The sequence below is a fragment of the Macaca nemestrina genome, chromosome 14, assembly GCF_043159975.1.
Source record: "Macaca nemestrina isolate mMacNem1 chromosome 14, mMacNem.hap1, whole genome shotgun sequence".
In the NCBI taxonomy this organism is placed as follows: domain Eukaryota; kingdom Metazoa; phylum Chordata; class Mammalia; order Primates; family Cercopithecidae; genus Macaca; species Macaca nemestrina.
In genome coordinates, this window is record NC_092138.1 from 105,973,614 (window position 1) to 106,116,247 (window position 142,634).

The 142,634-nt window shown below is 49.1% G+C and overlaps 1 protein-coding gene and 1 long non-coding RNA gene across 4 annotated transcripts; one reads left to right on the forward strand and one right to left on the reverse strand.

The window, feature by feature from the left end:
* Positions 1-1,009: 1,009 nt before the first annotated feature.
* Positions 1,010-37,904, reverse strand: LOC105463899 (uncharacterized). 2 transcript variants are annotated; one of them, XR_011612856.1, is made up of 7 exons: positions 37,849-37,904; positions 36,957-37,004; positions 15,630-15,736; positions 13,576-13,806; positions 13,337-13,478; positions 5,921-6,013; positions 1,010-1,310 (listed from the first exon to the last, which is right to left on the reverse strand). It is a non-coding gene; the product is annotated as an uncharacterized lncRNA (long non-coding RNA). The 2 variants fall into 2 exon arrangements; XR_011612855.1 differs by lacking the exon at positions 37,849-37,904 and having other exon boundaries at positions 36,957-37,833.
* A 239-nt stretch (positions 37,905-38,143) lies between these two features.
* On the forward strand, positions 38,144-72,355 carry LOC105463901 (LIM homeobox 2). 2 transcript variants are annotated; one of them, XM_071078310.1, is made up of 5 exons: positions 38,144-38,567; positions 52,330-52,532; positions 53,473-53,876; positions 59,458-59,663; positions 71,475-72,355. In XM_071078310.1, exons 2-5 carry the CDS (start codon positions 52,333-52,335, stop codon positions 71,760-71,762), a joined length of 1,098 nt encoding a protein of 365 aa, XP_070934411.1. In that variant the 5' UTR covers positions 38,144-38,567; positions 52,330-52,332; the 3' UTR covers positions 71,763-72,355. The 2 variants fall into 2 exon arrangements, with proteins under 2 accessions (XP_070934411.1, XP_011709617.1); XM_011711315.3 differs by lacking the exon at positions 38,144-38,567 and adding an exon at positions 49,983-50,832.
* Positions 72,356-142,634: the final 70,279 nt, after the last annotated feature.

Here is a 142,634-nt window from a genome sequence, read left to right on the forward strand (position 1 = left end):
CAGGTCAACATGGTGAAACCCCGTCTTTACTAAAAATAAAAAAATTAGCTGTGCATGGTGTCGGTGTTGCGTGCCTGCAATCCCAGCTACTCGGGAGGCTGAGGCAGGAGAATTGCTTGAACCCAGGAGGCAGAGCTTGCAGTGAGTCAAGATCGCACCACTGCACTCCAGCCCGGGTGATAGAGTGAGACTCAGTCTCAAAAAAAAGGAAAAGAAAACAAACTTCTATCCAGGGGGAGATGGCACATGTAGGTGACCAGGGATTTGGGGGCATGCAGATCCAGGTTTGAATCCTGGCACACTACTTTCCTTCTGAAAGATCATGGCAGGACACACCGGCCCTCTGAGGCTTGGACCCCTTTGTCAAGCGACAATGATACTACCTCTTTCACTGAGTTTGGCCGTGTTGTTATTGATAGCTAACATTTATCGAGTACTTTTAATGTGCATTTCCTGCATCCCTGACAGTAACCCTGACAGGGGTTATGATTATCCTTGGTTGGCAGATTGGGAAACTGAGGCTCAAAGAAGTTACATAACTTGCCCATAGCCAGAAAGGGGCTGAGCTGGCATCTGAACTCAGGTCCGTCTGACACTAACGCTAATACTTTCTCCATTGAACACGCTTAGCTCATATTTCTTCCACTTTGAATATCTCTAAATCTGAGAAGACGTGGGGGGAAGAAACCCAATTTTTTAAACCAATTTGAATAATTAAATTTGGCAGCAAAAATCTCAGTACCGGAAGTACATTCACCATGCCATTGCTGAATCTGTTTAATGTATTTTAAACCAGCTGAGCTCCGTGAGTTGGGAAATGGAGCTGGCATTTAAATTTTAAAACTAGCAATGAGGAGTCCATCTCTATGGTGTTAGAGGAAGTCTGCACTAAACCTTTGCTTCCCACGAGAGTTGTGGTGAGGTCACCCTCACCTCTGAACTCATCTGGGGCCCTTGGAAGACAACAACATCCAGAGAGAAGACACGAAGGCAGAAAAGACTTCGCGTCTCAAGCCATTTTATTTCCATAACAAGAATGTTTCATCTTCAAAGCCCTTTACAAGCCATAATTAATCTTCACAACACCTGAGTGAGCTGGGTGCATATCATTACCTGGGTTTTATAGGCCCAGGTGGCCTAAGGGAGGCCTTTGGACAGTAAGTGACTCGTGGATACCAGCCTCAAGAGGAACGATTGGGCCACCCCACCTTAGCCTGGCAGGCCCACTCCTGCATTGCCCAATTGCACTCCATCTCTGGATGTTTCCTGATGTGAAGGAAGATGGGTAGGATGGGGAAGAGGCAGAAGAACTGGGAACACACGCAAAATGTAAAGCCTGGTGTTAGTGCCACTTAATGCATTTGATTTTACTGGAATTATGAATTAAGTTTATTTAAATAACTGTTAATAATAACTCATATTTATATATGCATATTGAGCATTTTCAAGGCCCTTTTACATGTGGTAATCCTTTGCAATAGTCATTTTGTTCTCTCTCTCTCTCTACATATATATATATATTTTGTTTGTTTGTTTGTTTGTTTTATGAGACACAGTTTCACTCTGTCATCCAGGCTGGAGTGCAGTGGCACAATCTTGGCCCACTGCAACCTCTACCTCTCGGGTTCAAGCGATTCTCGTGCCTCAGCCTCTTGCGTAGCTGGGATTACAGGCGTGTACCACCATGCCAGGCATATTTTTGTATTTTCAGTAGAGACAGAGTTTCACCATGTTGGCCAGGCTGGTCTCGAACTCCTGACGTCAAGTGATCCACCTGCCTTGGCCTCCCAAAATGGTGGGTTTACAGGTGTTAGCCACCGTTCCCAGCCTCCATGTATATATGAGCACCTACTTTGTGCCAGGGTGGGTGTGAGGGCTGAGGATGGAGAATGAAGAAGGCAGACAAGGGCCTACTCTCACTGGCCCTTCTAGTGTGAGAAGCCTCCACCTATAAGATAGGGTCCTTATTCCCTGCCCACCCCTCTTTCCTTCCTTCCTTCCTTCCTTCCTTCCTTCCTTCCTTCCTTCCTTCCTTCCTTCCTTCCTTCCTTCTTTCCTTCTTTCCTTCTTTCTTTCTCTCTTTCTCTCTTTCTCTCTTTCTCTCTTTCTCTCTTTCTCTCTTTCTCTCTCTCTCTCTCTCTCTCTCTCTCTCTCTCTCTCTCTCTCTTCTTTCTTTCTTTCTTTCTTTCTTTCTTTCTTTCTTTCCTTTTTTTTAGATGGAGTCTCATTGTGTAGCCCAGGCTGGAGTGCAGTGGCGTGATCTCAGCTCACTGCAAGCTCCACCTCCCGGGTTCACGCCATTCTCCTGTTTCAGCCTCCTGAGTCCCGAGTAGCTGGAACTATAGGCGCCCACCACCATGCCCGGCTAATTTTTTGTATTTTTAGTAGAGACGGGGTTTCACCGTGTTAGCCAGGATGGTCTCGATCTCCTGACCTCATGATCCGCCCGCCTCGGCCTCCCAAAGTGCTGGGATTACAGGCGTGAGCCACTGCACCCAGCCCCCCCCTTTCTTTTAACAGACGACAGAACAGAGGTTTAAGGTCACACAGTGAACAGGTGATGGAAGCTGAACTCAATTCCAGGTTCAGTTGATTGTGAAGTTTGGGTTCTAGCCAAGTAAAAATATGTTCATTGCAATATTATTTAAAATGACCAAATGTATCCATTGGTAGGGGCATCGATAAATGAAATGTGGGAAAGGCATGAAATGAAATATTGTGCCAGTCAAAGGGAATGACTTACGTCTACTTACAGATAATGCCAAAGCTCAAAAGTGGAATTAGATGAATAACATGATCTCACTTCCATAGATTTTAACATGCACACTCAAAGTGATGCTATATATTTACATATATAAGGATATTTGGCCGGCGTGGTGGCTCATGCCTGTAATCCCAGCACTTTGGGAGGCTGAGGCAGGTGGATCACTTGAGATCAGGAGTTCAAGACCAGCCTGACCATCATGGTGAAGCCCTGTTTCTTCTAAAAATACAAAAAAGTATCCGGGCATGGTGGTGTACGCCTGTAATCCCAGTTATTCAGGAGGCTGAGGCAGGAGAATAGCGTGAACCTGGGAGGTAGAGGTTGTAGTGAGCCAAGATCATGCCATTGCCCTCCAGCCTGGGTGACAGAGGGAGACTCCATCTCAAAAAAAAAAAAAAAAAAAAAAAATTACATATGTAAGGATATAGAAGATGGATTGAGCCGGGTACAGTGGCTCTCACCTGTAATCCCAGACCTTTGGGAGGCCAAGGCAGGCAGATCACCTGAGGTCAGGAGTTCGAGACCAGCCTGACCAACATGGAGAAACCCGTCTCTACTAAAAATACAAAATTAGCCAGGCATGGTGGCACATACCTGTAATCCCAGCCACTTGGGAGGCTGAGGCCAGAGAATTGCTTGAACCTGGGAGGCAGAGGTTGAAGTAAGCTGAGATTACAACACTGTACTCCAGCCTGGGCAACAAGAGCGAAACTCTGTCTCAAAAAAAAAAAAAAAAAAAAAAAAGAAGAAGAAGATGGATTGCAAGGCCACACATTAGGTACATAAAAGTAGATGGCTTGGGGTAGAGACAGGGTTATGAATTAAGAGCAGGAGGCCGTTAATTTGGTGCGGGGGTAGGGGGCTCATGCTAGATGAAGACAATGAGGCGCCACAAACCAAGGACCTGGCTGGCGGACTCAATTCGTGTATGCGCCTTCCCAAGGCCCCTCTAAAACTAATAACAACACAAAGCACACACATCCTTTGCTCTTTTACAGGCTACATTCTCTCCCTTCAATCTCAGTGTTGAAATTGCCTGTCGAACTTGAACCAGCCAAAAAATCTAAATGAAAAACAGGAACAAAAAGAGCAAAATTTGAAACCAACTTGAGAAGTGAACAGTGTCTGTTTGGGCTGCACATGGGTGCTGTTGAGTGTGCATGACAGACGTAGTGGAGCGGAGATCGGGAGCAGCTGAGCTGTGAGCCCTTCCATGGCCTGGCCTGCCTCATGGACCAGGTCAGCCACGATGCCTTAGAGGCCGCAGGGCAGTGGTGGAAATCGTGGTTGGAGGTTGTCCACAGAACCTTGCTTCCTGACTTCTCAAAGCCACACTTGCCTGCTTCTTTGTTGGTTTCCTGCCACGACATGATCGATTACAGATACATTTTTCTAGAAGTTGAGTTGTGCCAGGCAAACTATGCCAAAGCAGCCTCATTTCCATGTGTGGTCTGGGTGGATTGGGGGAGGCTGCAGGCAGAGCAACGCCGGATTTCAGCGAGGCACTTAGAGGAGCATCTCGTGTTGAAGGTCTCCCTAAAACGCAAAGCTGACCTGGTCCTTCCCTTGCTAAAACTGACAGCTTCATCTTGCCTGCCAGATAGACTGGGAACTCCTTAGCTATGCATGCAAGTCCGTCAGTGTACCTGATCTCTGCCAAACCTCCCAGCTCCCCACCCTGTTGCTCTCCCAGTAGCCTCTCTGTCTGCCAGCTAGGCAGAACCACTGCAGACCCACAATATAGTCCCCCCAACCTTTTTTTTTTTTTTTTTTTTGAGACAGTCTCAATCTGTTGCCAGGCTAGAGTGCAACGGCGTGAACTTGGCTCACTGCAACCTCCGACTCCCTGGTTCAAGCGATTCTCCTGACTCAGCCTCCCGAGCAGCTGGGACTACAGGCATGCGCCACCATGCCCAGCTAATTTTTGTATTTTTGGTAGAGATGGGGTTTCACCATGTTGGCCAGGATGGTCTTGATCTCCTGACCTCGTGATCTGCCCGCTTCAGCCTCCCAAAGTGCTGAGATTACAGGCGTGAGCCACGGCACCCAGCCCTACAGTTCCCATTTTTATTCCTCTGAGTTCTGCGTAGGCTGCCACTGCCAGCCAGAATGCCCTTCCTTGCCTTGGTCCCACAGTTACTCTTTACTCAGCTTCCAGACTCAGCTGAACTGTCACCTCCCCATGAAGCTTCCCAGACCTTTCCCCTTCTTCCGCCCCACCCAACCAGGAAGAACTGACACATGGACTGAATAAGTTACGACATGCCAAGTGCTTAGCACAGTAGCTTGGGGTTAGATGTGGCTTGAAAGTCAGAATTTTTCAGATTTTATAAAAGATAGAAAGTTCATATAGCATGTGTTGTGAAAGAGCTCGAGCAGACTATGGAGCAGGTCTCCAGAACAAAGCTCATCAATGCTGCTGCAGGAAATACATGAATAGTCGCACACTAGATGAAGACTATAAATAGTTTCAGTCAGGTCAGGGAGGGGTTTGCCACTGAATTTGTGAAAGAAAATGTTGGCGTTGTTTTCCAGGGCATTTAGAATTTTGGAATTGTGGGTCCGTACTATCAATATTATGAAGTCCATCCTTTGTTCTACTAATGTAAAAATAATTCTTAGGACTAATGCAAGCACTTAACATTCACTAAGCATTATGCAAAGCAATTGGCATGAATGATCTCATCCTTTTTTTTTTTTTTTTTTAAAGATAGGGTCTTGCTCTGTCACACAGGCTGGAGTGCAGTGGAACAGATGATCATGGCTCACTGTAGCCTCTACCTCCTGGGTTCAAGCAATGCTCCTGCCTCAGCCCTCTGGAGTAGCTGGGACTACAGGTGCACCCCACCACATCTGACTAACTTTTGTATTTTCTATAGAGATAGGGTTTCACCATATTGCCCAGGCTGGTTTCAAACTCCTGGACTCAAGAGATATGCCCTTCTTGGTCTCCCAAAGTGCTGGGATTACAGGCGTGAGCCACCTCACCCGGCCTCTGATCTCATTCTTATGCCATTGTGAGGTGCAAAGTGATAACCTGCAGAAGTAAGTGGGAGAACTGGGACTTGAACTCACAGCTTTTCTGATGCCAAAGTCCACACTTGTAGCCACAAGTGTGGCAGTCCCTCATTGTGCTTTATACATCTTGGCACTTACCTCCTTTGGCTGTGATTCATTCTTTATGAGTTTGTCTCCCCAACTTGGTGGTGAGTTCCTCAACTGTGGGGACCCGAGCTGATCCATCTCTACCTGTGAATGAATCAATGAAGTTAATTTGCACAGGATGGTGAATCGTTGTGTGCCTAATAGGACTGTCACAGCCATGCATCGCGTGTTAATGAGTAGACTGATACCAACACATGTTGATTCACCAACATTAATTGCACTACTGCCTGCTAACCACCCTAGAGGCAGACAGAGAAATCAAGCTAGATTCCCTGTCCTCAAGGGCTCCACAGTCTAGGAGGAGAGATAGTAGACATCTCCATACCACAGTAACATGAGGCTAAGGTAAGCAAAAGAACTGGCTACATAATGCTTGGAAACTGAAGAGAGGTGAGCCAATCCTTCAGGGGATCACAGAAGGTTTCCTAGATACAGTCATTCGTTCTTGCTGTAGAATACCATCCCAAGATGTAGTGGCTTAAAATAACAAGTTCTTTAACTCCTAAATCTCCAGGTTAGCTAGGCAGTTCTGCTGACTCAAGCCAAGCTTGGCTGATCTTTTCTGGGTTCACTCAGGCATCCATGGTCAGTTCATGAATGGGCTGGGGCTGGCTGGTCTAGGATGGACTTGGCCGGACAACTCAGTAATCCTCCATAGGTTTCTCCTCCAGAGGGCTAGTCCCAGCTATGCACATGGCAGAAGCAGGGGAGGAGGAAACAATAGAGATTGAAGAACTATGCAGAGCTCCTTGAGGCCCAAATTCCTACCTTGGGCCAGTTGGGAGGACTAACTGAGATGATGCAGGAAGGGTGTCAGGCACAGACAGAATCAACTCTCAGTGGGCACAATGGTCACTATAAGCCCCGGCAATGAGGTTAGGTTTTTTTCTTTTTTGGAGAAATATAACAAGTGCATGGATTAGAAGATTCAATATTATATTAATTTTCCCCAAATTAATCATCTATTGACTCAATAGAATCACAGATAAAAATATAATAGTTTAAGTTGTTGTTGAACTTGGCAAAGTGATTCTAAAGTTTAAAAGGAACTGGAAAGGTCCAAGAAAGTTCAGACCCCCTTTTTAAAAAAATTGTGATAAGGCCAGGCACCGTGGCTCATGCCTATAATCCCAGCACTTTGGGAGGTCAAGGTGGGCAGATCACTTGAGATCAGGAGTTCGAGACCAGCCTGGCTAACACGGCGAAAACCCCGTCTCTTCCAAAAATACAAAAATTAGTCGGCCATGTGGTGGTGCATGCCTGTAGTCCCAGCTACTCAGGAGGCTAAAGCAGGAAAATCGCTTGAACCCCAGAGGTAGCAGTTGCAGTGAGCCAAGATCAGGCCGCTGCACTCCAGCCTGGATGATAGAGCAAGACTCTGTCTAAAAAAAAATAATTGTGATAAAATACACATAACATAAAATTTGCTAGTTTAACAGTTTTTAAGTGTACAGTTCAATGTCATTAAGTACATTCACATTGTTGTATAACCAGAACTCTAGAATTCTTTTCATCTTGCAAAACTAAAACTCTGTCCCCGTTAAACAATAACCCACCATTCCCCCCTCCCTTCAGCTCCTGGCAACCACCATTCTGCTTTCTCTCTATGGATTTGACTACTCCAGGTATCTCATGTATGTGAATACAGTATTTGTTTTTTTGTGCCTGGCTTATTTCATTTAGCATAATGCCCTCAAGGTTCATTGATGTTGAGGCATGTGTCAGAATTGCCTTCCTTTTTAGAACTGAATAACTTTCTATTGTGGGTATAGACCACATTTTATTTATCTATTCATCACTCTATGGCCACTTGTTTTTTTTTCTACCTTTTGGTTATTGTGAATAATGCTGTTGTAAACGTGGGTGTACAAATAGCTTTTTCCTTATTTCATTTTATTTATTAATTTTTTGGAATGGAGTCTCACTCTGTCACCCAGGCTAGAGTGCAGTGGCACGATCTCAGCTCACTGCAACCTCTGCCTCCGGGGTTCAAGCCATTCTCCTGCCTTAGCCTCCGTAGTAGCTGGGGTTACAGATGTGTGCCACCATGCCAGCTAAGTTTTGTATTTTCAGTAGAGACGGGGTTTTACCATGTTAACCAGGCTGGTCTCGAACTCCTGACCTCAAGTGATCCGCCAGCCTCTGCCTCCCAAAGTGCTGGGATTCCAGACTTGAGCCACTGTGCCCAGCCTCTTCCCTCCCTCCCTCCCTCCCTTCCTCCCTTCTTCCTTCCTTCCTTCCTTCCTTCCTTCCTTCCTTCCTTCCTTCCTTCCTTCCTCTTTCTCTATTTTTTTCTCTCTTGCTTTCTTTTTGTGACAGTCTCGCTCTGTTGCCCAGGCTGGAGTGCAGTGATGTGATCTTGGCTCATTGTAACCTCTGCCTCCCGGGTTCAAGCAATTCTTGTGCCTCAGCCTCCTGAGTATCTGGGACTACAGATGCATGCCACCACATCTGACTAATTTTGGTATTTTTAGTAGAGATGGGGTTTCATCATATTGGCCAGGCTGGTCTTGAACTCCTGGCCTCAACTGATCCACCCACCTTGGCCTCCCAAAGTGCTGGGATTACAGGCATGAGCCATCGCACCTGGCCCAAATATCTTTTCAAGACTCTGCTTTCAATTCTTTTGGATATACGGTGTACTCGAAAGTGGAATTGCTGGAGCATATGGTAATTCTATGATTAATTTTTTGAGGAACTGCCATACTATTTTCCATAGCAGCCGCACCATTTTACATTCTTAAGAGCAGGGCGCAAGGGTTACAATTTCTCCACATCCTCACCAACACTTGTTATTTTCTGTTTTTCTGAAAGTACTGATCCTAATGGGCGTGAGGTGGTATTTCATTGTGGTTTTGATTTGTATTTCCCTAATGATTAGTGACATTGAGCATCTTCTCATGTGCTTCTTTGCCGTTTGTATATCTTGTTGGAGAACCATCTATTCAAGTCCTTTGACATTTTTCAATCTGGTTGTTTTTTACTTTTCTAACTAAATTTTTCATTGAAGTGTCACATACCTACAGAAAAATGCACAAATCCCAAGTCATTAGCCTTGTGAATTTTCTCCGGGTGAACATACTCAGGTAACCATCACCCACGTCAAGATTACCAGCATGCAGCCAGGCACGGAGGTTCATGCCTGTAATCCCAGCACTTTGGGAGGCCAAGGCTGGTGGATCACCTGAGGTCAGGAGTTTGAGATCAGCCTGGCTAACATGGTGAAACCCCGAGCCACCACGCTGGGCCCAAACATCTTTTCAAGACCTTGCTCTACTAAAAATACAAAATTAGCCAGGCATGGTGGTGTACACCTGTAATCCCAGCTACTCGGGAGGCTGAGGCAAGAGATTGGGAGGCAGAGGTTGCAGTGAGCTGCGATTGTGCCACTGCACTCCAGTCTGGGCAACAGATTGAAACACCATCTCAAAAAAAAAAAAATAAATAAATAAAAGAAGAAGAAAGAAAGAAAGATTGCCAACATGCCAAAGCACTCTTTGCTGCCCTTTGCTTCCTCCTCCAAGGCCACCACTTTTCTGACCTGTAACATCATAGACTCATAGACTCATTTTGTTTCTCAATTTTATATAAATGGAATCAAACAGCATTACATCTGGCATCTTTTACTCAACATTATAGTCGTAAGATTTATTTATGTTGTTGCTTGCAGCAATGATTTATTCTTTCTCATTGTTATATGACAGTGCATTACATAAATTTATTATAATTTATTTATCCATTCTACTCTTAATGAATATTTGGATCACTTCCATTTGTGCAAATACAAAAAAAGTTGCCATGAACATTGTTTTTCTTTTATTGTGGCAAAACATATGTGAGATAAAATTATCATTTCAGCCATTTTAAAGTGTACAGTTCAGTTGCATTAAGTACATTCCCATTGTGCTATCCTCACCATTATCCATCTCCAGAAAGTGTCACCATTCCAAATTGAAACTCTGTACCCATTAAATAATATTAATAACTCCCCATTCTCATCTTCTTCAACCCCTGGTAACCACTATTCTACTTTCTGTCTCTATGAGTCTTTGAACATTCTTGTCCACACCCTTTGGTGCGTATGTGCCCAATTTTCTTTCTTTCTTTTTTTTGAGATGGAGTCGCCCAGGCTGGAGTGCAATGTTGCAATCTCAGCTCACTGCAGCCTCTGCCTCCCAGGTTCAAGTGATTCTCCCGCCTCAGCCTCCCAAGTAGCTGGGATTACAGGCACATGCCACCAGGCCCAGCTAATTTTTGTATTTTTAGTAGAGATGGGTTTTCACCACGTTGACCAGGCTGGTCTTGAACTCCTGACCTCAGGAGATCCGCCTGCCTTGGCCTCCTGAAGCGCTGGGATTACGGGCATGAGCCACCGCACCTGGCCTGCCCACTTTTCTTTTGGGTGAATAATTAGTAATTAAATGGCTAATTCAAGTATGCATATAATCAGCTTTTGAAGATAATACCAAATAGTTTTCTAGAACGGTTGTACTAATTTACTCTCCCACCAGCAAAACATGAGTTCCATTGGTTCACATCCTCACCAAGACTTGGTATTGCCAGATTTTTAAATCTTAGCCATTCAGGTGGATGTGAGGTGATATCTTACTGTGGGTGTGACTTTCATCTCCATGATTTCTAATAATGTTGAGTACTTTTCAGATGTGTATTGTCCATTTGGATTTCTGCTTTTATCAAGTGCCAGTCAAGATTTTGGCCCAGTTTTTAATTAGATTTTCTGTCTTTTTCTTTTTCTTTCTTTCTTTTTTTTTTAATGGAGTTTCACTCTTGTTGCCCAGGTTGGAGTGCAATGGAGCGATCTTGGCTCACTGGAACCCTGCCTCTCAGGTTCAAGCAATTCTCCTGTCTCAGCCTCCTGAGTAACTAGCATTACAGGTGCCCGCCAGTATGCCTGGCTAAGTTTTGGTATTTTGAGTAGAGATAGGGGTTCAACCATGTCGGCCAGGCTGGTCTCGAACTCCTGACCTCAGGTGATCTGCCTGCCTTGGCCTCCCAAAAAGCTGGGATTACAGGCATGAGCCACCATGCCCGGCCGATTTTCTGTCTTTTTCTTATTGATTTGTAGAGTTCTTTATATATACTGGCTATAAAGCCTTTCTTGGATAAATACATTGCACACACTCTCTAGATTTGCAGTTTACTTTTTGTTTGTTTGTTTTGTTTTGTTTGTTTTTTCGAGATGGAGTCTCGCTCTGTCATCCAGGCTGGAGTGCAGTGGCACCATCTCGGCTCACTGCAAGCTCCACCTCCCAGGGTCACGCCATTCTCCTGCCTCAGCCTCCCAAGTAGCTGGGACTACAAGTGGCCGCCCCCACGCCTGGCTAATTTTTTGTATTTTTAGTGGAGATGGGGTTTCACCACGTTAGCCAGGATGGTCTCGATCTCCTGACCTCATGATCCACCCACCTCGGCCTCCCAAAGTGTTGAAATTACAGGCCTGAGCCACTGAGCCTGGCCGGTATGCGGTTTACTTTTTTATTCTTTGCGATATCTCTTTTTGTTGTTTTCTCTGTTTTTTGTTTTTTGAGACAGGGTTACATTGTGTTGCCCAGGCTGAAGTGCAGTGGTGCCATCATTGCTCACTGCAGCCTTGAACTCCCGGGCTCAAGTGATCCTCCTGCCTCAGCCTCCCAAGTAGCTGGGACTACAGGCATGTGCTACCTCACTGAGTTATTTTTTTATTTGTAGAGATGGGGTCTCCCTATGTTGCCCAGGCTGGTCTCAAACGCCTGGGCTCAAGCAGTCCTCCCGCCTCAACCTCCTAGAGTGCTGGGCCTGCAGGTGTGAGCCACCATATCTGGACTGTGTTATCTTTTAATTAACAGAAGTTCTTCGTTTTGATAAAGTTTCATCAATCAATATTTTTCTTTATGGTTAAAGTTTTTGGGTCCTGTTTAAGAACCCAAAATCTTGGCCTTCCTCATGGCCTCCTGGCCCTGTTTTCTTATAGATGTTTCACTGAGGGGTTTTTTTGTTTGTTTGTTTGTTTTTGAGATGGAGCCTCGCTCTGTCACCCAGGCTGGAGTGCAGTGGCACAGTCTCGGCTCACTGCAGCCTCCGCCTCCTGGGTTCAAGCGATTCTCCTGTCTCAGCCTCCCGAGTAGCTGGGATTACAGGCACACATCACCACGCCCGGCTAATTTTTGAATTAGAATAGTAGAGAATAGTAGAGACGGGGTTTACCATGTTGACCAGGTTGGTCTCAAACTCCTGACCTCAGGTGAACCGCCAGCCTCAGCCTCCCAAAGTGCTGGGATTCAGGTGTGAGCCACTGTGCCCGGCCCAATGTTTCACTGTTTTATCTTCTAGATCTGAGTGAAGTATCTTCCCCTGTGAATTTGCTGACACCCTCTGAGCCCAGCCCCACTCTTTCTCATATACAAAGCACTGTGATGCCCATCACCTTTCTTCCGTATACTGTGCAGCTGGTGAGGAAGAAAGTCCATCTTCCTCTCAGAACTCAGGATTGTAGGCAAAGTGAGCAGGGAGGCACTGGCTGCACGTGTAGCCCGTTCGGGGCTGGGATCCTCTCAAGGGAGAGCCCGAGGCTGGTTTTCCTCAAAGGCACACCCTGTCCCCATTCCAACATGGCTTATCCAAGGGAGTGGTCAGGGCTCCTCCTAGGACGTGCAGGGCCTGCGTAGATGCAAGTCTTGAAGCTCCTTGGGGCATTTGGTTAAGGGGATAAATGGATGCTAAAGTCCATGCAGATCAAGCCTTAGTTCTGTGTCCCACCTAGATGGCACAGGCAGCCTGGCCAGTCCCAGCCAGGGGAGGGGGCTTAGGAAATTTCCAGGCACTCCAAAGCATGGGGCTCCACTGAGGAGCAGGGTCTAAGCGTGGTTCTGGCTATGGTCATGCCAGGGTGTGATCAGGGTGTCAGGGTGCCCTGAGAGGCCTTCCCTGATCAAGCCTCACACTCCAGTTCCCTGTCTTGTCTCCTTCTTCTGCTCTCCTTCCTGTAGGTTCTGTGTTAAACCTGCAAGTTCCCCTGTCTGGCTGAATTCTCGGTCTATCGGCTTTCTAGCTTATAGCTGTGCTGCAGAGTCACAGCCTCATTTCCATTCCTCCTCTGGATGAATGGTACCTCCTCTCTTCCCCTCCCCTGCCTTCCCCTCTACTCCCCTCCCCTCCCTCTCCATCTCCATCTCACGTTCTTCTCATGACTCCTCTTTCATTCTCCCTCCCTTTCACCTTCCTTCTTTCCTCCCTCATTCATCTCTCTTCTTTTCCCACTGTTCTCCTCCCTCTCTGCCCCACCAGATGCACGCACACATATGCACGTGAACCTGCACTCACACACTCATACACACCCTTTGAGCCCTGAAGCCCCCAGAACCCTCTCAGCTCAGTCCCTCTCCCAGGCAGGCAGGGGGGCGTGCAGACCATATGTGGTGCCAGGAATGAGTAGGAGCCAGGCGGATGTGGCATGGCAGCCTGGTAACCATTCGTTTCCACCTGGTCCTCATGCTGCTAACATGTTGGAGCATCTCGACGCTTTAACCCTCTTGCTGCCAGCTGCACGGTCCTGAAGGAAGAGATGGGAGGAGAAGAGTAAGGGAGAAGCTTCGGGGTCCCATTGTTTGTTCGCCCAGTCACTCAGTCACCATTGACTGTGCCCTTACCTGTCCTCCGCAGGGCTGGGCGGGGTGCCGGGGAGGTAGAGGTGAGGTAGGCTTGGTCAGCCTGAGAGGAGAAGCTCACAGTCCAGCGAGGGAGATGCACAGCAACACAGTTCCAATCCAGCCTGATAGAGCAGCGATGGGGGGAGGAGGTGGAGCTGCAACGCCAAGGAGGGCACCTAGTCCAGCATCGGGGCAGGCGAGGCTTGGCCAGGAAGTGTTGCCAGAGCTGAGCTGTGAAGTAAACATGAAGGTCAGGTAGGAGCTAGGTGGGCAAAGCAGGGGGGCAGAACATTCTAAGCAAAGGGAGCAGCAGGTGGAAAGACAGACGCTTAAGAGAGCCTGCTGTAGCCAGGAAACTGCGTTCAAGTGGCTGTGGCAGTGTGTGTGAATGTGAGTGAGTGTGTGAGTGCAACTGCACGTGTGTGAGAGAATGTGTGAGTGTGTGTGAAAGAATGTGTGAGTGCATGCAAGTGAAAGAAGGTGAGTGTGTGTGAGTGTGCGTGAGAAAATGTGTGAGTGAATGAGTGTGAGTGCATGTGAGTGTGTGTGAGCATGTGTGAGAAAGTGAGAGTGCATGTGAGTGAATGTGTGTGAGTGCCTGTGAGTGAATGTGAGTGCGAGTGAGAGAATGTGAGTGTGAGTACATGTGAGAGAATGTGACTGTGTGAGTACATGTGAGAGAATGTGACTGTGTGAGTGCATGTGAGAGAATGTGAATGGGTGTGTGGGTGTGTGAGAGAATGTGAGTGTGTGAGTGCATGTGTGAGAGAATGTGAGTGTGTGAGAGAATGTGAATGTGTGAGTGCATGAGAATGTGTGTGTGAGTGAATGTGTGAATGTGTGTGAGTGCATGTGAGAATGTGTGAGTGCATGTGAGAGAATGAGTGCAAGTGAGAGAATGTGAATGTGTGAATGTGCATGTGAGAGAATGTGAGTGTGAGTGTGTGAGAGAGAATGTGCGTGTGTGTGAGTGCAAATGCATGTCTGTGTGTGAATGTGTGACTGTGACTGTGTGTGTCAGTGTGTGTGTTAGTGTGTGTGAGAATGTGTGTCTGAGTGCGAGTGAATGTGAGTGCATGTGTGTGACCCCCAATGTGTGTGACCCCCCCAATGTGAGTGTGTGACACTCCCAATGTGTGTGTGAGTGCAAGTGAGTGTGTATGGGTGTGCAAGTGTGTGTGAGTGTGACTCTGTGTGTGTGCGAGTGTGTGAGTGTGCGTGTGTGAATGCACAAGTGCATGTGTGCGAGTGTGTGTGAATGTGCGAGTGCACGTGTGTGCATAAGTGTGAATGCATGTGTGTGTGTACGAGTGTGAGTCTGTGAATGCGTGAGTGCATGTGTGTGAGTGTGCAAGTGTGTGTGACTATGTGAATGTGCGAGTGCGTTGAGTGTGTGTGGGTGTAAGTGTGTGTTTGGAGTAGGGGTGGAGGATATGATAGGAAACGAGACTAGAGAGGAAGCCAAGGGCCAGGTGACACTCAGGACCTTGAATGCAGGCTAAATAGCCAGAACTTTATCCCTGAAGGTGATGAGGAGCTATTAAAGGCCATTAACCAGAGAATGATAGAGTCAGGTTTGTGCTCAGAAAAAGCCCATGACTTCAGGGTAAAAGAGGAATGGGAAGGGGAGGGGTGAGTGGCAGGGGACCAGAAAGGAGTCCCTGTCTCTCTCTAACGTCCCTCCCCTCTCCAGCGGGGACCATGGGAGCCCCTCCCATTAGCCTCTACCTGCGCTCAGGCTTGATGTGCCCGAGGCCAGCTAATTACTGGGTACCTACATTTCCTTCTCCTTGAAGACCATCAGAGCAAGCCCAGAGGGGCGGCCCCAAGCTGGGCTTTTCTGGCCGGTAACTGCAGCCTCCACCTGCTAGGTTTCTGGGCCTGTCCTGACCAGGGTGGGCGGCGCAGGAAATGGGCAGCGGTCCCACACCTTGGGCAGGTGGGGCCCAGAAATCGTTTTGCAGTCACCCATCTGGTACCCGCGTGTCTGGGGGAAGCTTTAGCGCCCCAGGTCCCTGCTATGCTCAGCTTGGGAGCTGCTGACTGAGACCGACCTTGGGAGGATTCAGAGGGACAGCAGGACCTGACTCCTGTCTTACACCGTCAGCTTCTCCTGCATGGGCTTAGGCAAACCGCTGCACCTCTGGGCCGCTTTTCTTCTCTGTAAAATTAGATTCTAGTGTTTACCTTGAAGACTTGGGAGGTTCACAGGAGAGGACTTAAGCATTTTGCACAAAGCCAGTCACCTGTGGGCACTAAATGAATGGGGCTATGACTGTCATCCTCATTTTCCCTGGTGGCCCTGGTTGGAGTCCTTACAAGTTGTGTGACCTTGGGTAAGTTACCCTCAGTGGGACTCAGTTTCTTCACTTGTAAAATGGCCATATAACGCCAGCATGTATTGTGGGGAATTGTGAGTTAATTCAGGTAAAGGGCTTACAACAGTGCCTGATGTATGGTAAACACACAATCATAGATTTTTACTTGAGTTTCTCATAAGAATTGTTTTTTCTCTGATTTGGAATTCACCACGGAAGCCAGAAACCCTTAAGTAGTGCCCTGAGAACTAGCTTAGGCCCAAGAAACCCTGGGCCTCCATGTAACACAACAATTTTAGTGATACAAAGTGCTAGCGTATGCCGGGTGTGATGGTTTATGTAATCCCAGCACTTTGGGAGGCCGAGGTGGGAGGATCGCTTGAGCTCAGGAGCTCGAGATGAGCCCGAACAACATGGCAGAACCCCATCTCTACAAAAAATTAGCCAGGCACGGCAGCACATGCCTGTAGTCCTAGCTACTCAGGAGGCTGACGAAGGATCACTTGAGCCTGGGAGGTCAAAGCTGCAGTGAGCTGTGGTGGCGCGCCTGCACTCCAGCCTGGGCAGCAGAGGGAGACCCTGTCTTGCAAAAAAAAAAAAAAAAGAAAAGAAAAGAAAAAAGAAAAAAACCTAGCAACTGTCGGTTGAAGACTTACTGTGTGTTGATCCTAAGCTTTACAGATTAGCTGGGGCTCTGCTGTGGATAAACTGGCCACGTCATTTCCTGCTTCCATAGCTGGCCAACTTCAGTGAGTGCTGCTGCCCCTTCCTCTCCCAAAAATTGATGACAGATTGAACCAAGCTGAAATCCAGCACACAGCTCTGGGCAGTGGGCATTGGTACGCAGGATATGTCCTCGGAGGGCTGGAGAGCCCTCTTGCCTTCCCACTATCCTAGTCCTGAGGTCCCAGCACGGCTTGACGCAAATCCCCAGTGTATGTTGGAAAGTCCTAGAAAGTGTCTGAGGACTGAGGTCAGCTGTGCCCACTGAATTTTCCCCTTTCTGCACCTCAAAGCCAGGGCTTTCTCCAGCTTTCACTTCCCACCCTTTTCTTCAAGCCAGAGCCCTGGACATTATCTCAAGTGGTTTTAACTGGTCCATAGCTTAAGCCAGCCTCACTGCCTTTTCCCTTACCACAAGGCATTAGACGGGGAAGTGTGCCTGGTGGATTTCACAGTCAATTATACCAAGATGATTTGGGAAGTGAGACGTGGATTTTGTTCAGTGAATTGTTCAGCTGAGCTTCACACCTGGTGACAGCCATAAGCCACTTTTTGGTAGGAGGAGGCGGTTCATGTATTCAGTTGCCAAACTCTGATACCTTCTCCATGCCAGAGGGGGATGCTGAGGGAAGCACACTGAAATTACTGCTTCTTATTGACGAGCAGACATGTTACTGAATTTTCTTAGGTAGATGATGTAAGCAAACTTCATTTCTCTGCAGGAAGAGCCAAGAGCAAAATTATTTCTCCTGTTCCAACAATTCCATATGATGCTTCCAGGTCTGGCAAAAGCACTCCCTCTGTTTAGAACCCACCGAGTAGTTGCTTTCCAAGAGAATTCTAATGTCGCATTTCATTGAATCAGCAAACACTCCTATCAGAAAGAGATCATTATGTCTGTCCTACAGGTGAGAAAACTGAGGCCCACGGACCTACCCAGATCACCAGCCAGAGAATGGCAGAGCTGGGATTGGGCCCACCTTTTCCCAGCGTTGAAGTTCACGCTCCATTCACTGCTCCATGCTGACCTCCAAGAACCTGCCATTCTCTAATTACTGTGATTCTTTCCCGTTTGAGAGTCTAGCCCCCAGTGGAAGAAACTTCGTCTTCAAGAAGGAAGGTCTGGCTCTTTGAACAGCCTTGATTCCAGATGGCTGAAGAGTCTCAAAAATAATCAGCATTAGTTTTTTCCCCCCAAATCTTTACTTTTTTTCTTTTTGCTAAGGTAATGCATGTCTATTTTTAACAATTCAAACATTATTTGAATGTTTTTAAAATGAGAGTCGCAGGTATTCCCCTCCTCCCAAATAGCAGCTGTTGACAATATGAGACATATTCTTCCAGTCTTCTCCCATGCAAATATTAATAACGCACATAAAAATCATAATAATTGTTCGGATGACTAAATCAAATATGCTATACACCTTTCTAAAAATTTAACACTGGCCAGGTGCAGCGGTTCACACTTGTAATCCCAATACTTTGGGACGTCCAGGCGGGTGGATTGCTTGAACCCAGGAATTTGAGACCAGCCTGGCCAATATGGTGAAACCCTGCCTCTACAAAAAATGAGAAGGACTTGTTGATGCATGCCTGTAGTCCTAGCTACTCTGGAGGCTCAGGTAGGGGGATTGCTTGAGCCTGGAAAATCAAAGCTGCCATGAGCTGTGATTGCACCACTGCACTCCAGCCTGGGCGACAGAGCAAGACCCTATTTCAAAAATAAACACAAATGCAAATAAAAATGTAACACCATACTGAGGATATCTTTCACTGTTGATTCATATAATCTTCCTTCTTTTTCTTCTTCCTGTTTTGAGACAGGATCTCCCTCTGTCACCCAGGCAGGAGTGCAGTGGTGCGACCTTGGCTCACTTCAAACTCTGCCTCCCAGATTCAAGCTATCCTCTGATCTCAGCCTCTCAAGTAGCTGGGACTACAGGCACATGCCACCACACCTGGCTAATTTTTGTAATTTTTTGTAGAGATGGCGTTTTGCCATGTTGCCCAGGCTGGTCTCGAACTCCTGAGCTCGAGCGATCTGCCTACCTCGGCCTCCCAAAGTGCTGAGACTACAGGTGTGAGCCACTGTGCCTGGCCTGCCTTCTTTTAAATAAGTACATGGTAAATCAAAGTATGAATGCACCACAATTTTCCTTGCTACTCTCCTGGGGATGGATATTTGGGCTGCTGCCTTTTTTTCACTTGCAAAAAATATTGCTAGAAGAATTTGTGAGCCCTGTCCCACCCTACCCTGTGCTCCTCACTTGAGGTACTTTGAGTCATTTCAACTAAGGATTTCCATTAATGCCCGTTCAATGTCTCTCTCCTCTATGAAGTTCTGTCATTTCTAAGGGAGCCCAAGGGAGCATGTCTGTGTGTTCAGGGAAATATCTCAGGACCTGGTTCGGTCCCTGGCACTTAGTAGATCTCAAGAGATCATTCTGCATGAACAACTGAAAGAACCATTTACTGAATGGATGTGTGTGTGCTCATGTTCGTGTCTGCCCGGCATGTGCCTATAAAGAGAAATACCGGGCCAAAAGGTATGCATAATTGGAAGTGTTTTTTCCAGCCTGCAAAGTTGCCTCCTGAAAAGAGCGAAGAGACGTGAGGGAATGAGAGGGCACGGAAGACATTTTTAGGGGACGTGAGAGCGCCGAGTCGTATTCCATTTGGTCTCATCAAGGTTCTGGGGGCCCCGTGGGAAATGTTGCCACTCTGCCCTTGAGGAGTTCCCACCTGCTACAGGACAGAAGAGAAAAAGGAGAGACGAACTTGCTTTACCCCAGCAGGGGTGACAGCTCCACCCCAATCCCAGTAGGTGCCGGCTGTTCCCGGCTAGGCCCCACCCTACCTCCAGCCCCTTGGCTTCCCAGCTGCCAGTCTTCTCCCATGCAAATATTAATAACACACATAAAAATCATAAGAATTGTTAGAATTACTAAATCAAATATGCTATACATCTTCCTAAAAATTTAACACTGGCCAGGCGCAGTGGCTCACACTTGTAATCCCAACACTTTGGGAGGCCAAGGGGGGTGGATCACTTGAACCCAGGAGTCTGAGACCAGCCCGGCCAATATGGTGAAACCCTGCCCCTACAAAACATTTTGTAACAGCAAAACGGCAGTCAAAGACAAAACCTTTGAAGTCTGTGTCTGCTCTGCCAGCCTTCGGATGGCCGCCGCATGCCCTCTCCTCAAAGGCAGAACAGAAGCAACACCCAGGCCGGCTTTTAAAACTGTTGATTACGCCATAGCTGCCCAGGGCTGGAAGCTCGGGCATTGAACAGGGGTTAGGTGCCTGGAGCCAACAGTCAGCTGAGCAAAGAGATGGCCCTGTAGGCCCCCTCTGCTGTCATAGCGAGTGCTATCTTCTGACCTAAAGGTGGCTCCATGGGGTTCCACGTGCATTTGTGCATTGAGAACAGAAGTGTCCCAGAGGTATGGCTGTCTCACACCCTGCTCTACAGATGTCCACCCCTAACCTTCAGAGAAGCCATGAGAAGGGCAAGAAGCTCGAGGTCTATGGCTTGGTCGGTGGACAGGAAACAGCTGAATCTCCCCTCATTTAGGCTGCACTCCTCTTAGGTGATAGTCACATCTTACCCTTCACTCATTCATTCAACAGCTATGCACTGAGCATCTGCTATGTGCCAGGGTTCCAGCAGGCCACGTGGGGTCTGCGTATGAAGCTCTCGTGAACTTGACATTTTAGAAGAGGCAGACTATCGGCACATAAGCAAATACACGAGTTAAGTAACGTCAGACGGAAAGTGCTTTGAACAGAATCAAACAGACAGTGCAATAAAGAGGTCAGTACAGAGCTCCTTCTGACTGGAAGGCCTCCCCAAGGAGGTAGCATTTGAGCTGGGGCTAGAATGAGGAGAGGAAGCCAGCCCAGGGATGAACTGGAAACAGAATGTTCCCGGAGGAGGGCATGACAGGTGCAAAGGCCCTGACGCAAGAATGGACTTGGTGCCTTTGATGAACTCAACGATGGTCAGAACTGGAACACAATGGGTACGGGCCAGATCAGGCAGGGCCATGTAGACTGTGGGAAACAGTTTGGACTTTTTTTTTTTTTTTTTTTTTTTTGAGACAGTGTCTCGGTCTGTCGCCTAGGCTGGAGTGCAGTGGCGCAATCTCGGCTCACTGCAAACTCTGCCTTGCAGGTTCAAGAGATTCTCATGCCTCAGCTTCCCAAGTAGCTTGGGATTGCAGGCATGCACTACCACGCCCGACTAATTTTTTGTATTTTTAGTAGAGACATGGTTTTGCCATGTTGCCCAGGCTGGTCTCGAACTCCTGACCTCAGGCAATCTGCCTGCCTTGGCCTACCAAAGTGCTGGGATTACAGACATGAGCCACTAGGTCCGACCAAGAGTTTGGACTTTGAAGTACAGCAGGAGACCATTGGCTACACGGTGTGCCAGTTATTGTGAGACATCCATTCATTTATTTGCTCACTCAGTCTCAGTCAGTCAGTCAGCCCATCAGTTAACGATCCTTTTCTGAGCACAAGTGCAGGGACTGGGGACATAGAGATAAATGAGACACAGTCCCCAGTCCTCAAAAAGCTCATAGTCGAGTGGCCAAAGTTAGTGTGGACACACACTTAAAGGCCAAAGTGACAAGTAGAGGGTCATTCAAGGTGCTGGGAATCAGAGCAGGGAGCATTTGTTTCTAAGTGGGAGGACCAGGAAAGGTCTTCAAGAATACGTTATATTTGTGCTGGATCTTGAAACACCAAACACTGTGCTGGCACATCGAGGTGCTTAGTAAATATTTGTTAAATGAAAGAAGTAAGGGAGGGAGGAAGAGAAGGAAGAAGGAAAGATGGGAATTTGCCAAGTGCCGAAGAGTTTTGGTGACGTGAGACAGTGTGGAGAAGGAGTAACTGATCCTATCTGGAGTCACAGGAGGCTTCTCCGAGGTGTCATGTGAGCAGAACACAACCCACCTCCTGCTCTGGAACTCCTACTGTGCGAGGCACATAGTAGCTGCACAGTAAATATCAACAGGTGTGGTGGTATTTAATGCTATTTGCTCAACGTTTTCATCTCTCTGCTTTCCAGGCACTTGCTAGGATTGCACTTCTCTGCCACTTGTAAAGTTAGGTGTAGTCACATGACTTGCCTTGGCCAGTGACATATGAGCAAAAGTGACATGGGTAACCTCTGAACATGTTTTGAGAACTAGTGAGTAATTTATCATGTCCCCTTTGGAGGCCAGTATAGAGAAGATGTCCCCTGCCAGTCTTTGATGGGCATACAGTAGGAGCCATTGACACTCTGGGGTGGTTGTTACTGCAGCAGAATCTGTCCTATCCTGACTTATGGAACGAGTGAGTCAGTGGAGCCCAGGGAGGATTTTTGAGTTAAGGTAGGGGCATGAGGCCCCTTTGGAAGTCACAGGTGTGGTGAGGCTGCCACGGAATGAATCATCCTGAAGCCTATTAAAAATATTTCTTGAGAAAAGAATCTTGGGGCCCTAGTCTTTGTTCAGCCAAAGGGAGCTGGAGTATGCCTCTGGCATGCTGACCTTTCCCACAGGCCCTTGCCCTCTTCTTTCCCAGTGGCAGCATTTTGAACCTCCTGTTATCACGTCTGTAGCTCTTGTTCATTCCACTGGGTCATTCATTCATTCCCAAATATTTCTCATAACCTGCTCTGTGCTGGACCTTGTGCTTGGGGCTGGGGAGACCAAGGTGGATGAAACTGGGCACCAGGTGTCAGGAAGCTCAGAGCCTAGAGAACAACACAGACATAGAAACAAATGCACTGCAATACAAATGGGTGGGCGCATGCACACACACACACGTGCACATACACACACACACACACACAGAGGTGCCCCAAGTAGGAGAGATTGAGTTGGCGTGTCTGATACTTGAGCTAGCTGCTGAAGAATGGCTGGAGTTCATCAAATGGGAAAGGCAGGAAGGATGTCCCAGGCAGCTGTCTAGGGTTATGAAAGAGAAGTGGGGCCGGGTGCAGTGGCTCAGGCCTGTAATCCCAGCATTTTGGGAGGCTGAGGTAGGTGGATCACTTGAGGTCACGAGTTCGAGACCAGCCTGGGCAACAGGTGAAACCCCATCTCTACCAAAAAATACAAAAATTAGCCAGGCATGGTGGAATGCACCTGTAATTCCAGCTACTTGGAAGGTAGAGATTTCAGTGAGCTGAGATTGTACCACTGCACTCTAGCCTGGGTGACAGAGTGAGACCTTGTCTCAAAAAAAAAAGAGAGAAGTGATTCTCTCAGGTGGACTGAGTGGCAAGGGTAGAGCTAGGGGATTAGGTGTGGAGATCTCATGAAGGACCTAGGATGCCAGGCTGAGGGATCTGGACTTTGTCCTAATGTCAGCAGGGAGCCAACAAATGTCTTTGGGTAGAGGAGGGCCCGGGTGAGAGCTGAGTTTTGGCCGTGGGAAATACCAGGTTGCCAGTCTCCAGCTGGATGACTTGGCAAGTGATGTAACTTCTGTGTGCCTCAGTTTCTTCATCTGTAAAATCTCATAATGTAGGAAAGGGGAATATGTCAAGGAAAGCATTTGGCAAGGTGCCTAGCACCAGCGTAAGGGTCGGCAAATGGTAGCTGTGATTATTATTAGCAAAATGTAACATCATGGGGAACAAGAGTGGTGTTGAAGGGCACTGGGAAGGAAGGGATGTCACATTTATCCAGACACCTTGCAAACTCTTTGGGCCCTTCAGCTTGCATCCTATATGCCTCGAATCTTTGCAAAAGTCAGCACCTCTCTGTGTCCTGAAGGGTAGACTAGCCAGGCGGATGGAAGGTTTGCAGCAGGCACATCTTCATGAGCACAAGGTCATGGGTCTGTGTCACTGTGGTGATAAACCCCGGGACCAGGGATGGGCAGCTTTGATGTGCAGCTACAAAGGCCCAGCTGCCCCTGCAGAGATGCCAGGTCTTCACAGGTGATGACACCCCACCCATTTTGAAGGATGTGTTTAATAAGGGCTGTTGGAGAGGCCACACTGTGCTCTGGAAAGTCTCGAAGGCCGCCTCTGGAGTAGGTCTGGTTAATATGGGTACAGAATAGACAGAGCACTACTCACACCCAAATCCTTCAGATAATTGGGATAAATTTTCCTTTAGGCAAAGAGGAAGGACGTTAGCTTTGGTTGTGTGCCTACTATGTGCTGGGACTTGCACACCTAGAATCTCACCAAATCCTCCCAGCGCCCTTGTAGGTTGGTCTTACTGTGCGTGACCTGCAGGTGAGCACTGGACGCTCTGAAGGGCCAGCCACTTGTCACATGGTCTAAGGAGAGGACTCAGGTGGCAAGCAAGTTCCACCTGACCCTGAAATCCAATGACTCTTGTTTCTATGGACTTAGGGGGAACATGTGTTGTGTTTATTTTTGTTTTTCTTTATGTTTTTATTAAGAGGCAGCATCTCACCCTGTCCTACAGGATTCTCCCCTCTACCCAAATCTCTGCCTGCGAAATGCTTACTTTTCCTGCTTGGCAAACCTCAAGCATCACCTCTCTGAGAAGCCACCCTCGGGTCTCCCCACCTGGCCACTGTCTGCTGTGGCCCATTTGGTGCCTTTCCCTCCCATTGGACTGTAAAGTCCTTGAAGACAAAAGTGCTTCTGCGCCTCAAACTTCTAGTTCAGGAGGCTCACAGATTTTTCCTAAGCAGATGCTAATCTCCGCACATGGTATTTTCCTCAGTAGGAGGGGCTTGAGGGGTAAGGTCAGGGCACAGGCCTCCAGGCAGTAATAGGACCTGACTAAGGCCCACTCAAGCCCCCGTCATGACCCAGGTGCAGTGCCAGGCACGTGACATAGACTCTCTCATGCCCTCCAAACACCTTGTGAGGAAGGTTCTTCTGTGATATCTACTTTGCCCAGGAGAAATCTGAGTCCTGGGGAGCCCAAGGCCTTCCAGCTGCTTAATGGCAAATCCCTGATTGCTAACTGAATCTGAATATATTTTTACAGATTTATTTAATCACTCAATATGTCCTCAGGGTCTGCCCTGTGCCAGGTTCTGTTTTAGGCACTGGAAACACAGCCATGAATAGTAGGTGAGTCCTGTGTGAGCGTGTGGGTGTGAGTTTGAGTGTGCGTGAGTGTCAGTGTGTGTGTGTGAGTGTGGTAGAGGGGGCCGGAGGTGAACAGGCTGAGGATCAGGAAAGGCTTCCAGGAGAAAGTTAAGCTGAGACCCAAGAAATGAGTCGGGGTTAGGTCAGCAAAGTCGGGCGGGGTTAGAAAGGCCAGAGGAGGGGAGCAGCAGAGACCAAGGCCTGAGTGGGAGTGAGCACAGGGACTGGGAAGAGTTGGAGGGGATTGGGCAGAGGATGGCGAGAGATGGGGCTGGAGGCATGCTCAGATCAGATCCCAAAGCCCTTCCTGAGAAGAGTCACCTACACAAGTTGTTAATGACCCAGCAATCCAGGGCAGGAAAAAAAGGTTTTCTGCATATTTGATAACATGGAGATTTCCTGTGCCCACAGCCCTGCCAAGTATATCTCCACGAGAAGACAGAGAAGGGGTCCCCTAAGGCAGGGAGGGAGGCAATCCTGGCTCTCAGAGAGCTCTGCGGTGGAGTATCTGCTGGGTTCTCAGCCAGAAGTCAGACACCCTGGGTTTTTTTAGACCTTGGGTGCCAATCTGCTGTGTGGGCCTGGGCAAGTTGCTTTGCCTCTCTGAGCCAAAGATTATTCTGTGTGAAATGAAGAGACAAATCCCTATGTAAGTGTCCCAGAAAAACCTGCCCCTTCCTTTCCTCCTGGAAAAAGGAGTTTATTTTGCCCAAGAGGGCCAACTCAGGGTAGAATAAAACATTTATTGGATATGCTTGGATTCCTTGCAACTCCCAGCAGGCAGTTAAATGCAGGGCGGAGAAGCTGTCCCAGGAACTTACAAGATGAAAGGGTGTCCTCTGTAAGGACGGCTCCCCACTGGCCCTCTTTGCCAGCCTCCAGGCTGCCTCTCCACTCTGCATAGAGGTCAAGCATGCCAAGGGCTTCGGTTTTTTCCCACTTCTTCACTCTGCCTCTGTGCCAAGGAGAGTCTAACAAGCCTGGTGCCGCCTGCCCATCTCTAGATGTATGTTTCTGAGCCAGTCTGATCCCTGGCTGAGCACAGCGGTTAAGGGCATGGATTCGAGCTACTTCCTAGCTGTAAGGCTTGCGGGGAGTATCTGTGAGACTCAGTTTCCTCATCTGGAAAAGGGAGAAATAATGACCACTGTGACTGTGGCAAAAGACTAAACAGATGACAAATGGAACGTGTTCAGTAAGTTGCCTGACACATGGGGAGCACGCAAATAAAGATTAAAAAAAATAAAGTTTAAAAAATGTAGCATGGTTTTTTGTTTTTGTTTTTTTAGTCTAGGAAGAATTTTTATTAGAAGTAGGAAAAAACATCAGGTTCTTTTATTGTGGGAAAAATACACATAACATGGAACTAACCAGCTTAACCATTTTTAAATGTACATTTCAGTGACGTTAAGTACATTCACATGTGCAACCATCACCACCGTCCATCTCTAAAACTTTTTCATCTTCCCAACTGAACCTCTAAACCCAATAAACAATAACTTCTTGCCCCTCCCTTCCCTCTAGTCTATGTCAACCACCATTCTTTTTTTTTTTTTTTTTTTGAGACGGAGTCTTGCTCTGTCTCTCAGGCTGGAGTGCAGTGGCACAATCTCGGCTCACTGCAAGCTCTGCCTCCCGGGTTCACGCCATTCTCCTGGCTCAGCCTCCCCAGTAGCTGGAACTACAGGCGCCCGCCATCACACCCAGCTAATTTTTTGTATTTTTGGTAGAGACGGGGTTTCACCGTGTTAGCCAGAATGGTCTCGATCTCCTGACCTCGTGATCCGCCCGCCTCGGCCTCCCAAAGTGCTGGGATTACAGGTGTGAGCCACCGTGCCTGGCCTTCAACCACCATTCTTTCTTCTGTTTCTATGAATTTGGCTATTCTAGGTATCTCGCATAAGTGAAATCATACAGTATTTGCCTTCTTGTGACTAGCTTATTTTACTTAGCGTGATGTCCTCAGGGTTAACCCATGATGTAGCATCTGTCAGAATTTCCTTCCTTTGTAAGGCCAAATAATATTCCCTTGTATGTACAGACCACATCATGTTTCTCCATTCATCCATCAATGGACACTTGTATTGCTTCCACTTTTGGGCTACTGTGAATAATGCTACTACTATGAATATAAGTATGCAAATATCTGTTTGAGCCTCTGCTTTCTGTCCTTTTGCATAAATGTCTAAGAGTGAAACTGCTGGTTCATATGGTGAATCTGGGTTTAATTTTTATATTACTCATATAGTAAATGTTAAAGCCTCCATTTCTTCAGCTTAAACAGGGGCCCATGGCAAATGGGGACTTCTCCTCCATCCCTCCTCCCTTGTCCAGCACGGAGTCAATACAGGCTCTGTCCACCTCTAGACTCTGGTGCCTAACCCAAGGCTCCTCTGAGCTGTGCTGGCCTCCATGGCGGTGGGTGTAGTTGGTGTGTTCCTGGCCCAGTGCAGACACACAGCATCCAGCCATCCCTAGTGGGGCAGTTCCTGCCTCTGGTTCCCCCTTCGAAAAAGAATCCAGGTACCACCTCCTGTTTCATGGAGCTGTCTGGATGAAGCACCACTTCCAGGGAGCACCACTACCTTGGAGTAGCACCACTACCTTGGAGTAGCACCACATGGAAGAATTACCTCTGCCTGCTGCCAGCCCGGGGACCCCAGCCCTAGGGCACCATTGTCTTCACAGCCTCACTGGTCCTTCACAGTCTGCACCCAGGCAGGTTGGTGTCCTGGTTACAACATCTTTGGGATCAGATAGATCTGGACTTGAGACCAGGCTCTGGCAGTTGCCAGCTGTGTGAGTTTGAGAAAGCCACATCTCTCCTCTATGCCTGCTTCCTGATCTACAGAAGGGGATAATAGCTGACTCTGTGAATAGGAAAATTAAGCGAATGCATGGAAATCCCTGAGCCCTCTGTCTGGCACAGAGCAGACAGTCAGTGATTAGAGTTTTCAAGACCATGTCATTACCTGGTTAGGCACAAGAGTGAAGGAGGCAGAGCTTCCAGGACTGAGGGTGGAAAGGAGTTGAGATGGTGAGGTACTTCTAAGCAGGGTTTTCAGGGTCCTAGCTGAGGACACTTGAGAGAGGATTCTGGGTCGGCCAAGCCAAACCCTTCCCCTCCCCATGGCTCTATCTTCATTGAAATTTCCTTTCCTTACTATGAGTTGAAGGTAGGGAAGGAAGCACACATTTGTGAAATATCACTGTGTGCCTTATGGGAAAAAAATGTCAGCCATTACAGCTTAGTTAATCCTTTCATAATCGAATAGAAGAGTGTTTATGAGAAATTTGTTTTCTCATAATGTTTTTAGCCACTAAACTATTACTAAAGGGCACTTCCAGAAAGCAGTAATATGGAGGTTGCTTCTTATATCTTCCTTTAAATCCTTGTATTTGAACAGGGCTTTAATGCTCACACAATTTTTTCACATGGTGCATTGATCATCTCGACCCACTTTACAGATGGGGAAACAGAGGCTCTGAGAAGTGAGAAGGGTGCCACAGAGAACTGGAGTTGGAAATAGCTCTTTCTCTTTTAGGCAGTCCTCACTGAGCACCGGTCATGTGCCAGGCACTGAGCTAGGGACAGGGTCTGGGAGATGGTGATGATGTGGGCTCACAGTCCTCCTCCTTCTTATATGATATGGTTTGGCTGTGTGTCCCCACCCAAATCTCACCTTGACTTGTAGAAATACCCACGTGTCAAGGGCAGGACCAGGTGGAGATACGTGAATCATGGGGGCAGTTTCCCCCATGTTGTTCTCGTGATAGTGACTGAGTTCTCACGAGATCTGATGGTTTTATAAGGGGCTTTCCGCCTTTGCTCGGCACTTCTCCTTCCTGCCACCATGTAAAGAAAGACATGTTTGCTTCCCCTTCTGCCATGATTGTAAGTTTCCTGAGGCCTCCCCAGCCATGAGGAACTGTGAGTCAATTAAAACTCTTTCCTTTGTAAATTACCCAGTCTCGGGCAGTTCTTCGTAGCAACATGAGAATTGACTAAGACACTACACTTGTAGGATTTCTTCTGTCCTTGGGCTAGGAGTAGATAACTTTCCCAGCAAGGTCAGATGCACTGCATCCCATACACTCTCTACCCCACATGCTGCTCTAGAGTGATTCCTAGGGCTCCTAAGTCACAGTCAGCTGCAGCTTGGCCTGGGGCGAGGCTGGTGGGTACTTTACTGCCTCCCTCAGAGCCATCCCCACTGCAACCCTTGGCTTTCTGGTTGTCACCTTGTAAAACAGGACGATTCCAAAACTCTTTCTATTTCTGCCTCTAATTGTCCCTAGCATTGTCATCACCTGCTACCCTACTATCGAATCCTCCCCCTTGCTGCTCTGTATGGCTGAAAGGCTACATGTGAAATTCGAGTGTAGATCAGCCCTCCAAACTTGGCAGGGCACATGTCCCCTCACACATCACTGCCCTCTCCACTTCATTCCAACCACTACTGACCCAGGTCTCCCTTCTCCTGAGGTGACACTGTTGGTTTTTTAGAACCAGGGACAGGTGTTTCTATTTTTCCATGTCTCCTCTCATCTTGGAAACCCATCCTGCCACAGTCATTTGGGATACTTATTACACTAAATGTGCTTGTCTGATTCCCCTACAGAACAGTAAGTTCCATGAGAGTAGCTATACCTCTCTGTCTCTCTCTGTCTTATCTGCTATCATTCTGCCTGAGCCAAACTCAGTGCCTGGCAAAGTAGGCGCTCAAAGAAAAAGGAGCTGTATTTCCCAACATAACGTGTGGCTCTTCCTCCCTCAAACCATCTGCCAACTGGACAGGTGGGCCTTCCACTGTTTACCATTGTCTCATGTAACTTGAAATAGGCAGAACAGGACCTAGCAGAGGACCTCAGGCACCTCACTACAGGAGACAGAGACCTATCAGTTAATTCCCTTCCCTTATGGGCAGTCAATTTCCTAATCATCTTTGAATCCATCACACATTTTCTCTGTCCTGTTTACAAGAAGACCATCACAAGCTGGCCTCATTCTGATCACTCGTCATGCCATTCCTAAGTCTACCCATCCAGTGACCCTAACAAAGAAAGAAATGAGGCTGATCTGGCATGACATGTTCTTAAGGAATCAGTGTGGGGTCCCGGGAATTACTTTCCTTTCTAGGTGCTCTGCAAGCCCCGAGTTTGCTGGAAGCTTGCCCAGAGTGATGTTAAGCTCACCACCCCATGTATTTGCAGAATCTCTTGGCTTCCAGATTTTGAAAATGCAAAGCACCCTTGTCCATTCCTTAGGCTCTTGGCTCTCTCTGGTTCGCCTAGATTCCCTAGGGAATCCTGTGCACAAGTTCTCTTGATGCCCTAAAATGGACTGTTCCCAGCCCAGAGGTTTCCATTTCTGTGCCTCCCAGTGCCCTCTCAGAATTGCCTCACCTTCCCTGGCCTCCTGTTCCCTTTCCTAATGTTCACTCTAGTCTTGTGGTCTGGTGGTCATTTTCCTTGCTAGTTGTGGTGGGTTGAATGGTGACCCCCAAAAAGAGATATCCGTGTCCTGGAATCTGTGAATGTAACTTCATTTAGAAAAAAAGAGTCTTTGCAGAAGTAATTAAGGATCTTGAAATGAGATCCTCCTAGATAACACAGGCAGGCCCAAAATCGAATAACAAGTGGTCTTATAAGAGACAGACAAGGAGAAGACACAGATACAGAGGAGAAGAAAGCCACATGAAGATGGAAGCAGAAATTAGAGGGTTGCAGCTACAAGCCAGTGAACACGTGGAGCCACCAGAAGTTGGAAGAGGAATTCTTTGTTGAGAATTCTCTCTTACAAGGCCAGGTGTGGTGGCTCATGCCTGTAATCCCAGCACTTTGGGAGGCCAAGGCGGGAGGATCACTTGAGCTCAGGAGTTCGAGACCAGCCTTGGCAACATGGTGAAACTCTGTCTCTACTCAAAGTACAAAAATAAAAATTAGGCAGGTGTGGTGGTAGGTGCCTGTAATCCCAGCTACTCAGGAGGCTGAGGCAGGAGAATCACGTGAACCGGGGAGGTGGAGGTTGCAGCGAGCTGAGATCACACCACTGCACTTCAGCCCGGGCAATAAGAGTAAGGCTCTGTCTCAGAAAGAAAGGAAAAAAAAAAAAAAAGAATTCTCCTTCACAGCCTTCAGAAGGAAGGCTCTACTGACACCCTGACTTTGGACTCCTGGCCTCCAGAACCATGAGAAAATAAATTTCTCTTGTTTTCAACCACCCGATTTATGGCGATTTGTTATGAAATCCTACGGAAGTGAATCCAGCGGCGGAGAGGGGAGCTCCTAGCTCTGCCTCCTCCTGGTCACAAGCCTTCTTTGGGATGACCATGTCGGCCTCCCCACTGGCTTGGCTGCCTCCAACCTCACTCCCTCCAGTCCCTCTGCTGCACCACGGCTGCCAGAGTGACATTGCTAAAACACATGACGGCGTTGCATTCCTGTTTGAAACCTGTATCAGCTAGAACGCTTTCTGTTCCAAGTGACAGAAAACCCAACCTAAACTGGCTTAAACAAAAAGGAATTTATTGGATCACAAATCCAAAAAGGCCAGAGACTAGGGCTGGCTTCATCTCGGTTGGATTTGGGGCTCAAAAGATGTCACTGGAATTCATTTCACTCCACTGTGCTGCCTTCTGCTGTGTTGGCTTCGGTCTCAGAAGCCCCATGGTTGTGAGGTGGTGACAGCGGCCCCAGCCCCTACATCCTGTCAGATTAGAGACCAGCAGAATGGATCAAAGACCTCTCCCAGGTCCTCAAGCCAAAGCCCAGATGGGCTCCCATTGGGCCAGATTGCCAGTCCCTCAGCCAATCACTGTGGCCACAGCAGTGGAAAGCATGGATTGGCTTAGGTTTGGGTCACATGTCACTTCTCCTGGAGTCCTAGGGGAACTGCCTCTACCAGAACCGCTGGACTGGGAGGAAAGAAGAGGAGGAAAGGAGTAGGACACAATCCCCAAAGTCCCACCCTAAATATAGTAAACGCATGCAGAGCAGCCAGGAAAAAAACCCAGCATGTCCCTCAAATGCTCTTTCATCATCCCTGCCAAGGTTCATCAAGATCTAAGTCCCTGGTCTTCAGCCTCACCTCCAACTTGCTTGACAGCCCCAGGCATATCCTGTCTTTTCCTGCCTATGTGCCTTTGCATGGTCACCTTTGCCTGGACCACTCTTTTCCCCTCCCCGAGCCCTGATCTGACTAGTTTCTACTCCTGCTTCACTGGACGCTTTCTCTCCACTTTGGGCCCAGAGCATCCTTCACCCCTTCGACAGAACTTGACTGCTAACGAGTCTGGCTCCTCCACTGAACTCTGCACTTCGTAAGGGCAGAGACTTACTTTATTTTTATTTTTAACAAACACATAAATCCCTTTCCAAGGGTCAACCACCATTTAAGCTCTTTACAAGCATTAACTCATTTAATCCTCATCATAAATATATGAAGTAGGTTCTATTATTAACCCAACTTGTAAAGATGGGGAAACTGAGGTACAGAAAGGTCGTATCTGATTTATCTGTATATTTCTTTTTTATTTTATTTTATTTTTTGACAGAGTCTCTTGCTGTATCACCCAGGCTTGAGTGGAGTGTAGTAGTGTGATCACAGCTCACTGTAACCTCAAACTCCTGGGCTCGAGTGATCCTCTCGCCTCAGCCTCCCCAGTAGCTGGGACTACAGGGTCGTCTTTGTATTTCCCAGATCCAGCCCAGGGCTAAGCACCTGGTAGGTACTCAAAAAATACTTATCTTTCAGATTGTCTCTCCTGGTCTCTGCCCCTAGTCCTACCAGGATGGCTGCATCTTCCAATCTCCCCATTTCCCAAAGTTGCCCAGATTCTGGATCTTCCCAGACTGGAAAGGGAGTGTTGCTAAGGCCACCTCAACCGGAGCAACTCTGGCACAGCATCTGGTGTCCAGGCCAGCAACCCAAAGGCTGGCACAGAGGCCTGTGACATGAGGAAGGAGCCCCATCTGGACCCTTTAGGCCTATGAAAGCCCTGTTGTGGGAGGATGAGCCCAGAAGCCCTCCAGGTGGCCCTCTGCCTCAGTACTCATGATCACTCCCCCTGTGTTGCTGAGCCCAGTCCAGGGATCCCGTTCCGACAGTCAATTACCTGCAGACTGCTGAGGACCGCTATGTCCTCAGAATCCTAACCTGAAAGCTCCCAAGCTTTAACTGGTTCCAGATGAAAATGTGCATGTATAGTCCTCACAGGAGCGATGACTGAATGACGACTACCCACAGCCTCCATTTCTGCAGATTGGCCTGACTCTCTCTTCTGCCTCCCTCTCCTCACTCAGCTGGTTTCCTGTCCCTCCTCCATCACTATCAGAGCTGCCTCGCTTTCCCTCCCTCAGCAGCTCCTTTCTCTGTCTGTCCCTGTCTGACTGTCCGTCTCTGGCCTTAGCCAGATTCCTCTCCCTCACTTCTCTTCTGCCTGTCTCTTTTCTTTTTTCTTTTCTCTTTTCTTTTCTTTTCTCTTTTCTTTTCTTTTCTCTTTTCTTTTCTTTTCTTTTCTCTTTTCTTTTCTTTTCTCTTTTTTCTTTCTTTCTTCTTTTTCTTTCTTTCCTTTCTTCTTTCTTTCTTTCTCTTTCTTTCTTTCTTTCTTTCTTTCTTTCTTTCTTTCTTTCTTTCTTTCTTTCTTTCTTTCTTTCTTTCTTTTTCTTTCTTTCCTTTCTTCCTTTCGTTTCTTCTATTTTGAGATAGAGTCTTGTTCTGTTGCCCAGGCTGGAGTGCAATGGCGCGATCTTGGCTCACTGCAACCTCCGCCTCCTGGGTTCAAGCAATTCTCCTGCCTCAGTCTCCCGAGTAGCTGGGATTATAGGCGTGTGCTATCACACCCAGCTAATTTTTGTATTTTTAGTAGACACGGGGTTTCACCATGTTAGCCAGGCTGTTCTCGAACTCCTAACCTCAAGTGTTTCACCTGCCTTGGCCTCCCAAAGTGCTGGGATTATAGGTGTGAGCCACTGTGCCCAACTCTCCTTCTCTCTCTCTCTCTCTCTCTCTCTCTCTTTTGAGATGGAGTCTCACTTTGTTACACAGGCAGTGCAGTGGTACCGATCTTGGCTCACTGCAACCTCTGCCTCCTAGGTTCAAGCGGTTCTCCTGCCTCAGCCTCTTGAGTAGCTGGTACTACAGGTGTGCGCCACCATGCCCGGCTAATTCTTTTGTATTTTTAATAGAGACAGCGTTTCACCATGTTAGCCAGGCTGATCTCAAACTCCTGACCTCAGGTTATCCACCCTCCTCAGCCTCCTTAAGTGTTGGGATTACAGGCGTGAGCCACTACACCCAGCTCTCGTTGTCTCTTAATGCTTGACTGTTCTCTACTGTGCCCCCTGCAGTGCATCTGCCTGTTTATGTTCCCTGGATATCGGGCTGTCTGTCTGTCTTCCAGCTGCCTTCACCCCCATCCTTGGTTACCTGGGCTGTCCAGTAACGAGCCTGGGACCTCTTTCCCATCAGAGTGAGAGGACCCCTCCGTAGCAGGGCAGCCTCAGAGACCCCCATCCATGACTCTCTTCCATTCTCTGAGCCTCCTCCTGGATCCCTTTACTCCTTGGGGTCCCTCTGCCCAGCCCAGGAGGCAGGAACCCTCAGAGCCACATGGGCAGGGTGGCTGTTTGCTGCCCCGAGGACCAGGTCTCGGCAGCCTCCGTTAATGAGCGTGCCTTTGGTGACACATTCATTATTCCTGTTCGGTCGCTTCGAGTCAAAACTGATTAGTTACACTTACCGCCGCAAAGATGTAATGATTTTATTGTTTATCTTCAATTTATTTTGATTAACATCTCCGTTCTTTTCATTGCAAGTGCAATTAGGTGCAATCTAACAGCGACTACTTTAATTTTGTTGAAATTAAGATGAATAAGTGACGGCTTATGGTGCTTTGTTTAACAAATAAATCATAGTTAAGAGGAGTGTATTAGTAATAAATGAAAAAAGACAGCTTAATTAAAATGCATGGAGCCAGCCTCTTGATGTACATCCAAAATCCAAATCTGAATTCCAAAAATCAGAGGGAGCTGAGGGTTAGGAAGACCCTTGCTGCCTCTCGAAACGGTGAACAGAGGAGACAGACACTGTGGCTTAGTTTTGAGACTGCTGTGCAGAGAAGAGCAAGGAGTACATCATGATCCTCATGAGGTGGTCGCATCTTATCCACAAAAGCCACCCGGAACCCAGGTAGAAGCAGATTTGGGAGGATACAGGAAGAGAGGCCTTATCCCCCCTGGGGCCGGGGGGTGGGGGTACTGGCTGCCAAGCCCACATCCTGAATTCTTCCTGGGAACCCGTTTCGGGCAGGGGACAGGGCCCCCCACCCCTACATCGGGGGATCAGCCCATTTGCCCTATTGAGGAGCTCAGTGCCAAGCCCAAAACCCTAGGGCAAGTCTCGTAGTGTGATCTCCTCCCTGCTGGGCTGAGAGGGACTTCCCCATCTCTTGATTTGGAAACAAAGTGCAAAAAGTCAGCCCTGGAAAGTTTCCCGTGTGAAGTTTAAAAGCGCCTGTGCTGAAGAGGCCGACTTTGAAGCAGCTTGCCGGGGCCCCTCGGCAGGCTCCTGCGAGTCAGAGGGCCGGCCTCGCCTCAGATCCGTTGCGCCTGCCTCTGCAGGGCTGGGAAATGGGAATTGTTTTTAAGTTGAAAAATTACTCGTGGAGCTCACTCCTTTGCCACTGCTCTTCTTTTGTTCTCAGTCATCGCCTTCCTCTGCCTTCTCCTCCTCTTTTGCTCCCTCCTTTTAGCAAAGAGGAGCAGGCGGACCGGGGTTCAAATCCGGACGCAGGCTCTTACTGGCTGTGTGACCTAAAGCCAGTGACGCAACCCCTCTGGACCCTAGCGCTTTAACAGAAAAGCGGGGTCAATGGTGTCCTCGAGGTGGAGCGCTGTGGAGGCTGGCCCAGGGAACTGCACAAAAGTGCCCAGCACCCGCCTGGCCCCAGGAGGAGGAGCCCCAGAAGCATCAGCTCCCTCCCACTACAGAGCCCTTTGCCTCCTCACAGAGCTTCAGAGGCAGGTCTCCTCCCTGCTTCCTGTGGCTCTCTGAGCTCCTACTGAGTCTTCATCCTTCTGTGTTTAAACTCCGCTTTTCTTTTTCATCCTCCAAATACATGTTTCCGAGTGTCCACCTTGGTGCCACACACACAGTGCCACACCCTAATGACAGTGCCAGGTGAGAAAACACACGACGCACCTGCCCTCAAAGAGCTTCCAGCCTCATGCCTCAGGTCCCCCGTGGGACTCCTTCATCATGGTCATTGCAGCCCTGTGTGCTCAAAAGTGTCTTCCCAGAAAAAGGAGTGCTTTGTGAGGACAGGGCCATGCCCAGCACAGGGCCTGGCACACAGCAGGGGCTCAGTGGCCAAGGATGATGCCTCCTGTGGGCCTGATTTAAGGGCACAGAGAGAAACCAAGCCTGAGCATGTGCTGCCAGGGAGGCCACCCTCGGGTGGGGGCATGGATGCCATAGTAGACATGGGTGCACAGTGCTGGGACATAGCAGAGGAGGGAAGAAGAGATGGCAGCCCCCAGGAATAACCAAAAGCAAAGAATGAGTCTGCATATTGGCCTGGCTTCTTCCTTCCAGCTCAGAAATCGGGACTCATGTGACTGAGAGTTCACAAGAGCAGTTTCTATGCGCTGAGGCAGGGACTTCCCAGCACAGCCTACAAGACACTGCGTGCCCACGCCTGGCCCCGCCCACCTATGCAGCCTCATCCGGCTCCCCACCCCACACCGGCCACTCAGGCTTTCCCACTGGCCTTGCTCCCTCATGCCAGGAATGTTCTCCCTCCACCACCTCTTTTAGCATCCCCTGCCCACTTCCTACCAACCGTGATCCTGGTGCCCCAACTGACTTCAGGTCTCAGTTTCGATGTCATCACACTTTGGGAAAGGCCTTCCTGAGCCCCAGACCAGGTTAGTTTCCCTGGATAGCTGGTCTCATCGTACTCTCTATATTCCATGGCACTTGTATAACTGTCATAAAATTGTGTAATTGCTGTCCACAGTCTGTCTGCCACCTAGAATGCAAGTTGCCTGAAGGCAGAGGCCATGCCTCCCTCGTGAATTGCTGTCTCCTCAGTGCCAAGCAAAAAGCTTGAATAAAAGCTGGATAGAATAAATAACTTATGGACTGGGCACTTTATGGATTCCACAAATGACCCCAGTGGCAATCCTGAAAAGGAGGTAGTTATTGCTCCCATTTCACAGATGAAGAAGCTGAAACTTGGAGCAGTGTGACTTACCCAAGCAAGTGGTCTTGAACTCACATCTCTCTGACTCTGAAGCCACACCTGTCCAGGGAAACATCCTTGAAGCTTAAAAGTCAATCATGGTGTGATGGGGAGTGGGGAGGGAAGGAGGGAGGATAGATTTTACTCCTGCTTGGGTCTAAGGACAGGGAGAGAGCATTGCCCCTCTGCTTGGTGTCAACCAGGAAGGAACCAGCAAGTGACAGGGCCTATCAGATCCAACTCAGGTTGTGCCCAGTCAAAACCTGAGGACGGGGGAAGAGGAACCACAGTCACTTTTCAGGAGGGGCTTTAGGGATCCTGGAGGAAACCACCATTGACTATTCCCGCGGAACTGGCCTCTGATACTGGCCTCTGATACTTGTCCTCGAGGTTGAGGAAAGGTGTTTTGTGGGGCATATATGGCACCCAGCGAGCCCTGGGTGGCCGCTGCATTTGAGGAGGCGTGAACTTCAACAGGGGACCAGAGGCATGGGGCACCTCCTGCGTCCCCCATCGCCACCCCACCTAGAGCTGCTCAGCAACTCCTTTTAGAGATAGGAAACTGCAGCCCCGGCGGGGAGTGACTTGAAGCCGGGAAATGGCTTCAGTTGCATTCTGGGGGCCGCTGTTCCAAGGAGAGACAGAGAAAGAGATAGCAAGTCCCCCAGAGCAAGGCGAGAAAGGGGGGAGAGTGAGGGGAGGTAGAAGGAAGCCGGAGAGGGAGGGAGGAAGTGGTGAGAGCAGCCGAGGAGAGAGGGGTAAGAGAAAAAGAGAGAGTCAGTGAGGAAGAGAGCCAGGGACAGCCAGAGAGGCCGGGAAAGGCGAGGAAGGAGGCAGAGAAACGCCGCGGAGACCGGGAGATGGAGAGAGACAGGGGGAGGCGGGCGGGGACGGCTGGGGGTACCGGTCGCCGGAGCTGGTGACAGCCACGGAGCAGGGGGCGGGGGACGCCGAGCGCTAGCGGGCGCGGGACGGCGGCGGGAGGGGCGGGGGGGCCGGGGACGCGGGGGACGCGGGGGACGCCGCGCCGCCCCCTCCCGGCGCTCACCGCCTCCCCCGCCCCCGCCCCCGGCCGCACGCGCCCGCAGCCTAATGACCGCAGCCAGCCCGCGCCGCGGCCCGCGCCCACTGCAGGCGGCCGGCAGCTGGCAGCGCGGGGCGAGCGGGGAGCCGCGCGCCGCAGCCCGGGTGGCAGCTCCCGGCTCCCGGCCGGCCCTGATTGATTTGTCAGCCGAGGCGAGAAAACGGCCCCTCTGATCCGCGCGCCCCGTCCTCGGCTCCCCGGGCGCCGGGCCTCCCTCCTGCGCGCCTCGCCCGGCTCCGGGCCGGCCCCGCAGGCTGGAGCACCCCGCCGGCCCCAGGAGGGAGCCCTCCACCCCCCAGCCCGGGCCCCGGCGCCCCTCCCCGGCCCTGCCCTCCGCGCACCTCCTCAGGCTCGGCCCGGCCCGCCCGAGGGCCCTGGGGCTGCCAACGGCCCCCTCACCCCCACTGGGCACCGTGCCCGCGCCCCCAGCCCTCACCCTGCCGCTCCCCCCAAGCCCGGCACCTCCACCCCCCGCCCCCCGGCCCTGGCCCGGGGCCGCCCGCAGAGCCGGCCACACCCGCTGCGGAGGACTCGCCAAGGTAAGGAAGCGCCTCGGCGCGCCCCGGGGGCCTGGAGGGCTGCGCGGGATGCCGGCAGGGCCACTGCAGGCACCCGCGGACCCGGACCGGGAACCACCGCTGCCACCAAGCCGGGAGCACGCTAGGGCCCCGTCTGGGCCGGGAGGGCTTTGGGCGAGTTGGGCTTGTCAAAGGGAGGACCCGGTGGGAAGTGGCTGGCAGTTGCCGCTCTGTCTGGAGCGTGGGGGAATGTCACTCTCAGGTACAGAGATCTTCTGTCCAGGTCTTTTTCTCTTTTAAGGAATTCTCTTCCTCTGTCACTATCCTCTTCGAATCCCTAACATTTTATAGACATTATTTTCCTGTGTCTCTTTTGAGGAATCACCTCTTTGCCTCCCTTCTTTTCAAGCAGGAGTCTTTTCATTCCTCTTTCCCAGTTAAGCACATCGTCTCCCTCCCCCAATTTAGAAAGATTTTCTTCCTCTTTCTCACTCCCCAGTTTCAAAGGAAATTCTCTGTCCCCACAATTTGCAAGCACCTTCTGTGGCTCACTTTCCCATTTCTAAGGCTAGACCCATTCCTGTGCTGCCCTTCACCCCCCCAATCCTGGCTGTGCAGATCAATTTGTCTTCAGCTGGAGGGATCTACCTTGTGTTTTTCTAGTGCACGGGCCAGCTATGGGGACTCCTCACCCAAAGCAAGGCACCAGCAATCCCTGGCAGCCCGCAGGAAAGGGGCAGCTGCCCAGCCGAAGCCCAGGTGCATGGGGCATTTGTTTCCACGGGGCAAAGAAGGAAGACTTTACCCTGAAACAAAGAATTGAGACCAACCGAGACTGTCCCAGCCTCTTCGTTGGCAGAGGAATCTCAGCTTCTGGACTGAGGGGCTACATCTATCCCCCTCCCCCACCTCTTTAACTTTAAAATAGTTTAATGAACACAGAGAGAGAAATCATTTTTTTTTTTTCTGCGGGGTGAGCAGTCTACAAAGAGAAATGGGAAAGGAGGGAGAGAGCCTTAACTCTGATCCCCGCAATTAGTTCCCTGGGATTGTTGGTGGGGGGAGCAACCCGGGAGCCTCAGTTCTTCAGATACAAAAGCATTTAGATCGCTTTAGACCGGTTAATCCTGAGTCTGGCTCGGGTCTCTTTTGTTTCCCAACTCCATTGTGGGTTTTGTGCAGTTTCTCTCTGTTCGCGTGATTGACTAGCCAATAGATGGTAATTATCCAAATGTCCCCTCTGTCCTTTGACTGACTTCTCTGTATTATGGGCAACTGTCATGCATTCTGTCATTCCATATCATATTACACATATTATCATATGAAGCCTCCCCCCACCCTTTAAAGGAGGGAGCCTCAGCCCAGATGCTGCTGCTTTTAAAAGGAAGGGCCCCGAATAATTTGTGCGGGGAACGGTCGGGAATACAGAGCAGGGGACTCCCGAGATGGGAGGTTCTGCAGGTAATTTGTTTGGTTGGGGGGTAGGGGTGGCCTCTGAGGTTGGGGTTATAAGAACTGTGCTAGGGGCTTGGAGCAGGCTAATGCCAGCTTGTATTCCTCTGGCCGGGATCTTGGAGTAGTTTGGATGGATCTGGGATACCTTCTGGAGAAACTTGGAATCCATTTTTTGACCCCAGAATATCAGAAAAATCTGCAGGATCGGGTCCTTTGGGAGTAATTAGTTCTTAGCGACACATGCTCAAGACAACGACCCTTGGGAATCCCAAAATATATCTCTTCTACCTGTGGCCCTTCACAGGATAAGTCCTTTGGACTCTTGCCCCGGTTTGCTGCCAAGCAGGCTGGGGATAGAGGAGCCAGCTGTGTCTGTTTCAAACCCCCACAAGCTGACGCTGAAGCTCTGAGAAGGAACAAGCTTTTCCAGTGATACTTTTGCACATATCAACTTAGTGCCCCTTGGTGCAGTTGTGCTTGCCATCACTTAAGAGGGAGGCAGGATTTATAACAAGGAGGCTTTGCAGAGAGAGACTCTGGGGTCCTCTGAATCTGTGGGCAGGACTAGCCTTTCTTTTGCTAAAATGTGAAAAAAGTGTTTTATTATTGCAATGGATATGAACTGCCGCCCAGATGTACAGCCTCACAGGCAGTTAATTACCTCGTTCTTCATCAAATATATGAGCAATAAATTCTCCAGGAAGGGAAGTGTGTGTGTGTGTGTGTGTGTGTGTGTGTGTGTGTGTGTGTGTGTAGATAAATAGGTGGATAGATAGATAAATGCAGGAGAGAGAAAAACACACTCTTTTAAGACCACGGAAAGAGACGGACTATTTTATGGGAAGCTTGATACACTGCTGCAAGATGCTTTGAATTTTTCAATGATCAAATATACATGATCAAGCTGTGCATGTTAGGGTGCGAGTGCACCAACGGTCAATGGCTATTGATCAGGCTGTTAAGTATTTCTGTTCAGTTTTATAAATATAGATGGATCCCAGATGATTTAAACAATTGGATACTTAAGAAACTAGCCTTCTACATTTCTTTGGAGAAGGGGAAATGGCTGGTCAGTTACATAAACCCAAACCATTGTTCACCCCCATACTTCCTCCCTACCCCCAAAATACCTTGGAAAGGCATTTTACAAATGTGAGACTCATTTGCAAGAGTGTTCAAAAATAGAGTAAAAATATTCCAAATGTTTTGTTTGGGGTCTGCCATTAATAGTCACCTTACCTGAGCCTAGCCTTATTTACAGGCTGGGAGTTTACTCTCTCTCTCTCTCTCTCTCTCTCTCTCTCTCTCTCACACACACACACACACACACACACACACACACAATTTTGCAACCACAATTTTGACCCAGACTCAGAGAGATGGGGAGGGTGTCATTTCTGGGAGTGGGATCTAAGGTCCCTAAAACCCTTCTGGTTAGGAACCCACATGACCCTTCCCAATGAACTAATTTCTCACCAGTCTAAAGATCTATTTAGAAAGGTGTGGAGGGGGTGAAGGATGGAGATTTAAAGGTAACCTCTAATTGGTCTGGAAAAATTCGGCTGAGGACACTTTGAAAACGTCTCTGTTTCTTTTCCATTCTTTCTCTCTCCACCGCCCCCAATCCCTTTTCTATTTTTCTCTGATATTACCTTCTAGAAATTAAAAGTGGACTTGAAAGAAAGGAACAATGAAAAACAGTGAGTGGGAGGAGAGAAAGCGAACTTTTTATTTTTATTTTTATTTTGTGGTGCATGGCAATCTTAATTACAACCACCCAATTAGCTATTTTGTATTTTGTAAAAGGATTCAAGAAATCAGCCTTCTCCCAGATCGGTAAAACTTAAGCATACAGACAATTAATAGTTATGTTTTGTTTCCACATCTTAAAAAAACAAAGTGTAGATTTTTAATTTTTCTATCTGCAGACCAGTCTTTACCAGCTAAGTGCCCCTCACTGGTGGAGCTGAGGCATCCCTAGTGATAAAACCCCGTGGAAATTGAACCAAAATTGGCATCCCTCAAAAAAGTTGATCCACCTAGAAACGGATGAATCAGTCCTGATTGGGTGGACATGCCCTTTCACCTCATTGTGTCTGACCTATCACTTAATTAATCTCTCCCAGAGCAGAGCTGTTGACAATACCAAAGATAAGCAGTATTTTGAACAAAGCAGGAAGCTTTTAAAAGAACAAGCCACAGTGAGGTTTGAGCCTCTTAAAGATGTGTAAATCATCAGCATTAGGATGTAGAGTTCCTTTATAACGTAGCTGAAGCTCAGAGATGATCCCATCTTTACTAGAAACTTTCTGTGCCTTTCTTTAGCCATGGATGTCTCTAGACATTGATATTCTGCCTCTCCCCTCTGCTGCTGGTTCCCTTTCTCCTGTCTCTCCCTTTCTTTGGATTCATACTCTCCATGGCTCCTTTCCTGAAAATTGTCCTCTGCTTTCCAGCCTTGCCTTTGGCTCTTCAGATCCTTTTTATAGTGTTAGGGCTATTGAGGTGGTCAGTTTCTAAGGCTTTGGGGGACAAACTATTGACTGCATCTGCTGGTACCTATGAAGGAGGACATTTGTGCTGCAGGCACCTTGGTGACACCCAGGGAATAGTTCATTAATTAAAAGACTTGCTAATTGCTGCTTGAATTACTGTACAGAAAGAGTGAAATGAGTTTGTAAAAGATGACAATTTGGGGAATGCATTTTTTTTTTGTTTAAAATATTTTTATAAACAGGTCTTAGAAAATGTGTTGCTTTTACTGTTGACTCTATCGTCAACAATTCAACTGAGCTTCAATTAATGATAATATATGGTCTGGGATCCTTCACTGGGCCTGATTGATGGAAGAGCTTTGTTGAATTTGGTGCAGGTGGCACTGTTTAATAAGCACAGGAAAGAGTGAATAATGTAGTGCTCGCAAAGAGAAGTAAATGCAAAATAGATCGCTCTAATTATGGCAGCCCCCAGAAATGGAGACGCAAGCTGAAATGGCCAAGTAGCTGGGAAATTCCAAATAGTGTCGATTGTCCCCTGCCTTTTTACTTTCGAGGGCTGACACGGTAACTTAAAAGTAAATTTGGGTGAGCTCATCTGACTCAACACAAGCACAAATTCAAAACCTGAGTCTGATGACCTATCAATGTTTGCCTTCACTGTCTAGAATCCATTACCAGATAGTAAAATTCAGCACTGAAACAGGGCCATCTGAGCATTTCTTCCTGCAAGAGATCGGCACAAGCTCATTACAACTAGCATTCATATTTTATTGCAAAGTGTCAGGAGATTTTGTTTTTGTTTTTGTTTTGTTTTGTTTGAATTTCTTTATGCTTGAGAAAATTAGCCTATAGGAAATCAAAGTGTGAATACTTAAGCAAACAGAATTTCTCATATACCTGCAAGGGCTTGTGATGATTTTCATTCATGCAAAGATAATCAATGGGACATTAGTTGTTTTAATTAGTGGAAGAATAAAAATGTTGGGGAGGGGTGCCAAGGGACTGAGCTTCAGCTGAAGCATATGTGGGAAATGACTCATTCCTCACCTAAAGAGACAATGCCAACTTCCCAAAAGCAGTAGAGATTTGCTAATCAAACCAGTGGAAAGTTGGACTTGGGCACGGGAGGGGTCCTGCTGAAAGTGCAGGGTGGGAGATGGTGGCCACACTGGGCATTTTTCCTCCCCTGCAATATCACTGTTGCCCTCAGAAAACTACCACGTCCTACATCATCTTCTAGGAGAGGAATTGTCTTACTTCCTAGGAAGTTGCACTTTGTGCTGGGAGCCTAGTATGCTTTGTGATGATAAAATAGTGCCAGTGGCTGGGAAGCTCAAATCAACATTCTTTAGCCTGGACTAAGGAGAGGCTGGGGCTGAATGGGTGTGCTAGACATGGGGTGATCTGTAAAGCAGTGGCTCCAGCAAGTGGGTAGAGACCCTCGTCCTCTGATTGAGGACCCAAGGAGGAGCCAAGTCCAGCATCTTTAGCTAAAAACTCCTTTTTGTTATGTAGAAATGTTTACCAAACCCACCTCCTGTCTAGTCAGTGCTGGCTGGGCAATCCAGTCGATTGGTGTTAGTGTATGGGAAGCTCATAAAAGGTTTATGGGGAAACTTGTGCTTAGAAATGGAGTTTAGCAGTGTCCTGCTGTCAGAAAAGGATGGCAGAGATGCCTTTGAATGAAGAAGGGCTGTGATAGGAAAAATGCTTGGTCTCAAGTGCTTGGAAATATGAGTTGTCAGCCAGTCAAGAGTTCATTTGCTTCCTCTTCTACCCCCGTCCCCACTTTTTCTATACAAAATCTTTCGGATTCTCCTTTAAGCAAAATGTGGTTTCCTATGTGAGAAAATTTGTTGCGGGGTTTTGTTTGTTTGTTTGCTTTTTGTTATTTTGTTTTTTGTTTTTTGTTTTTTTGTGTGTGTGTGTGTGCTTCAACCTGAAAGGCTTGCAGAGCAACCAGGTTAGCAAAATAGCCCTTCCAGGACTGGATATTACTCTGGGCTAGATTAAAAAGAAATGATTGTCAATAAATGACTGTAGTTATACCAGTTGGGGGAAAAATGGCATTTTTGCAACATTTACTTTTTTTTTGGTTTTGCTTCCAGGGAAATTTACATCCTTGCGTGGAAATTAGCCGTGAGGGGATGCAATTAGCTATAGTGTATTTTGTTACAATTGTTCTTTAAGAAAAATCTGATCTGACAGATTTATACTGTTGACAATGTGATTTAAGCAGGGCCTAGATACAAACTTTCCCCACCCTAATCAATAATGGTAAATCCTTTTGCTGAGGTGAACAATCTCTGACCTAGTATTCATATTTCTTTTACCAATTCCCTGTAATAAAATTGAACATTTTGTCACCACTTTGAGAAACACTGCCAAACACCTTAAAACACATGTCACATGCCAGCAGCCCCTCATTTCCCTCCTCCGGGAGTTTCTACATCTGGAATCATAATCACAGATAAAAACCTTGACAAAATTGCATCTGAGCACATTCCTCTCCACAGCCTTTACTTTCTCATAACATTTAATACAATATTAATACCTGCTACCGAAAAGCAGGAGGGAGGAAAAGGGCTGCCAACCTCCACGTTTCCTGATGCATCATGTTCAAACCTGAAATTCACACTTCGTGTTTCATTTTAAGTTCAGTGCATTTAACAGGGCCCTAGAGAGAGAGCCCTGGTTAGTTCCCCAACCTGCTCAGCTGACGCCCAGGGAGGCGGTTTCAGAATTGTTCAGATTGCTGCAGGGAGAAGAGGAGGAGGAATTGGGCTCCTCTCTGCCTGCAACAGGCCAAGCTACTTATCTATTCTAGTGTCACAGACACGGGGTTCCTCTTCGGAAACAACTAAGGCTCCACTAATTTTTATTGTCGATAGCGGTGATAAGCAGATTTTCTGTATAGTGTGACCAAGGCAATGAGCTGATTTCATAAAGAAGGAGATAGCTATGCCTGAACTGATTTGCTGCTGACTGACAGCCTCTCACATCAATATAAAACACTCCCTGCTTTGCTGAATGAGGCCCACAAGCCTGGGAAAGGTGTGTGTGGGGGTCCTCATTGAAGATACAGGGCTTTTCTGCTCTCCCTGTGACTCAGCCTCACCCCACCCTTTCTTGGAGATAACTGTAACCCTGCATTCCTGTGCAGTGGCAAGGAATCACCCTTCCTCTGCCTTACAAACAGGAGACAGAGGTTAGAGAGAAGGGGAAAGTGCAGGAAGCATATCCCACTGGGGGTTTCCTGGGGGCATGTATGATACTCTGGAGATGGACTTTTGCATGTTGGTGGCTTTGTTCAGTCCCTGCCACTCTAACCAGAATTGGGGTTGAGACAGACTAGGATTGTCCCCTCCCTTTACAAAATGTAAACCTCCAGGTTTCTGGAAGGTTTAAATCGGTAACATCTCTAACACCAGCCTCAGTGTAGAGGGAACACACACACACACACACACACACACACACACACACACACACACACACCCCTGAGCATTTCCACTTTGGTGAGGAAGGAGTATAATTTGCTGAATGGTGCAAGCAAGCCAGGAGGACAGAAGATGCTACACTTTACTCTGGGAATAGAGGCGGGCAACTGGCCCTGTGACTGCAGCCAACAGCTTTAAGAACACAGTCCTTTCTGCTTCAAGGTTAGGGGGACATTCTCGCCTCTTTCTTCTTTGCAGTTATTATTCAAGAGGCTTCCCCCGACCCCAGTCCCTAGCACCATCCTCAGAGCTTCAGACCATACATTGGCAGTGAGCAAAGGGGGCCCCAGGCAGGCGGGTCTGGGGCCAAGGAGGGCGGCTCCCCTGCGCGGATCCTTCCCTGGTGGCTCCCAAATCCGGCGTTTTCTCTGCCGCCTCTCCCTCGGGGGAGACTCGGAAAGGCTGCAAAAATCTGGGCGCCCGCTCGCTCGCTTGTCAAGAAGCAAACTGTCTTCACATTCTCCAAGAGCAACATCCCTGCCTAGGAAGAGGAAGGAAGAGGCAAAATAAATAAAACCAGTTAATGTTGTAGTTAACTTGCAAATCAAGTAAATCTGTTGGTGCCGTATTTGAGAAATAAACCATCACAGCGTCACAGCAAACACACACTTCTGAACGTCTTCATTTTGATTTAATGGTATATCAGCGTCAACTATCGCTTCCTCTGCTGGTACACACGGCCTGATGCCGCGGGAGGAGGGTGCCCATGTTTATCACCGAGTGAGATGACTAATTACACCTTGTCAATCACCGGCTATGAAGACATAAAACCAGCGCGCACAATGAAGTAGTTGCCTGCAGCGTCAATTAGTTGGCGATTCTGAGGTTATTGCGTGGCCCTGCTTTGGCCGCCTCTAATAACGGGACAGAGCGCCGGGAACCGCGCACTGATCAATCACCCTCCTTCCGCGGCCGCCCGGCTCCCTCCCTTCTCCCCCGCCCGGTCTGGCCTCACTTTCTCCGCGCGGCTTGCGCTTCCTCCCTTCGCGGCCCCGGCTCCGTGGCGCCAGCAGCCCCGGGAACCCCGGGAAGTTTGCGCGCGGCAGCTCCGCAGCCGGCAGCCGGGAGCCCCGCAGCCTTCGGGGAGCGCCGGGGCTGGTGGCCCCTTTGTTGGAGGAGGCGTGGAGGGAGCGCTTTTGTTCTGAGTTAGTCACGGTGGCCGGCTGGAGGCTGCTACCTCATTATGCGCCGGGTCTGCTTGTCTGCGAGGAAGCAGATGGTGGGGAGGTAGGCAGCGGCGAGAGTGGCCAGACCTGAATTCCGTTCACCTGTCACCTCCCACAGAAGGCAGGTTCGGGGGACTTAGGGATTCGTTGCCACTTTCGGGGGCAGGGGGAGGTCCAGGGGCTGCCGTTTCCGGCGCCTGCGAAGGCTCCTTACCTGTCGGTGCCCGCTCCCCCCACCCCCTGCCTTTCTCTTGGCTGCAGCTTCTCGCACCGCGTAAATGTCACTCACGTGTCAGGATGTGTGTTTACAGCCTGTTCCTCTCCTTGTTTAGTCTCCGCGGACAGGGCTCAGCGGTTGCGTGACGTTCCCCGCCACTGGGGGAGATTAGCAAAGTTACCGGCCTCTGGACCCCGGGGCCCAGGCGCCCAGATCCCGCCCCGCGGCAGGAGATGCATTTGAGCCTCTTAAAGACGGAGCGCGTCCCAGCCTGATGCAGAGGGATGAATAGACAAGCGAACCGGGCGGGAATACCGACTGCCTGAGTATCTGGGGTCGGCCCAGCGTTGGACGTGGGCTGCTGGTCCGAGAGGTGGCGACGGAATCGCGTGTACGGGGGAGTGGAAAGTCGCACAGTGTGTTTCCACGTTTCTTGAGCAGCCCGCGACAAGAGTTGCTGAGTACCCCACCCCCCGCCCCCAGATCCTAAGGCAGCCCCTCGAGCTTTCAAAACGTATTGTATCCAGCCCTCCCGGGAGCGGAGTTACACCAAGGACAAACACTCTAGCGTCGTTACAAATTTTTTCTACCCCTTGGGCGACCTCCAGATGAACCCTGGTGACTCTTAGATTGGATTTTCATTCCTTACTTTCTTTGAAAGAAAGTGCCCCAGATGCGTCAATAAAACATGCCTATGTATCCGTGTAGGCGTCCGCGTGCCTGCGCGCCGGCCATGTGCAGGCGCCGAAGCACACGTCTGTGTGAATACACGGGCACGCGCGTCTTTGGGTTTAGTGGTACTTCCCTCGCGTTGGGGCATCTGTACACATGCAGCACATACACATATAATTGTAACTTCAAGTTTTTTCAAATATGCAAAAACGACCTCGTAGGAGCACTTGCAGTGATTTAAGTAGAATCGCCTGAGCACGCAAGTGCAGGTATAACGTGCAATTTACCATTTTGCAGTTGCATCCTTCTTCCCAGCTCTGGACACTTTACACCTGATGCGCATGTGTAAGACCCTAGCGCTATAGTGGTGCTGGCTGTGATTTTGCCAACAGAGATAAAATTCGTGCTCGCTGTGTTTTTGTCAACAGAGATGAACATGTATATTTGCACACATGAACACAAGTTCATGTGCTTGGGCATTACACGCATACATATATTTGTGCACACATATATTTGTGTGTGAAAGTTACACACGCGAAAAACATGATTTCATCCTCAACTCTGTACCCTGTGAGGTAAACCGCAGGTCCTGACTATCCCCTTACCTGTCCTGGCAACAAGTCATTTCAGACTGACACCCGCCTTGTCCCTATTAGACAGAGCCAAACCTGCTTCCGAAGCAGACCCAGATGGGACTCTGTAACTGACGTGTTTATTCAGTTTTTGTCTACAATCATTTTATTTCCTAAATCCCTCCCCACCAGACACCTGGGCATTTCCCTCCAGTCCCCAGGAGACTCTAGGGTGAGCATGAAGCCTGGAGGCTGGGGGTGGCAGTTGGGATTTACCTAGCACGCTAGGTTGTTGGCCCCTGGTGAGGTGGTGCAGCCAGGCGGATAAGGAGGACTGGCGCCATCAGCGGCGTCTGAGACAAGGTGTGCCCAGTGGGCAGAGAATGGGCCTGTGGTTTTTAAGAACCTCACTGATATTGAATGTATCTTGGAGTGAGAAAGTTTTTAATGGAAAAGGAGAGGGCGTGATGAAATAATTTGCTAAGTGCCTACTATGGTCCAGGCATTTTACATCCACAGTCTCTTTCATTCAACACATCCATGCGGAGGAGAGCTTCTTGTCTCCTATTATAAAGGTCAGAAACAGGCTAAGGGAGGAGAAGTCACTGTCTAAGTTTACAGTGCATGTAAGTGGAAGAGCTAGGACTCGAACCCTAGCCTTTCTGAGTTCCTAAAGCCATGCTCGCCCCCACTCTTCCAGGCTGGGGAGAGAACGAGAAGAGCGAGAAACTACACGCTGGGCTGCAGACTGGGCCCTAGCGGGCTTGGAGCGTGGATATGCTGGCTGGCCCCCCTCCCCTGGAGTCACAGCTCTCGCCGGTCTCGCCTCTCAGGCTCAGCCGGATACCCAGGAGGCTTGCGCGGCCGCCTGCAGTCCGCTGTGCAGAGCCCGGGCCGAAGGCGGAGCTCGATGGAAAACGGCCGAAGGCTCTTGCAACTCTGCCCCAGGCCTGCCTTCCCGGGCCTCCCAGGCGGGTGCCGGAGGCCGCGGCTCCAAGCCGAGGGGAGACCGCAGTGAGACAAGCATCCCCTTGCTGCGCCTTCTTAGGATAGAGGGTTTAATTTTCCTTTCTGAAGATATCGCAGGAAGCTGTTCGTATCTTAAAAACTCCAAACCCCGCGCTCTCCCTCCTCCCTGTCTTCCCCCCACTCCGCCCTCCAGCCTCGCCCACCAGCTCCCACCATCTCGACTCTCCTCTGCTCCTCTTGCCTCTCCCCTCCCTCTGGGGTCTCCCGCCTTCCCGGAGCACGCGCTGCCAGGGCCTGGGGCGCCGAGCGGCCAATGGCACGGCGGCAGGACGTGATGTCAGGCGCGGCTGTAGAAAAGGCGCGGAGGCTTGCGCTGGCGCGGACTGCTGAGCCGGGGCTGGGCTAGGCGCGCGCTTGGAGAGCATTGCGCGCGGCTGGGCCCGCGGCCGGCGGCTCCTCCTCCCACTCTGCTCCTCCTCTTTTTTCTCCTCCTCCACCTCCTCCTCCGCCGCCTCCTCCTCCTCTTCCTCCTCCTCTTCAATTCTCCCGGTGGCTCGGCTCGGCTCGCAGGCTTCAGAGAAACCCCTACTCCAGTCGCCGACTCAGCGCCCAAGAGGGTCGCCTTGGGCTGGGGGCGCACCCCAGGGAGGGGAGGGGTCCAGGCAACTGGGCCGCCGCGGGCACCTAGCAGCTTCTGGGTGAACCCCGACCCCAGCCGTCGCCGCCTTGGGCAGAGTTTGCGCCCCTGCTTTGCGCCCCGGGCGCCGAAGCCGGGCGGGCGATGCCCGCGGCTTGAAAGCGCCCGCGGCGGGCGCCGACCTCTGCCCTAGTCTCCTGCTCCCCCCGCCCCGCTTGCCCCGTGCCCTTGTGACCCTGGCTTTGGCGCCGTCGCCCAGGCGCCCCGCAATGTAGCTGCCCCCGCGCCTCGGCTGGAGGCGTCCTGCCCCGCGGGCGCCCGGGGCCCGGAGCCCGGCCTGGGGGCGCAGCCGAGCTCGGGCGGGGCCGGGGCCGCGGTGGCGATGCACCGGGCCCGTTAGCACCAGGAGCGCCAGGCAGCTGAGGCGGGGGGCAAGCCCTCCCTCGGAGGAGCCGCGCCCCCGGCCCCGCCGGTCCCGCCGCGATGCTGTTCCACAGTCTGTCGGGCCCCGAGGTGCACGGGGTCATCGACGAGATGGACCGTAGGGCCAAGAGCGAGGCTCCCGCCATCAGCTCCGCCATCGACCGCGGCGACACCGAGACGGTAGGCGCGCGGTTGTGGGGTCGGGGTTGAGAGCTGGGATGGGGCCGGGCCAGTCAGCGCCTCTGCTCCCCGAAGTTTGGGGAGCGTCCTTCGTGCGGCACGGGACTGGGTGCTGGGGATCCTCGGTCAGAATGCAAGGCCAGTGGCTCCCGGTTCAGGGGAAACCCGGCTGCTGGGACGGAGAAGGGAAACAAGGTTGAAACCGAAATCTCCGCCCCGGCGGGTAGAGGAGAGCGTTTCTTCAGAAGTGGAAGCGAAGTCCCATCCGCGGCCCAGGGCAGCTTCCTTCTCACCTTGCCGGGCGCCGGGGTCGACAGCCCCACGCTCTCCTCAACCTCTCGGCTCCGGTTGCTGGCGGCGCCGCGGGCGGCGCCAGGGAAAGGCGAACCAGCCGGGAGCACTGGGGCTGCAACCGGCTTGGGCCGCTCTCGGCTTTCCGGCAATCGGGGATCTCCCTCAACCCCCTGCGCGGTTTCGGAGACCGAAGCCTTCGGGGCCAACATTTGTCGTTGTTCGCGTCCCCAGACCTTTGACTGGTCAGACTTAGCCAGGTCAGGGCTGGGAGTTCAGGCTCTGGCCTGGCCCTCGCCAAAGGAGACTCCATTCGGATCTCTACACCTGGCTCCGCGGGCCTAGCCCCAAATAGCCAGTTCCTCGCCTCAGACCTCCCTGGGGGCCAGAGGAGCAGACACTGCCCAAGTAGCGGGCCCAGAAGTGACCTTTAGGAGGCCGCAGAGGTGGGGAGCACGGGAGAAGCTTCTCTGCTTAGGGAGCAGGACCAGCGGCCCCAGTGGCCTCCCAGCCTCCGAGCCCTTCTTCGGTTAGACCTTCTCTGCTGGTCAGTTTGGATAGGGGAGGATTTGGGTTGAACCTGTCCTTCACCCAGGGACTTTGAGGGTGTCCCTGCACCCCATTCACCTCATCCCTGAACCCAAGAGGGCCCCAGCCTGTGTGGCAGAGGACCCAGAAGTTGGCTGACTTGTCCTGGCCTTAACCTCTGGCCTAAGGATCCAGGGATCCCTGGAGCTGGGGCCCAGGAACTCTGCTGTCTCTCCAAAGAGGAGTCTGTGTGGAGGGTAACTTAATGGTCACCTTACCCCCCGCCCCCCGGCTCATTTAAGAAACAGTTTGGGGAAAGCTCTTGGAGGGCTTGACTGGAGTAGCTGTCCTGGTCCCTAAACACAGCCGGAGCATTTTGGGGGAAAGGACAGGGAGGACTGGAAGGGAGAGAGGTAAGCAGGAGAGCCATTTAGGCCAGGATCCCGGCCTGGGCCGGTAGCAGGCTAGGGCTGCGCTGGCGGGCCTGGGTTCTAAACCGCCCAGAAATGAAAATGGGCCTTTTGGGGTGGGGGGAAGCCCGCCGCATGCCCTGGCAGCCCCCTCCGCGTTCAGGGCTAGCCGAGGCCACAGAGGGAGCTGTGGGTGCCAGTTTCGCGGCGGCGGAGGGGCCGCTGGCTGACGCAGGCGCTGCCGTCTTCCGCCTCCCTCCCTTCGCAGACCATGCCGTCCATCAGCAGTGACCGCGCAGCGCTGTGCGCTGGCTGCGGGGGCAAGATCTCGGACCGCTACTACCTGCTGGCGGTGGACAAGCAGTGGCACATGCGCTGCCTCAAGTGCTGCGAGTGCAAGCTCAACCTGGAGTCGGAGCTCACCTGTTTCAGCAAAGACGGTAGCATCTACTGCAAGGAAGACTACTACAGGTAGCCCCCCACCCAACTGCCCCTCAGGACCCCTCCCCCCAGTTTCAGGCACAATCTTACAGTTTGGCCCTCTCCTTTCCCTTTAGTCCCAGGAGAGGGTTCACTACTCAGGACTCCCCCCCGCCCCGCCCCAGCTTCTCCAAGCCAGCACAAATTGGGTGATAACCTTTTAAAGCAGCAATTTGGGGAGCTCTTGGAAAGGTCTACAAAGTAAGAGAACCCGAAAAAAAGCAGAAGCTGCCCGCCCCCTCGGAGCTCAGACCACAAAAAAGCTTGAGTTGGGATCCTTGCTCCCCTCTCTCTTTGAAGTTTCTTGAGTTAATCTGAGGTTATAGAAACAGGCACCCCTAAACCTAGGCAGCCCAAGCTGGACAGAAACACAGTTGGAAGGAGAGCTGTGGGAGTGGGTGCATTTCCAGGTCTTTTGAGAAAATGGCAGTGAAAGCTGGCCAAGATCAAAGAACCAGAATCACTAGCAGACTCCAAGTTCCCTGTTTCTCCTTCTCCCCAGTTTTAGGGTTAAGATCTATGTATATTCTCTCTGTTGTCTCTCTTTCCCTGTCTCTGTGTTTCTTCCAAATTACAAAAGTCAGTAGGATTCCCAGGCGCTGGTTTGGAGGGAGGAGTAAAGGTTGAGAAAGGGATAAGTGGTAAGTGTCTCCCTCCACTCCCAGGTAAAGGCTTTCCTAGGGCTTGCGGAGACTCTGGGTGAAGTAGAAGTCTTTGTAGGCATGAGTGTGTCAAGGGAAACTATTTTAGGGCAGGACCAGGCCTGGGTCAAAATCTAGTTCTCTCTCCCCCGCCCCATCCTCCAAATAAAGGCCGGGTTGTCCATCTTGAGGAGGGGATTGCCCACCGCAGTAGCAGCGGCACCTGGAGGAGGAAAAGGGGGGTACCCAACCGTGTGTTCCCACAGCCCCTCCCTCCATGGTCCCTACAGGCGGTTCTCTGTGCAGCGCTGCGCCCGCTGCCACCTGGGCATCTCGGCCTCGGAGATGGTGATGCGCGCTCGGGACTTGGTTTATCACCTCAACTGCTTCACGTGCACCACGTGTAACAAGATGCTGACCACGGGCGATCACTTCGGCATGAAGGACAGCCTGGTCTACTGCCGCTTGCACTTCGAGGCGCTGCTGCAGGGCGAGTACCCCGCACACTTCAACCACGCTGACGTGGCAGCGGCGGCCGCTGCAGCCGCGGCAGCCAAGAGCGCGGGGCTAGGCGCAGCAGGGGCCAACCCTCTGGGTCTTCCCTACTACAATGGTGTGGGCACTGTGCAGAAGGGGCGGCCGAGGAAGCGCAAGAGCCCGGGCCCTGGTGCAGATCTGGCGGCCTACAACGCTGGTGAGTGCGTGGCGCGCGGAACGCCCCCGTAGGGTTGGGGGAAAGTGCGCGGCCTCGACGGCCGGGAGCTGGAGTGAATGTATGCTGGGCAAATAGCGAGCCTTAAGCACCGGAAGGCCTTGCAGAAGGGACGTTAGCCCCCTGGGCTTCCAGCCTGTGCGTCCTCGGCTGGAGCGGGAGGAGAGGGTGCAGTGGTCCCTTGCTGCCCCGGGTGCAGGGCCTTGTCTCTGATACATTCTATTTTTTGGAGATGGCTTTTTGGTTTGGGCCTTTGCCCCACTTTGCTGGGCAGGAAGTGTAGGGATGGAGAAAGCAAGGCGGCGCTGACACCAAACAGGCTTCGGGTTGGCGCGGCTGGGAGTGGGGAGCTGCGGCGACGAAGGCAGGGCGGCGAAGGAAAAAGGCAGGGCGGCGAGGGTCCCGAGAGAGGGCTGGTTGTGACCAGGGGCGCCGAGCTCGGCCTGGTGTGCCGCCTGACGGCGTGAAATGTCCCAAGGGCGGCAGGCTTGGGGATCTCGGGCTTGGAGAACTCAGGAAAGCAAAGGCTGCGGGTCCTTTTGCTCGGCCCGATCCTCCTTTAAAGCCGGGTCTCAGTTTTCCCGGGCTCCTTCCTCCGAGTTTCCTGGCGCCTGCTGGGGTGAGGGCCGCGACCCTCGGAAGCGGGCGCCCGGGCGGGACGAGACCCGAGCAGGCCTGGCCTCGCGCCGGGGTGGAGTGGGGTGGGGTGAGGTGGGGGGCTCGGTTCGGATTTCCGGCATCTTTGAACCTCAGGCCATTCCGGGAGAAGCTCTGCCCCCTCCCGCGCCCCTCCCTGCTCAGGACAGCTGCAGAGGTTCTGAGTCCCGGCAAATGAGCCGTCAACATCTGCCCGAAGTCTGCAAGGCCCGGAAAGGTTTATGACTCTCCGGGCTTCCGAACTAGAGTTTATTTGCAATTATTTTCTTTCTTTCGTTTGCAACAGAATTAGATTTGGAGATTTTGTGTCCTTCCTCCTTTTCCCTTTAGTTAATGCACAAGTGGAAAAAACAAAAACAAAAACAAACCCAAGACTGTCCAGAGGGGGCTACGGCGGGAAGAAGTCAGTTATTTTCATCTTAAAGAATCTGAGTTGAATATGGAGGGAAATGAGGGGCGGATGGGGGTGTCCCCGTTCGCTCCAACGAAATCGCTTGTTGGAGGATCATGGGGCGTGTGTCTGCGTGCGGAACTGGGAGGAAAACGCAGTCCCCAGTTTGGTGAATGGTGAAGCAGCAGTAGGCCGGTCGGTGGCGCGGATCTAAGATTTGCTGACGGCACTAGCACAGATGTGGCTCTCTGGAACTTCCATCCCTAATCTCCTACCACCCCGAAAAAAAAAGACAAAACCGAGTTCAGACCGGCTCCCCCCAAACCAAGCCGCTTCTATTTATCAAGTGGGGTCAACTTCCACTCGGAAGCACCTCGCGGGGCTCGGCTCCAGGGCACCTGGTGGCTGGGGAGCTGTATTGTTTTCCTGGGCACGCAGGTTCGGCGCCAGGTTTAGGATTGTGCAAAAAGAGAGTAGAAGGTACAGAGAGTTATTTCTGCTTTTTGCTGTTCAGCCGCCGTTTCCCCCAGCGAGATGGGCTGGAGGCTGAATTTCAAGCCTTGTTTAACCTCTACAAGAGACACCCTCCATCCAGCCATCTCACTTTCTCTCTGGCCTCCCTCTCTCTTTTTTTCCTTTCCGCTCCCTCCGTCCTTTCTCTCTATCTCTGTCTCTGTGTGTGTCCCTGTTTGTTTCCGTGCCCTCCTCTCCGACCTTGCCCGGGGCTCCTAGTCCTGGGAGAAACGGCATTCGGTGCGCCAGCCGTGGCTATGCGGCTGACTCTTTCGGGGCTCACGGGACTACGCTGGGGAAAGGGGGGACCTCCCCGGCCTCTTGGGGCCCAGCCCAGCCTTCCTAGGTCTGGCGTCCGCCCTTCTCTCCCCTACCGCACTGGCAGGAGAGAAATAGCCGCAGTGTGGGCCGCGGGGCAGTTAGGACTGGAAAGCGGGGACCCTGGAGGGTGCGATCGTGGACGGTGTGCAGGCGTGGGTCTTGTGCGTGTGCGTGCAGCGTTCCGACCGCGGGGACACGAGCTTGTTTGTGGCAGTGTCCCACATCCAGTGGCCCAGTCACGCGGACCCCTTGCAAAGCCTCTTGCTCTGGGAACAGTCCCTCCAAGGCGCGGCGTCACCTTACTGAAGGGCGGCGAGCTGGGGGCCTAGTGGGGAGGGGGCGCCGTCGGGGCAGCCAGCGCTGGGCTTACAGCAGAGCCGCGGGCCGCGGGGTCGGAAAGTCCTTCCGGGGCGGGGCCGCAGCGGCCTCTTCCCGCAGCCCCTCAGGCCCGGCCCGTGTGGAACGGAAACCTCCCCCCACCCCGGGCGGCAATGCCAGCGGGCTGGGGGCGCGGGAACCGCGGCAGGAGCGGACGAGGGGCCTGGGCCGCGCACTTTGCGCCTGGGTTTGCGCGCCGCGGCCGCGGGAGTCCCGCGCGGACCGGCCGGACGCCCGGCCTCCCCCAGCCCCAGCTTTTTGTGTGTGTGTGCCTGGCGGCGTAATTACTGATTTGATTCCAATCCATTATTTAGACAATTGAACCTACAATCTCGTCTTTAGTAAAATGAGGCGAAGTCAGATTTGATTACAGGTTCAGTCCCAGCGACAAGAGCTCGAAACCCGATGGGTTAATAACAGATCACGAGTAAATTATTCATGATTTTACGAGCTCTTTAGCTCCATTGAATCGGCCTAATTGAGAGGAAAAAAAAAAAAAAAAGGAGAGAGAAAGCCCGGGTCCTCCCCCTCCCCTCGGCCCCTCGCTCCTCCCCGGATCCGATCCTGGGGAATCTCGACCCGCCCCCGGCACTGGAGGCGGGAGTGAGGGGGTTCGGGGCGCCGGCCAAACCTGGGCCCCATGTCTGCCTCCCCCGCCGCCGCCCCCTGCCCTCGCCTCTGGCCGGCCTCGGCCTCGCTACTTAGGACCGACTCCTTTCCTTTTTTCTCCACTCCTCTTCTTTCCCCTTTTCACCACTCCCCCGCCAGTAACGGCTTCAGAAAAGGCCTCCTCGGCAGGGACCAGGTCTCCTGGAGCCTCGGGATTCAGCTCGGCCACCGGACCCTCGCCACAAGCTGCGCCTGTTTCCGGGACTCGCTTTCCCCTCCGCTCTCACTGTCTATTTCTTGCTGTCTTTGTAGCTGTCGCTCTCCCGTTCTCCCGGCTCCTTCGCTTTCTTTTCCTCTGTCTCTCCTCTCTTTTTCCTGGCTCTGTCCATCTTCCGTCCCTACCCCCTCTCTCTTTCTCTTCCTCCATTCTCCCTTTCTGTGTTTGTCTTTTCTCTCCTTTCTCTGCCCTTTCTGTCCCCCTCCCCCACACCACTACCCCACCTAGGCGGCACTCAGGGCAGGTCCCTTGGGCCCATGGGGGCGCCGGGGTCCCCACGGAGCTCATTAACAGCAGCCAGGCCCAGGCGGGGGCTCGGTGGAGGGATGGGCCCAAAGATACCCCGTAGGGAGGCCTGCCCCACCCCCGGTGGAGCTGGGGACTGGGGGAAAGAAAAGGGTTGCTCACCTCAGCGGGTTCCAAGCAGTTCTGGTGGATCAGGTTCAGAGGCATCCTCTGATCCCCTTTAAATTGCCGGACCCCCCGCTCTTCACTCTGGGCGTGCTCTCTGTGGGAATGCAGCCCCGGGGGTGAGGGTTCCTGAGTGCGGGTGGAAAGAGGCCCCTAGGAGGTGTAGCCCCTAGCTAACAGCTCCAAAGGCAGGGGCAAGACCTGTATCTTGCAAATTCTCTCTGCAAGGGACTGTTCCCTACCTGGGCAGGGGAAGGGGGAGGTCACCCGCAGAGTAAAAGTTCTTTGGAGGTAGTGTGGCCAGACAAAATGCAGGATCCCCAGTTAAATTTGAATTTTGGGTAAATAACAAATACATTTTTAGTGTAAGTGTTCCTGGCAATATTTGCATTTTGGAAAAATAACGAATAAATTTGAAATGTGTAGTATAAGTGTCCCGTGTAATATTTGAGTTTTAGGTAAATGACAATTTTTTAGCATAGCTGTGTCACCTGTAGTATTTGAATTTTAGGTAAACAACAAGTACATTTTTAGTATAGGCATGTCCTTTGCAATATTTAGGACGTGCTTACACTAAAACATTATTTATTATTTTTCTGAAATTTATATTTAACTGGGCAACCTGTATTTTCATTTACTAAATCTAGAGCTCTGTTATGGGTATGTAATAAGGACACAAGATACCTTCTCAGTTCCCCACTTTAGGCGGACTGAATGTACACCCCTTTTGAGGCTTGCCCCAAGGCAAGACCTTAAGTGTGGCATGGCTCTGGAGGTGAGGAGGGGACCTTGGGAGGGGTCCTGCAGGTCCCCATCAGCTGCCAAGTGGCTGAGCAATTTTCTGAGACCCAGGGTTTTACCCATATTCCCCACCCCCAATGCCAGCCAGACATTGGCAGCCTGGCCCCCATGAGGCCCCTTGTGGATAGGGACAGGCTCCCTCCTCCCTTCGTGGTGTAGTGGAAGAAAACAAGGAGAACTCCAGTGCTCAATCTAGGCTCAACACATCAAGATCAATCTAGCCTGTTACCGGTGGTGTGGCTGTGTGCAAGTTGCTTCATTTCCCTTAGCTTTAGTTTCCACATCTCTAAAATGGGAATAGCCACCTCTCTGAGCGGTAGTGATGTACAGTGACATTTGTAAAGCCAAACACACACCACAGGTGTCTACTACATGTTTATTTCTGCCTCGGACTTCCTTCGCCTTCCACTGCGGCACTCTCTGTGGACTGCGCAGATCTCTGAACTTCCCCGAGCCTAACTTGATCCATTTGTTCAACGGGGAAACCATCTTACAGGGTAGTGATGAGGATTAAACTGCAAAATGCAGTTTCCAACCTTTGGCCCAGTGCCCGAGGCCCAGGGTCTTTCAGTACTTTTGGATGTGGCAAAACGAGCGTGAGTCTCTGTCTCAGCAATTTCTAGATGCCAGTCCCAGGCACGGTAGGGGGAGACGGCGGAAAGCACTCATCCTTAGAGTGCCTTGGGAAACCGGAGGAGTGCAGGCCCAGAGACCTTGTCCTGCTGTGTCAGAAGTCAAGTGACTTCCCTTGCTAAGCCTCAGTTTCAACATCTGTAAAAATGGGAAAAATACTACCTGGTGCTCCTAGGATTGTTTTAAGTACCTAAAGAAAATGTGCCTGGAAAGCCCTTTAACACATCACCTGGAGTTCATTCAGCCATCAACAAGTCATAGCAGTTGTTGTTGCTGCTGCTGCTACTTTTGTTTTTATTATCATAACATAATGGCTCAGAATGATTTTTGGATTCTCCCAGAGCCGGGATTCAGTGCTGCAGTTCCTAGCAGAGTGATCCTGGGTGGATCACTCTCTCTGAGCCTCAGAGTGTCTCCATCTATAAAATGGGGGTAATGTCCCCAGTTCGTTGTGCCGCAGACATGCAGCAGGGTTAAGGATAGAAATGTTTGGCCGCGGGTGGGACGAGGGTGGATTTGGCATGGGGGGCGGGTCAGGAAGTTCACCCACCAGCTCTGTGTCTGCTCCCTAGCGCTAAGCTGCAACGAAAACGACGCAGAGCACCTGGACCGTGACCAGCCATACCCGAGCAGCCAGAAGACCAAGCGCATGCGCACGTCCTTCAAACACCACCAGCTTCGGACCATGAAGTCTTACTTTGCCATTAACCACAACCCCGACGCCAAGGACTTGAAGCAGCTCGCGCAAAAGACGGGCCTCACCAAGCGGGTCCTCCAGGTCAGCCAGGGCCAGGGGTGGGGGCATCTGTGACCACCGGGGACCGGGGTGGAACCCTGCACCCCCCGCCGTGGGCCTCGGAAGGACCTTCCACCATGTGTCTGCTTCTCTGTGTGTTTATCTTCCTCATTCTCTTTCTTCACCTCTCCAGCCTCTTTCTATCTGTATTTCAATCTTTCTTCCTTACTTTGGCTTTTCTCTTTTTCAGTTTTTACCTCTCTGTTTTTCTGTTTGTGTATGGCTCCATCCTCTTTGTCTCCATACTCGGTCTCTTTTCTTTCTTGTAGACCATTCTTAGTTTCTGTTTGTTATTCAAGTGACACTCATTTTACACATGTTCATGTCATAAAAGATTCAAACATTTCAGATAAATCTAGAGGCCGCCCCACCCCATCCCAGGACGTCCACCCAAGGTGACTATCGTTAGCTCCTGCTTCTTGCTTCTCACCCACTCTAGTTTCTCTTCTCTTGCTGTCTGCCTCTGTCTCACTCCCCCCTCTCTCTTCCTTCAGGCATCTCTCTAGATTTATCTTCTGCCTCCCAGACTCTCCTGGAAGCAAGGTTTGGTGGTGGGGATGTATGTGGGCAGATTCCGCGGGTGGGCAGGTGGGGGTGGGGCTGCCCAGAGGACATGGTGGGGTGGGGAGTGGCTGGGTGCCTGTGAAACTGAGCAGAACTGCACTTACATGTGTGGGTAACTTCTTAATAGAGAAGATCCAGAACTTTCACCAGATTTCCACACCCTCAGAGATGTTAAGAACCCTAGTCTGGAGGCACAGGAGGAGGTCTCAGGCTTCTGCATGACCCAAAGTTGTGGCAGAGTCATGAGCCACACCTCAAACCGTCAGCTCCTCCTTTTACTCATTTTAGGGCCTTAGGCAAGTCACTTGACTTTTTGTAGCCTGTTTCCTCATACATGAAATGGATACAATAAATTATGCAGCGGAGTTGTCCAAGGAGCCACTGAAATGACGTGCCTGTGGTGCGACCTGACGCTTGCTCAGTGGATGGTAGCCAATAATAGCATTAACTAGATTCATTAGCTGGTATGAATTCACTAGTATGAGCAATTATTCTGGTAGCTGGACCTCAGTTTCCCCATTCGTACAAAGAGAAGGCAAGACAATGCCTCCTCCCTTTATAGCAAGTTTAACCAATTTATTCTTCAGAACGTGTGGTTATAGTGCCAGCGACACACATTTTGAGGGTAGAAAACCGAGGGAGGAAGTAACCGGACAGTCTCACAACAGGAGGGAAGGTGGTGGGATTCGAGTCCAGGCCAGTCTGACCCACCCTCCAGCCCCAGGTCTCCGGGATTGAGGGCTGGGAGGTGACAGAGGGGGGATGACGAAGATGGAGGGCTGCGCAGCCGTCCTAAGACAGTTCTTGTGAGTTTGTCAGAAACTTAAAAAAAATTTAAAAAGAAAAAAAGGCCTTTTATGGGGCCGGTTGAGGCTGTGACGCGGCGCAACCGCAGCTGCAGCTGCGGGGGGAGCCAGGAGTTGGGGCCCCTAGGCTGCCGAGGCGCCCCCTTGCGCAGCGCTGCCCACGGGGAGCGGGCGACTGGCTTCCCGCGAGGGAGGACTGAGTGACGTAGCAGAGGGAGGGAGCGCCGGCCAATGGGATGCCGATGCGCCTCTCTGGGCCCGCCCCTCCCTCAGGGTCCGTTTTGCTTTCGAGTCCCACTGGCCTGGGCTCCTGGTGAAATGGAGGACATGGCTACACTCGCTGGGGTAGCAGGTCTCTCTCGTCTGTTTCCTTCGTTCTTTGCCTTCTTGGGGTTAGGTCAAGGACCCTCTTTGGCGCCCCCTCCCTTCAGCCGTGGGTGAGTTCGGACTGAGGACTTGGGGTTGCGCTGCCTTTTCTCTGGTTAGTAAGACCCTTCGTCCTTCCCCAATCCAGTTGCTCTGTGGCAGGGGTGTCCAATCTTTTGGCTTCCCTGGGCCACGTTGGAAGAAGAAGAATTGTTCTGGGCCACACATAAAATACACTAACATGAACGATAGTTGTTGAGCTAAAATAATAATAATAATAATAATAATAATATTTTAAGAAAGTTTACGAATTTGTGTCGGGCCACATTCAAAGCCCTCCTGGGCATAGACAAGCTTGCTCTATGGAGTGGCGCCAGGAGAGGGAGGGCAGTTCTACGAATTAATGCCTGAGCTGGGGATGGAACCGGGTTCAGGAAGACCTGGGCTGGGTTCTCTGGCTGTGTGTCTTGGACAAATTAGTTACCCTCTCTGAGCCATAGATTTCTTATCTGTAGAAAGGGCACCATTAGGGCGCACACCTCTCTCGGTTATTCAGATTAAATGAAATGAAGAGTAAGTACCCGTAGTTGAATCAGAATCTCCAGTGAGAGCCAGTCTTTGTTGGCCCTGGGGAGGAAGGAGGCTTGGTCACCTGACTTAGGAACAAATCAGATTTCCAGGAGAGGTACCTCTTATTCTTTCATCTGATGAAATATGTATTGGCACCAGGCCCTGGGAACACAGAGACGAACAAACCATGGTCCTGGCCCTGAGGAAATTCACCTGTTAGGTATAGAGACAGACCCATGTACAGTTTCCTCATGGTGTGATCTGTTGGGGCACCTACTGAGGGAGCCCAGAGGAAGGACCAACAACGCTGTGTGCCAGGCATCATGATCCCTCTTCCCCCACCATCCAGATGAGAACGTGGAGGCCCAAATGATCTCCACTTGCCCCAAATCACACTTTGCTAGTTACCTGCAGAGCTGGATCAAAATCCAGGCCTGCCTGATCAATGGACATAGTTCTTTCTTCTTTGAGCCAATCTGGCAATGACTGTCTGAGTGTGAGTTTCATTTAGGGTCTGTATATTGGGGGTGAGGCATACGTGTAGCACTGTTCTCCGTTTTTCCCAAACCACATTTGCATAAATCCCAAATATTCCTTATTGCACATGGTGATGCAGCAGTTTACAAAGCATTATCTTTCCAGTCACGTGTCTACCTTACCTTAAGATTTTTCTGCTCATTTTACAGATGAGAAGCTTAAGACCTAGTAAGATGAGGTGATTTGCTGCTGATTACAGGAGCCAGGCATTGGCAGGGTAGGGCTTGCCCTCAGGTGCCCCGACTGCTGACGGGGAATCTGGGGAACATGGGATGGGAGCAGTTTTAGGTGAGGCAGTTGGTAGTATGGCTTTGAAAGGTAACAGACTGGTTTTAATCCTCTCTGAACCTGATTCCTTATCTTTGAAATGGGGATGAGAAGGATACCTTACTGGTGGTTGCACAGAGTAAATAAGATGACGTACTGTGTAATTTGCAGAGTATAGAGTCAGGACCCAGGCATGCTGATCTCATTCACTCATTACGCAGTACAGTTCAGTCTCGTGCGCTCATGTACACGGTACAGTTCAGTCTGCAACCCTCTTTGCACACATTTTAAAAATGTGATTATCTTCATTTTGGAGATGATGAAACTGAGGTTCTGAGAGTCTAGAACCCTGGCCCTAAGTCTCACAGCTAGTCAGTCATGAAGCCAGGAGTCAAGTTCAGATTGGTCTGATTCCCAAGCTCTTTCCAATATTGCACATGGAGGGATTGTGACTTTTCTCCTATTGGATCTGGCTGCAGAGTGCAGCAGAACAGTGGGAGAGGAGGGAAGGCGTAGGTCACAGATGCCATGTCTTGGTAGGGAAGCAGAAACCTCTAGTAACGTGCTCATCACATAAAAGGTGCTCACATTTGCCATCAGCAGCAGCATGGCAGCCACAATACTCACTATCAGTGGGCGAGGTGACTAGGAGACAGAATGTCCACTTAGACGGAGGTCCTATAAGACTTTAAGCCTAACAAATGTATGGAGATCATTTCTCACCACATAGAAGTCGCTCTGTGTTGCTTTTCTTCCTTCCTGTGGAAGGGCCAGGGAGGCAGAATATTAAGATGCCCTAAGCTTGGGGAAGCGGGTGATGAGCTGATTGATTTGGGTGGGTGGAGGTCTCCGTAGGGGTTCCCTGGTATGCCTTTGGAAGAAAATACATTTTAACCACCAACAGTTTAAAAACCATCTTTCATGCTGGGTGCGGTGGCTCACGCCTGTAATCCCAGTACTTTGGGAGGCTGAAGTTGGCATATCACTTGAGTTCAGGCGTTCGAGACCAGCCTGGCCAACATGGTGAAACCCCGTTCCCTACTAAAAACACAAAAATTAGCCAGGCGTGGTGGCACACACCTGTAGTCCTAGCTACTCAGGAGGCTGAAGCAGGAGAATCACTTGAACAACCCGGGAGGTGGAGGTTGCAGTAAGCTGAGATTGTGCCACTGCACTCCAGCCTGGGCAACAGAGCAAGACTCTGTCTCTAAGATAAATAAATAAATAGCATCTTTCAGGTGACTAGTTAGTTATAATTAACCTGTGTGAGAATTTAGAAGTTGAGAACTCTAGCTTTCCTCTGGCCACTCACCTGTTTGACAGATATATTGACTGCCATGTGCCAGGCAGGCTGGAGGCACTGAGGATTCAGCGGGGAACAAGACAATGAACAAGACTGGCCGGGCATGGTGGCTCACACCTGTCATCCCATTACTTTGGGAGGCCAAGGCAGGTGGATCACTTGAGGTCGGGAGTTCAAGACCAGCCTGGCCAACATGTTAAAACCCATCCCTACTAAAAATACAAAAATTAGCTGGGCACAGTGGCACGTGCCTGTAATCCCAGCTACTTGGGAGGCTGAGGCAGTAGGATCGCTTGAGCCCAGGAGGTAGAGGTTGCAGTGAGCCGAGATTGCACCATTACCGGGGGTGACAGAGCAAGACTCTGTCAAAAAAAAAAAAAAAAAAAAAAGATGGTGAACAAGACCCCATTGGAACATCCACCCAGAGGGCATTGTGGAGCAAGGTGTGGGATAAACAATTGACAAGGTACTAAGATTAATCTCTGTGTTTTTCTTTTAAATGATTCTAAGATCATATAGGTTTGGGAAAGGCTCAAGGTTGACTATGTCTTTCTCTTGGAGATCAGAGCATGTTAGCATTAATACAGGCATTGAGAAATCTGGAACAGACTCAACTTTGTCTAATCTAACATTTCCCAAATTTTATTTGGCCATAGAATTCTTATTTAACTCTTGAAAAGAAATAAAATGGTGGACGTGCTAGGTAGGAAAAATGCAAGGGTACAACGAGAGACCTGACCTGCTGAAGGAGGTAGTCAGGGAAGGCTTCCCTGAGGAGGAGGTGTGGTTTATATCAGGGCAAGTCACTTCATTACTTTGAACCTCCATTTCCCCACCTGTAAAGTCATCTTTTTCTTGCCTGTCCATCACCCAGGTCAGTGATGAGTGTCCAATCTAGTCCTGGATGGCCTAAGCTGTATGGAGTTTCACAGACGATTTGGCCTGAACCTCTCATTTCAAAGGAGAGGAAATCAAGAATCGGAAAGGTGGAGTGACTCTCCCAAGAACCACAGCAAAGTGGTTATAGGCCTGGGACTGGAACCAAGGATTTCTGATGTCCAGTTCAGTGGTTATTACTTTTGGTTCTTTAAAGAAAACTTCTTTAAAAGTTTACAAAATGCCGGGCGTGGTGGCTCACGCCTGTAATCCCAGCACTTTGGGAGGCCGAGACGGGCGGATCACGAGGTCAGGAGATTGAGACCATCCTGGCTAACATGGTGAAACCCCGTCTCTACTAAAAAATACAAAAAAGTAGCCGGGCGAGGTGACGGGCGCCTGTAGTCCCAGCCACTCGGGAGGCTGAGGCAGGAGAATGGCGTAAACCCGGGAGGCGGAGCTTGCAGTAAGCTGAGATCTGGCCACTGCACTCCAGCCTGGGCGACAGAGCAAGACTCCGTCTCAAAAAAAAAAAAAAAAAAAAAAAAAAAGTTTACAAAATGCTAGAACTGCCATACCAACAGTTTAGAAAACTAGGAAAAACAGGAAAAAAAAAGAAAAAAAAAAAGCCTTACCCTTCTAAGAGCACAGGAATCCAATAATTAAAGTGTGTAATTTAGAGGTTAAGTAGTGGCTAAGGGCATAGAACCAGTCTGTTGGAATTCACATCTCAATTCTGGCTGTGCAGTAAGAGGCACACAGTCTCTACTCCTGCAAATTGGCAATAATATTCACATCTACCTCATAGGGTCATTATAAGGACCAAATGAGTTAATGTGTAAAATGTTTAGGACTTTGCTTATAAAATGCCCTGTGCTGGCTGGGTGTGGTGTCTTCCGCCTGTAATCCCAGCACTTTGGGAGACAGAGGTGGGCAGATTGCTTGAGCCCAGGAGTTTGAGACCGGCATGGGCAACATAGTGATATTCCATCTCTACCAAAAAATATAAGAATTAGCCAGGAGTGATGGCATGTTCCCATAGTCCCAGCTACTCGGGAAGCTGAGGCAGGAGGTGGAGACTGCAGTGAGCTTTAATCGCACCACACTGCACTCCAGCCTGGGCAACAGAGTGAGACCCTGTCTCAAAAAAAGAAAAGGAAAGAGGCCAGGTGTGGTGGCTCACGCCTGTAATCCCAGCACTTTGAGAGGCTAAGGCAGGTGGATCACTTGAGGTCAGGAGTTCGAGACCAGCCTGGCCAACATGGAGAAACCCCACCTCTGCTAAAAATACAAAAATTATCCGGATGTGGTGGCACATGCCTGTAATCCCAGCTACTCAGGAGGCTGAGGCAGGAGAATCACTTGAGCTCGGGAGAGGGAGATTGCAGTGAGGCAGATCGTGCCATCGAACTCTGGCCTGGGCAACAGAGCTAGACTCTGTCTGGGGGAAAAAAATAAAAAGGCCGGGTGCGGTGGCTCACACCTGTAATCCTAGCACTTTGGGAGGCCAAGGTGGGCAGATCACAAGGTCAGGGGATGGAGACCATCCTGGCTAATACAGTGAAACCTTTCTCTACTAAAAAATGTAAAAAATTAGCCGGGCATGGTGGCTCATGCCTGTATTCCCACCGACTTGGGAGGCTGAGGCAGGAGAATAGGTTGAACCTGGGAGGCAAAGGTTGCAGTGAGCTGAGATCGTACTGTACTCCAGCCTGGGCGACAGAGCGAGACTTCATCTCAAAAAAAAAAAAAAAAAAAAAAAAAGATGTCTGGTACTTCATGGGGAATAGTATTCATCATTATTATTTTCTTTATGAAGGGACAATACCAGAGGACATAATTTTTTTATCCTTTTCTTTCACCTAACAGCCATCACAAGACATTTCCCCTGTGGCATCTTGGAGTGGCTGTGTCATGACTCCCACTTGCCGCATCTGAGTGGACACTTTGGATGCAGCCATTAGTTTGATGTTATTAAAAATGCCATGATGGGCATGAAGCTTTCATCTTTTGGCTGATTTCCTTAGCATCCCAGGTGGGGATTTGCTGGGGGCAAAATGGGTTTCCCACTGGCCCTCCTGGCTTTCTTGATGAAAGAATTCTGGGGAAGGAGGTTTGTGAGGCAAAACACAGCTTGCATGGCCAGGTAGTGCCTGGGAAGGGGGCAAGAAGCAACATGTGCTTCTTCATCTACCCAGGACTTATTGGAGGTCTACTGTGCACCAGGCTCGGGCACCCCTGGCCTGGTGTTAGTTGTGTCCTGATGATTCTCTGTGTGAACTTGGCCTTGTTGTCCCAGACACACAGTCCAGAGAACTTGAGGCATGTGAAAAGAGAGGCCTGTCAGTTTCAGAAGATGGGTGGGTGGGGCAGATCGCACCCTGTTGCTTGTGGCTGCCTAAGAATCCCAGCTGGTCAGAACCCTGAGAGCCATATGATGTGGTCTAACCCTCTTGTTGTACAAGTGAGGAAACTGAGGCAGGTCCAGAGGTGAGGGACAAACCCGAGGGCACGTGGCAGTCCCAGGACTGGAAGCTGCTCTTTCCACTGCACCATAGTTGCTTCTCTGTTTATTCATTCATTTATTCACTCATTCACGGGCTTGCTACCTCCGTCAGGACCATGTGGCAGGGAGAGCATGGACTCTTTTAGGGCAAATGGTCCTAAGTCTCAGGTTGCCCTTTGTGTGACCTTTGGCAAGTGACTTCACCACTCTGACCCTCTCTGGTTTTTAAATCTATACAGTGAGGGCAGGCGCGGTGGCTCACGCCTATAATCCCAGAACTTTGGGAGGCCGAGCTGGGCAGATCACCTGAGGTCAGGAGTTTGAGACCAGCCTGGCTAACATGGTGAAACTCCGTCTCTACTTAAAATACAAAAAGTTAGCCGGGCATGGTGGCAGGTGCCTGTAATCCCAGCTACTTGGGAGGCTGAGGCAGGAGAATCGCTTGAACTCGGGAGGTGGAGATTGCAGTGAGCCGAGATCACACCACTGCACTCCAGCTTGGGGATGACAGAGCAAGACTCCATCTCAAAAAAAAAAAAAAAAGAAAAAAGAAAAAACAAAATTCGTCAGGTGTGGTGGCGGGCACCTGTAATCCCAGCCACTTGGGAGACTGAGGCAGGAGAGAATCACTTGAACCTGGGAGGCAGAGGTTGAAATGAGCCGAGATCGCGCCACTGCACTCCAGCCTGGGTGACAGAGCAAGACTCTGTCTCAAACAATAATAATAATAATAACAGTAAATAAATAAATCTATAAAATGAGAATAATAATAATCAAACCCACCTACTTGGCTTTTCATGGGAATAACCTGTCACAGTGCATGCTGGAGGGTGGCATGGGGCCTGGCACGTAGTAAAAGGTACATACATGTCAGCCATTCCTATGACTACATATTACTGATTCTTAATCCCTGCCAGTGTCTGCCATGTGCCGGGAGATATGAAGATAGTATAGACAGGGTCCCTGCCCCCATCCACCTCTCAGGAGTGGGCTTTTTGAAATACCTGGGAGAGAATTCTAGTGAAGCCCTGCCTTAACACGAAGAACAAACCCCACACAACCCCAGAGCAGACTGGCTTTTAATCAAGTTGTTGAATTTTCGTCCACCAGATTCCTAGCGCCTCAGCTCTGGAAAGCAGAGAAGGCAGTTGTGGACGATGGTGTCATTGTTTACAAGCCCACTGTTAGGGGCAACAGCCTGAGAAATAGCAAACAGCCAGCAACCAACCGGGTCCAGCCCTGCCTGAGGTCTTGCAGCCCCGGATGGATGAGCAAATGAGCATGCAGCAAAGCACCCTCCACCCTCGACTCAGGCTCCCCGCTCCAGCTACTGCTCAGAGAGTCAGACGCACAGAGCACAGGCTGCTCACGGGTCACACGCACACAGGCCAGGACAGTGGCAAAGCGGCGGCACAAAGCATGACTCTGGGGAAGTCACTTCCTCCCTCTGAGAGCCTCTGGGAGCTTTCCCCATCCATTTTCTTCATCAGCTATTCCTTAGGCCACCAGGACACAGTCTCTCCCCTGCAGATTTCTGCTGGCCGGGAAAGGGAAGGATCCCCCGACCCCAGGGAGAGCATGTCGAGGGTGGTCTGAGAAGCACTGTACTTACTTGCCAGCCCCCAGAAGGGGTGACGGGCTTTCTTTGGGCAGAGAGCCAGGGAAAATGTGCCTTCTTCCTGGGAAGATCCAGCCCTGAGGAGGGAGCTTGGCTTCGCCACTTCACAGGGTCTGGATCTCCCACTTTACTCCAAGATTCTCGTGGATGTGCTTTTAATTGAGCCCAAATTGTGTTAGGCCACCAGAAACGGGGATTGGAGGCCACAGGCCCCTGCAGCCGGGGTGGTCCCAAGGGGTGGGTGGGGCCAGGAGTCAGCCCTCCCTCTCCTGCCAGAGACACTGGGAAGACAAGGCAGATGCAGGACATCTGGAAATGCGCAACTGGACACCCCAGAATCTGCAGAGTGCCCTGAGGCCCTTTGTTTTATGGGGAGGCTTCTGGCGAGTGTTTTCCTCACGCAAAGGGAAGTGAAGGGGCCCTGTCTTTCGGGCCTTTTTCCTTGGAAGGTTCAACACCCCCCCCCACAACAGTGGCCTGGATTTCCTAAGCCCCTCCCAAAGTACTGCGTGGACCTCTGGGTACAGCGGCTCTCTGTGTTTGTGCTGTTAGATGGGTGGTTGTACTTGGGTACTGGCTGTGTAGATGAATTTCTTTTTTCTTTTTCTATTTTTGAGATGGAGTCTTGCTCTGTGGCCCAGGCTGGAGTGCAGTGGCATGATCTCGGCTCACTGCATCCTCCGCCTCCCGGGTTCAAGCAGTTCTTCTGTCTCAGCCTCCCAAGTAGCTGAGATTACAGGAGCGCACCATCACGCCCAGCTAATTTTTAATATTTTTTAGTAGAGATGGGCTTTCACCATGTTGGCCAGGCTGGTCTCGAACTCCTGATCTCAAGTGATCCACCTGCCTCGGCCTCCCAAAGTGCTGGGATTACAGGCTTGAGCCACCATGCCGGGCCTTAGATGAATTTCAGTGTGTCTTCCTGAATGCATACAGGCATGTGTGCAGAGATATGGGAGTGGACGCGTGTGTGTCTGTGCCCAAGGAAAAATGAAAGTAATCCCATGTTCTCTCACTGACATTCTTTTCGCACCGAGCTCAGCCCCAGCTCCGAGCCCTGCCGCACGTCCCTCATAAGCCGGTACGGGATGCAGCAGGTCAGGAGAGAGACTCTGTGGGTTTCAACTTCCCTGGCCTCGCTTTAATTTGGCTGCTGTTCCCACGCTGCCTACCTCCACCCACCTCCACCCTGAGACCTGGGACCCGGTGGCCCAGGGTACCTGGTGGCTTCTCCAACTGATGATGGGGAATAGGTTCTGTGTCTTTCACTTCCTCTTAGTAACTCATTATTATTGCCTGATTCTCATGTGTTCTTTATCCCATTCCCAGACTTACTGACCACGAAACATTTAAAACATTTTACCAACAAGAACTTGTGGGGTTTATTGTCTGCTGAAAGGCAACTGCCAAAAAAGGAAAAAGAAAAAAAAAAAAAAAGGAATGTCTCAAACAACCATTAGGAAAAGGATCAAGATTTGTCTGGTGTGTGTGTTTGCTGTGTCTGATAGAAATGCAACTCGAGGCACACATTTAATTTTAAGTTTTAAATGTTCTAGTAGCCTCCTTGAAGAAATGAAGAGAGACAAGTAAAATTAATTTTAATAATGGATTTTGTTTAACTCAGTATAGCCAAACTATTATCATTTCGACATGTAATCAATATAAAAATTATTGCGATATTCTACCTGCTTTTTTTTTTTCATATTCGGCCGCCAGATAGGTTGTGTGTTTTCACCTGCAGACTGGTTGAATTTGGTCTAATGCCATTTTAAGTGCTCAGCCACCATACGTGACTCGTGGCTGTGACATTCAGGAGTAAAGCTCAGCTCTGGAACCTCCTATCAGAAAGAGAAGCCCAGCCATAGCCCATTAGATAAAGTGAAATTTTTGTTTTATTTTATGAAGAGCAAAATATGGGTCAGGTGCAGTGGCTCACACTTGTAATCCCAACCCTTTAGGAGGCTGAGGCAGGAGGATCGCTTGAAACCTGGAGTTTGAGACCAACCTGGGCAACGTTGCAAGACCCTGTCTCTACAAAAAATAAATTAAAAAGTTAGCGGGGCCGGTGATGCTCACCTGTATAGCCCAGCTACCCGGGAGGCTGAGGCGGGAGGATCGTTTGAGCCCGGGAGTTTGAAGCTGCAGTGAGCTGAGACTGTGTCACTGCACTTCAGTACGGGAGACAGAGCCAGACCCTGTCTCCAAACAGAAACAAAAACAAAAAAACCCAAAAAGCAAAACATCGCCAACCTGACTTTTGGGATCCTCTTCGCAAAAGGCAGATTAGTGTCCCCAGAGGCAGCAGAGCTCTGAGTGAAGCAGTCGGGGGTATGCTCTGCCTGCCTTCTGCTCAATAGTCCTTCCCTGTCGTCCCCTGCAGGTCTGGTTCCAGAACGCCCGAGCCAAGTTCAGGCGCAACCTCTTACGGCAGGAAAACACGGGCGTGGACAAGTCGACAGACACGGCGCTGCAGACAGGGACGCCATCGGGCCCGGCCTCGGAGCTCTCCAACGCCTCCCTCAGCCCCTCCAGCACGCCCACCACCCTGACAGACTTGACTAGCCCCACCCTGCCAACTGTGACGTCCGTCTTAACTTCTGTGCCTGGCAACCTGGAGGGCCATGAGCCTCACAGCCCCTCACAAACGACTCTTACCAACCTTTTCTAATGACTCGCACCCTCCCACCCCACAATTTCTTTAAAAAAGAAATTATCTTTAGTTGAATTCCAAGTGTATTTTAAAATAGAGGCTTTGAGCAACTAACTAACCACATTTTAGGATCTCGCCTGGAAACAGAGGAAAAAAAAAACAAGTGTGCACCCAGCTAATGCAGCGGTGTGGACCGACAACTTGGAAGATCTACCTGCAACACAACATTTGTGTCACTGTACAGTTTTGTGGACTGAGCGAGGAAAAACAACAAATAATTTAAGTTGGCTAGAGCTTCTGTATTTTCAAAGACTGCCACGTGCCTTAGGAATACTGTTTTATCTCCATACTTTGGATGACTTGTTCATTTTTCTCTCCCTCTTTTTCTCTGTATATTTATGACCAGAGCAAAAATGTAAAAAACAAAAAACAACAAAAAAAAAGTTTGTTACTTTGAATAGTCCTAAAAAGAAAAAAAGAAAAAAAAAAAAAAGGAAAAATCAAACCCCCTCCAACGGTCGCTTTGTTGTTTTAGAATTTTAAGGTGGAAGTCTGTTCGAATATCAGAATTTGTAAAATCTAACCAGTAATAAAACCACTTATCGAAACTACTTGGTCCTGCTGCCATTTGGTTGGGTGTGAAATTCACAGGACCTAAGAGTTTTACCAAAGCCCAGAGATAAATTCTAGGTCTTCACATCTTCATCACATATTCCTGGGGCTCCTGTCTTATGCCAGGCTTTGGACAGATTATGGAGATGCAGAGACAGAGATCCAGTTCCTGCTCTCAAGGAATCAGAGTGGTGACACAGGACAGACAAAAGATAACAGGGTGTGATATGTCCTCAAGTGGAGGATATGCAAAGTCTTCATTCATTCATTCATTCATTCATTCATTCATTCTTTCTTTCTTTCTTTCTTTCAAATATTTAATGAGCACACCCTGCCAGATGCTCGTGATGCAGAAGTCGGAGGCTCTTTTCTGCTCCTGGCTGGGCTGGAAGGCATGTCAGGCCATGAGGCAGGCCTCCTGAAAAACCTGCAGCTTTTCCCTATGAGTAGTGAACGCAGTTACCAAAGGGCAGCTTAAGCTCCGGTTTTCCTAATGACACAAAATCTGAAAATCGCCAGAGAGGGCAAAAGCAAATGAATTCTGTTCCTTTCCTAAAATTTCAGGGAACCTCAGAAACCCAGAGAAAAGACACACCCCAGAGAGGAGGGAGGGTTGGAGCCAGGCAGTATGAGGTTAGAATTCGTACTATTGAGCCGGGTGAGCTGAAGGAAGTCATTTCATTTCTTTGGACGTCAGTTTCCTCAGCTATGAGATGAAGGAATGACCCTTGCGCGGCAGTTGTAGTGGGGGCAAAGGTAAGATGTGTTGAAGGGCCCAGCAGAAGGCCTGACATAGAGTAGGGCTCGATGCATTGTAGTAAATGACAGATAGGTGATGTGAGGACTCCGCAGGTGGAGAGCAGGAATGTGTGTATCCAGGCATCCTCTGGCATTGCTGAATGCACCAAGCAGGTGTGGTGTCTGTCCCCCAGACATCTGACACCCCTCATTTCTCACTGTGAGCCCTGCTTCGGAGTACTCTGCTACCAGCTTCATTGGATGTCAGCCGTTACCCACCCAAATGTCCCTGCAATGACTCCACCAACTTGATCATCCAGATGGAAAATCATGGCCACTGTCAGGAGGAAACAGCCAGGCAAGAGTGGCAGAAGCACCATCCAGTCCAGGACTGGAGTCTCTCTCTCCTCCTCCCTCTGCCATCATTGTTGGGACAGGGTGGAGGGAGGGAGTGGGGCAGGAATGAGCTGAGTGTGCTTCAAGCCCAGACTGACTCACTTTCTGAAATGTTTTTTAAAAACCCCAAGTGCATTGCGTGCGCGCGCGCACGCGTGCACACACACACACACCCCAACCAAAAAAACTATTGTTGTTGTTATAATGTCTGGCAAACAGTAGGAGCCCAATAAAATTTTTGTAAACTTTTATGTTGCATGTAATAGTGTACACACATTTGTAATGAACAGCCTGTAGTGTCTTTCAAACGAACACACCCATTTAACTACCACCCAAATCAAGGTGTAGGACACTTTCACCACCCAAAAGTCTCCCTCAGGGCCGCTTCCTTCAATCTCTCCCAAGATAGCTCCTATTTTAAAAAATCTGTTTCTGATCGATACATGTTTCGCTGAATGAATTCAGGAGACTTAGCAAGATTAGCCAACGTACAGCTAGTGGTGGAAGAGCTAAGATTGGAGCCAGGTCTGTGCCCTCAGATCAAAGGCTTTTACCCTCAAGCAGACACATGTTCATAGTCACTCATCCAAGCAAGGGGGTTAAGAACCTCAACTTTTCTACCTGCCAGATGGGGTCATGGAATCTGTCTGCCACTGATGACTCCGCGAGGGAATGCAAGCAGAGGGCCTGGACTGCAGACCGACAGACACCGTGACGCCAGTTACCCCCAGCAACTCATACGGGTGCCCACAGACACACACGCACGCATGCACATTCTTGAGGCATTCATGGATGGATAGACCCACAGGCTAAGGTCCTCACACAAAGCCACACACACACAGATGCTTGCAGACAGACATAAACAGGCCCAGACGCTCACCAATCTACCTAGACAGACACCCAGACCACCCCACACAGGGAGCCCCGCTCATAAACCTGGGTGTACACACATGCAGATACTCACAGGCACCCAGACACCCCCGCGTAGCCCGCTGTGCCCCTTGCTCAGGCCCCAACAAAGCTGAGTCTGATTCCTATCTTGTCAGTCAGCACTGGCACCCATTTGGAGAGGGCCCTGGAATGATGCCCGGGGGTCTCCCACCCCTGCATAAGAGCATGTTGAGAAGCCAGGGCTGCTGTTGGGCCAGGGGTGGGGACGCCTTGGAGGGGGGCATTGCTCTCCACAGGCTCAGAGACTAAGACACACACAGACTTGGGAAGATAGGAACAGAGACAGGGACAGAGACTGCAAGGCAGAGACAGAAAGGGACAGTGACAGAGATACAAAGGCAGAGAGAGAGAGACATAGGCAGAGAGAGAGGCAGAAAGGCAATAGGGAGGGAGAGAGAGGAAGGGAATAAAACAGCAACACAGACAGTTATGAGGCAGAGACCCACAGGGGTGGAGACAGAGACGAAGAGAGTGTCAGAGACACTGGAGAGATGGTGAGACACAGAGAGAAAGATTGAGATTGAGAAGGAAGACTTGGTAAAGGGAGACACTGGGACAGACTCAGAGGCTGAGAGAAACCAAGACTGAGAGACAGCAGGAGAAACAGAGACGGCTCCTGTGAGACTGGGAAGGAGAGACGCTGAGGGAGAGGGAGAGGTGAGCTCAAAAGCCAGACAGAGGCGGAGTGCAGTGGCTCACGCCTGTAATCCCAGTGCTTTGGGAGGCTGAGGTAGGCGGATCGTGAGGTCAAGAGATAGAGACCATCCTGGCCAACATGGTGAAATCCCATCTCTACTAAAAGTACAAAAATTAGCTAGGCATGGTGACAAGTGCCTATAGTCTCAGCTACTCGGGAGGCTGAGGCAAGAGAATCGCTTGAACCCGGGAGGCAGAGGTTGCAGTGAGCAGAGATCATGCCACTGCACTCCAGCCTGGTGACAGAGCAAGACTAGGTCTCAAAAAAAAAAGAAGAAAAAAAAAAAATGCCAGACAGATAAATCAGCGGCGACTCAGACTGAGTGACAGCAGGTAAGGGGAGGCAGGTGCTGAGGCTGGTAGGCCAGCTCTGTCCACCATAATGGGAGGGAGGGAGACAGTAGCGTCACCACAGCCACCTGCAGCTCTGAGGACCTATCCAAACCTCCCCACATACTGACTGTAGTGGGGATTGGGGGCCACCCAACCCTCTATAAATATGGACAAATACCTTGTTCTTGAGACCCACACCCAGGCCTGGCATTAGGCAGTCTTCAGGGCCGGGGGTCTCCACCCTAGCCCTACCCCACCCTGCCAAGTCTGCCTTCCTCCAGGGTGGGCAGGTCTGGAGCAGACGGAAGAGAGCTTCGCACTCTTCTCTGCTCTGAAAGAGTTTTGGCAAGGTACTCAGCCACTCTGAATCTCAGTCTCGTCATCTGTAAAATGGGACCAATGGTGTTCACTTGCAGGTTGCTGTGGGGATTCAGTGAAAGCCTGTGTACCTGCTTTATTCATGGTGTGACTAACTCCCAGGGGGGCCACAGTGATGGTGTGAGGCACTATCTCAAAGTTGAAAGAGACTCAAAGGAGGAGATGGGTTAGGTTGGGCTCTTGAATGAACAGAAGGTGATCAGATGGAGAAGTGAGCAAGGGAGGATTCCTGGCTGAGGAGCAGGCCAGATCACAGGCAAGAGGATGTGCCGCAGGCTCAGGAGTGGAGGGCAGCTTCCCAGCTGTGGATGCCCTGGAGAGGTTGGTGAAGCTCAGCTCGAGGAGGACCTTATCTAAGGCTGGGGGATGTGATGAGGCCAGGGACCTGAAGGTCCAGCAGGACTCCCCTGCTCTTTCTCGGGTGACAGAACCCCTCTCCTCCCCGTACTTATGCTGGAGTCCCACGTGGCAGCACTGGCTTCCTGGAGAGCAGTGTTTGCTGCTGTGCACTGCATGACCTGCTGGCAAGGATGGACAACTCCAGGCTACACCTGCCAGCCGCTGCCCCACGGAGGGCCACTGTGGGCTCTTTGGCTCCTGGAGACTCTGTGTGGTATGACCTCGGCTCACTGCAACCTCTGCCTCCGGGGTTCAAGCAATTGTCCTGTCTCAGCCTCCCCAGTAGCTGGGATTACAGGCATGCACCACCACACCTGGCTGATTTCTATATTTTTAGTAGAGATGGAGTTTCACCATTTTGGCTGGGCTGGTCTCGAACTCCTGACCTCAAGTGATCTACCTGCCTCGGCCTCCCAAAATGTTGGGATCACAGGCGTGAGCTACTGTGCCCGGCCTGCCAGCAGGCCCTTTATACCTTCCTTTTTACCCTGTGTCCCTCCCTCTCTCCTCAACCCAGTGCCGGGCACCCGAGACTGGTGATGTGGAGATGATTTGGCCAACAGCCCTTGCCTCTGGCTCCCAGGCTCTCTGGGAGACAGGTACGATAGCCAGCTAAGGTACAGCAGCAAGGAAGCCTGGGAGTTACGGGAGCCCAGGGTTGGAGAGTCTCATTCTGCAAATGGTGGAAATCCTATCTAACACTCTGCAACCAGCGTTGATTTCTTACAGTCATTATCTCATTGAATCCTTGCCTCTGGGAGGCAGGGATGAGCACTTTGTTTCACACAGAAGGAAGCCAAGGAGAAGCCACTTGCCCAGGACGACACAGTTCAGGGGCCACAGAGACATTTCCATGACAATTCAATTGAATTCAGCCAGCATGAGTCAATCTGTCCCTGGTGCCACGCATGGTGGCTAGGGGTACCTAGGCAATTGCAATCCTTGCTAGGGGCTGGCAGATGCAGACTAGGTGCGAGGACAGCTGGGACTGGGCGTTCAAGAAGTCAAGAAGCCCAGAAGAGGCTGCCAACACAGACTGGGGTTTGGGGGGACTTTTAGAGTTGGAAGAGCAAGCAATTGACCTAGAAGTGTTTGAGTCGGGAGGAGGGATGGGGGGAGAGGGGAGAGGGCAGAAGCACATGCTCAGGGTGTGGTATTTTTCCACTAGTGAACAGCACCCTTGTGGACAGGAGAAAGAGAATCACTGCCAATTCTTTGGAGCTGGAAGCAGCCGAGAAGAGCCTCTGGCTGGCGCTGCTCATCAGAACCACTCCGGCAGCGTTTCCACATTCCCCTGCTGGCTCACCACCACTTCCTGGGGAGGAGCGCAGGCTAGTGTGTCTTATAAAAAACTTGTTATTGTGGAAAATTTCAAACATATACAAAGTAAACAGAAGGGTACAATGAACCTTCATGTACTCCCTGCTCAGCTTCCAATTATCAACATTCACTCAGTCTTTTTTTTTTTTTTTTTTTTCTTTTTTTTTGAGACTGAGTCTTGCTCTGTCACCCTGGCTGGAGTGCAGTGGCATGATCTTGGCTCTCTGCAACCTCTGCCTCCCGGGTTCAAGTGATTCTCCTGCCTCAGCCTCCCGCGCAGCTGGGATTACAGGTGTCTGCCACCACGCATGGCTATTTTTTTGTATTTTTAGTAGAGACGGGGTTTCACTGTGTTGGCCAGGCTGGTTTCGAACTCCTGACCTTGTGATCTGCCCGCCTCGGCCTCCCAAAGTGTTGGGATTACCGGCGTGAGCCACCGCTCCTGACCAACATCCACTCACTCTTGTAACCTCTATACTCCACCCACTCCCTGCTTCCAACTTAATGATGATGATTGATGGCGATGACCTGTGCATTTTTTTAAAGTCCCTCAAGGATTCTGACAGGCACATCCTTCATCTTAGGGATGATCAGGGTAAGCTCAAAGAGGAGAAGGGGCTTACCTATGGGCACCTAGCTGGGATGCAGCAGACAGGGGGTTGTCTGGCTGAAGGACACTTAGTGAGTGCCAGGCCCTCTGCTGCGCAGTGGGGTCATGAGTGAATATGATGGTCCCCGCCTTCACGGAGCTCAGAGTCTACCAAGGAAGACAAATGCCAAACACCCTCAAAAGTACTTACTGATGTCTGTGATGAGGCCTGTGTGAGACCATAAGAGTGTAGACACCAGCAAGAAAAAGGAGAGCTTCTTGGAGAAAATTATCAATAACCAGCTAAGTGTATGGAAATTAACTCACAAGTGGGAGGAGAGGAGAAACGAGTAATAGTATGTGCAAAGGTCCTGAGGCCCAGAGGTCCACAGCTCTAAAAGGTAGCCAGCTGGCGGGAGCTGTCAGAGCAAGGGCCAAGGTAGTGGGAGGTGGGGCTGAGGACACAGCCAGGGGCTTTCCAGGGAGTATGTCTGGGTCTCAATTCCAAGAGCACCAGGAAGATAGAAATGAAGGCAGGGGAGGAGGGGGCAGGGGGTGAATGTGAGGGGCCTCTTAAAGCTGCCAAGTAATGGGACATCTGGCTAGGTGGAGGCAGAGGGAATGGACCAGTTATGGGGGGAGGGAGAGCCAGGAGGGATCAGGATCCTAACCAGGTGGATGCTGTGGCCCTTCACTACAATGAGGAAAGTCATCAGCAAGAGGAAGGGGGAAGATGATTGGGGATTTGTGGTTTAGATTTGCTGAGTTTTTGACGTCTTTGAGACATCCAAGTACTGGCCTGGTCTTTCCCCTCAAGGGGCTCCCAGTCAGATGGAGGAGGCATGAAAGGGACCTGGGACACTTATCCAGTGCTTCTCTTCTTTGAATTTCCCAGCTATCCTGAGCAAGCGTGTCCTCAAACTGGCATTTGAGGCTTGGTCACAAGTTAGTCCCTGCCCACTTCTCTGGTGCAGGACTTGGGACCTACCTACCCATCTTTGGGCTTAAAGCCAGCCAGGTGCACCAAACTCACCAATACTTTGCATGCTGGGTGGGCTCTCCACCTGGGGGTCTTCCCAAAAACTTCTGCTCAAGTGTCCCCTCCTCTCTGGAACATTCTCTGCTGTCACCTCCTCCCTCCTCACCACGCAAGGCTGAAGGCGGCAGGGGTGGATGTGAGGGGGTTCCTAAAGCCACCAGGTAATGGGACATCTGGCGAGGTGGAGGCAGAGGGAATAACCCCAGTGGTACTTGTCTATTCTCCCTGCATCCCTGCCCCAACATCAACAGGGCCACATGGGCCTGTGACTGCCTGGCTCAGTATGAATCTGTGGGTGCATATGTTTTGAAAGTATTTTATCCCCTCTCTTTCCTGCTACTGTAAGCTCCATGACTCAGCCTCTCCATCTTCATATTACTCCTGGCCCGGATGAATCCCTCCTAAATAGTTCGTAAGTCCTAGAGAGGGTAAATGTTAGCTTGAGCGTTCACTACGGTTGAAATCTAGTCCTTAGGGGTTGGGTGCTAGATTCTGTCCTGCCACTTACTGCTGTGGGATCCTGGGCAAAGTACTGAGCTTCCAGGATTTGTCGTCTGTAAAACGGGGGTAGTGATGCCACCTACTTTTTAGGGTTTTGTGAACGTTGAATGGTGTAACTCACGCAGCCATAGCGTTTAGCAGAGTGCCTGGCTCATCACAGTCCTCCGTTCCTGGGAGCTGTTGCTATTTATTCAGCTCCGTCTTTCCATTCAGGCCCCTCTAGCGTGTTTGCCCCTTGAAAAGAGGCGAGGGAGGGCTCGCACTCTGGGACGGCCGCAGTGGTTCTCAGAGCTTGGGGTGGGGGTGAGCTTGGGGTGGTTCCGGGCAGGGGGGTGGCCGCGGGCCTGGAGCTGTCAGAGGAGGCCCCTGGGGACTGGGAAACAGGGGCGGAAGCCAGAGCCGAGGTCGGATCCGGCGAGGTGGGCAGAGTAGACATCCTGCGGGGGCGCCCCCTGCCCGGACCGAGGCACGGTCCCGGGGGAGCGGGCCCGGGCACCGCGGCCATCGGAGCTGGGACGCCGGGTCTGGGGCGACAGAGCCACCGCAGGGGCCGGATGAGGGCGCCCCCTGGCGGGGCACCGCGGCATCGCCCCGGGTCTCTCCCTCTCGTCCTCTCCAGGCTGGGTGGGGTGTTCGCGGAGGAAATTCCCCTCAGGGAGGGGTGTCAGGGACTCCGGAGAGCTGTTTCGGGCTCCGGACGCTTTCCTGGGCTCCAAAACTGGGAGTGACGCTTTTGAGCCCTCACGTGTGCGTTAAGCCGTACTGCGTTAAGCAGGTGGCAGCCCACGGCACAGGCATTGGCGCGGTGGGTTCCCCAGGGTCCTCCCTCTCCCTTAGCCTCATTCCTTGGGCTTCTGGGCAGGGGTGTTGGGCTCAAGCCTGAGAGGATCCTCCAGTATGGAAGGGGTGAGGGTTGTGCAGTTCCACACCCCCATCCTGGGTGCCCCCAGGGTCTGCCTGCGGGGCCCTCGGAGGACTGGACCCTGTGTATGGCCTGTGATGAGTGGGGGTGGGGCTGCTGTGGGGCTGGGTGAAAGTCTGTGGTGTGTGCTGCTGTCAGCGAATCTGAGTGTGGCTGTCCTGCGGTGTTAGTGTGGGAGCGTCTGTATGTGTTGAGACGTGTGTTTTTGTGTACGTTTTTAGGGGGATGTGTACAAGTATGTCTGCAAGTGTGTCTGTGATCAGTGGTGTGTGTGTGTGTGTGTAATCAGATGTGTGTGTACTCAGATGTGTGTGTCTGTGTTCAGAGTTTTGTGTGAGTCCATGTGCTGATTGTTCAGGTGTACACAGCTGTTCAGGGTGGCTTTGGCTCGTGTGATGCAGGTTGGAGTGTGTGTTGGGGCTGAGGGGTGAGCTGGGCCTGTCTGAGGAGGGAGTGAAAGCCCTAATCAGTTTCCACCCACCAGAAGGGTGGCGGAACCCCTGTCCTGTCCACTTCCCTCAGCACCGTCAGGCCCAATATTTTCCTTTCCTGCCTCCCCTGACCCCCACCTGCACCAAAGGCCAGCTCTTTATGCCTCATTTTAGAGACAAGAAAGCCAGGCCGAAGTGCAGGGGCACTGGCCCAGGAACACTTGGCTGAAAAGCAGTGGAGCCAGGGTCTTGGCTGGACTCCCGACTCCAGCCCGAATTCTTTCCTCTCCCAGGAGGGCCCTGTGCACCCTTCGCCCAGCCTGAGGCTGGGGTGAGGACAGCTTTCTGGGCTGGGCCGCGTGGGGAGCAGGACACAAAAGGCCCAGTGTCTGCCCCTGCCTCCCCCTCCTGGCCCTGCCCTGCTCCAGGAGCCGGGTGGGTGTCCAACGCCAGACTGGGCAAAGAGGGGCACGTGATACTCATGCTCACGCGGGCACCCAGCCCCGGAACTGGACCCACCTGAGCCCTGCACGGTCCCATGGGCTGACTCTGGTTGGGTGTGACGAGGAAACAAAGCTCTGGCCACATTTTAGGATCCTGGTGCCAGCTCTCAAAGCGCTCCAGCTTGTCCTGCTCTGGGAAGGGATTGATGAGTAATTAAGATGATGATGATATCAACACAACATATTAAAAGAAACAGAATGATTGCTACTGTTTGCTGAGGCCTGACTATGTGCTGTTGCTAAGTTCTGGGAGGCAGTGATGCACGCTGGTTAGGACCTTGGACCACAGTGTCAGCCAGAGCCAGGATTATTTCCCAGCAATGTTGTCCAGCTGTGTTACCTCGGTCAAGTATATACTTTAAAGTATATACTTAAAAACCCTTCCTGCCATTGAATAAGTATAGCGAGTATTTGCTCTTATTTTCGCAATCTTCTTGGCTCCCTCCCTGTGGTGACCTGGGAGGTAGGTATTGTTATCCCCACTCTACAGATGAGAAAACTGAGGCTGAGCCATTTGCTATAGGTCACAAAACAAGGGGTGTCCAGGCTGGATTCTGATGCCAGGTCCTGTATCCCAGGCTGTATTCTCCCGCTGATGTTGATAGGTTAGGTCATCGCTGATAGTATTAACCCTCTAATAGTCCAGAAAGTACTTCTTCCATGTGCATTGACTTTGACTCTTATCAGAGTCTTTTTTTTTTTTTTTTTTTTTTTGAGACGGAGCTTCTCTCTTGTTGCCCAGGCTGGAGTGCAGTGGTGCAATCTCGGCTTGCCGAAACCTTCGCCTCCCCGGGTTCAAGTGATTCTCCTGCCTCAGCTTCCTGAGTAGCTGGGATTACAGGCATGTGCCACCACACCCGGATAATTTTAGTATTTTTAGCAGAGATGGGGTTTCTCCATGTTGGTCAGGCTGGTCTTGAGCTCCTGACCTCAGGTGATCTGCCCACCTCCGCCTTCCAAAGTGCTGGGATTACAGGCGTGAGACACTGCACCCAGCAACTCTCATTAGAGTCTTAAGATGAGTATTTAATATTAGCATCTCCCTTGGGTGAATGGGAGAAATTGAGGCCTAGAAAGAGATAGTGGCTTCTCCAAGGTGACACAGCAAGTAGATGGCAGAGTCAGCATTCTAGGTCTTTCCATTAATAAACAGCATGATTTTAGGCAATTATGGTTTGGGGGGTATGCCTACTGTGCTACTGTGTATTGGGCTGCTTGCTAACACTGTGCTCACATGATCCTTTGTGATTCTTATAACATCCTCTAGTCATTCCAAATTCTACTGGGTTTCTTCACTGGTCCTGGCTCTGTGTATACATGTATCTCCACTCCTCTCAACCTGGACCTCCAGAGGACCAGACCAAAATGTGGTTTACCATGGAGTGCCCAGGGCCAGCACTGGGCCTGGCACAAAGTAGGTGCCTAGGCTGGCAGGGAACACATGGTTCCACAGGCAAGAGAGGTTATCAAAAGAAGTGGGTTGATGGGAGGCTGGGTGTGGTGGCTCACACCTGTAATCCCAGAGTTTTAGGAGGCCAAGGCAGGAGGATCCCTTGTAGAACTTCGAGGCTCCAGGGAGCTGTGATTACACCACGGTGCTCTAGCCTGGTGGCAGACTGAGGCCCTGTCTCTAAAAAGGAAAAACAAGAAAAGAGGGGGTTGATGGGAACTGGCGAGGGAATATAACCGGACCACTGGACCAGTGGACTCAGGGTGGGAGGTTCACGAGGCCACCCTGAAAGGCACATGTCTGTGCTGAGACGGAAAGGCAGGTGGCCATGACATATTGACATTCCATGGAGACTCGGTCCTGTGGGATATTTTGTGCCAGACATTAGTTATGATTTAAGGGTGTAGTATTTATCTCTTTTAATCCTCGAAATGTCTCACTTAATTCTCAAAACTTGAGGTTGGTACAAATATTAGTCTCCTTTTACAGATGAAGAGATTTAGGTATAAGGTGTGAGATTATGCAGCTGGCAGAGTTGGGATATGAACCCTGGCCATCCGCCTCCCTCCAAGCAAAGATGGGTGTGGGGTGGGGGTGAGATGCACCCTCACTTGTCCCCTTTCATTCGTCCCGCAAATCTGTGAAGGTCTGCCTTAGCTCTCCTTCTATTTTTTCTTTTTTTCTTTTTTTGAAACAGAGTCTCACTTTGTGGCCCAGGCTGGAGGGCAGTGGCTCCATCTCGGCTCACTGCAGCCTACGCCTCCTGGATTCAAGCGATCCTCCCACCTCAGCCTCCTGAGTAGCTACCTCTCCTTAATTTTAAATGAGGAAAGCAGGCTCCGTGTAAAGAGGAGTTCTCCCCTAATTTTCTCTCAGCACAGGCCCAGTCCGAGGTGCCTTCCTGGTTCCCATCCCTCCCTCACCGCCGCCCCTGAGCAGGGCCGGGCATGCAGCAGGCGTTCATGGCGTGCTGCTGATGGATGCCTGGACCGGGTCCCCCGGGCTCTGAGCCCGGGGCGGGGGTGGGGCCATAGCTGGGCCCCGGGGGGTTGGGAGGGCGTGGAGGGGAGGGGCGCAGGGGGTGCGGGTTGGGGGTGCGCAGGCGGTGTGGCTGGGGGCTGGCAGGAGAAGGGTTAAGAACAAGCACTCATTAACTGACTCCTGCTTGCTGAGCGCACGTGCAGGGTGGTCTGGGCTTAGGGTTCAGGGAGCCTTTGGGTGGCCCCCTGAGAGCTGGTCTTCCAACACATGGGACCCCCGGAGTTCAGCCCGAGCCCCCGGGGAGCTGTCAGGACGGGTCCTCTCTGGGGTGAGCCAGCGTCTGGGGCCCGCGGCTCCCAACTAGCAGGCCGGGAAACGCCTGTTGCTGCTTTTGTTTTTCCATCAACAACCGGGCTTACGTAAACTCCTCGCCGGCTCGGGGCTGCCAGCGCGGGGGAGGCGGCCTAATCTGATAGGGGCTGTGCCAGGGCCGGGGTTCCCTGCGTGTCCCAGCACAGGCCCCGCGGAGAGAGCCCCCGCGGTGGGCTGGGGGCGGGGATTGGCACCCCCGGGGGTCCGTCCTCCCAGTCCCAGAGGGGACAGCTGGGTCCTCTCCCTGCAAGACATAACCAGGGGCAGTGGTCCTCAACCTCCCATCTGCAGGTGTCCAGCAGGAAAAGGACCCCCTTCACCCCCGCCCACAGAGAGGGGTAAGGAACCTGCAGTGACACTGGGGTGGCTTCGTCACCTGGGTCCCCTGGCTTCCAACTCCAGCTTTGCGCTAGGCTAGTGGTGCTCAGAGTACAATGTGCTTCGAAAAAAGGGTCCAGGAATCAGCGCGGTGGGGGTGGGGGAGGGGGCGGCGGGAGAAACTTTTTGTTTTGAATTTTTTTCAAAATTCCGGAAGTGCACAATAGTACAATGAACTGGTACAGGCCCTTGCTAGATTCACCAACTGTCAACCTTCTGACGCTTTTGCACGCTTGCTGTCTCTCCCCATCCCCTCCCCACCTATATCCTTGAGGTGGACAATATTTTTGTCCCCATTTTACAGGTGGGAAAACTAAGGTTTAGATAGCGAATATAACTTGTCCAAGAAAGTATTGAAGCTGACCTAGACAATCTCAGATCTCAGATGAAAACTTTTACTCTTTCGCTTTCTTGATGATTTTTCTGAGTTATATACATTTCTCTCTCTCTCTTTTTCTGAGCGGTTACCACATACACATAGTATGTGTAAAATAGGCAGTTTCCCTAGCCGGACATCCTAGTTCCTTACTTAAAAGCAGGCTCTGTTACCTGTTTCTTGCCCATCTTTCCAGAGACATTCTATGCCTGTAAAGACATGTCCATAAAGTATTTTTCACAAAATGGTGTGTGTGTGTGTGTGTGTGTTTGTTGTTGTTGTCGTTTTGAGAGAGGGTTTCTCACTGTACTCCCAGGGTGGAGTAGAGTGACACCATCATGGCTCCCTGCAGCCTCCACCTCCCAGGCTCCAGGCGATCCTCCCACCTCAGCCTCCCTGGTAGCTGGGACCAGAGTGCACCACCATGCCCAGCTAACTTTTCTATTTTGTGTAGAAACGGGGTTTAGCCATATGTGTCAGGTTGGTCTTGAACTCCTGGGCTCAAGCAATCCTCCTGTCTCAGCCTCCCAAAGTGCTGGGATTACAAGTGTGAGCCACTGTAGCCAGCCTTACAAAATGGTATTGCGTTGGACAGATTTTTCTGTACTTTGCTTCCCCGCTGCCTGCCTCTTAACTATGGTATCACAGAGACTCCTCCATACTGGAAATATAAAATGCTCCTTTCTTTTAAACCAGTGCATAGTGTTCCACTGAACAGATGTTCCATAATTGATTTCACTGTGCCCAATGGACAGGAAATTAGGCTGTTTCCGATCTATTGTTATTATAAGCAAAACTGCAACACATATCCACATTCCTACATCAATTTGCACGTGTGCAAGTGTATTTGTATGGTAAATTCCTAGAAATGGAAATGCTGGGTTAAAGGGTATGCAGATTTTGAATTTACTTAGATATTGCCAAATCGCTCTTCAGGGAGGTTGCACCAATTTGCCCTCCCACTTGCAATGAATGAGAATGTCTGTTTCCCACACTCTTGCCAACACAGCGTGTTATCGAACCTTTTTATCTTTGTCAATCTGTTAGATATAAAATAATATCTCGTAGCTGTAATCTCATTTCTCCTACTACAAGAGAGGTTGACCATGTTTTCATATGACTGAGAATCATTTACATTTCCTTTCCTGGGAACTGTTTGTTTATATCCTTTGCCTATCTTTTAATTAGGTTGGTTTTTTTTTTCTTCCGGATATGCAGGAGCTCTTAATATCAGCCCTTTGTTGATAACATATGATATGTCTATACTATATGTGTCTTTTGACTTTATTTATATTATTTGTATGCAGAATTAAAAATAATTTTATGTGGCTAAATTTATCAATCTTTTTATTGCTGGATTCAGTTTTTTAAAATCCATACTTTAAAAGGCCTTCTTTACTATATGAATGTAAAGTACCCCTAGGTTTTCTTCATTCTAGAATTTGTTTTTGTGGAAGATGTGAGGTAGGGATTCTGCTCTTTCTCTCTGGGTGACTCTGGTTGTCCCAACACTATTGATGAAATAATCTATCTTTTTGTCATTGATTAGCAATGCCACTTTTATCATATACTAAATTCCTGTAACATATGCAGCATTTGAGTGCTTTAGCAGTTTCCCTGGGCTATCCTAACACATTCCCACAAACTGTGTAGTTGAAAACAACAGAAATTCATTCTCTCGAAGTTCAGGAGCCTGTAAATCTAAATTAAGGTGTCTGTAGGGCCACGTTTCTTCTGGTGATGCTGGTGAACAGACCATGCCACGCATCTCTCCTAACAGCCGGTGGTTGTTGGCATTCCTGAGGTTGTGGCAGCTTCACTCTAATCTCTGCCTCTGTCTTCACATGGCCTCCTCTCTGTGTTTATGTCTGTGTCCAAATTTCACTCATTTGTGAGGACACCAACCATTGGATTAAGGTCTAATCCAATATGACCTTCATCCAGTATGGCCTCATCATGCTTTAACTACATCTACAATGATGTTTCTAGTTAAGGGCATGTTTGCAGTACCAGGGGTTAGGACTTAAATGTATCTTTTATTGGAGGGGCACAATTCTACCTATTACAACTATGCATTCTTTTTTTTTTTTTTCTTTCTTTTGAGATGGAGTCTCGCTGTCTTCGGCCCAGGCTGGAGTGCAGGTGCGTGATCTCGTCTCACTGCAACCTCCGCCTCCCGGGTTCAAGCAATTCTCCTGCCTCAGCCTCCTAAGTAGCTGGGATTACAGGCATGCTCTACCACGCCTGGCTAATTTTTGTATTTTTAGCGGGGATGGGGTTTCGCTGCCAGTTTGGTCTCCAACTTCCAGCCTCAGATGATCTGCCTGCCTCAGCCTCCCAAAGTGCTGGGATTACAGAAGTGAGCCACTGCACCTGGCCGCTTTCAATTTTTCTCTTCTGTTCCATTGATCCATCTGCCTAAAATGCGCCAATACCAGTATTTAAAATATCATAGATTGATCTTATGTTCTAATATGTGTTAGACTAGTACCCAGTCATTACTCTTTTCTTTCAAAGTTTTCTTATTTATATTTTCCTTGTTTATATCATATTCCTTGTTTATATGGAGTTTAGAATCAACTTATCGGCTTGCTTATTTTTAAAAATCCTATTGGCGTTTTTATCACAACACACACAACCATTTTATATGGTCATGTTTTCATTTGTGTCCCTCAGCAATTTATTAGTGTTTACTTCCAATAAATCTCATACATTTTATTTTTGTTGCATTGATTTCTAAACATTTTGTCTTTTTGGCTGCTATCATAAACAGGAACTTCTCTTTCACTATCTCTTCTAACTGGTTCTTTACTTTGATGAGGACTATTAATTACAATATACTAATTTTGCAATCAACCACCATACTGAGTTCTTGTATTATTATTACGTATTTTTTGAGACAGGGTCTCGCTCTGTTGCCCAGGCTGCAGTGCAATGGCATGGTCATACTGCCCGCAGCCATGAACTCATGGACTCAAGTAATCCTCCTGCCTCAGCCTCCTGAGTAGCTGGGACTACAGGCGTGCACCACCATGCCTCGCTAATTTTTTAATTGTTTGTGGAGATAGGGTCTTGCTATGTTGCCCAGGCTGGTCTTGAAATCCAGGCCTCAAGCAATCCTTCCATCTTGGCCTCCCAAAGTGCTAGGATTACAGGCATGAGCTACCATACAAGGCCTCTTATATTATGTATAATGGCTTTTCAGCGGATTCTGTAAATAATAACCCGTTTTTCCCCTCCTTTCGAATTCTTATACTTCTTATTTCTTTTCCTTGTCTAATTGTGTAGGCTGGTACTTTGTCAGAACAATGTTAAGTAATAGTGTTAAAAACAGATGGCCAGGCACGGTGGCTCATGCCTGTAATCCCAGCACTTTAGGAGGCTGAGGCAGGTGGATCACCTGAGGTCAGGAGTTCAAAGCCAATCTGGCCAACATGGTGAAACTCCGTCTCTACTAAAAAATACAAAAATTAGCTGGTCATGATGGTGGGCGCCTGCAATCCCAGCTACTCGGGAAGCTGAGGCAGGAGAATTGCTGGAACCCGGGAGGCAGAGGTTGCAGTGAGACGAGATCACGCCCCTGCACTCCAGCCTGGGCCGAAGACAGCGAGACTCCATCTCAAACAAACAAACAAACAAACAAACCACAAAACAAAACAAAAAATACAGACACATTTCCTTACTCTTGATCATAATGGGAATGCTTTCAGTGTTTCCTCTTTAAGCATGATGCTGGCTTTTAGGTTGAAATTAATATTTTATCGTGTTTAAACATTTTCCTATTTTATTAAGAAAGAAAAGCACTTTCTAAACTTTCTAGGCTGTCTCCTTCTCTGGCCTCCTCCACGTGCAACCCAGACCCTTCAGTACTGAGTTAGTCACTCACCTCCTCAGTGCACCGTGTTGTATAAGGCATTCTAGCCATTACCCCTTGCTAGTCCCTCTTCATGAAATACCCTTCTCCCAAGCTTCTCTCAGGCAAGGTGCAGATAAATATCATCTCCTCTGGGAAGCTTCCCAGGCAGTTCTTCCCTCGACCTTGTCTCCTCCGAGCCCTTCTCATGATGACCTCTATATAATTGCCTGCGTTCACCTCCGCTCTTCACACCAGCCTGTGAGCATCCTGGTGTGTGTGTGTGGGGATGGGGGTGACATGTCTGGGTTATTTCTGTGTGCTTGGATTAGGGCCCCGATAGAGTAAATACATCATCACGGTGGTTTTGGATGAATGAATACTAAATAAAAGCTAACATTTACCAAGTACTCAGTAAGTGCCAGGCTCCAGGGTAAGCACTTCCCACTCACTGTCTCATTTACTACAGCACCCTATGAGGTAGAGGTGTATTGTCTCCACCTTGAGATGAGCAAATTAAATCTCAGAGAGGTTAAGGAACATATGCAAGGTCACACAGCCAGGAAGTGAATCCAGGTTGGTCTGACTCCAGGGCTGAGAATTTAAGTCTCTAGGCCATTCTGAATGGCTACAAATGTTAGCTTTTATAGCCACTAATACGGTAAATGTATAAATGAACAAATGGTACACAGTGAGGCCTGGGGGAGTGGAGTGGTGCTGGGCTTGGACATGGCACCTGTCCAAGTGCCATGGAGAGGAGCCCTGAGATGGTGATTCTTTTTTTTGTTGTTGTTGTTAAATACAAACCCTCGTGTCGAGGGCTGACTTTCAATAGATTGCAGTGAGGGAGCTGCTCTGCTACGTATGATGATGAGATGATGAATTTTTTTTGTTTTTAGATGGAGTCTTGCTTTGTTGCCAGCTGGAGTGTAGTGGCACGATCTCAGCTCACTGCAGCCTCCGCCTCCCTGGTTCAAGCAATGCTCCTGCCTTAGCCTCTCGAGTAGTTGGGACTACAGGCGTGCGCCACTCTGCCTGGGGAATTTTTGTATTTTAGTAGAGATGGGGGTTTCACCATGTTTGCCAGGCTGGTCTTGAACTCCTGACCTCAGGTGATCCACCCGCCTTGGTGTCCCAAAGCACTAGGATTACAGGCGTGAGCCAGCGTTCCCAGCTGAGATGATGTTTCTTAAGTGACCCAGAGGGTGGGGCAAGAAGTCGGGGCAGGGGTGGGATAATGGGACTATCTGATCTGGTTTGCTCAGGACTGAGGGTTTCCCTGGAATACTGGACTTTCTAGTGCTAAAGTTAGAAAAGCCCTGGCCAAACCTGGATGAGGTGGTCATGCAAGAGGTGCAGCCATCAGCCCCGGATTTCCCGTTTCTGTGAGCAAAGGCTTCTCATGGTCAGGACTAACTAGGGAGCGGGGAGGCAGCCCTAGCAGAGAGTGAGCTCCCTGTCATGCAAGGTATAAAAACAGGACAGGGGAACACTTTCACTTTCATATTTCCCCCTCATCTCTTTGGAATTCCTGGGTGATCTTAACTTGGGGTGTGGGCTCCCAGAATGGTTCTGCTTTGTTCCAAGCTGGAGGGCTCCTGGAAATGACTGAGACAGGCTGAAGGCCCAGTTGCTCACCTTTTGGTGGCTGAATGCTCCTCTGGATGGCCTAGGAGGTGTATAAGTGGGCAGAGTTGACAACATGTGTCATGTGAACCTCCTGCCAAGCCCAGGAGCTCCTCCTCCTAATAGCCCTCCTGAGGAAAGGACCCAGGAAAGGGGAACAGAAAACTGGGACTCAGAGGGGTGAATGAGGAGATAGGGTGGGCTGGGGAGCAGAAGCTTGAGTCGCCCAGCTCCATCAATTGAGTAGTGGATACCTGGGGACAGGAGCCACTCCGAGGCAGGAAAACCCACCTGGTCCATCTCCCAGTACCCCGAGTGGACTTTAAGCTCAGCAGAGTCCCCGGCACAGGCCCTGGAACTCTCCTGGCGGGGATCGCAGCAGCAGGATAGGCAAGTCTCGCAGGGGAGGGTTGGTCGGGGGGCAGGTCCCCAGCAGGCTGTCTCATCAGGGCCTGAAGTTTCTCCAGGTTGCAGCTGGGGATGGACACATAGGAATAAGAGAGAGAAATGGCTGGGGTTGGGGGTGGGGAGAGCTGGAATTTATTTAAAGGCCTCTGTACTTGTTGACTAACAGCGAGCTTGTATTTTGTTTCGTTTTGGCTGATATATACTTTACAGAATTATTTTTGAAAGTAGCATATAACATTTGATGATTTTTTACACATATATATATATATACACCCATGTAACCACACCCACATCAAGGCATAGACATTTCCAGCGCCCCAGGAAGTTCCTTTTTACCCGTTCCTGGTCTATATCTGCCCTCAGAGATAACTATGGTCCTGTCTTTTATCTTCTTGAATAGTTTTGCCTGTTCTTGAACCTCGTAGACATAGAATAATACAGCAAATGCTCTTTTGTGCCTGGCGTCTTTGACTCCGTGTTATTGATAGTGACAGGAGGCAGTCAAATGCCTAGGCAGATAGGGGTGGGTCTCCAGTGACACCTGACCTTCAAGCCAGAGACAGTCCTGGGTAAATCCTCAGACCGGATTGAAAACCCACCTTACCATTTGGCATGCTTTCATCTGATTGATCCCAGTCCTTCACTTATTTTACCTACCCTTTCCTAATTGGTTTTCTACACTGTCATGCCCACCTTTGAGTGGTGTCTTTACTTTAACCTTTTTTGCATACTCAAAAACCAGTCATCATGCATTCCCTGCTATGATCCCATAAAAAGTTCTGGGCTCAGCCATATTGGGGACTTCCCCGCCTTTGGGCAGGAGAACCATCCCTCCTGTCACCTCTTGCTGAGAGCTTTCCTTTCACTTAATAAATTCTACTCCACTCACTCTCTGGTGTCTGCATGCCTAATTCCTCCTGGTCGTGAGACAAGACCCTGGACCTAGCTGAACTAAGGAGCAGAAAGACAGCATCATTATAATGGTGTGATTCACCCATGATGTTGCATGTATCAGTGGTTTGTTCCTTTTTTACTACTGTGTAGTTCTTCATTGTAGAAATGTGTTATGAATCATTGATCCGGTCTCCTGTTGATGGGCATTTGGGTTGTTTCCAGTTTGCCAGTTTGGGGCCATTATGAACAAGGCTGCTATGAACATGTGTGTCAGGCCTTTTGGTGGCACTCACATCTTGGGTGTATACCCAGGAGTGGAATTTCTAGGTCATAGCTGTGGTGTATATTTAACAAAGCCTGCACTTAGTACTTTCGTTATAAGCGAAACTTGGAAAAATCAACAAGTGATTTGTTATAACTTTAAAAGGAGTACATACAAAAAGTTGTTTGGGAGGTGAGCCCAGAGTTCTCTGGGGCCCCAATGGCAGCTTCTGGGGTGTGTGACTTGGATTACTGAGGGGAAGGTCAAGTTGGGCATGGGGCAGGGAGGGAATGGGCTACACCTGGGCCCTTTCAGGCCCCCTCCCAGGGAAGGGAGGGTAAGGTCTTCCAGGGTGCTCTCACCAGGGGGGGATCTGATAGGTGCTCCTATAAAGAGTTTGACTGGGGACCTCACTCTCCCCACCTGTGCAATGGGTTAGTGCATGGTGGACTCAATGGCTTCTGAGCCTCTGATGGCTTTGGGCATCTGCCTGGGAGCCTCCTCTTTCAGCCTCCTCTTTCAGCCCCTACATTACGGTCTGTGGCAATACCGACACTGGCGGGTTTTAAGGATCAGGGGAAGGTCCCCTGAGCCCCAAAGCTTCTGCCAGGGAGAACCCTGTGGATCAGGGCTCCAGAAACCTCCTCCCACCCCCAGCCTGGCCCCAGCTGTGCCTCAGGCTCTCTGAGAACTGGGGGGAGACAAGGGGAGCCAGGCTCAGCTTTTTTCATGAAGCCGGAGCAGCTGCTGCCCAGAGTTTGGGAAATTGTTGTTCTGCCAGTGGGGTTCCCCAAGGGAAATACCAGTGCCAGGGCCCTGAGCACAGCCGAGTGATCCAATCACCCACAATGATCTCAGGGCTTGCCCCCATGCCTCGTAGCTGAGCAGAAGCACTTAGCAGCCCAATCGAATACTTCTCAGTCTGGTGGAAATGCTCAGCAGTGTGTTTAAATGACTCAGCAGCCCAGCGGCAGTACTCAGAGGGCCAGCGAAGTTACTTACTGAAACTAGAGTAATGCTTATCGGTCTATGGTAGCATTCATTCACTTGGGGGAAAAAAACCCCAAAACTAAACCAATAACCACAGAATGGTTCTGAGTCCTTGTCTTGGCCCTCGCCCTTCTTTGCTGTGGTTTCCTTGTAGGAATGTCCACTGTCTTTGTGGTTTGTTGGGATAAGTCAATGCACTAACGTCTAGAAAGGGCTTCTCGTAGTGGTTGGCACGCAGTGGACTTTCAGCGATATTTACCGAGGGCCTGGTGTAAGCCAGATCCTATTGTTGCAATTACTGCGGCCCTTGGGGAGGCAGTCCTGGGAGGCGGAGCTTTGGGCAGGGACAGTTTCTATGAACAAAATGCATGAGCTTTGGTCATGACTTGAAACATTATGTGTGCCTTCAGAATTCTTTTATTTACTTATTTAATTTATTTTTTTTGAGACGGAGTCTCACTCTGTCACCCAGGCTAGAGTGCAACGGCATGATCTTGGCTCACTGTAACCTCCACCTCACAGGTTCAAGCGATTCTCCCTGCCTCAGCCTTCTGAGTAGCTGGAATTACAGACAGCTAATTTTTGTATTTTTAGTAGAGACAGGGTTTTGCCATTTAGCCAGGCTGGTCTTGAACTCTCAACCTCAGGTGATCCACCCGCCTCGGCCTCCCAAAGTGCAGGAATTACAGGTGTGAGCCACCTCACCCAGCTCAGAATCCTTTTAAAGTGTTCTCTCTGGTCCTCTGTCGGCTGTGTTTTAGAAAGCCCTGATTCACAGCCAGATTAATTCCTCCTGCCTCCCTACTCTCCCTTCTCAGCCTCACCCACTGTCGAGTTCTCTTCTGGATACTGGGCTTCAGAGATACTGGACTTGGACCCTGTGAAAACAGGTGATTAGAACACATTAGAAGATGTAGTGAGTCTACTGATAATATAAATACAAATAAGTTTCTGTCCACCCATTTGTCTGGTTCCACATCGTGAGCAAATAGCTGGAGGAATTACTTGAAGGGTATGTTTGGTTTGATCTGACTTGGTGGCTCAGGATATAAGGGGAGTGGGCCAAATAGATAGGCAGGGGTCCTCCAGGGTTTCTCAAATTGATGGCTGATGACAGGCAATTTATTTGTTGATTGTGAGACCGTGTATATTAAAATAGCATAGACAAAGAAAACAAGTGGATTTTAAATGTGAGCTCCAAATTGGTAGACAATATGGGTGTTAAGTTGTGATCAAGCTGCTGATGACTGGCAACTCCAGATAGCTTCTTAATGATGAGTAGATGTAGGCATTGATTTCTTTGACTATGGATAATGATCTCCCCAGCTATGCAGGAGAAGCCAGTTAGTAGCAATTACAAGAACCAGCATCAATTAAACACTTTCTTTGTGTGATGCACCATGCTAGGCACTTGAATGCATTTTGTCTCCCTGACTCCTCACAGTAACCTGGGGGTGGGAATGCTTATTAATTCAGATGTTAAGTAACTTATCCACCTAGTCGGTGGCAGATCCAGGATTCAAACCCAGGTTTACCTGTCAGATGGCAAAATCCATGCTCTAAACCCCTTGTCTACACTGCATTCTGCCTCGGAACCCTGCACACTCATCAAAACTCCCTCTCCTTCTGTCTGAAACTATAAAGTGAGGAAATTAGGGTTGCTGGATATGAAATCAACCTAGAAAATCCACAGTGTCCTACCAGCAACGACCAATTAGAACATGTAAATGTAACAGAAAGAAAGAGGATATGAAAACTGTAAGGGCCTAGTAATCAACTAACAAAAGGTGTGTAACAACTCTACGGACAAAATCCAAAGTATCATTGAAGAACACACACACACTCAAGAACAAATGAAGGTATGTACCATATTCATGGAAAAGAAGACTCAATATCCTCAAATATACTTTAATTTTTCCCCAATTGATTCATAAAATCAGTGCAATCAACTAAAATTCCAATAAGATTTGTCATCAAATTCGTTAAGCTGATTCTAAAATTAACACAGAAGAATAAAAGGGCAAGAATAGTGAAGGCCAATCTAAGTTAGAACAAGGCAGAGGTCTTCACCAAACCAATAGCCCTATTTATTTATTTATTTATTTATTTATTTATTTATTTGAGACGGAGTCTCGCTCTGTCTCCCAGGCTGGAGTGCAGTGGCGCAATCTAGGCTCACTACAAGCTCCGCCTCCCGGGTTCACGCCATTCTCCTGCCTCAGCCTCCCAAGTAGCTGGGACTACAGGCGCCCGCCACCACACCAGGCTAATTTTTTGTATTTTCAGTAGAGACAGGGTTTCACCGTGTTAGCCAGGATGGTCTCGATCTCCTGACCTCGTGATCTGCCCACCTCGGCCTCCCAAAGTGCTGGGATTATAGGCATGAGCCACCACACCCGGTTATTTATTTATTTATTTATTTATTTAATTGAGATAGATTTTAGCTCTTGTTGCCCAGGCTGGAGTGCAACGGCACGATCTCGGCTCACTGCAACCTCTACCTCCCGGGTTCAAGCGATTCTCCTACCTCAGCCTCCCAAGCAGCTGGGATTACAGGCACCTGCCACCAAGACCAGCTAATTTTTTTGTACTTTTAGTAGAGAGGGGGGTTTCACCATGTTGGCTAGGCTGGTTGTGAACTCCTGGCCTCAGGTGATCCACCTGCCTCAGTCTCCCAAAGTGCTGAGATTACAGGCATGAGCTACCACGCCCAGCCAATGTACTAATTTATGATAAAGCTTTGATAATAAACACATCCTGGTTGTTAACACAGCAATGGACAAATAATGGAACAGAAGAGGGAACCCAGAAATTGATCTAAGTTATATGGGACCTTGGTGTACGATCAAAAGGCATTACAAATCTGTGGAGGGGAAGCATGGACTATTCAAAAATGGGGTTTAGAAAAGTAGCTATCCCTATGGAAAAATGAACCTTAGATCCTGTCTCACGTCATACACAAAAATAAACTTGAGATAAATTAATGACTTAAATGTGAAAAACAGCTTGCAGAAGAAAAGTTGGAAAATTTCCTTATGTCTTGGGATAGGGAAGGAGCCCTTAAGTCACAAAAGCTAGGCATCATAGGGGAAAATATGAAGTTTAAGCTCAGCCACATCAAATGTTTCTATACAATAGATAAACTACTTGCAAAGTTAAAATTCCAACAATAGTCTGTGGGAAGGCATTTGCAGCATATGTAACAGATACAGGGTTAACATCCAAAAGATTCAAAGAACTCCTATAAATCAATAAGAAAAAGACAAACAGCCCAGTAGAAAAATGGGCAGAGGACCTAAACACAAAAAAAGGAAACAGGGAGAGTGAATAAGCATAAGAATCAAAGATGCTTAACCTCTCTTCGTTGATGATTAAACAACAAAGAGAGGCCAGGCAAGGTGGCCCAACACTTTGGGAGGCCGAAGTGGGAGGACCACTTGAGCCCAGGAGTTTGAGACCAGCCTGGGCAACATAGTGGGACCTTGTCTCCAAAAAAATTTTTAAAAAGTAACCAGACATGGTGGTGCATGCCTGTAATTTCAGCTGCTTCGGAGGCTAAGGTGGGAGGATCACTTGAGCCCAGGAGGTTGAGGCTGTACTGAGCCGAGACCATGCCCCTGCACTCTAGCCCAGATGATAAAGTGAGACACTGTCTCAATAAAATGAACGAAAAACCCCCACAAAACAACAAAGAGATTCCATTTTTTACCCCTCAGATTCACAAAAGTTGGAAGGTTTGACACTATTGAGTTGGTGAAGATGCTGGGAAAGGTGAACTACTACATTTGAAGATACTACAATATGACAATACCTATAAAAGTCACTAATGTGCATACCATGTGACCAGTAGTTCTGCTGCTAAGAATGACCTCTAAAGAAACCCTAGCACATTGGTCAAGGAAACATTATGGATGTTAAACTTGGAATAACCCACATGTCTATCAGCAGAAGAATTAAATAAATCTGTGTTACCTATTTATTTATTTATTTATTTTTATTTTTACTTTTTTTCGTTTTGAAATGGAGTTTTACTCTGTAGCCCAGGCTAGGGTGCAGTGGCGTCATCTCGGCTCACTGCAACCTCTGCCTCCCAGGTTCAAGTGATTCTCCTGCCCCAGCATCGCGAGAAACTGGGATTACAGGCGTGCACCACCACACCCAACTAATTTTTGTATTTTTTTAGTAGACAGAGGGTTTCACCATGTTGGCTAGGCTGACCTCAGGCAAACCACTTGCCTTGGCCTCCCAAAGTGCTGGGATTACAGGCATAAGCCACCGCACCTGGCTTGTGTTATCTATTTATAAAGTAGAACACCATATAGTAAACTAAATTGAGCTACATTGAGTTTTGTAATTGAGTTACATATTTGAACACTGGTTAATTATTTAAAAGTATAATTTTGATTTTTAAAAGTGTTACAAGTTGAACCATGTCCTCTATAAAGGCATATTAAAGTCCTAATTCCAGGTACCTAGGAATGTGGTCTTATGTGGAAAGAGGGTCTTGTTAGATGTATTCAGGTGAAGAGGAGGTCATTGGATTAGACCCTAATCCAATACGACTGATATCCTTATAAGAAGAGAGATGTTTAGAGACAGACACACACAGAGAGGAGAATGCTATGTGATGACAAAGGCAAGAATTGGAGTGATGCAACTCCAAGCCAAGGGATGACGAGGATTTCTGGCCACCACCAGAAATCAGAAGAGGCAAGGAAGGATTTTACCCAGAGTCTCAGAGAGCACATGGCCCCGGTGACACCTTGCCTTCAGACTTCTAACTCCTAGAACTGGGACAGGATAAATTTCTGTTTTTTGAAGCCACCTGGTTTGTGATACTGTGTTACGGCATCCCTAAGAAACTAATACAAAAGTGAGTTGAAAGATTACAATCTCACACTGTATTAGTCTGTTCTCATATTGCTATAAGGAAATACCCGAGACTGGGCAATTTATAAAGGAAAGTGGTTTAATTGACTCACAGTTCAGCATGGCTGGAGAGGCCTCATGAAACTTATGGTCATGGCAGACGGGGAAGCAAGGCACCTTCTTCGCAAGGCGGCAGGAAGGAGAAGTGTCGAGTGATGCAGGAAGAGCCCCTTATAAAGCCATTGGATCTCATGGTAACTCATTCCCTATCATGAGAACAACATGGGGGAACCACCCCTACAATTCAATTATCTCCACCTGGTCTTTCCCTTGACATGTGGGGATTACAGTTCAAGCCGAGATTTGGGTGAGGACACAAAACTTAACCATATCAGACACCATTTATGTAAAATTTTAAAGCACACAAATAGCAGTATTATATGTTGTTTATGGTTTTAATGAACTTAGAGGCTGGGTGCGGTGGCTCATGCCTGTAATGCCAGCACTTTGGATGGCGAAGGCGGGAGGATTGCTTGAGCCCAGGAGTTCAAGATTAGCCTGGGCAACATAGTGAGACTCCTGTCTCTACAAAAAATTAAAATATTAGGCAGGCATGGTGGTATGTGCCTGTCATCCCAGCTATTTTGGAGGCTGAAGCAGGAGGATCTCTTGAGCCCAGGAGATTAAGGCTGCAGTGAGCCATGATCGCACCATGGCACTCTAGCCTCTGCCTCTGCCTTTGTGTAGAGAAGGGAAATGAAACAGAAGAGGGATAAAAAGGACTTCAATTAAAATATCTTCGGCAGGGCACAATGGCTCATGCCAGTAATCCCAGCACTTTGGGAGGCCGAGGCAGGCGGATCACCTGAGGTCAGGAGTTCAAGACCAGCCTGGCCAACATGGTGAAACCCCATCTCTACTAAAAATACAAAAATTAGCCAGATGTGGTGGTGTGTGTCTGTAGTCCCAGCTACTCAGGAGGCTGAGGCAGGAGAATCACTTGAACCCAGGAGGCAGAGGTTACAGTGAGCTGAGACTGCACCATGGCAGTCTGGGCAGCAGCGGGACATTCCGTTTCAAGAAAAAAAAAATCTTCAACATCTGTTTCTTTTATTTAAAAACGTCTAAAACAAAACTAACAAATTGTTAACATGTATTGACTCGGGTGGTGGGTGCCGGAGTCATTTGTTACACTCTATTCTCTGGATTCTCTGTTACTATATTTGCCTGTGACCATATAGGTATCTGTGTACAAAAGTGAATTTCCAATATTTGCCCAATGGGTGTGTGCATCTGTGTGTATTTCCCGTGTTCCTGCTGGCTCTGGCAGTCTTGTTGCTATCGGCTGTATAAACTCGTGTGGTGCCCTAGGCGAGGTGGGAGCAGCCTTGTTGGGTCTGCACCCAGAGATCATGGGTGAGGAGTAGAGCTAGATGGTGTACCAAAGTCCTGCTTTCTTCCTACCTCTTTCTGGCGCAGCTCTTGAGTTTCCTGGATAACACAAATACCACAGCGAGAGGCCATGGGGGCAGAGGCAAGGCCAGGGGCTGCCTCTTGACCAACTCCTCAGTCCCCTCTGAACAACTGGCTTCCTAGCAGCCAAGACCATCAATGGCACAGGCACTGAGTTAAGAAAGCAGAAACGATCCAGGGGCAGGCAGGGAGAAAGCTGGGCTGGGCAGGCGAACACTGTCTCCTTTGGGGCCATAAGCAAGTGGCTCCCGTCTCTAAGCCACACACTAGGTCAGGCAGATGACTGGGAACAGGTTGACCAAAGTCACACGTCACCACGTCACACTCCTGCATCCGTGGAAGGCATTGCTCAGCAATCACAGCACGTTTTCTGTCTGAGGTTCCATGCAGTTTCCAAGCCCTTCTCCAGCAGGTCTCAGAGACCTGTCCCATGGCCTCAGGGAAGAGGGAAACCTTCCTGGGCTGCAGAGCGAGGAGCACTCAGGGTCTTTCTGACTTGAATGCTTTTCCACTGTAACCTCCTGGGGGCAGAAAAAGACCCTGGTAGCCCTCAGTTACCTCATCTGGAAGATGGGGATGAGGCTTCTCTGTGCCTTCCCACGCTGCTGTCAGACTAAAGGAGAGAGGAGATACAAAACACACTGTCAGCCGATGGCACTGAGCCCGTGGGAGGGACGCATGTGTAGAGGCTGGCACAGTGACTGGGAGGTTCCTGGGTCTGTCCTCATTGTGTCTTCCCTGCCTTCCCCCTGAGGCTGGAAGCAGCAGCCAAGATGTCCTGGGCTCCAGCAGACACTGCTGCATCCATTCCATGTCATGCTCACTCGAACCCTGCAAGGTAAAAAATAATAATAAGAAGAACAAGAGTAATAACAAATACACAGAGCCCTTCACCTCCTGTGGGCATACATCCTCTAAGGATTTTACATTTATGAACTCATTTAACCCTCATAGGCACCTTAAGAAGTAGATACTATTAGTTCCCCATTTTGTGGATGAGAAAAACTAAAGCACAGAGAGGGTGAGTCACTTGCGCAAGCTCACACAGCTAGCCAATGTCAGAATGAAGGTTTGAACCCAGGTAGCCCTGAGTGTGAGCCTTTCCTGCCTTTCATAAGGCCAGTGTTGCCACTCCCATTTCAAAGATGGGGAGGCTGAGCCTTGGAGAGGACAAGCGCCCATGTCTCCCAGGCCACGAGTGGGCGGTGGTGAGTTCAACCCTGCCTCTCCGTAGGCACCATCCCAATTTGCCCTGGGCCCTTCATGTTCTAGGGAAGAATTGCAGGACTCAGGGACCCCAAATTGCAGGAATCATGGACACAATGCAGACCCACTGCCCTCTGGGAAAGGGTGAGGCTGCCACCTGGAAGGTTGGACGTGTCTAGGGGGCCCATGTGGACAGCCTTTTTGGGGCAGAGGAGGGAACAGGGCCTGAGATCGCCAATGTGACTGGGCCCCTCCTTAGGATCTGGCAGGCCGACCACCTCTTGCCCTCTTGGACCAGAAGGGCAGGCGAGGTGGGGTCATTCCTGGGCTGTGCCCTATTTGTCTATGCACAAGCCTCCTCCTTGGACCCCAGATCTCGGCAGCTCCTCCCACAGGGTTATTTAGAGCTGTCTCTGCACAGAGCAGATGTCATAGGGCCATGGGGATGGCGGCCACACTGGAGGCACCAGGACTGGCTTCTGAGCCTCATACGCAACCCCCAAACTCACCCATACTCTCATGCAGTCATCCGCAGACACTCTCAGTCACCACATGACTGGCACACCCTCACCCTCAGTCTTGGATTCACATTCATAAACCCACTATTAGAGGCCACTACTGGGGCAGGAAGATCCTGGCTCAGGAACCGCCCAGGCCAGGGTTCAACACCAGGACTTCTCAGCTATGCGGCCTTGGACGAGACACTTGGTCTCTCTCAGCCTCATTCTCATCTGTAAAATGGGAATAATAAGGCCCGGCGCAGTGGCTCAGACCTGTACTCCCAGCACTTTGGGAGGCCAAGGTGGGCGTCATCTGAGGTCAGGAGTTTGAGACCATCCTGGCCAACATGGGCCCCTCCTTAGGATCCGGCAGGGCTGACCACCTCTTGTCCTCTTGGGCTGAAATGACCCCACCTCTACTAAAAATTACCAAAAAAAAAAAAAAAAAAAAATTAGCTGGGCATGGTGGCCCATGCCTGTAATCCCAGCTATTCAGGAGGCTGAGGCAGGAGAATTGCTTGAACCTGGAAGGCAGAGATTGCAATGAGCCAAGACTGTGCCACCGCACGCCAGCCTTGGAGACAGAATGAGACTCCATATCAAAATGAATAAATAAATGAATAAATAAATAAATAGGGCATATAGACCCACTAGAAACCTCTCAGCGAACCTGATTGGTTCCAAGTCCTTGGTCAGGTAATCAAAAGATTGGCAGAAAAGGTAGCAAGACGCAATGGCTCACACCTGTAATACCATCACTTTGGGAGGCCGAGGTGAGAGGGTCACTTGAGGTCAGGAGTTCAAGACCAGCCAGGTCAACATGGTGAAACTCCGTCTCTACTAAAAATACAAAAATTAGCCGGTCGTGGTGGTGGATGCCTGTAATCCCAGCTACTTGGGGGGCTGAGGTGGGAGAATCGTTTGAACCCAGGAGGCAGAGGTTGCAGTGAACTGAGATGGCGCCATAGCACTCCAGCCTGGGCGACAGAGCAAGAGTCTGTCTCAAAAAAAAAAAAAAGGGTGGGGGGTGAATCTTAAAAAATAGATTCACAAATACCTTAACCATTTGGTGTAACATGAAACAATCCGTGCAGGCCAAAGCTGCTGCTTTGGGTTCAGGTCTCCTTGCTGGAGTTCTGCCTTGTTTGTTTTGACTGTACCCTTTGGCCTTGTTGACGATTTTCAGTCCTTTTTAAAATGATTTGTAAGTGGAATGCAAGGACACTGGCAAAGCAGTTTGAATCTGGAATTCCACATTGTTATTATCTTCCTCTCATCCCAAATCTCTCCCAAAACTAAATCTACAGATTTATTTTTAGCAATGCATCTCTATTGCATATTTCCAAAGCATTAGATTTAGTTTTTCTCAAAACATTACTTTCTTTTGCAGTCAGATTTCATTACTTTTTGTTTGTTTAGCTAAATATAATTATGACAATAGATACAAATTAACCAAAGCTTTTTGAGTACACACTTTCCTGATTCTGGGAGCTGACAGCTGAGTCAGTGGGAGGAGAGCTTGGGCAGGGTCGAGAATGCTCTAGAAGCTTAAGCCATCAGCATTTCTGGGCAGCATCCGTGTGCCTTGGCAGGGGGATGGAGGGCAGTCATTGGTCCAGCGAGTTGGTTAAGTGCAGGCTGGTTAAGATAACACCCGCCGGACCCACCTCACAAGGCTACTGGGAGGATCAGAAACAGCTTACATCTCTCACCCAGCAATGACCTGCTGCTCATGCTACTGCCAGGCATCCCAGGCCCCTTGCACATCTTTTCTTTTTTTTTTTTTTTTTTGAGACGGAGTCTCGCTCTGCCACCCAGGCTGGAGTGCAGTGGCCGGATCTCAGCTCACTGCAAGCTCCGCCTCCCGGGTTCACGCCATTCTCCTGCCTCAGCCTCCCGAGTAGTTGGGACTACAGGCGCCCGCCACCTCGCCCGGCTAGTTTTTTGTATTTTTTAGTAGAGACGGGGTTTCACCGTGTTAGCCAGGATGGTCTCGATCTCCTGACCTCGTGATCCGCCCGTCTCGGCCTCCCAAAGTGCTGGGATTACAGGCTTGAGCCACCGCGCCCGGCCCTTGCACATCTTTTCATAGCACTTGTCAACCCGGCCTGTGAGGGCTTCTTTTTTTGTTTGTTTTGTTTTTGTTTTTGTTTTTGAGACAGAGTCTTGCTCTGTCTCCCAGGCTGGAGTGCAGTGGCGCGGTCTCGGCTCACTGCAAGCTCCACCTCCCAGGTTGGCGTCATTCTTCTGCCTCAGCCTCCCGAGTAGTTGGGACTACAGGAGCCCGCCACCTCGCCCAACTAATTTTTTGTGTTTTTAGTGGAGATGGAGGTTCACCATGTTAGCCAGGATGGTCTCGATCTCCCGACCTCGTGATCCGCCCGCCTCAGCCTCCCAAAGTGCTGGGATTACAGTCGTGAACCACCGCGCCGGGCTGAGGGCTTCTTGAGGGCAGAGACAGGGTGTCCTTCCTCTCCGTGTCCTCAGGGTTGGGTGCCGGGGTCTGCTGTGAGGTCTGGTACTTTACCACACACCTTGGGCTGCATACACCTGCACAGGTAGGGGAGGGAAGAGGCACTGGCCAATGCCAGGCACTCTTTCAGAGATCAGGTAAGGACCCTGCCTTCAACATCCCGTATTCAGTTCTCCTGTGAGTGCCCACATGCTGGGGCCTGCAGCCCAGGTGGAATTGAGGCAGCTGTGGACTGAGCCAACCTCATGTCCCAGCCCTGAACGGAAGGAGGGAGGCAGCGGGTCCAGACCCTCCATCTGGCACCCCACAGTGGTCCCTGGGATTCATGTCTTTCTGTGACCTTCCAAGCTGACATGCCCCAGGGCCCCACTGGGTGACCCTGGGCAGATGCCCAGCAGGAAGAGAAGGTCTGGGGCAGGGCAGAGGGTCCCCTTATATTCAGCAGCCCCAGCCTCCAGGGTCCCTTTGCTGCCGAACAGGTGCTGGTATTGTTCCCTCCTCCTGCCCTAGACAGATGGGGATGTTTGCGCATTTGCGGTGAGGTAGGGAAGGGGAGGTGGGGAAAGGGCAGGGAGAGCTTTCACTCATTAGAGAGGGATGGCTACTCATTTGACCTCTTATTTTATTATGTATATTTTCCTCATTGTAAAAGTAAAATGCAGTTGCTAAGTGTATGAGAAGATGCACAACATCATTTGTCATTAGAGAAATGCAAATTAAAACCGCCGTGAGAGGCTGGGCGTGGTGGCTCACGCCTGTAATCCCAGCACTTTGGCATGTTGAGGCAGGCAGATCACCTGAGGCCAGGAATTCGAGACCAGCCTAGCCAACATGGTGAAACCCCCTCTCTATTAAAAATACAAAAATTAGTTGGGCATGGTGCCAAGCACCTGTAATCCCAGCTCCTCGGGAGGTTGAGGCAGGAGAATTGCTTGAACCCGGGAGGAGGAGGCTGTAGTAAACTGAGATCGCACCACTGCACTCCAGCCTGGGCAACAGAGCGAGACCCTGTCTCAAAAAACAAAACAGCAGCCAAAAAAAAAAAAAAAAAAAAAAAAACCACCATGAGATATTGCACACTCACTAGAAAGGTATAATAAATAAAACGGGCACGATGGCTCAAGCCTGTAATCCTAGCACTTTGGGAGGTCAAGGCAGGCAGATCACTTGAGGTCAGGAGTTCGAGACCAGCCTGGACAACACAGTGAAATCTTGTCTCTACTAAAAATAAAAAAATTAGGCTGATCTAGGGGCGAGCACCTGTAATCTCAGCTACTTGGGAGGCTGAGGCAGTAGAATCGCTTGAACCTGGGAGGCAGAGCTTGCAGTGAGCCGAGATCGTGCCATTGCACTCCAGTCTGGGTGATAAGATTGAAACTCCATCTCAGAAAAACAAAAACAAAAAAGACCACAATATTAGGAAGGATGTGGAGAGGTAGGAACCCTTGTGCATTACTCAGGGGGATGTATAAACTGAAGCAGCCACTTTGGAAAGCAAGTTGGCAGTTTCTCAAAAAACATAAAACTACCATACAACCCACCAAGTCCACTCTGAGGCATCTTCTACCCAAGAGGAGTGAAGACATGTTCACAAAAAGACTAGCATGTGAACATTCATAGCAGCATTGCTCACAATAGCCCTAAACTGAAACAATCTAAATCGTCCATCAACTGGCGAATGGGGATAGACAAAACTTGGTATATCCACACAATGGAATATTACTCAGCAATTAATGGGAACAAACCGCTGACTCATGCTATGGTAGGGACAAGCCTTTAGAAAGATGCCAGATACAAGAGGCCACATATTGTTGATTCCGTTTCTAGGAAATGTCTGGAATTGGCAAATCCATAGAGACAGGAAGCTGATTGGTGGTCATGCATGGCTGGTGGTGGTAGGAATGGAGATTAACAGCCAACAGGCCAGAGGGGCCTTAAGCGGGGATAAAAATGTTCTAAAACTGATTTATGATGATGGTTGTACTGCTAGGTAAAGTTACTAAAGCCATTGGATTGCATATTAGAAGTGTGCAAATTTTATATGTAAAATGTATCTCAAAAAAGTCATTTCAAAAGATGAAGTGCATATTTACAATAAAAATGCTGACACGACATGGACCATATACTAGTCAACATGTGTTGGGTACTTACCCTATGTCAGGTGCTGCAGCTTAGAAGGTAGTTGTATTAAGTAGTTATAGTAAGGGAGTTAAATTAATTCCTATTTTATGGACGGTGAAGCTGAGATACAGAGAGCTTAAGAGACTAGCCTAATCCTGTTGAGGGGTGAAACAAGGGATTCAACTAATTGAGTTTGCCTGCTGCCCTTGTAGTGCCACTGACTAGCACAGTAACTTTGGCAAGCCATATGATAATCGCCTGCCTCCATTTCCTCTTCTGCAACATGGAAGTAATGATATTTATCTCAGAGAATAATGATGGTTAAACGAGACAGTGGAACAAGAAGTTGCAGAAAGTAGAGGTCCTCCTCATGCCCACTCTGCTGCTAGGCACAGCAAGATTGTCCTTGGCTGTCCCCTGAAGGTGTCCAAACTGCTGTCTAATCTGTAGGGGAGAAATGGGAGCCAGAGGTAGGGGGATAAGAGTTCCCCTTCCCCATCTCTCTCTCTTTTTTTTATTTTGTTTGAGATGGAGTCTCACACTGTCGCCCAGGCTGGAGTGCAGTGGTACAGTCTCGGTTCACTGCAACCTCTGCCTCCCAAGTTCAAGCGATTTTCCTGCCTCAGCCTCCTGAGTTGCTGAGATTACAGGTACCCACCACCATGCCCAGCTAATTTTTTGTATTTTTAGTAGAGACGGGGTTTCACTATATTGGTCAGGCTAGTCTTGAACTCCTGACCTCGTGATCCTCCTGCCTTGGCCTCCCAAAGTGCTGGGATCACAGGCGTGAGTCACCACCCCCGGCCCTGGGTTACTCTTTGCCTGATGGGCCCAGAAGCAGCACACCTGGGTCTAGGGCCTTGTTGGATCTATGCGAATCCCAGTTCCTTCAGCCTCTGGGCCTCTCTCTCTCCCATAGACATCTGTAGAAGACAGGATGGTTGCTCCTAACTCTTCACTCGCTCTGTGTGTAATTGGATTACACAATCACACCCTTTGCCACATGACTTTGCAGTGCCTCCCAGTAGAGCAGGCAGTGTCCATCGCCACCTGATTTGGGATTTGGCCCTGTGACCTGCTTCAGCCAAGGAAAGGTTAGCAGTCATGATGCACCCAGAGCTTTAAAAGTACTTGTGTTGTTTTCTTGGCCTCTTGGGCATCTTACAGTGGTCATGAGAAGAGCATGCTCAGGGTAGCTGCTGCCCCCAAAATGAGAGCCATGTGGAGCTGACTTGAACCTGACCTGAAGCCTAGAGCCAAACCCAGCCAACCCCAGAAAATCCCATAGCACAGCCACAGGCTCATGAGTAAGAAGCAAGCACTTCTTATTTGCCATTGAGTTTGGGAACCGTTTGTTATGCAGTCAATAGCTGACTAGTGCATGACTCAAAACCATCCCTTTCACCACGAGGTCTTTGTACCACCACACTCCCTTCTCTAGGCTCTTCTACATCTAAAATAACTTCTTCTGGCCAGGTGTGGTGGCTCACACCTGTAATGCCAGCACTTTGGGAGGCTGAGGCAGATGGATCACCTGAAGTCAGGAGTTTGAGACCAGCCTGGTCAATATAACAAAACCCTGTCTCTACTAAACACACAAAAAATTAGCCGGGCAAGGTGGTGGGTTCCTGTAATCACAGCTACCTGGGAGGTTGAGGCAGAATGCTTGAACCTGGGAGGTGGAGGCAGAATTGCTTGAACCTGGGAGCTGAGATCGCGCCACTGCACTCCAGCCTGGGTAACAGAGCGAGACTATCTCAAAACACAGAAACAAACAAAACAAACAACAAAATACAACCAAAAACAAACAAAAAATAGAATAATTTATTTTCGACAATCATGAACCCAGTACTAAAACTTCCACAATTTCTAACTCATGCTAAAGATGACCAGTTTAGCGGTTCCACAACCAACCAGACTCTAATTTTTGCTTTGGGCTTAGCTGTTCTACACAGTAATAACAATGGCTATTCTTCTTCAGGACTTTCTGGCATAAAAAGCCCTTTCCCAGCCATAATCACCACTGAGGTTCACAAACAGCCTCATGAGGCAGGTCTTATCATCACCATCTTGCAGATTAGAAAATTAATATGACTTGATGAGGGCTCCAGGTGGTGCCTTGCAGGGTCTCTGAGAAGTGGTGGATGCTAGGTCTTCTTCATTAAGTCATCCATCCTATACATGCATTCTCCTCAATTCCATCTAAGTTCTCTTTCTGTCATCCACCCAGGTCCTTAAGGAAGCTGTGTCTTATCCAAGCCTCTTCCTTCTTTTCTATGCCACAGGCAAATGGAGCCTTTCTTTCCCCGCCTCTTGGTTTTATCTTGCTCACCTCCATGACTTTCTCAACATGTTCTCTCTGCCTGGAATTTACTTCTTCCCCATCTCCATATGTCTAAATCCTGCCCATTTTTTTATTTTGGTAAAATGTACATAACATAAAATTTACCATCTTAACCATTTTTAAGTGTATAGTTCAGTAGCGTTGAGTACATTCACATTCTTGTGCAACGGATCTCTTGGAAAACTGAACCTCTTTTCATTTTGCCAAAGTAATGCCTCTATCAACACCGAAAAGTTCCCCATTCTCCTCTCCCCGAGTCCCTGGCAGCGGCCATTTTACTTTCTGTGCCTACAAATTTCAGTAATCTAGGAACCTCATGTAAGTAGGATCACGTAGTATTTATTTTTTTGTGACTGGCTGTTTCCCGTAGCAGAATATCCTCCAAGTTCACCCATGTTGTAGCGTGGGTCAGGGGTTCCTTCATTTTTATTTTTATTTTTTGAGACAAGGTCTTACTCTCACCCAAGCTGGAGTGCAGTGGCGTGATAACAGCTCACTGCAGCCTTGACCTCCCAGGCTCCAGTGACCCTCCCACCTCAGCCTCCCGAGTAGCTGGAACTACAGGTGTGCACCATCATTCCTGGATAGTTTTTGCATTATTCCTAGAGAAAGGGTTTCACCATGTTGGCCAGGCTGGTCTCAAACTCCTGGGCTTAAACAATCCACCCACCTTGGCCTCCCAAAGTGCTGGGACTACAGGCATGAGGCACCGTGCCCAGCTCCCTTCATTTTTAAGGCTAAAGAATATTCCATTGTATGTATATACTACATTTTGTTTAGTCATTCAACTGTTGATGGATGCTTGGGTTGTTTTCGCATTTTGGTTTTGTGAATAATACTGCTGTGAACATGAGTATACAGATATCTTTCTGAGACCCTGCTTTCAATTCTTTTGGGTACATAGCAAGAAGTGGAGTTGCTGGATGCTATGCTATTCTATTATTAGTTTTCTGAGGAACTGCCGTACTCTTTTCCATGATGGCTACACCATTTCACATTCCCACCAACAGTGCACCAGTGTGCCACATCCTTGCCAACACTTGTTATTTTCTCTTTTGTTTCATTTTGAGGTTTTTTTTTTCTTTTGATAGTAGCCATTCTAATGGATGTGAGCAATCCAAGGGGGTTGTTGTGGGTTTTTTGTTTGTTTGTTTGTTTGTTTTTTACAGAGTTTCACTCTTGTCTCCCAGGTTGGAGTGCAATGACGCAGTCTCAGCTCACTGCAACCTCTGCCTCCTGGGTTCAAGTGATTCTCCTGTCTCGGCCTCCTGAGTAGCGGGGATTACAGGTGCCCACCACCACGCCAGGCTAATTTTTGTATTTTTAGTAGAGACGGGGTTTCACCATGTTTAACAGGCTAGTCTCAAACTCCTGACCTCAAGTGATCCACCCTCCTTGGCCTCCTGAAGTGTTGGGATTACAGGCGTGAGCCAGCGCGCCCAGGCCCCATTGTGGTTTTGATTTGCATTTCCCTAATAAATCCTACTCATTTTTCAAAGCCCAGTCCAGACATTACCTCCTTCATATAGTTCTCCCGTATCTTGCTGCCCTCATATGATTCCTCTAAGAGTGTGATATATATGTATAATCATTCTCCTTCTTCCTCTCTTTCTCCTTCTTCCTCCCCTCTTCCTCCTCTTCCTCCCTTTCCTCCCCCTCCTTTTCCTTCTTCCTCCCCCTCCTTCTCCTTTCTCCCTTCTCCTTGTTCTTTTTCTTCCTCCCTTTCTCCTCCTCCTCTTCTTTCTCCTCCTCCTTACTCCTCTCCTTTGCTTCTAGTGTCTATGGTTTGCATCTCTTTGAAGATCCTGATGATTTGCATTTTCTCTTGGAGTCATTCTTGACTATGTCTGTCTCCCCCACCAGACCGTCAGCTCTGAGAGGACAGGGATCTTAACTGAGTCACCTCTGGGTCTCCAGAATCCAACAGAGTGTCTTGCACAGACTGGGTTCCAAGAGTATTTTGAGTAATTGAATAAATGAATGGACTGGATACATGCCTGGACGGGCGGTAGAAGAGGGAAGCATGAATGAGTGGGTGGATGGAAGGGTAGATGAATAAGAAGGATGGAAGATAGAAGTGTGAATGATAAGAGGCTGTCTGGTTCTTCTCTGCCAAATTCTTGGGCCAAAAATGCTCTCCTGTCACTTCCAGACACCGAGAGACTTCATGATTCTACTTGTGGGAGCTCCAAAAACAGACCCTGTGAGGAACTCTCCTACTTCCTGTTGAACCTTCAAACCGTGCTTTTTTTTTTCCCTCTTCTGATTCATGTCCCTGCTCAATGTTGCCAAGTGAGGGGGGGAAGAGCACCTGAAAACCAGCTGTCACTCTGCTTGCCAATCTGTTCACCCTGCTAAGAGCTTCAGCCATCACCAAGACGGAGTGCCCTTTCCTTTACACCACGATTCAACTGTGGCCAAGCTTAGGGGACTGCAAGGGCCCAGAGGGGTGCTTCTTCCTAGATGGGGTGAAGACACTCGTTAGGTAATAGGTGGCTCCCTCCCTACAGCTTCTCCCTTTCTGCCCTTATTCCTCTCATTCCCTTCATCTTCCTCTTCCTCTTGCTCCTAGCCATTTCCTCTTCCTTTTTTCACTCTTCCCCTTCGCTATTTGACTTGGTGAAAAGATTCAGGACTTTGGATTTAGAAAGACTTGACTTTTAAGCCAGCCGGGTCTTTGATCAAGACACTGCACCTCTCGGAGTCTCAGTTTCCCTGTCTGTAAAATGGAGCTAACAGTCCCCAACCATCAGGGTTGTCATGTGAATCAAATGACATCATGTGTTCAAAGCGCCTGGTAGCTATTGCTTTTATCAACACGATTGTCACCATTGGCTTTCTTACAATTTGCAAAATCTTGCAATGTCTACAACAACAACAACAAAAAAAGCTGCAATTCCTATCATGATGCAAGCCTCCTATGCATCTACTGTGTTCCTTCTGCCCTTTTCCCGGAGCCCCTCTTCTCTTCTCCGTCTTTTTTTTTAATTGAACTTTTAACCTTATACACATATCTGTTAAATAAAATGCCAGGCATAGGTCCATGTTAGTCTCATCTAAGAAAAAAATAAGTCTTTCAGCTTCTAAATGCTTCATGTTACTTCACTCAACCAACATGGGTTGTTATTGTGAGAACATCAGGATCCATTCTTCTTTCTCAATAGGGTGCAGAAAGAGAGGTCAGCCCAAGATAATGTCACAAGGGCAAGGCTTGCGTTGGTCGCTTGTCTCTGCAGCTTCAGTGCCCAAGACAGGGCCTGGCATAGAGGGACTCCTACAAGGATTTGTCGAATGTGAAAGGTGTGGCTATGGGGCTGCAGCACCTGCGGTGGACACTCTGCTTCTCTCTTTAGGCTAACCCCAAGATCACCTGTAGACATCTCCCTATAAGCAGGAGCTCCCTGTATCTCCCCACCTGTGGAAGCTCTCTGGGGATGCTCTGCCCACCTGTGAGCCGTTGGGAGTTCTGGAGGGTTATTTCCCCAGAACAGTCCTCAGAAATGAAGGATGAGGCCAGAGGTGGTGGCTCATCCTTATAATTCCAGCACTTTGGGAGGCCAAGGCAGGATCACTTGAGGCCAGAAGTTCAAGACCAGCCTGGGCAACATGGAGAGACCCCCATCTCTACAATAAATAAGTAAGTAAATAAATAAATAATCTGGGCATGGTGACCTGTGCCTGTAGTCCCAGCTACTTGGGAGGCTGAGGTGGGAGGATTGTTTGAGCCCGGGAGGTTGAGGCTGCAGTGAGCAGTGATCGTGCCACTGCACTTGCTGAGCAACAAAGTGAGACCCTGTCTCAAAAAGAACAGGAACTAGTGAATAAATACCCCAGCTTCCTTGCTTATCAGCTGGACACTTTCGAGGCATGTCCTATGCAGTCTCTGGCGGATCCTCAGTGGTCTTAAGCCCCAGTTATCCACAGTGGTCACCCTGAATCACCATATCCTTTGTCAACTTTGTTCCTTTCCCAGTCTCACTTCTCTTTCTCACTATGCTTCCTGGCACCATCTCCCAAATAAATCATTTGAAACCAAATCACTGTCTTGAGGAGTCCAAACTAAGACAAATGACATGAACATTATGTTTTTTAGCACACGAATCACTCAGTGTAGGAAAGTTAATTTGTTTGAGTGGTTAGAAATCAGCCCATGGTTCTAGGAGACGAAAGTAGTTACGATGTTTTAACCCGACATTTGTAATCTCTCCACACTCTCTAAATGCACTAGAATTTCCCTGTATATAAGATTTCTAAACTGACCTGACTCCAATTATTAAGCACGACCTGACTCCAATTATCAAGCACGTTTCAAATAAATAACACAGGGTGACCTGAAACAACGTGTTTTCAACAAGTGATTGCAAGAAGACCTGTGCGAATGGTACGTCCATTCAGTCACCACAGAATGTCCTGGAGAAGGCAAATTCTATAGTCAGATCAGCCTGGCTCAAATCCCAGTTCTCTTCCTTCCAGTGGGGCCTTGGGCAAACACATTACACCTCTCTGAGCCTCAGTATCCCTGTCTATTCAGAAAGAATGTAAATAATTTCAACCTTTCCAGGCTGTTGCGATAATCAGAGCAGATAATGGAAGAGAAAGCCCTTTGAAAGCTGCAAAGCAGGATTCCTGTATTTGTTGCAATGATGCTTGAGAGTCAAACTAAAAAGCAGAGCGCAGTGGGGAAGAACATGGGTTTTGGAATCAGGGTTTGCCATCCACTGTTTGGGTGATTGATGAGAAGTCACTTTGCCTCCCTGAACCTCAGCTTCTCTCTTTATAAAATGGAGATAATTACCCTGTTCAGTGGATCTCAGACATTTGGTCTCTGAACCCCTCTACACTTATAAAATGTATTATAGGTCAAAGAGTTTGTATTCATGTTGTATATATTTATTGATATTTACAATATTAACAATTAAAACTAAAAACTTTAAAATATGTATTTATTGACCGGGTATGGTGACTCACCTCTGTAATCTCAACACTTTAGGAGGCCGAGGTGGGTGGATTACTAGAGGTCAGCAGTTCAAGACCAGCCTGGCCAACATGGTGAAACACCATCTCTACTAAAAATACAAAAAATAGCCACGTGTGGTGGTGCCTGTAGTCCCAGCTACTCGGGAGGCTCTGTCTCAAAAAAAAAAAAAAGCATTTATTTATTGAAAAAGAACAATCCATTACCTGCTAACATAAAAAGCCCAATTCTTATGAAAAACAACATTTTCCAAAACAATAGTTTAGTGAGAAGTGTGGTATTGTTTTACATTTTTGCAAATCTCTCTGATGTTTTGCTTAGTAGAAGAAAACTCGATTCTTATACTTGCTGTGGCATTCAGTCTGTTGTGATATGTTGTTTTGATTGAAGTATGTGGAAAAAAATGTGGTCTCATGCAAATATGTAGTTGGAAAAGGGAGGAGTATTTTCCTAACTTTTTTTTTTTTTTTTTTTTTTTTGAGGCGGAGTCTCGTTCTGTCGCCCAGGCTGGAGTGCAGTGGCGCGATCTCGGCTCACTGCAAGCTCCGCCTCCCGGGTTCCCGCCATTCTCCTGCCTCAGCCTCCCGAGTAGCTGGGACTACAGGCGCCGCCACCACGCCCGGCTAATTTTTTTGTATTTTTAGTGGAGACGGGGTTTCATTGTGTTAGCCAGGATGGTCTCGATCTCCTGACCTCGTGATCCGCCTGTCTCGGCCTCCCAAAGTGCTGGGATTACAGGCTTGAGCCACCGCGCCCAGCCTTTTCCTAACTTTTTAAGACAGTTATGGATGTTATACTTTGATAGTACACCAACACTTGATAAGTAGCCTTTTCAACGTTAGTCGCAATGTAGACTCTGAATCCTATCAATAAACTTTTCATACTGTCCCATGAAATCCACTTTGCACTCTGAATGGATCTTTCACTTATGCATGATTTCACATCATGAATTGTCATTTGGAAAATACTAGTTTACTGAACTATGCAGATTTTCCAAATACTGACACATCCCAATAGACAATATTTTAAAAAATCACACTTGACAATATCTCATCAGTCTTTAGGTATAAAGAAGTTATCAAACTCAGTTTTCTCTTGAAACCTCAAATTTTATTGTTGGCAATGAATACCAATAGTTGATTTCCTTAAAGTGACAGGCTCACTTCTTTGACTTTTGAGAAAATGTCTGCCAAATACCAAAGTTTGATTAACCCAAATTTATCTGTTAGTCATGCTTTCAAGCGCAAGTGTTGTTCTAGGAAAGAAGTGGGTGGTTCAGGTACAATTCAAATAATCACACAAGTGCTTTTTATTGAGACAACCATTGTATTGAAATTTGCAACAGAAGGGCTTTATGTGCTACTTCCCAATTTTTCACACAGTGTAGTAAAAAGAAGTGTCTAGGGTTTAATAATAGTCATAATATGTATCGATTCATCAGGGTATTTTTTTTAAAACCACAGTGTTAAATGTGTGTGGTGGCGAAGGATGCAATGATTGTTAGTGCAGTTTGGTGCCACTGCCTGGATCTGTGTAACCACCATTGTTTGCGCACCATCAGCGTACATGTCAGACTTCGATAAAAGCAAATAACTTTCTTCTTTTTCTTTTTTCTTTCTTTCTTTCTTTTTCTTTTTCTTTTTTTTTTAGATGGAGTCCTGCTCTGTCACCCAGGCTGGAGTGCAATGGTGTGATCTTGGCCCACTGCAAGCTCCACCTCCCAGGTTGAAGTGACTCTCCTGCCTCAGCTTCCTGAGTAGCTGGAATTACAGGCACGCATCATCATGCCTGGCTAATTTTTGTATTTTTAGTAAAGACAAGTTTTCGCCATGTTGGCCAGGCTGGTCTCGAACTCCTGACCTCAGGTGATCCACCCGTCTCGGCCTCCCAAAGTGCTAGGATTACAGGTGTGAGCCAACGTGCCCAGCCTTGCCTATGCTATGCTTTCAATACATCAAAAGTAAAATAAATACAATGCATGCTTTTAATAAGTTAAACATAAGCATCTAAATTTTACATATCCACAAAGCTGGTTTCTATCAGAGTGATATCAAACAGCAGGAATATGCTAAAGCAGCCAGACAGAATGACAGAGAGTAACGGAACCACAGGGAATCCATTATGCATATTTCGGGCCATTCAAAGTTTTTTGTTTGTTTGTTTGTTTGTTTGTTTGTTTGTTTTGAGACAGAGTCTCCCTCTTTTGTGCCGGCTGGAGTGCAATGGGGAGATCGCAGCTCACTGCAACGTCTGCCTGCTGGGTTCAAGCGGTTCTCCTCCCTCAGCCTCCCAAGTAGCTGGGATTACAGTGCTCGCCACCACACCTGATGAATTTTTGTGTTTTTAGTAGAGACAGGGTTTCACCATGCTGCCCAGGCTGGTCTCGAACCCATGACCTCAAGTGATCCACCCACCTCAGCCTCCCAAAGTACTGGGATTACAGGCGTGAACCACCACACCCAGCCTCAAAGCTTTTGTAAACATTAGGAAAGTGCTTCTTGTCTGAGTTCACTTCCAATCCTGCTTTATTGTTAAATCTCATTATTAGCACTATTTCTCAACTCCTTCCTTCTCTCCTTCTTCCATTTTTGCCAACATCTCTAAGAAAGTTGGATGGCATACAAGTCCTTCAGGTGTCATTATGAACATGTTTAATCAGGTTGCTTTCCCAACATTCAAGACAATCGGTCTCAATTAGAGTAAAAGAATTTCTCTGGAGGTTAAGGGAGAAATAAGTTATATTAGAGCCTTGGGCCCCCGAGAGAGAGCCTGGCGGGTGATTTACGCATCAGAGAGGCAGCAGGCCTGGGTATGATAGTGGGAAGGTGAGGTGGCCCGGAAAGGATGGAGGTAAGATCTTAAAGACAAACTTGGCTGAATCTTATGAATTACTAGAGGTTGGTTTCTAATTAGCCTGGAACTCAGTGTCACACTGGTGTCATTCTTTCCTTTTGCTTCTCGGGGGACAGGCTGGCTTTCTGGGCCAGGGCCCATTAGTGAGTCACTGTGCAGGGCATTCATTCAATAAACATTCCTTCCGAACCTGTTCTGTTTCAGGTTCTGAGTTGGATGCTGGGGATGAGCAAGAAAAGGTAGAAAGGGGTGGAAGGATAAAAAGCCTTAAATGACAGTTAGGAGTTTGGCCAGGGTAGAGAGATTAGCTAGACAGTAGGGGTCAAACTTAGGCCTAGGTTTGCTGAACTCTCAAGGCACCAACTTAAAAGAGTGATAAGTCCCCTTCTCTGACCGGGAGCAACTTACATACTTCCTGGTGGAGTAGAAACCAATTCCAGCATGGGGGACGCCCCCAGAGCAGCAGCATGGGGCAGACACATGGTGCTCCTGGATCTGAAAGGCAGGGAAGAGGATGGAACAATTCAGTGCACTTCTAAGTTATCCAAAGCAATATGAGTCATTTAACAAATATTTGTTTAGCTCCTACTGTATGCAAGACAGAGATGGTTAGTGTGTTCAAGCCAAAGATCAAATACCCATGCCTCAGACCTGGGCTCAGATCCCAGCTCTGCCACTGATTTCCTGCACGGAAGCGGGCAAATTGCTTCTTCTTTCTGGGTCGAAGTTTCTCCATTGGTACAATATGGGCGTTAGATTTGAAGATTTTGATCATGATGTCCTGCTCTCATATTCTGCAATTCTGACTTGCTCTCTGACCTTGGGCCAGCCCCTGCGCCTGTCTTGGCCTCAGTTTCCTCATCTGTAAAATGGAAGGTAGGAATAGATTTAGCTTGAGATACATGGACCCTGTATCTTGGTCACCCAAGCCTTCCCCACCCCCAGCCCAGGGTCCTGAGCTACTCTCCCCGCCCCCAGCACACTCTAGCTTCCTCTACATTTCTCATCAAGATGCAACATACTTTAAATAGCATCTGCATGACTGGCTGGTTTTTTCCTTCCCGGAGAAGCTCTCTACAAAGTGTGCCAAGTGGCAGCTGTCAGGGCCGAGGTGGCATTTCCCTCAGTGATGCTGACAGCAGCTGTCCCGGCGCAGGCTGAATGGAATGGAAATGACATCATGTTTATTCAGGAAAGATGTTCCCAGACCCAGATCAGTGTCAGCAAGATGCTGGGATGCTCGAGGAGGGAAAACACGCCCGAGACCAGGCACCGGGTCTCCTCTCCTGGAACGCACACTGTGCCATACGCCACCCATCTCACACACATCCCGCACATGCACGCTCACACACCCACACCACTCACACAGACGGGCCTCCGTGTGTACCACACCCTCTCACACACGCACAAAAGCACAGACGAACACATGCCACAGGCTATACAGGCTCCCCCCCAGCACACAATCACATCACAGGTACATATCAATACACGCCACCATGACAGCACACACATACATCACATGCTCACAGATACACAGACTTCCAGAGAGACACAGATAGACGGCTGCTTGTCACATATGCATTCAGGTAGGAGTGTGGCTATTGGGGTGGAGGACAAGCTTCGGGCCCCCATGCATAGAATCGGATCTTTCTTCTTTCTGTCTGGGTCTGTTTCTTCTCTGAAATGGGTGTTGTGTCATCCAGCCCTAGGCTGTTCCAAAGACTAAACAGTAGAGGCAATATCTTGCTCTCAGAAGACAGTAGGTTTTTTAAAAAATTATTTTATGTTTTAATTTTTATTGAGACAGGGTCTTGCTCTGTCTCCCAGGATGGAGTGCAGTGACACAGTCTTGGCTCACTGCAACCTCTGCCTCCCAGGCTTAAGCAATCCTCCCACCTCAGCCTCCCAAGTAACTGGGACTACATGCATGTGCCACCATGCTCGGCTAATCTTCAGATTTTTTTTTTTTTTTTGGTAGAGACAGGGGTCTCACTATATTGCCCCAGCTAGTCTCAAACTCCTAGGCTTAAGCAATCCTCCCACCTTGGCCTCTCAAAGTGCTGGGATTACAGGCATGAGCCTCCTTGCCCAGCCAACCCCAGGTTTTGAAGTTAGGTAGGCCTTACCTGGTTGATCCTGCCAGTAGCAAAAATAAAGGAAAAAGAAAAGAAGTTAGGCAGAATTTGAATTGAATCCAGATTCCATGAATCCTAGCTATGACCCTGGGTATGTTACTTATCTACTCCGAGCCTCTGTTTCCACATCATTAAAATGGGATGTTTTAAATACCTATTGCTGCATGACAACCAGCCCCCAAATTTATGCTTTGAAAATCAACTATTTTCTCTTTCTCATTATGCTATGGGTTGACCAGGTAATAATCCTGCTCTACGTAGTGTAAGCTGGGGTCCTGAGAGGCATGGGCTATCCAAAATCACCTCGCTTACAGAGCTGACAGTGGATGCACCTGGAATCTTTGCCTGAGCTACAGGCCAGGGACCTCTGTTTTCTTCCACATGGACCTCTCCACATGGCTGCCTGAGCTTCCTCACAGTATGGTGGCTGGATTCCAAGGAGGGGCGTTTCAAGAAGTGAAGGTAGAAGCTGCAGATCTCTTAAGGCTTAGCATGGGAATCACAAAATGTCACTTCTAGTGCATTCTATTAGCCAGAGTAAGCCCCAGGGTCAGGCACGTAGTGAAGGCCTAGGTTATGGCAGCCATTATTTATAGTCATTATTATTGCAGAGCCAGTGCTGTAATGCAGTCTGGAACAGGACATCCTGAATTCCCAGTGCTGGGGGCTTACAATCACTGAGACACTAAAGAAGGGATAAGATATGAGGCCGGGTGCAGAGGCTCACGCCTGTAATGTCAGCACTTTGGGAGGCCAAGGTCAGGAGTTCAAGACCAGCCTAGGCAACATGGTGAAACCCCGTCTATACAAAAATGCGAAAATTAGCCTGGTGTGGTGGCATAGGCCTGTAATACCAGCTACTTGGGAGGCTGAGGCAGGAGAATCACTTGAACCCAGGAGGCAGAGGTTGCAGTGAGCTGAGATCGCACCACTGCACTACAGCTTGGACGACAAAACGATATTCTGTCAAAAAAAAAAAAAAAAAAAGGACAAGATCTCTGGACTTCTAAAGAGTCTCCACCCCAACCAAACAGGGCTCCTCCCAGATGGGTTTGGCTCTCCCTACTCTGCCTACCCCCTGCCCCACCCTAACTGCTGCACTTAGATTTGCCTGCAGACTCATCCAAAACGTCAATACGACATTCCTGTTGTTAAAAAAAAAAGAAGTAATGGCTGCCATTTGCAGAGCACCTAACGTGTGCCAGGCATTTTTCATTTTTTGTATTCTTGAAACCCAACAATGATTTGATGAGTTAGTCTTACTTCCGTTTGACAGAGGAGAAACCTGAAGTTAAGTGAGAGACAGTGACCTGCCCAAGGTCACAGTTAGCTGTAGCAGAACTACTACTTCAGGCTTTCCATCCTGGCACAGGCAGCTCTTAGCCTCCCTGGTTCAACACTCATTCCAAGATGAGTCAAACAGCCCCATTTCTGGCGAAGGGGGATGGCAAGAGGCAGAGTGTTGAGATTGGGGTTTGCTGGTGGGAACATGGGAACATCCTTCTTTATCCTTCTTTTTCCTTCTTTGGCAAGCAGCTGAGGATAGTATGAAAACACAGAATCCGGGCTGGGCATGATGGCTCACACCTGTAATCCCAGCACTTTGGGAGGTTGAGGCAGGCAGACCAGTTGAGGTCAGGAGTTCGAGACCAGCCTGGCCAATATGGTGAAACCCTGTCTCTACTAAAAAAAAAACACACACACACACAAAAATCAACCAGGCATGGTGGTGCGTGCCTGTAATGCCAGCTACACGGGAGGCTGGGGCATGAGAATTGCTTGAACCTGGGAGGTGGAGGTTGTGGTGAGCTGAGACCACACCACTGCACTCCTGTTTGGGTGACAGTGCGAAGCTATCTCAAACAACGACACTCAGGATCTGGAATCAAAGGGTCCTGTGTTTGAATTCCAGCATTCCTACCTCTATAGGAAAGTGACCTTATCTCTTTGAGCCTCAGTGTCCTCATCTGAAAAATGGGGTTAAGTGGAGCACTCACTTCATGGGCTTGTTCTAAGGATTCCACAAGATCACATATGTAAGCACAGAGTTGAACACGTGGTGGTATGGATTGCATACATGAAACGAATTAGAAAAACATTGATAGCTGTTGAAGCTGGCATAGGTACATAGTGGGGTCATTAGACCATCTTGTCTACTTTTGTGCGTGTTTAAAATTTTCTATAATAAAAAGTATATATTGGCCTAGCGCAGTGGCTCACACCTGTAATCCCAGCACTTTGGGAGGCTGAGATGGGAGGAGCCCTTGAGGCCAGGAGTCTGAGACCAGTCTGGGCAACATAAAAAGACCCCGTTTCTACAAAACACAAAAATAAAAAATTAGCCAGGCATGGTGGTGCATGCCTGTGGTACCAGCTACTTGGGAGGCTGAGGTGAGAGGATCACTTGAGCCCAGGAGGTCAAACCTGCAATGAGCTGTGATTGGACCACTGCGCTCCAGGCTGGATGACAGACGAGATCCGGTCTCAAAAGCAAACACAATTTGTTAAGAGTTTATCCCAGTGCCTACCATGAATGTTAACTGTTACTATAAGAGGAGCCTGGCTGGGTGCGGTGGCTCACGCCTATAATCCCAGCACTTTGGGAGGCTAAGGCAAGCAGATCACTTGAAGTCAGGAGTTCGAGACCAGCCTGGCCAACATGGTGAAACCCCGTCTCTACTAAAAATACAAAACTTAGCCAGGCATGGTGGCTTACATCTGTAATGTAATCCCAGCTATTCAGAAGGCTGAGGCAGGAGAATCACTTGAACCTGGGAGGTGGAGGTTGCAGTGAGCTGAGACCGTGCCACTCCAGCCTGGGCAACAGAGAGAGACTCCATCTCAAAAAAAAAAAAAAAAGTGGAGCCTGTTCTTGGGAGGTAGGGGTGGGTGAGGGTAGGAGGAGCTTTCCCAGGAGAGGACCATATCCTGCCCCAGCCTGGGGAGAGTTGGGCACAGACTCCATAACGCAAGGATTACTGCCACTCTAAGTCAGGTGCAGCCACCCAAAGGATGAGGGTAACTGTTAAAATGGCTCATGGACTTGTCCTCTTGGTCCTGTCTCCCCCTGTGCACCCACCTCCCTACTCCTGATAAGGACTCTCTTGTCCCCACCCCTACCTCAGCTGACCCCGGTTCTCCCCTTTCCATCCATCCCATCACTGAACCACGGCCATGATATTCTGGTTTTATTACCTCTTTTTATTCCCAACTAGTTTTCCTCTTTCTTTTCTTTTAAAAACCACTTTTATTGAGATAGAATTCATATAATGGTCATTGTATAACTTCTTTGAAGAAATATCTATTCAGATCCTTTGTCCACGTTTTTCTTTTTTCTTTTTTTGAGACAGGGTCTAACTCTGTTGTCCAGGCTGGAGTGCAGTGGCTCCATCTCGGCTCACTGCAGCCTCGACCTCCCAGGTTCAAGTGATCCTCCCACCTCAGCCTCCTGAGTAGCTGGGACTATAGGTTCGTGCCACCCTGCCTGGCTAATTTTTATCTTTTTTGTAGAGATGGGGTTTTGCTGTAGTTCCCAGGCTGGTCTTTGACTCCTGGGCTCAAGCAGTCTGCCAGCCTTGGTCTCCCAAAGTTCTAGGATTACAGGCTAGAACCACTGCACCTGGTCCTTTGCCCAGTTTTTCATTGAGTTATTTGTCTTTTTACTATTGAGTTGTAGAGATTTTTATATATTTTGGATACAAATTTACTATGAAATGTATGATTTACAAATATTTTCTCCCATTTATAGGTTAAAGCCCTCTTAGATTGAAGTTTATCTTCCAGATTCCATCCTGACCTCAGCCCTGCTAAATCCCGGAAACTTACCTGGGAGATGCTACTTCCTGACTATGTGTCCTTGAGCAAGTCATTCAATCTCTCTAATCTTCTGTTTTCTCATCCGCAAAGGGTTGGCAATGACTCATTGGGTCATTGTGAGAGGTGGCCATGGTAAGGAATTCAAAGCCATCTTTTAAATGTAGTTACCAGCAGCCATTCGAATTTAGAACCTACTTTAAATCTATTTAAATTCTGTAAAGGCAGTACCATTTAGTGGAAAGTCATTTGCTTCGTGTAAATTGTATGATTTTAAGTTACCTTATACAAAACTACTTTATTTTCATGTAAACTCATTACTATTTAAAATCTGTGAAATGAGGTGCCCACCAGTCACTGCTATTGGAATCCAGGCATTCGGCACTCCCAATTCAAGATAGACCAGCAGGCCCAGGCTTTGTCTCCCATTGCTCCTGATGCACCACCAAAATAAAAGTGGAGAAGTTAAAAAAGGAATAAGTCCCCAGGAACAAATGTGGGGGATGGTGGTTTCACCATCTTTCTGTTGAAACAAGAGATTTCAGCAAATGTGTGAAAGGTAGAAAACAGATGGGAGTGGGCTGCTGATGGAATGGGCCCAGCCTAGAATTCACTCCAGGAGGGTCACAGGGGAGGTGGGAGTAGAGGCCCACGGGAAGATTCTGCCCTAGAACTGGCAGCTTTGGTGGAGTGCAGAAGGGAAGGAGGGGCTGAGGACAGGGCATTACCTGCAGGTCTGTACAAGGGGTTAGGACTGTCTCTCTGGCCCCATCCCTTACCTTGTGTTGAAAGCAGGCTGCAGCTTTTACACCAAGGCTAAAAAGCAGAAAGCTCTTCTCTAAAGAGAGTGAGCAAGTTGCCTGGCAAAGTTAAGACTCCCAGTATGCATTTTCATGACTCAAAATGAAGGTCTCCTCTTTCTGGCATGTGGGGGACCTGATATACAGCTGGCTTTTGGCATACTTACCTGAAACGAAGCCTGTCAGTTGCACTGCTCATCCCACCCGACACAGACCACACAGTCAAAATCTTCAGTTGGTGAGAGGCCTAGCAGAAAACTAACTCTCCTTACAAAACAGCAGAAGAAACCCACACCAGATGCCCAGTTCTTTTGTAAATATGAACAAATGCCCAAGGAGCTGCAGGTATATGAAGGGAATCTGCATCATGAAAGACAAAGATCAAGCTCAGCAGAAAAAAATTGACCTGGGAGGAAATAGAACTAATTCAGAGAGCAGAGGATTATATTAGAAAATGTTATAGCCATAAAACAAAGACAGGTTTTCATGGAAAGTGATCAGGAGACAAGAGATAATTCTGAAGGATTAAAACTATGACTGTAGGAAAAAAAGTTGGAAAGCCTGAAACAAAGTTGAAGATGTCTTCCAGAATGTAGGTCACAATGTCAAAGATGAGCTCTACCTGGACCATCTTGAGCCGTAGAAAGAGTGAGCAGAAAATGGAGAGGAGGAAATAGCCAAAGAACCAGCAAGAGAATTCCCCAGAGCTGAAAGACAGTCTTTACATTGAAAGGACCCACCAGGTACCCAGCACAATGAGAGAATACATCTTTACCTGGACACATCTTCATGAAAGATCAGGGTAAAGAGGAAATCCTAAAAATGTTCAAAGAGAGAAGAAATCAGCCAACGAAGGCATTGAGTCAGACTAGCTCTAGCCATCCCAGCAACACTGGGTTCTAAAGGATGGAGGATGAATACTTGTAACATTCTTAGGGAAAATGATTTTCAACTTAGATTCTTTAACCATCACCATCAGTCAAAGGTGAGGGAGAGAATATTTTCAAACATGCAGCGATACAGAAAATTTACTTTTCATGTACCCCCTTTTAATGGCTTATCTGAAGTTGTATTCTAGCAAAATAAAACAATAAACCAAGAAAGAGGAAGATACAGGATTCAGAAATACTGGGTCCAACCCAAGACCACAATGATGGAAAGTCCCAGGATGACAGTGAGATTGCAGGGTTAGAAAACAGCTTGTCCAGGAGGCAGTAAGAGAATGGATGGGTCAGAAAGGGAAGTGTCCAAGGAAATGGGAGACATGATTAAGTAGTGGAGTCACAGAAAATTTGAAAAATTTGAAGGTACAATAAAGTATAAGAAATAAAAGATGGCCAGGCACAGTGGTTCACGCCTGTAATCGCTACACTTTGGGAGGCTGAAGTGGGCAGACCACTTGAGGTCAGGTGTTCGAGACCAGCCTGGTCAACATGGTGAAACCCCATCTCTACTAAAAAATATCAAAATTAGCCAGGCATGGTTGTGCGCACCTGTAATGCCAGCTACTTGGGAGGCTGGGGCAGAATTGCTTGAACCTGGGAGGCAGAGGTTGTGGTGAGCCGTGATCATACCACTGCACTCCAGCCTGGGTGACAAAGCGAGACTCAGTCTCCAAAATAAAACAGTGTAAGAAGGAAAAGAAGGGCAATTAGAAACTCCAGGAAAAACAAAAGTGTGTAAGAAAGTCCAAATACATGGTCCAAATACAAAGCAAACTAAAGTGTGTCAATGTTTTGAGTGTTTGATAAAGCATAAGAAAAGAGCATCAATTTGACCACAATGCTAGGAAGAGTTTCTTATCATTTACTCAGGGGTCCTGACATTTGATTTTAAGAGAAGAAATAGAATCCTAAGGTATTACTTGACTCAGCAAAGTTAATATTTAAACAGTCATAATAACATAAACTTTTGGAGTCAAACTATGGACAAAGCATGGAAGTGTTGGTTGTAGCTGATGATCAGAACATAAATACTAGTGACCTGCACAATGCAAAAATAAATGCAGCTGACAGGAAGACAAAAGGGTAGGAGTGCAAAAATCCTCACTTTCAAAATGGTGAGTCAAGTTTTTTTTTTTTTTTTTTTTTTTTTTGAGATGGAGTTTTGCTCTTGTTGCCCAGGCTGGAATGCAATGATGTGATCTTGGCTCACCGCAACTTCTGCCTCCCGGGTTTGAGGAGTTGTGAACAAGAAGCAATGGTTTAAGTAAATCATTTACATATCACTTAAAATTTTGTAAGTAACAAATAGAAGGTTTAAAAATAATTTTTTACTCAGGAGGCTGAAGTGGGAGCCCAGAAGGTCGAGGCTGTGGTGAACCGAAATCATGCCACCTGCACTCCACCCTGAGTGACAGAGTGGGATCCTGTCTCAAAAAATGAATGAATGAATGAGTGAATGAATGAATGAATAAATAAATATAACTTTTAAATTTCAAACATTGGGAGGAAAACAAGAAAGGTAGACTGAGCTATATTCCCATCTTTCAGATCATGGGGTTGATGTTATGTAAGAACAGCAAATTAACTAGAACTAGTTACCCACCAGAACAGCAAGTTGACTAGTGCAATAGTTACCCACCAGAGAGTTAGAGAGGCAAATAGCAGTTTTTTTTCTTGTTTTTGAGACAAGGTCTCACTCTGTCACCCAGGCTGGAGTGCAGTGGCGTGAACATGCATCACTGCAGCCTCGATCTCCCCAGGCTTAGGTGATCCTCCCTGCATAACCTCCCAAGAAGCTGGGACCACAAGTGTGCATCACCATGCCTGGCTAATTTTTGTATGTGTATATATGTGTGTGTGTGTGTGTGTGTGTGTGTGTGTGTGTGTATATATATATATATATATTTTTTTTTTTTGTAGATATGGGGTTTCACCATGTTGCCCAGGCTGGTCTTCAACTCCCAGACTCAAGTGATACTCCTGCCTCAGCCTCCCAAAGTGCTGGGATTACAGTCATGAGCCCCTGTGCCTGGCTTTTTTCTTTTTTAAGTTGCTTTTCCCAGGTTGGATGGGCATAGGATGGGGCAGGATGAGAGCAATGTGTTTTGATCACAACCTTTTGTGTACTATTTGAGTTGTTACTATGCACATATAGTGCTGTGACTCCAAAGATATTGTTTAATCTTTGAAAAATCCTTCTTTGAAAAAGAAGGATTCTAGGTATCCCAAAAAAAACAACTCAGGTGAATATCAAGATGCCCTGTCTGCCATATAGCTGCCATTTAAACAGTTTCCCTTTCTGTTGAAATCTCATCTGTGCCTACCCTCCTTTTTTTATTTATTTTTTTGGAGACAGTCTCTCTGTTGCCCAGGCTGGAGGGCAGTGGCCTGATCCTGACTCACTGCAGCCTCCGCCTCCTGGGTTCAAGTGATTCTCGTGCCTCAGCTTCCCAAGTCACTGGGATTACAGGTGTGCAATACCATGTCCAGCTCATTTTTGTATTTTTAGTAGAGATGGGGTTTCATCATGTTGACCAAGCTGGTCTCGAACTCCTGGCCTCCCAAAGTGCTGGGATTACAGGTGTGAGCCACTGTGCCTGGCCTCATCTGTGCCTTCTGACAGCTCTTTGGTTTGGGCATGTCACTTTTTTCAGCCTCAATTTTATCCCCTGTGAAAAGGGGACACTGTCTTTACCCGTGTAGGTTTCAGTGCAGATTACATGATAATATATAAGCATCCCAGTGCCTCCCTTCTTCCCTCCCTGCCTTTCTACCCCCCTCCCTCCATTCTCGGGGGTGTTTGGAACCTGAGGTGTAAGACTGGCTTAAAAAATTTGATAGGAAAAAAAAGGCCTCAGTCCCCGAGAAACGTTCTTTGCAGCACAGCGGTGAACGGATGTTTTGCCTCGGTGCTGCTCCTGCCTTCCAAGGAACGATCTGGACCAGCTGGTGTGTGCCTGCGTGTGTGTGTGCGTGTGTGTGTGTGTGTATCACAGCCTAGTGGTCCCTATTTAATACCCGGGAAGGGGGTGTCAGCTGGAGGCTGCCGTGCTGCAAGCTTCTCGCTGAAAACGGAGGGCAAGGGGGTGACTGCTTAATGACTAGATGTTAAATGTTCCAAACAATTTATACATTTAGAATCCTAAGTTTTCAAAACTCAGCCCGCCGCGCGGTTCTGCAGATCTTGTTTATAACACATTCGGCTAAAATTATCCCAGTGCACGCTGCACCTCCTATGGCACAGATGCTCCGGAACCTGCGGCTCTGTTTTGATTCCAGATATTCGTGCTAAAGCTATTTGTGTTCGCCGTAAATGAAACACGAAACCGAGGAACGGTAGCTCTGGTGATTTTTATAAATATATGCCTAATCTTCACAGCGGGCACTGGGGTTCAAGTTTTATTTATGTGTGTTTTGCCTCCCGGTGCCCCAAGGGGCTTGTTTTCCCAGGCGCCTACAGGGGCTTCTGCCTGTTCAGAGAGGAGGAGCCAGGATGGAGCTGAGTCTCATTCCTGGGGACTCTGTCCTTGTCCAGGGAGGCAGCTCAGAGCAGGACAAAGGACACGGGCTTTGCACTCTGCCGCTTACTTTCTGCAATTCTTCCTCCACCGGAGCCTCACCCCCCCACTCTCTGAAATGGGGACGATACTAATTCGCACTCACAGGGTGGTGGTTGGGATTATATAAAATGCTCAAGACACGTAGGCTCATTTATTCAATGGGTATTTACCAAGCACTAGACTAGGTGTTTTTTCTTTCTTCTTTCTTTCTTTCTTTCTTTCTTTTTTTTTTTTTAAGCCCTCCTGTGCATTAGGATCACATGGAGAACTTTAAAATAACCCAGACATGCAAGCCCTTCCCCAGGTCAAATACATCAGAATCTCCGTGGGTGGGACCCAGGCATCAGTAGTTTTTAAAATTCCCCAGGTGATTTCAATGTGCAAATAAGTTTGAGAACCACTGACCTAGATAAGTGCTTCTCAGATTTACGCGTACACAAGTCCCCTGGGATTTGTTAAATAACAGATTATAGCGGAGTAGGTGGGAGGGGGTGCCGGGTTGCTAGGCGCTGCATTTATTTATTTATTTATTTATTTATTTATTTATTTATTTATTTTTGAGACAGAGTCTCACTTTGTCACTCAGCCTGGAGTGCAGTGGTACAATCTTGGCTCACTGCAACCTCCACCTCCTGGGTTCAAGTGATTCTCCTACCCCAGCCTCCTGAGTAGTTGGGATTACAGGCACACACCACCACACCCAGCTAATTTTTATATTTATACTAGAGTCGGGGTTTCATCATGCTGGTCTTTAACTCCTGACCTCAAGTGATCTGCTCGCCTTGGCCTCCCAAAGTGCCAGGATTACAGGTGTGAGTCACCACGCCCGGCCAGGAGCTGCCTTTCTCTTTCTTTCTTTCCCTTTCCTTCCCTTTCTTTCCTTTTCTTTTCCTTCCTTCCTTCCTTCCTTCCTTCCTTCCTTCCTTCCTTCCTTCCTTCCTTCCTTCCTTTCTCTTTCTTTCTTTCTCCTTCTCTCTCTCTTTCTTTCTCTTTCTGTCTCTCTTTCTTCCTCTTTCTGTCTCTCTCTCTTTCTTCTTCTTTCTTTCTCCTCTTTCTTTCTTCTTTCTTTTCTTTCTTTCTTTCTTTCTTTCTTTCTTTCTTTCTTTCTTTCTTTCTTTCTTTCTTTCTTTTTCTTTCCTTCTTTCTTCCTTTCCTTCTTTCTTTCTTTCCCCTCCCTCCCTCCCTCCCTCCCTCCCTCCCTCCCTTCCTTCCTTCCTTCCTTCCTTCCTTTCCTCTCTCTTTCCTATTTTCTTTCTTGCTTGCTTGCTTGCTTGCTTGCTTTCCTGAGACGGAGTTTCACTCTTGTTACCCAGGCTGGAGGCAATGGTGCAATCTCAGCTCACCGCAACCTCCGCCTCCCGGGTTCAAGCAATTCTCCTGCCTAGCCTCCGGAGTAGCTGGGATTATAGACATGCATCACCACACCTGGCTAATTTTGTAATATTAGTAGAGACAGGGTTTCGCCATGTTGGTCAGGCTAGTCTTGAACTCCTGACCTCAGGTGATCCGCCTGCTTCGGCCTCCCAAAGTGCTGGGATTACAGGCATGAGCCACTGTACCCGGTCTAGAAGCTGCATTTCTAACAGCACTGCCCATGATGCCGCCAGGGCTGGTGGTCCGCAGGCCACTTCTAGGCACTCTAGTAGGGCCTGCGGGTACCAAGTTAGGCTGACCAGAGGCAGTTGCTGCCTACATAGCCCTTATGACAGCTAAACAGATGATGACAGTGATTAATGTTTGACAAGAGAAGTACATGGCCCTATGGACCGGCCTTTGGGAGTGCAGGTGGGAGGGAATCAGGACCAACTTCCTGGAGGAAGCTGAGTGTTAGCCAGAAGAAAGGGGAGGGTGCTGCGGAAATGATGCTGGCAGAAGGAATAGCACATGCCAAGGCTCAGAGGCAAGGGATGGGAGCCAAGGCTGGTAATTTGGGGTAGTTGGAGTTTCCAGGTGAAGCTGAAACTGTAGGAAGGGCACAGGTCAGGAAGCAGCTGATTGACCCTTAAGGTTATGGGGCTTGACCTTGACCTTTATCCTGGGGTAAATGGATGGGAAAAGTAGTGAAAAGTTTAAAGGGGGAGAGATGTAATCAGCTTTGCCTTGTAGGATTACCACTCATTCTATTTGTCCCTTCTGCTCACCAAGCTGCCATCAGCAAAGCACACCTGCAGAATACAACTGAATCACTTGCAACCCATCAGAAGGTCCGTTAAGCCTCTACTATGTGCAGTGCTCAAGTGGGGAGGCAGACACACAGATCTACTGGGGGTACAGTTCTGTGGGTGCACGGTAGATCATGGGAGAGCAAGACCTGGGTGCGGCGGCAGGAATAAAAGTGGCAAAGGGAGGGTCCACACAGACTGCGGGGGTCTGAGGTTTCTGATGGGAGGAGGAGTTTTGGGGCCTGGTGTCTTTTTGTTGTTGCTGTGTTGTTTTGTTTTGTTTTTTAAGACAGAGGCTCATTCTGTCACCCAGGCTGGAGTGCAAAGGTGCGATCTCAGTTCACTGCAACCTCTGCTTCCCAGGTTCAAGTGATTCTCCTGCCTCATCCTCCTGAGTAGCTGGGATTACAGGTGCCTGCCACCACACCCAGCTAATTTTTGGTATTTTTTTTAGTAGAGACAGAATTTCACTGTATGGGCCAGGCTGGTTTAGAACTCCTGTCCTCAAGTGATCCACCCACCTCAGCCTCCCAAAGTGCTGAGATTACAGGCATGAGTCATTGTGCCCCACCTGGGGCCTGGTGACTTTAACAGGTCAGAGAAGAAAGGAAGGGACATCCCAGAGGGAATGGCCTCACTTGGGGGCATACTGAGAAATTGGTGACCAGACCAGCACAACTGCATGAAGGAGGTGGAAGGCAGAGGCCAGTGCTGTCATCAACACCACTGATGCCCCAGCACCCGGCACAGAATTGGTACTCATAGATGTTTGTTGAATGAATGTTGAAGTTAGGGTGATGCTATGGACTGAATGTTCGTGTTCCTCCAAATTCAGATGTAGTTCTAATCCAGAATATGATGATATTTGGAGATTGACCCTTGGGAAGATAATAGGGTTTGATGAGGTCACGGGGACCCTCATGATGGGATTAATGCCCTTATTAAAAATCTCTCTCTGTGTATGTCCCATGTGAGAATACAGCAAGAAGGAGGCTGTCTGCAAGCCAGGAAGAGAGCCCTCACCAGGAACCAAATTGACTGTCACCTTTGTTTTGGACTTCCCAGCCTCCGGAACAGTGATAAATGAAGTTCTGTTGTTTAAGCCCCCCAGCCTATGGTATTTTGTTACGAAAGCCCAAGCAGACCACTACAGGAGGAGTCAGAGTGTGATGGACTGGGCTGCACAGGTCAGTTCTGCTGGCAATCAGGACTCATTTCAGCTGACATCTTCTTAAGATATTATAACACTTCAGTTCAGTTGGTACATAAGTTGCTGGCCCAAGTCCCTGGAGAGCCCATCACTGCCAACCCTGACACCAGGCCACTGTGGCCTTCCCCTGGGATGTCTGGACCTCTCTGCTCTCCAGCAACTAAAGGGCTAATGACCTGACCATGAGGAGACCTTTGGGACCTTACCCAGGGCCAATGGCACTGATTATCAGGGCCACAGGCCTAACTGTTAAACAATGGACATTTCACCCCTGGCTGCTACCAGAAGTCATAGGAGCCACCTGTGGGAAGCTGTATCCAAGTGGAGGTGAGGCAAAGGACCCAGCTGGCTCACTAAGGACACACCTGGTGCTGGAGCTGGTGGACTCTATCCCATGCTGTGCTTCTCTCTGGGCTCCTGCTCTGCTCCCCTTCCTGTCTGACACCTGGCTTTTTCTTCTCCTGGGTCCACATGACAGAACATGGCCAATAAGGCCACTCGAGTTTTCATGACCTAAGAGCCAGCTATCCAGAGAGCTTGGTCTCTTGTTTCTGTTCCAAATCCAAAGCTCCAGGGAAGGCCTCTGACTGATCTGGCTTGAGCCCTTGTCCAGCCCTGGGCCAATCAACTGTGGCTCAGGGTGGGGTTGTATTGACCATCAAGGTTGCTCATGCCACCATCTCGGGTGGAATGGTGAGTGTGAGTATACGTGTGTGTGTGTCGGTGTGTGTGTGTATGTGTTGAGAGTAGGAGATTAGGAGAAGTTTCTAGAGGTAGGACAGGAGTCCCAGAAATGGAAGGAGACTGGGCAGACAAGTAGTAAATTCTGCTACACTAAGCCAAGGAGTATGGGCTTTACAAATAGGCCATGGGGAGCCATGGAAGGTTTTGGAGGCATGGCATGGCTGGATTTAGGGAAGACTATTCCAGTAGTGACATAGAGGAAGAAAGCATGTGACAGGAAGAAGCAGTGTCAGCCACTGCAATTGTCCAGGAAAGGAGTGATGAGGATCTGTGTTAGGATCATGAAGCCACAGAAGAAGCCAGGGATGCAGGAAACTGACAGAAGGAGTCCATGGGAATTCCATCTGTGGTCTTGGTGGTGTGGGGCCAATTCATTATTTTGGGGTCACCACTCTGTATGGTGATGGGAATGACCCCTGGAGAAGGCCAACCTTTCACATTTGGAGTCCACCTGAATCCCTTCGTTGCCAGGGTGGCTGAACAGGGAAGGGATTCTGAGATGAATTCTCATTACCAAGAGGAAGCAGGTGGTATGATTTTGTTAATCTCACAAAAGGATTCTAGGCCTGCTGTTTTCACAGCACCAAGAGGCCCAAGGAGCTTCTCAAAGCCTGGGCTATCTTCCATGTCAGAAGCCAGCAAACCAAGCCTGTCTTGTCAATAACGGCACTGTAGTTTTATTAGAACAGAACCCCAACCGTTAGGGGTTGTTTTGTTAGCAAAAGTGTAGATTGTTTTGTTAGCAAAGCCCAAAATATTTACCATCTGGTCTTTTACAGAGAAAAATTTGCTGACCCCTGTTCCACGTCCCAGCTTTGCTCCTGTTGTCACTATCACCTGGCTCCAGAGCTGAGGGACTGCAAGTCTCTTCTTCTACCAAGTGGAACTCCAACAGCTTTCACCTCTTTTTTTTTTTTTTTTGAGATAGAGTTTCGCTCTGTGACCCAGGCTGGAATGCAGTGGTGCAGTCTCGGCTCACTGCAACCTCCGCCTCGTGGGTTCCAGTGATTCTCCTGTCTCAGCCTCCCAAGTAGCTGGGATTACAGGTGCCCACCACCACACCCAGCTAATTTTTGTATTTTTAGTGGAGACAGGTTTCACCATGTTGGCCAGGCTGGTCTTGAACTCCTCACCTCAGGTGATCCACCCGCCTTGGCCTCCCAAAATGCTGGGACTACAGGCGTGAGCCACCGCACCTGTCCTCATCTCCATTTTTAATTCAAATGTGTGAGTCCTGGTTTATTGGGCCCACTGGTCAGCTCCAAAGTCATTACTGGATTTTATCCCCCTAGGCCTGGTGAGCCCACTGGCACACAGGTGCCTGAGTGTCCCCTCATCTCCGGCAGCGCCTGGGTCTGCCTGGTCTCACAGTTTTTGGAAGAGTGGATATCAGAGGATCCACAGGAAAGCAGAGGCTGATGATGAAGTTGCAGGATGCATGGGATAGCAGAATCTCAGAGAGGAAATTCTGACAATCCAACTGTGAGGGACGGACGAGGAGAGGAGGGACAGCCGGAGACTGCGAATGCCCAGAGCTTTTGGGGCGGACGGAGGAGCATCATTAGGAAGAATTCCCGAGGAGCAGGGGAGGGTTGGAATGTGGGTTTGAAGGTTTAAAGGCCGAATAAAAGGCAAAGCTTGTGAAAAATGTTTAGAACCAAACCAAAGATGCTTCACAGTGTGTCTGGGGAGAGAGACAACCTGGAGACCACTGCTTGGTGCAAGGCCAATGCTAACACTAGACGGACCATTCTGGTTTCCTTTCTGCCCCCTCGTGAAGCAGAACATTCTTCAGAAAGGTGAAGAAAACAGCTAGGCTTAACATAGTGGCTATGATGTACCAGGTGCAAATCAGGCATGAGGCATTCTTTTGTTATTCTGGAAGTTTTTTTTTTTTTAATTGAAGTAAAACACAGGTACAGAAAAGTGCACAAATCCTGGGTGCATAGCTCAATAGCTTTTCTCAAATTGAACACAGTCTGTAACCTGAATCCCCGTGTCACCTTCCTGGTCACCATCTCCCCAAGGCAGCTGCTGTCCTGACTTTTTTTTTTTTTTTTTTTTTTAAAAGACAGGGTCTCACTCTGTCATCTAGGCTGGAGTGCAGTAGTGTGATCATAGCTCACTGCAGCCTCAACATCCCAGGCTCAAGAGATCCTCCCACCTTAGCCTCCCAAGTAGCTGGGACCACAGGTGTGCCACTATGCCTGGCTAATTTTCTTTTTTTTTTTTTTTTGTAGAAATGGGGTTTCGCCATGTTGCCCAGGCTGGTCTTGAATCCCTGGGCTCTAGCAATCTGCCTGTCTCAGCCTCCCAATGTGCTGGGATTACAGGTGTGAGTCACTGCCTCGCTTCTCACCCTGACTTCTAACACCATAGCTTGGCATTGCCTATTTTTAACGCCTTCTGAATGGAATCACAGTGTGTGTTGCCTTTCATATGAGGCCTCTTCCCCTCAGCATGATGAGATCACCCATGTTGACGCACAGTAAAGTCCAAGTTTTTGTTGTTGCTGGATGGAGTGAATGTTCCACAATGTGTGTCTCCATTCTGTTCGGATGGACACGCATTTTGTTTTCCGTTGCTACTGTTATGAATAGTCCTGCCGTGAACATTCTAGAACTGTGCTTTGATGGACACCTGCGTGCATTTCTGTGGTGATGATACTTGGAAGTGAAACTGTCAGGTCACAGGATAGATAGATAGTTTAGCTTTATTGATACTAAGCGTAATTCTTATTCACATCTCATAAACCAGGGAACTGAGCCTCAGAGAAGCAGAAGGACTTGCCCAACAACACTCCACTTCCCAGGGCTCCAGAACCTCTGCCATTTCCTCCCAGGAGATCAGCCTTTGGAGAGGTCTCTAGTGATGTGCCACAGGGTTCTGCACTGTTTTTTCATTTGTTTTTGTTTTGAGACAAGGTCTTCCTCTGTCGTTCAGGCTGGAGTGCAGTGGTGTGATCTCAGCTCACTGCAGCCTCAACCTCCGGGCTCAAGCAATCCTCCCCTCTCAGCATCCTCCATCTCCAGTAGCTGGGACTATAAACACACACCACCACATCTGGCTCATTTTCATATATATATATATATATATATATATTTTTTTTTTTTTTTTGGTAGAAACAGGTTTTCAGTATGTTTCCCAGCCTGGTCTTGAACTCCTGGGCTCAAGAGATCCTCCTGCCTTGGCCTCCCAAAGTGCGTGCTGAGTTTACAAGGGTGAACCACTGTGCCCGACTGATCCTGCATTGTTAATCAACATTTTCAAACAATCGAATAAACTTGCCAAAGACACAAAAGCACTGATCTGTGCTGAAGCTATGGGGGATGGTGCAAGTGCTGGAAATTTACAAAGTGTTGTGAATTTTACCTTAGCAGGAACAGCCAGTCCCACTAGGTCGTGTCCAGGCTGTGATGAGACCCAGTAGGGACCCTGTGGGGCTGGGGCTGGGAGTGGGAGTGGACATCAGATTCAGTCTAGGACCAGGGTTGGAGTCGAGGGACAAAGCCCATGTGGATGCCGGGACTGTGAGCAGTAGGTGGGGGAGAGGTGGGGACAAGGGAGGACCTGTAGCTGGAAGCCAGAAAAGGCTGCAAGCGGTGGTAACAGAGGCAGAGGACTCGAGGCAGTGGCTTTGCTTTGTTTTGGAGGTTGTCTGGCCCACGACGTATTTTTACTATCAGGGACTCCCCTGTCTGTGGAGGCTCTGTGGAACGTTCAAGGGTGGCCTGAAGGCTGCTGAGTGCATGGACCAGAGTTGGTGAAAGGGTAGGCAAACGAGCTTCTGTGGCACATGATCTTCAAGCGTGTGCATCCGCGGTGTGATCCAGGCACGGGAGCCGGTGTTGCAGACAGACCAAGGGGAGAACCAGCATTCACACCTGCATCATCTCCTGCCTTTGAGTGTGTGACTCCGACTTCTAACCAAAAGAAGATGGCAAAGGTGATTAGGATACCACACACACACACAGGCACACATACCCATGTACATGTACAGACACACATGTATGTATATACATGACACTGTCTTGCTGGCACGAACTAGAGAAATTCTCCGCGCTGAGGAAGCTACTGGCCACATGAAAAAAGTCCACAGGGTCAGGAAATTCGAGTAGCTTTCAGCCACCAGCCAGTAAAAAAAAAAAAGAAAGAAAGAAAGAAAGAAAAAACGTGGCCCTGAGCCATGCAGCCACAAAGAGATGAATTCTGCCAACAGCCTGAGTGAGTTTGGAAGGGGAGTTTTCCCCAGTAGAGCCTCCAGATGAAATGCAGCCCACTCATCTCCTCGACTGCAGCCAGTGAGACCCCCAGGAGAGGTCTCAGCTTAGTCACACCCAGACTCCTGACCGGCAAAAACTGTGAGATGAGAAATACATGTTATTGGAAGCCACCAAGTTTGTGGTAATTTGTGATGTAGTAATAGGAAGCCAATACAGTCAAGGCATATGTGGGCTTGTGCTAGGTGTGTGGTCACCCTGGGGGTTATGTGTTGGTGGGTGTGGATTTGGATGGCATGTGCCTGGATGTGTTTGTGTGTTTGAGCACGTGTCTGGGCGTGTGGATGTTTGGGAATGCGTGTATGTGTGACAGTGTGTATTGGAGTGGCCAAGGGGTGCGAATGGGTGTGCCGATTATCGGTACGTGTACAATGTATGTGTCTATGCGTGAGCAAGCGTGTGCACACACACGTGTGTGCAGTGCCCCTCCTCCCCCATCTTCTTTTATGACTTCCTCCCTGGGTTTGATGTTGTGGGTGAATAAAATTTAAAGAGCTCTAAATTTTTTTTAAAGAGCCCTAAAGGGAGTGGAGCTTTTTGTGCGTGAGTCATTACCAGGAACACCTGTGAACTGTTGGTTTTAATTGGGCCACAGCTGTCAGGTTGCAGTGCAGGAGGGATGGGTCTCTCGGCTTGTCTGCCTCCAGCCCCCACCTCCCGTCAGATCTTTGGGTAGGTGGCAGGGGCAGGAGACAGGATGGCCCCTGGAACCAAGATGGCCCTTGGTGTCCCTGGGAGGCAGTGGAGAGGAATTGGGCCTGGGTCTAGCCTCAGCTGCTTTGGCTTCATGCTCACCACAGGGCTCGGGGCTGCCATCCTTCTGCGTCTGACTTCCCTGTCCCAGGAATCACCCCCCGAGACTGGGCACTCGCACTCCTGCAAGGGGGTTCGACACACACATGCTCATCTATGCAGGCTCACACATCAGTAACGACAATGGCAAGTGTTCATGGAGCGCTCACCACGTGTCAGGCACTGTTCCAAGTGCTCTACACACACCATTGCATTGAATCCTCGCAACACCCTATGAGGTGGGTACTCACCGTCCCCCTGATGAGGAAACTGAGGCACAGAGGGGTTAAGTAACTTGTCCAAGGTCTCATGGTTAGTAATGCATCGTCAAAGGTGCACTAACCACACACACACACACACACACACACACACACACAGACTCATATACTCCCGGACCCTCCAATTATAGCCTAAACACACACAAAACTACACCTGTAAATGAGTGACCTCAAGTACATAGGTGTAACCACCACCCACGTGTAAGTACACGTGGCCCACTCACCGTCCCATAAACACATCACATCCCGCCTTGAACAACCACACAATACACACCCAGCACTCTCACTAACCACAAACACGGTGTTGTGTGGGTGCCCACACACAATAGTAATCACAGAACCCCTCTCAGGCTGGCAATCTTACCTTTCTCACAACACAGATCTATCTACACCCCCCACAGAAATGCATACCCACACACAGACCTGCACTCCCTGCAGATCTTCATACCCCCCATCTTTATACCTCTCAGAGCTGCACACTATGCCAGCCACCCCTCGAGGGCAAGGAGTTTACTTCTTTGTAGTCTCGGGGTGTGCAACACCAATACCCGCAGTGAGTAAGATTTTGTCGCTCTCACACCTCCTGGTCTGCAGGGACTGGATGAGTACGTGCCTCTCAGGGCCCCAGGAGATGGCAGAACCCTGTCCATTGTCCACACCAGTCCAGTCTGCTGTCTATGTCCACGCCTGTGAGATAGGACCTTTTTCCGCTGTCACATACGTGACCCATGGCATGACACAGGAACCTGGCACACGCAGGCCCTGGCTGAAATGTCACCCCTTTTCATCTTCTACTCAAAAAACCAAACAGATAGCAAGTAAGTAGGAATGATGTCATGACAGAGGTGACCCTACATCATCTGGCATGTGACATTATTAGTGCTGCCCATGGGCCCCCAAGGCCTTCATGATTTGGGGATCACCATTACCCTCAATATCTAAAAACACTGCACCCCTGGTCCACAAACAGCAGGACCTAGCCTCCCTTCTGCTTCTGCCCCAGCATTGGCCTTGCCCCACGAGGTCACCTTCTCACTTTGATTAGCTCTATTTGGAGAAGGGGGAGGCCTCAAACCCAAACTACACCCATTTCTCCCGTGGCCCCAAGTCTTACTACCCAGCTCCCTCCTAGGCCACCACTCTCCAGGCTGCTGGGCACAGCCTGGCACCCTGCATGGCCATCTCTCTTCCTTCATGCCCCATTAAACAACTCGCTGAAGGCTGCTGAGTGTAACAGGTGACAAAGGAAACAGTGGGGAACCCCCGAGCTGAGCAGGCAGCAGCTCTGCATGGAAGTCAGCCCTGATCCCTCCGGAACACACATCAGACCCTCCCACCATGGAGAACTCACCGACTGCCTCTATGCAGCCTCCTTGGCTGCAGCGGGTCTCCCTCTGGGTCTTTCTCCTCTTCCATAGTGCCCATGAGCAGCTCTGAACTCCCTTTACAGGTAAGGCCATTTGACTCTTAGCTGTCTGAACTCCTCCCGGTCCTGCCCAGAGGCACTGCCTGACCAAACAGGCCCATGGGGGAGTTTTCCTTGATAAAGATGCAGTGTTTCCCCAGGAAGGGTGTCTGCACCCTCGCAGGCCAGCCAGCTCCCAGCTGCGGCCTTATCTCCTAGAAGCACTTTCCCCTACCTCATTACATCATTACAAATGGCCTGCCACATGCCACTGATCACAATACGGTTAAGGAACGCTGACCAAGGTCACCTGCCTGAGGCCATCCCTGTGAGGTGGGGGAGAGACTGGGATGTGAACCCACCCCTACCCAAGGAAGAGCAAACGAGTCTGTGCCCAGTGAGAGACAATCTGATTATAGAAAGAAAAGTGATGCTGACAATGACATCACGGCTGCTGTCATAAAGAAAAGGGCTCATCTCCCCCTCTCTGATGATCAACTCCGTTCATTCATTCAACAAACTCTCACAGACTCCTCCTCTGCGCCAGGAAAAGGGAATAGAGAAGAATCAGAGTGGGGAGCCAGTGGGCAAGCGACACATGGTCATTACAACATAGTGAGAGTCATGCAGTGAGGGAGAGAGAAGGGGGTGTGGGTACCAGATGTATACAGAGGAAAAAGCCAGGAAGGCTCCCCAGAGGAGGCATGTAGGCTGTGCAAGGAGTAACTGTGCATCCAGAATATTTATGCAAAGTACCTGGCACTGCCTTAAAGCTCAAGAAATCACATAGAAGCCAGGCATCGTGTTGTCCCAGCTACTCAGGGGGCCAAGGTGGGAGAATCGCTTGAACCCAGTTCAAGGCTGCAGTGAGCTGTGATTGTGCTACTGCACTCCAGCCCAGGCAACAGGGCCAGACCCTTGCCCGAGAAGGAAGGAAGGAAGGAAGGAAGGAAGGAAGGAAGGAAGGAAGGAAGGAAGGAAGGAAGGAAGGAAGGGGAAGGAAAGAGAAGGAAGGAGAAGGAAAGAGAAGGAAGGAGAAGGAAGAAGGAAGACGGAAGGAAAGAAGAAGGGAAGGAAAGGAAAGGGAAGGGAGGAGGGAGAGAGAGAGGAAGGAAGGAAGGAAGGAAGGAAGGAAGGAAGGAAGGAAGGAAGGAAGGAAGGAGGGAGGGAGGAAGGGAGGGAGGGAGGGAGGGAGAAGGAAGGAGAAGGAAGAAGGAAGGAAGGAAGAAGGGAAGGGAAGGAAAGGGAAGGGAGGAGGGAGAGAGAGAGAAAAGGAGAGAGAGAGGAAGGAAGGAAGAGAAAGAAAGAAGAAAGAAAGAAAAGAAAGAAGAAAGAAAAAGAAGAAAGAAAGAAAGAAAAGAAGAAAGAAAGAGAAAGAAAGAAAGAGAGAGAAAGAAAGAAAGAAAGAAAGAAAGAAAGAAAGAAAGAAAGAAAGAAAGAAAGAAAGAAAGAAAGAAAGAAAGAAAGAAAGAAAGAAAGAAAAGAAAGTAAGTCATAGAAAGGGCAAGTGGGAGGGAAACTCATAAGCTTTGGCACAAATGTCTCTGGGTCTCTTGCAAGTTCCAGGCTGATGTGTCTAAGGGCCAAGTGGACCTTTCCTGCCTTGGTGCCACAGCACCACAGCCTCCCACAGCCAAATTTGAATTAATCACTGTCCCCAAACCTGCTTGCCCTGCGGGTCTCCCATTTCCACGAAACATGTTGTGGAGGTCATGCCTGAGTGACTCTGATTGGTGAATTTGGGAAGAATATGCTGAGCTCGGCACTGCCCACAGAGAGCGGGAATTCTCCTTTGCTCCTTTACGTCATTGAAGTTTCCTGGGCAGGATCCCAGGGGGTTACGTGTGTCCTCTGCTGGGGTTCAGCAATGGGCCCATTTGCCTGTCATCCAAACCTGTGTCCTATCCCTGGCCTGGATCAAGAACTAAGGTGACATTGGCTTTCATAAGTCTTGATTTTGTTTCTTAAATTGATCAGGACTCAGGGAGGGAAGAGAATGATTTTTCTTGGAGTTTATCAAGGACACCAACAAAAGGCCCCGCCATTCACCATTCCCTTCAATAAGAAGATCTCTTGCCTCCTCCCTCCCCTCCATGCCCACGTTTACCAATGCCTGGCGGTGCCACCTCACCTCTTTCCTCACCTTAGCCATTTCCCTCATCATCACACTCCCTCTCTTGTCCGGGCGCTGCCAACTTCCAGGCAGACACAGCCTCCCCACTGCTCCCCCTGCTTCCTGCTTCCCTGCCCCTTGTCTCCTGCTCTCCTGGCAGGTGACAGGGGCTCAGGGAGGTCTGCCTCACTCACCACTTGAAGAAGCAACCATATTCTATTCCGAAGGGAACATGCCTCATTTCTCCCCCTCCTTTTTTTCTCGCTTTCTCTCTGGACAAGAAGTCTATTTTTATTTTATTTCATGGAATTTGTCTTTTGAAATAATTAACCACCTTCTTGCAGCAATTTTTCTTCACCCAGGAATGCAAAATCACATAACACATTGGAATATTTTTTAACACTGCTTTAAATTATGCAGTTGCTGTATTGTGATAAATATGTAGATGGGGGAAGTCGGGGGGATGTGTCCTGGACCTGGAGCTGGGCTCCCCCCATTCCAGTTCACAGAGGAGGATGGCTGGGGGAAGGGTGGGGCCCAGCCAAGCTCCCCAGTGGCCAAAAGCAAGAGCCATTCTGGGGTTTTCCTTCCTTCACAAATCCCAGAGGCCCAGAACACAGCTCAGCCAGCCCCTTTTTCCTTCACTGGGCAGGTGCTTTAGGTGCCCTACTCTATGCTCCCAGTAAACTCGCAAAATAGGAATTAGGACTCCAAGTTTACAGACATGCAAACTGAGGCTCAAAGTGGCCAAGAAATTTGCCCAGGGAACTTTGACTAGGAAGTGGGCTCTCAACCCCATCTGGCTACTCAGAAACCTTCCTGACGAAGATGATTCTTCTGTGACTCCCAGATGACAATTTTATACCTTTATCTTTCTCTTCAGATGTCTCTCTCTTCTCCTCGTGCTCAGGTGGTAACCTTATCTTCTTCTTCTTCTTCTTTTTTTTTTTTTTTTTTTTTTTGAGGCAGGGTCTCACGCTGTCACCCAGGCTGAAGTCCAGTGACACAATCATAGCTCACTGCATCCTCGACCTCTTGGGCTCAAGCAATTCTCCCGCTTCAGCCTCTAGAGTATCTGGGACTACAGGCACACGCCACCATGCCCAGTTAATTTTTAATTTTTTTTTTTGCAGAGACAGGGTCTCCCTTTGTTGCTCGGGCTGGTCTCACCCTCCTGGGCTCAGGCAACCCTCCTGCCTCAGCCTTCCAAAGCGCTGGAATTACAGGCCTGAGCCACTGCACCTGGCCTCATCTTCTTACTTCACTGAGAACATAAATGTTTCACAACTGGCTTAGGCTGGGCACAGTGGCTCACGCCTGTAATCCCAGCACTTTGGGAGACCAAGGTGGGAGGATCGCTTGCGCCCGGGAGTTTAAGACCAGCCTGGGCAACATGGCAAAAACCCCATCTCTACAAAAAATACAAAAATTAGCTGGGCATGGTGGCACACACCTGTAGTCCCAGCTACATGGGAGGGTGAGGTGGGAGGATTGATTGAGCCTAGGAAGGCGAGGCTGCAACCATGATCACACCACTGCACTCCAGCCTGGGTGACAGAGAGAGAACTGTCTCAAACAAACAAAAAAAAAACAACAGGCTCACTGGAATAAAAGGCCCTGATTTGTAGCATTTGCCAATTTCCATGATGTAAATGTTTCCACCTTAGCCTGACTCAAGCTGCCAATGGTTTCATAACTAGCTAACATAAGTCCTGAAAATTTAGCCATTTGTTTTCCTCTTCCTCTTCCTCCTCCTCCTCCTCCTCCTCCTCCTCCTCCTCCTCCTCCTCCTCCTCTTCTTCTTCTTCTTCTTCTTCTTCTTCTTCTTCTTCTTCTTCTTCTTCTTCTTCTTCTTCTTCTTCTTCTTCTTCTTCTTCTTCTTCTTCTTCTTCTTCTTCTTTTTAGATGGAGTCTCACTCTGTCTCACCCAGGCTGGAGTGCGGTGGTGTGATCTCGGCTCACTGCAACTTCCACTTCCTGAGTCCAAGCCATTCTCCTGTCTCAGCCTCCTGAGTAGCTGGGATTACAGGCATGTGCCACTGCACCCAGCTAATTTTGTATTTTTGGTAGAGACAGGGTTTCACCTTGTTGGCCAGGCTGGTCTTGAACTCCTGACCTCAGGTGATCCACCCGCCTCGGCATCTCAAAGTGCTGGAATTATAGGCGTGAGTCAATGTGCCTGGCTGCCATTTGCTTTTCTGAGACAGCCCCTGCACACCATTGGGCCCTCAAGCCTTCCTGCATCAGCCGATCCACCTGTTCACTACCTTTACTGCTCACGGCCTGGAAATGCCCCAAAACTCTCCTCTTATCCAGCAGTAATTTGCTGTCTGCCATGATCTCCTCTCCTTCCTGAACCATCACTGTCTCCCTCCACTAGATGCATTCCATCATCGTACAAACATGCCTTGATGTCCTCTGGAAGAAAGCCTTCCTGTGACC

Bases quoted from the DNA above. Each gene is read 5' to 3' on its own strand.
- LOC105463901 (XM_011711315.3), top strand. From the start codon at position 50,713: ATGCTGTTCCACAGTCTGTCGGGCCCCGAGGTGCACGGGGTCATCGAC. The intron at 50,833-52,329 runs GTAGGCGCGCGG...CTCCCTTCGCAG, and splicing joins ACCGCGGCGACACCGAGACG to ACCATGCCGTCCATCAGCAG. The intron at 52,533-53,472 runs GTAGCCCCCCAC...TGGTCCCTACAG, and splicing joins TGCAAGGAAGACTACTACAG to GCGGTTCTCTGTGCAGCGCT.